We start from the raw sequence: 107,081 nt of genomic DNA, 5'->3' as shown, positions 1-107,081 counted from the left end.
CAACCATCTTCCATTCTACTGTTGCATTTGTCTCTCGCACCGCTTTAACAAACTTACATATGGTTCACGCTCTTATCGATTTGGTCAATGTTATGAGAGCATTTGTCATTTAAGTCATCACCAGCGGACTGCACCCACAGATTTTCGTAATTGCTGGAACAGGGCTTCTGGTTGAGTAATAGTTTCATATTTAATTGCCGTTTGACAAAGTGAGGCTGAGTGGGGGAAAAGGTGCTGAGTCGGTGTCTACAGCTGTGTAAAAATTATTAGCAATTTATTTACAGACTCATATAAGCCACTCGTATAAATGTCCACTGTAATATAAAAAAGTGAGTATATTCACAGTAACCTGGATATTGTCTTTTCGATAATAATGCTGTGAGGTAGCTCTGCGAGAGCCTTTATAATATAGTTTAATAATACCAATTGTACTTCTTAAAGATGCAATTATCAATCTTTTCATATTAACAAAGGATCAAATGACTACACAATGTGAAAGGAGTTGCTCGTGACAAACCAGCGGGACGTTATCACCAGACTGCAGTATCCCCTGAGTCTGAGCAGCATTTTTTAGTCCTATTGTTTTGGTTTAATTGCACATAACTTTACTACTTTGGTTCACTCTCACCGCTCAAATCAACCTTCATTCAAGGAAACATAAGTGACTGAGCTACCTGCCCAACATTAACCAGCAGACAGACAAAGTTAGCACATAGCTGATGAACAAACCAGAGTATTTAGTCGCTAAAAGAGACGCATATCTTTTAACAAGAGGTGGTGGAGACCAAAACAAAGCTAAAAGAAGAGGGCGATTTGGACTTGCATTTTGCCAAGAAGCTAGAAACATGACTCCAAATAAATGCTGATGTTGCTTCTTGTCTTCTGAGTGGGTAAATTTGGAAGATGTTGGCGAAGAAGTTTGACATAAACATTTAAGAAGGGGATAATGTCAATGTAATGTTTATAGCTTTTTTGTGATTAAATATTCAGGTTAAAATATAAAAGTCTGTTTTTAATTCCAGCCTGTATCTTTTCTAACATAGTTGCCCCCTCCGAGTATCCCAGCAGTTGTTAAGCTGGTAGGTAAAATGTTAGAATAACATAATATAGATTATGGCTAAGCCTATAAAAAATGAGGCCCAGATTGCAAAAACACATTTCTTATATATACCATTAGCCTAGAGCATAACCATTAAAACTCCAGTATGGTACAGTCCCACTGATTTGAAAATAAATGCCCACAGTAACGCTCCTTTTACATCAGTGCACATTGAAGGTGTCCTCCTCACATCTCTCCTCCTCTGCTTATGGTATTTCCGTGTGTTTCCTTCTCCCTAGCTGGTTGTGTCTCCTAACATTGAAGCCTCGCTGCAGGGCTCTTCATAATCATGTAATCTCTCCATTCACTAGATGGAACCTCCTTAAATCCCCCTCATATTTACCCACATGTTCTCCTCAGGGTGTCAAGGCCAACTAATAAGCAATAAGACAGTGGAGCTAATGCTAGAAATCCTGCAATCCTTCATCACTGATAGGGGAAAGTCCAGAGGAAAGCCGTGGGGAAGGGATAGACATGGCTATTAACACCGGACCGCCTTAACTGTGTGTACATTCAAACATCCATATGTGTATACACACACACACACAAACACACACACATATACCAAAGGCCCCCATAGAGAACGTATATCTCTCGGGCCCTGCTTCTCTCTCCCTATGTCTGAATCACAGGGCCATATGTCTAAATTGTGTGTCAACACACAATCTAAATGCAAATGGTTAATCGTCTCTTCTGTAGCCCACAGCCTCCCAGGAATCAATGTGTACCCCCAGCAGACATTCATACCATTATTAGGTTAGTAGGGAAGCGATCACAGGTATAATCAAATAATTAAACCTGCATTTCTAAAACCCTCTATTGCTTTGCCTCCGAATCGCCAGGGGACTCTTTTGCTGCATGTTGGCTCACACAAGGGATACTGTTGTGCATGTAACATTATTTTCAAAAGCATGCTGGACTCTAAGGATATTTTATGTTATATATTACAGTGATTTCGTCTTTTTTTTTTGTCTCTATAAACTGCTGCATTATTAAGGAGAAGTGGGGTGTGGACTATTATGTATGTAACATGCATGTTTAAAAGGGTATGAATTTTGTTCTATACAATATGCAAAACGTGTTTATGTTTCTACTTTCTTTCCATACTGGGAGAAAAAGCTTAATTACATTTAAATTGCGCTGTAGGCATTTAACCTTTTCCAACAGCAATACATTAGCTACTCTTGTTTAAGCAACAGGGAATAGATCCTCAGAGCCAGACCACCAATTATTGGTGAGTAGTTTAATGTCTGCACTCCTGTGCTGTGGGAAGAGGAGGCACACGCACTGGAACCTATGGTAATTAGGAGGGCAAGTACTACAGCAGGAGCTGCTTCTCGTGGGTCTGATATCAAGTTACATATGATTATTGGAATAGAAGTTTCTTTATTTGTAACCGCAAACAGATTTTACTTAAAAGTATCTCCCATTCCACTGGACAGCAGCGTGATGAACCCAACACTTATTTCATGGCCTCAGGATTTGAGATGTGTCCTGACAACAATGGACCATGAATAATTTAAACCCCTTTTGAGAGGATCTGCGGATATCACAGCCATCTATACTTCCGCAGCGTCTGACTTAGCCTATGAAGTTTCTTGTTAACACATAGCACATCATGCTTATGGTAACCTACATTTCTTTTTTTTGGTGAGTAGAGGAGGCGGGAAATGTTCCGGAGGACGGAAAATATGATTTAGTGTGTAATTATGCAAAAAGAAAGAAATCTCCGGAGGAATTCCCGAACTCAAACTAAGGGCTACAGAATCAGATTCATGGCTTGCAGCTTTTTTTCTTTTTTGAATAATTCCTGAATTCATTATTGCATTCGTGGTCTTACTGAAAACAGTCCCACACATACCAACGGTGGGCTATCATGATGCTGTTGTGTCAACAAAAAAAAATGTTAGTGCTTCGGGCAATGATGATGGGAAAAACTGCTTTGGAAGCTGTATCAGGCTGTATCAAAAAGGCATGGAGGCCACCCCCTCCTGTGATAGTGTTTTCTTGCATTTAGGCACGAATCCCTGAAGACTGTGAAAAGTGCTGCCTTAGTTAAGGAGCTACCAGAGGGTAAGAGCGAAGTAAGAGAGTACGAGTTGTATGTGCTTTAAAGCGCAAGAAAAACAAACCAGATTGTTGCTGCACATTTGCTGCAATGCCCCGCCATTAAGCTCCCCGCCGCTTTTCTTTAAACAAGTCAACGCATCACAAAGACGACTAATTCACCTGCAGGCGCCGAGAGCGCCTTTCAGTCACGGCCCCGCCCTTTTTTTCCGTGTACGGTACACGTTCACGTGCTGAGCATCTGTCAAAACACATATTCTCCCCCGAGGCATTTCCAGACACCTCCATCCAAGGACAAATCAATTAGCAGTGAAAGACAGGCAGATGGTTTTGAAGGACGCCGGCGCCGGTGCCTCAGGTGAGAGGCATCGGATGGCAGCGAGCAACTGTCAAGTAGGATACTCGTCTGAGTGATTCCCCCGATGTCATCCGTGCACATCTCCCTGAGAGCCTCGACCACTATCAGACACATGCCGGCACAAAGAGGCAGCTCGCAGCTTACTGTGGGATGCAAAAATCTACGCTACATGAGAGAAGAGTGAATATTTCATGGGCATATTATCAAACTGAATTCTAGATTAGCATTCCTTCCAAACTACCCCAGGTGATGCTAAAGAGGCTCTGTGGAAACTGGGTTTGGGAATGTGTGTGCGCCTAGACAGCAAAAATGGGAGATCAGAATGTGATTAATAAAATAATATATATAGTAAAAAAAAAAAAAATCAAAAGCATGTTGATAATCTTGGATTCAGCAGCGGGGTACGCAAGCTAATCTTTTCTGCTGATTGTAGAGACAATGCTTCAAAGTGGCTAATTAGGCGATTTCCCCAGCATCTTTCATTTTACCTTCTGACTGATGAGATAACAAGCTAACTGAATTAGCCTTTTGCTTATCTGCAGGTTACCAGGACGACCGTCTGGTTTGTTGATAATTGTGTGGAGGGAGCAAGTCTAAAGGCAGCCATTTTGAGAACCTGTGGCGAGGAATGACAGAGGACCCTGGAAGCTGAGCAAAAGGCCTATCAGTTTAAAGACTCATTGTCTCCTATTCAGCCGTAATTCAGGCAGACAATGGCGAGAGGACGCAGTACACAGTGGCTAGCACGGAGAGGGACAAAGCCCTGTAGACAAAGCAACAGAGATGGGGAAATCATTATTAATTATAAGACAAAAAGGAAACAAAACTGCAGCAGCTAAGAGCACTTCAACACTGAAGGTGAACTCTGGATTATTTTTGTAAGAATTCAGCCACATTTGCATAAAGCTGGTAGGATACCAACATGTTAGCAACCACTGCCAAACATTTTGTTCAAGTAAAATAGAAATGACACATTAAATTTCACATCCTAAATTAACATCTCACGGCTCATATATTTTCTCTGGCTGTTTTTGGAATATTTTCATCGATGTAGTATATTAACTGTAGCTGACAAGCAGGCCCAGTCCAATCATGGAAATGGACACCGCAGAACTGCCAAAAAAGATTCTAATGCCTGCTAATTGAGATGCATGGCTTCAAATACCAATCAGATAAAGTGATTAAGTTTTAGCTTGTCCAGATCTTTAAATCATAGCTTCCCCTCCCAGCGCATCATCCTGTGATAGTCCGTGTCTCATCATTTCCTTATTAATCTCTCTTTGTTTTGGAGCAGTGATGCTCCCTTGAGAGCTCAGACTTACTGCAATTAGAATATGTGATTATTCCTCTGTCGGGCTGTAAACCTAAACAATTGATATCCGTCCTCGATCTTCTACAAGCTTGAATCATGCTCTCCAGTGTTCTGAGCATCATGAAAAACACGGCGGCATTCATACTTACAGCCCATTGCTCAATTTGGAGTGTGGTGCTTGACTATTGTCACGCATTTCAGAGGGAAATGGCAATAAAGGCACCAATCACAGCTGGTAAAAGTGGATAAACACTTCAGAAGATGGAACAACAAAGACTGATGTAGTCATTTGTTAAGACAACACTGTATTCCTTCTATAAGTCTTTCTTAATCCAACCCCTCCTAATACATTGAATACCCTGCCGGTAGTCCTTTGTCAACATTTGTGCAACAGTAGGCTTCAGGCTACAATATAATGAAATGTATATGCAACTGGTCCAAACAACAACAATAAATATTTCAAGCTCAACCTTTAGTTCTTAAAGTAATCAAAATAAAAAAATTGAACATCTGCAAATCCGCTAATGCTCACGTGATATGATTGAAAGCTCCAGAAGAGCTACTAAATGTTAAAAGATAAATAAAAGCAAAGTCTTTTAACGTAGAACAGATTGCAGTGGGGTGACATTCAGCAAATGTTTCAGGGTCCACATTTGGGATTTAATCACACCATACGACACACCCGCTGTAGACCACTGATCCACCAGGAAACCACATTCCTTTTCTCAAATCTTTCCCAGTAACAACAGAAATGCGGCTACAGATGTCGCTCATATTTTGTACATTCTGTGTATTTTATAGATGTTAACTAATGCAGTGGCTTTCTTTCATTTGCGAGTGTAATCACCATTAGATATTGAAAAGACGGCGACAGAAGAAACGCAGTCTGCATCATTACCAGGAAGCAGAAATGACCTTCCTCTGCAGTGACAGCTTAATCGCTGTTGACCAATATTGAGAGCTTGAATTGCCAGTGATCCAAATTTAAAGCTTTAATCAGTATTGGCCAATATAACTGACAATAAGCCTGTCGCCGGCTAGACAACTGAAATAGTGTTCACTTCCACAAAGACTGTGTCTTTTTATGATGGCACTGACTCAAAAAATGAATTAAGCACTTTGCAAACACAACATTACTGTGATGAGCTTGGGGTAAATTATGATCAGAAATGGTCCTCATACTGCATCCGCTGATACTTCTACTTACCATCTGTTTTTATTGCTCCCCAGTGAACAACGGAATGGAGTTTTTTTTTTTTGTTCTTTGGTGGGAGGACTTACTTACTGCCAGTGTAGGCCTACAGTTAACTAAAAAGGAATTTCCACCAGCTGTTGAGTTCATATATGTGGCTCAGTCATATGATATAATAATCTGTAAGGCAGAATCTCTGTCCTTTTTCAATTTCAATTCACTATATCCATAAACGCATCTCGGGCCAGCTGCTCTATTGAAGATGAGAGTGTCTTTTTGGCTCCAAAAATTGTAATTAAACCATAAATTGAATCCGGCCATGAAAAAAAGCAACCGCCCATATCTATGATCGGTATAGAAGAAATGGAGTTCACTGAAGAAGGGAGGGGTCCATTCATCTTGACTTTGAAGAGCATTAGGCCAATGGCTGAGCACGGTCCATCCCTCACGCGCACACACTTGCGGGGAATGTTCCATTGGACGTTAAATTAATTTCCCATTTCGAGTCATTAACCTCTTAATGAATGAGTCCTTAGAAAGTGGAATCATTCCACCGGACGGTATTCAGGGTGTCGATTTCCCTTCTATTTCACCATCAGAGTAGCAGCGCATAAAGATTGGGGAAGTCATCCCGCTGTGCCACGACCTTGACTGCAGTCTGACTGTTGTGTTTGAAATGCCTGAGACCTCGCCGCCATTCCTCTTCAATCGAGACGCTCTCCATGTTCTAGACCCACGAGTGTCAGTGTCTTTTTATTTTGCTTTGTTACACGCCTGTCATTCTCCCAGTGTGTCCCGCCTTCTCGAAAGCGCAAGCACTTTCTTTGCCCCCCCCCCTGAAGTAGCGGTGATCTGAGCGACAGGCTGGGGATCCGCTGCTTACATAAACTGTCAGCACTAAGAACTTTATGTATTCCCAGATCAAAGTGAGGCCTATCTGAGCAGCTCAAGTGCCCTTCATATGTTCGCCCCAGCCGAAGGATGCACAGGCCGGTTCTGGCTGCCTCACTGCCGCTGGTTCGTGACTTGGGGAGAGAGATCGGATGAAAGACCTTAACAATGCATGATGTGACTGCAGAAATCTGGAAGCAACAGGAGGAGACTTTGATATCGGAAGCATTCTGGTTTCCGCTTGTAGTACGAGTTGTCTTGAGGAATAAGCAAAAAATAAACTGTGAACTGAGTATTAACTGGCTACTTCCAACTCAGTTCTCGGTTCTTAGGCTGCTAATCAGACTGGAGACACTGACCGGCCCACGGAAAAGGAAGTCTTGATCTTGATATCCACTGGCTACACCGGAACATGCAACATATTGTCTGTTGCACCAGAGGTTGTATGTGTATATATAGCATGGGACATTTAGTTTAACATTGTATGTTTCTGTTGTCTCTCAGTGATGTAATTGAAAGGACACGTGACTGTTAGCTGTCTTTGTTATTCTGAACACTTTCTCGTCTCCTTCTTTCTCCTGCCTTCCTTACCGCGTCTCCCCAGACAGTATAAATCCATCTTCGAGGTAGATAATCACGACTTTTCCCAATTACATCCTTTTTCTCTGTGTCCCTTCGTTAGGGGACCTCGTTAGTCCCGTGTGATGCTATCAGTGATTGATCACAACCATCAGCCTCATATCCTGTCTCACATCCTCCGCCCGGAACATCAAGTGCGCTGAGCCCGATAAACATCACTGATAAACTCTGAATGCATTTGATTACGGCGACTTGGAGCCCTGCCAAGATGCATAACCATTAGTTACTCTGCATTTTACTGGTAGATTTGACGGCAAATCATCCTCATGCGTCAGTGCTTTTACCTGGGGAAATAATAGAGCTGTAAACAGATTGAGAAACAATGAAGCATTTAGAGTCCTCCACTTAGTCACATCCCTAAATTATGGTATTTGTGTTTACGTGTGTGTCTTTGTACAATTGTAAGCCCTAATGGCACACTTTAACCTGTCCATCACATAACACAACGGGGAAGTAGAGGGCTTTAATTAACGGAGTGGATCTCTATCGTCATGGGAACAGATGTGATAGGGTGTTACTGATGTATTTTTGCCACCTTGAGAGGTTTGAGAATTATACGGTGTGAAACACTGCATGCACAGACACACACACACACACTCACACACACACACACACACACACACAATAAGTAGCAGACATGTTTCCTTGTCTTAACAGAGCTTTAGAGCCTTACATGTGTGCTCAAGCAGATCAATAGGTGCCCTCTATAAAATGGACCCAGGCGTAAATTAACACGCCAGGGAGCTGCCGGAACAAGACACCAGCACAAGACTCACTGAGGTGTCATTTGGACAAAAACACCTCAGCTGCCTGGGTGAACAACAGTTAGTTGGGAGGTGCAATTTGCTGTACTATTTTCATATTTATGACTGAAATATAAATACTGCATCATCATTATTTACTAGATAATACCTCACATGTGAGTACAGATACTGCAGCCACTAAAAACTCTAAAAACGTGTCCTGGTTTTTTTTACAAATAGCACTGCCAAGCAATCTCTTTATGGGTGAATGGGTCCACTCAAGTGTCACAGGGTTTGATGTTGTTCTTATGACCTGTTGGCTGAATTAATTTCCAATCTTTCTGTGACTTTCAGCGTTTTTTGTCCATCACAGCCGTTGTGGCAAGATACATGGTATTAAGGCCCCTCGAAGCATTCTGAAATTTCCTGAATATTTCTCTTTGCCACTTTGTACTTCCTCTGTTCTCACGCTGAGAGAACCCCCTCTCCCCCTCTTTAATTCGCCCCATAGCGGAGCTTAAACCGTGTAACAACGCGCCGAACGTGCTGCTTGTAGGTATCTGAGCCGCTCCCACTGCACGCCACCCACACACCCTGAACGCAACACTTATCATGTACAATCCACATGCTTGCAATTCAAGTTAGGTTGATCTTTTTTTTAGGGTGGAAATGAACTAAATAAAAGTAGACTTTTCTAAATTTTCCTCCATCACTGTCACTGACCAATAACGAACAATCTCCCCTTGCGCGCCGCCAGCTCTGACAAACACACAAAAGACCCTGTAGAGCCTAAATGACAGCGCACACAAACACACCAGCGCGGGATACATACACAGGCTGAGCAGACACACAAATATATGCACACAGACAATAGCCTGCAACTCCCCTCCAGCCTGGCAGGTAATTGCTGTCTGTGGGGGGACAGGTGCTTATACAATAGAGCACCAGTGTCCAGGCAGGCCCTATTCACTGCTACTGTAATTACCTAATTGAAAAGCTCACAGGGGAAACAGAGAGTGTGTGAGAGCGACTTGGATGAGTGGGGTAAAAAAGAGAGGAGAAAGGAAAATATAGGCTGTGGGCTTTTGGAATACAATTAAGGTATACATTTCACTGCGCACACACATGACTCACACATTAGTAAAACTCAGTTTTGCAGACATGAACAAATATTCACACGACCACACACACGCGACCACACACACGCGCGTGCGCGCACGGACACATGCACAGACACACACACACACGTGCGCGCTGAGGTATGTTCTGAAACCGACCACTCCGGGGGTAAATATTGTCGAGCTGTGATTGAGGGATGGAGTGAAGGAGGGAGCAGTAATGGGAAATCTATTGTTGTGCGATGAGGATGCGGCGGGGAGAAGAGGAGGGTCAGGGTATGCTGGGATATAAAAGCACCATGGTCACTCTCATTTCTGATGCCAGCCCCTCCATCTCAGCGCCCCCTCTGCTTCTGCTTTAAGTTTTATATGGGATCTATAGACAGGGGAGAGCAGATGGCGTGTGTGTGTGTGTGTGGGTGCGTGCGTGCGTGTGTGTGTGTGTGTGCATGCGTGTGTGTGTGCATTTTCCTGTGTGAAGGTGTATAAATATGCATCTTTGTGTCCTCATGCTACTGACATTCTCTGCAAAAGGAATATTTCTGAATTAGAAATAAACCTCTGCCATTCTGCATTTTATGTCAAGAGTCTAACACAGATTTTAAAGGAACAGTTCACCATGTTGGGAAATTGTCTTCTTTCAGGGAGTTAGATGAGAATATGTGTTCAAATTGACTCTGGCTCTGTCCAAAGGTAACAACAGAGCCTCTAAAGCTCAGTAATAAGTGTAAAGATTACTATTAAGTTGCCTGGCTGCTGGTGGTAGCTTCAGAATGAGAATGCAAACACAAGCGAGGGATTGAGCTTCAATAAAGCTAATAAGCATACTTTTAAACTTTTCCTTTAAAAGAAACGACGTGACTCACTCCGGAGAGAATCCCAGAGCTGTGTGCCTTTTGACACTGTTGCTCGCTTTTATGTTTAAATAGCAAATCCAGGTGTTCAAACCACTTCAAACCCCTTTCCCGAGCATCCCATTTTGTAGCGAGCAGTAACTCAACAACCTCAAAATGCACGAAGAGACAATTACGGCTCGTTATTGTCCTTGGATGCGTTTGTCTCACGGTAGCAGCCTGGTTTTCGGCTGTTCCTCCGGTCTAGTACAAAAGCCAAGGAGCTCGTATCCCCAAGGCTAGCATTTCTAAGACACACACTCACGCTGGCGTTCTTGAAATGTTTGGAGGAGAGAACGCCTTTAACACAATCCATCTTTGAAAAATATTCTGTTGCCATTCCAAAAGCAAAGAAAAGAAATGAGCATCTTTGATGAGCACATTGGGTATTTTTGTATTCGCAGTGTGGTTTGTCTTTGGAAGTTTGCGTGTCCTCTGATGGGTGCAGGAAAAAAAAGAAGAAGAAGAAATCAGGCATGAGAAACTAGGTCAGACACTGAGGAGGATTTCAAAGGTGGATTCTTGTAGGAATAATGTGTAAAGATAGGAACTTAGGAATGCAAGGAGGTAGGCCGGACATGGCCACGGAAGGATGAAGATGAGCGGATGAAAAGGACGGAAAGTGCTTTCAAAGCGATGAGGACAAAGAACGAGGATCACATTTGGCAGAGAGACAGATGATAGTTGGACATTCCCGAGTGCTGCCACCCTTGAAAGCCGCACAGATTTCGCACAGAGAGCTGGACGGAGACATCCTTTGGCGTTGCTGCGTGGCATTGGCGGCGTCGAGTCTGACAAATAAACACAGTAAATAAGCTGTGAAGTAAATAAACCAATCTGCCGAAATACCCATCACTCTCTCTCTCTCTTTCTCTCTGGCTCTCTTTCATCATGTGACGCGTACCCAGCAGATTCAGCGTCAGGACGAGCCAGAGATGTCGTATTCCATCTCACCGGGCATCAAATGTACCCCGGAGTCGCACACATGTAAATAAGACATGGCGTTCTGTTTTGCGGGGAACGTTCAGGCCTGTAATGCCTCTCTCTCTCTCCCTCTCTCTCTCTCTCTGTCTCTCATCTCCTACAGCAGTGATATGTAGACCCTATTACAACATGTAAATGACCCCCGACTGTGCAATCTAGCAGTACGGTATGACATACAATGCTCAAATCTGCAGAGCAGAAGCCATATACCGAGTGTGTGTGACGCCTCGCCTCGCTGTGTTTGAACACGCGTGCATTATGCATCCGTACACCGTGCGATTCCAGCTGTCACAATTAGACAGATGCCGTCTTGTCTTTCTGTGTGGCGAGTCACGTAAATAAAAGGAACCTCTAAGTTAGATCAAAGCGTACACTCACTATAAATGACACGTACGTTCAAGCTTAGCGAAGGTTCACAGAGCCCATATTGAAATAGATATTGCTTTCTAATGAGACCTACTTCTAAAGGTTTGTTTTGCGCCTTGTGCTTTATTGATGCTTTATAGATCAGCAATAAGAACCACATTCAGGCTTGTTTGAGTATAGGCGGGTGTAACATTTATTCACGCTGGACGCATCTGCATTTAGAGTTACCGTGGTAACGCAGCACGTGTTGATGGATTAGCAGTAACGGTTCCCCCCTCGACCAGTTAAAAATAATGATAAAGTACATTTCTCATGCTGCACTAATCTACCTCTTCAGGTTCTTGTGGCGTTTATCGATTTCAGATTTGACCTCAGTGGTTGTTCATCCCATTTGATCAATGAATACAGTACATAATGAACCCTGCTGGTTATTCACTGTACGCCCTCCAAATGGTGGATATACCTGGAATATGTCTGTTTCTCGGTCCCCTGTCGCCTTTTTCTTGTGATGACACCATTTATAGATCCAGGCTCTGTTTTCAAAAGCAATAACCAAAAGATGGACCTCTGAAGCAGTAAAGTGCCCTAATTGCTATATTGGCTATGACAGCCTTGTTCTTTTCATGGCTGACACACTCCGTGGGCCTTTACTGTCCCCACACTATGAACTCAGCTCTCCTCTTCAATATGTCGGCCTGAGAAAAATAGCCAACCGTACCTTGATTAAAACAAAACTATATATATAAATATATGTATTTCTCTTTCTCTCAAGCACACACACATGTAATTACTCTGTGATGTGCCCATTTCTTCCTCATCTTCCACTTTAACCACTTTGACCCCACTCTAAACGCTGGAGGTCACGTATTCATCTTAAATAGTTTCTCCTCCTGCCGCGATGGCACAAAAGGAATAAAATCAGAGTTATTTATTACGATATAAAACATGTAGTTCCAGGAAAAATGAAACCTTCTGAGGACGGACGATATTGAATTTTTCAACGTGGTGCTCGATCCGAGCCATTGTCTCCCTCCCCTCTGGGGACCTGGGCTGTTACATGTTGCATTTAAGCACACAGGTCAATAAAGGTAATTGATAAGCTCTCATACAGATAGATATAGTGATGAATGGAGGATACGTCTGGTGCAATGAATCAAACTACCTCTGGAGCCATAAATGGACAGTTGTATCCCCCACCTAATGGGAATAAGCATGAACTCATTCTACATAGTCAAAGCAATACAGTGTCACAGACAGCACGTATACGGCTGTGTTATTGCCTCATCACTTACGGTTTATGAGCGCCTCAGAGCTGAAGCAGAATTGGTGGAGCACCTCCACTGGCCTAGTCATAGATTATTGGAAAGTCCATTGATCTGCTCAAGGAGGTGATAGAATTGTAGCATCAATCTTCTTTGTAGAATAAACTAACAAAGATGCCATATGTTGGTAAAAAAAGAGAACATCCTGATGAGATGTTTGTATTAAATTATGTAACAGGACACCTGAGTGTTACAATTATAGGAAGTAGCTTTCCCCTTGTCATAAATATTTTATTATTTCAAAAGTACCTAAACAATACATTTCATTCCAGAGCACTAGTACCAAAATATTTTACAAAAATGCTTCCCTCTGGTGGTTAAACAAGACACACTGCTGTACAGTTCCACAAAAATGATATTTAATGTAAAACACACACACACACACACACACACACACACATAAACAAGTAAACATGTCACAAAGGATATCCTCACAATACAACCATACCATCATAAGCACTGATAATAACTCTTAGTGTTCAAAATACATTCAACAGTGCAAAACCCATAAGTAATAAAAAGAAATGCTTTGGCATAAGGAGTGGAACTTGTAGCTTATTCACATTTTCAATAGTAATTTGTCTGCATTATGTTTTCTGGCTGTACCTAAAAATGTATTTAAACAAATCCACACTTCTAGGATTGACAACATATCGTAAAAAAATTATTTAAAAAACAACAGTATTGAATTATTCATAAATTGCCAGTGCCAGAAACATGCGTGTTCAATGTATTAACTTAGAAGACACGAAAAACAAACGTTTGTGTCGAGTCACATGACCTGGCATCCCAAAACTGTACACTGACATTACACAACATAAACATGACCGTTGACTCATTTTGCTCGCGATACTTTTGGTCACGGTAATCTGTGCAACAGATAAAATAACAGAGTAGGACGAACCCATACTCAGGAGAACTGTATGCTCAAGTACTGTAGAAAAACCACATACGAGGAACTATTCAAAATCACACACTCAGAAATGATATTCTCATTCTGTGCATGTTTTCTGAAACAAGTCTCTTCCACGTTGTTGGTTCTGAAATGGTTTCTGAAGGTCACAAAAGTGGGCCAGTGCATACATCTCTCAAAATGGGCCCTGCAGAAAGCCTTTGTCCAGTTCTGATAGGATTCTTTTGTCTCTTTTAATAAGAGTGCTTCACAAGGTTCAATAAATTCTCCAATATGGAAAGTCAAGAGCTGCTCTACCAAACTTTTACAGCTCTTTATGCACCACGAGTATTATTCACCTTTAGTCAGTAACCAAAGGGCACTGAAAGGAGACAATTATTGGAAGAAGAGACTGGATGCTGGCTGGTTTTTACAAATAAAAAAATCCCCAACTGTCAGTAAAATATAAAATGTCGTGAAAGTATGTAATAGAAACACATGAAAATCCATGTGTCCACCTGTAGAGAATAGTCGTCTCTGCTACGTTCACATAACGTAACATTGAGAGCAGATTTCAGACGTTTACATCACGCTCTTATCCAGAGCAACTTAAAAGAGGGGAGCACCAATTAGTCTCAGTTTGAGACAATCCCAACTGTTTTATGGAGCAGCTGTTCACCTAAATAATCCAAAAGCAAAGTAGTGAATGCGTCTTTTGGACAACTTCAATTCTTTGTTATTGAACAGCCTGCCAAGTAAAAACACGTTTGCAGTGCTGCAGTGGTTGTTTCTTTGTTATCAGTCACACAACGCCGCTGTTCAAATTCAGCTCGCAGGATTAGAAACAAACCGTAAAGTTTCTTTCTCCTTTTTTTTTTTCCTCTTCTTTCTGACCGGCTCAAGCCACGCGCTCCTTTTGGCCTCCGTCCCGTCATTGTGATTCTGTTTTGCCAGCGTCCACGTGAGGCCTTACTATTGATGCCAGGCTGCGTGCCAGTCTCTTGGTGAGAAGCGCGTGGGACTTACCACAATAAGTGTGTGTCGTCTTCAACAGCTCTTTCTCGAGTGGATCCAACAACGACGTCACTGGGTCCGCGCCAAAAGAGTACTGGAAGGACAAAATGATTCATTGCTTAGGTTTGGTGTGGTGTATTGTTCTTAAATGTGCACCGAAGGAACTTAAAGATAAATGCCAAAGCACTCTTGATTCATTCGGAGACTAAGATCCTCAGTTTAAATGTACTGATCTTACATATTGAGACATTCGGTAAACAAAAAGCATCCCAATTAAAAAAAAGGAACATTTAAGACAATTGGTATAAAAGTCAGATTCGTATGGTAGGAAGGAGACTTGCCAAGAGAGAGGACTCCTCTCCTGTTTCTACAGAGCTGAAACACAGGGGTGGTGGTGGTCTAAAGGTTGGGAGCTTGTAAACTTAAAATGAGCTGCTGAAATCCCAAACCACTATCAAAACTCCCCTGAGGACAGCTCTCAGCCTCCTACTGGTCCAGTGGAATTGATCAGATTCCCTCAGTAAGTCAGCAAAGTGGTGCTTTGGGCAGCATTTGTGTTCGGAGGATATCTTTCCCTGGATAAATTAAAAAACAAATCCGCAAGGCATGCTGAACTCGGAGGGGACGACACATCCAATCTGATCGGTCAGCCGGGCGAAACATAAAGCAGCCCACGCTGTTGGAGTCAGTTTTATGCTATAGGCTTACCGTCCGGTCATAACCGAGGATTACAGAAGAAACTTCATGTCTTCCCAATAATGAAGGAGCCTTTACAATGCTCAGAGGAAATCAAAGGGGAATTACCATTTTTTATGCCAGCTCATTTGCTTTCGGTTGGGTCCCTGATATTGGGTCACAAAGAGAATGGCGTTTTTATGAGCACATTCTCTCTCTCTCTCTCTCTCACACACACACACACACACACACACACACGCTCATAAAGTTGCATTTACAGTTGGTGAATTGATTTTGTGTGGCTGATGGGGCGCTGTTGGTGTGCAGACTCCAACCCTGAACGTACCATCGGTTGTAAAATGTAACTGCTGGTTCTTGGGCTCATCTTTTTTGCAGCGGAGGGAGGGAGGAGATGCTTTATGACGGACAGAGCGCTGTGGTCTGTTTGAGATTCACATTTCTTTGTGTGAGGATGCAGGGCATGGCCACTGGTTTATAAACATTTGTATCCAGTCTATTAAGAAAATAAGCTTTTCCCAGTAGAATTAATGACTTGTTGCGATAACAATAGATGATAGGACTTTTTAAAATGTATTTAACAATTTTAATGACCAATTAATTATTACATTTATTCATCAAGCAAAATGCTGCTCCCAGCCTGTCAAATGTGAGGAAATGCTGCTTTGAACTGCAGCTCGGACCAAACAAGCAATTTGAAGATGTCACCTGGGGATCAGAGACGTTTTGATTTCAGGATCTCGTGATTACTTTGTAGACTTAAAAGATTAACAGAAAGGATTACCAACAACAAAAATAATTAGTTGTAGCCCAACATAAATGACATGTTTATCAGTCTTGCTTGATATAAATAAAAGGTCAGTCTGATATCACTCCACGGCGAGAACAATGTTATGTCAAGTGATGAATCGGAAACGAACATGATGATGTTTAACCAACAGAGATTTTTTCTCAGTCGCTTTTGACTGAACCACAAATACTTTTATAGAGGTACTTTTTTAAGTTTTCTGGACCCTCACACATCGATTGTAGCACTGTCCGGTTTGTCATTCACTGCATAACACGACTATGATTGCCTGAGGTTCTGCTGCAGATGAACAAGCAATAAATGGATGAAATTGTCTGTCCAGTGAGATGAAACACACAGAAGATCAATCCCTACTCCTGGCCAACCAGACTTAATTACAGATCTATGAAACTATCAATACCTACATAGGCTATTGGAAAAAAGTGTGTGTTAGTGCAGGCTATGGGCCCTAGGGTTGAGGCTCGCTTATAGCCGCAGAGGTACATATGTGTCTACTGCTGTAATTGATCCTGTCCTATAAAGCTGTAGTTTGAACTGCAGGTCATGGATAAGGTTTATGTCAGCCATTGCTTTGATCTATGTTCAATGCTTTGTTAATAGGAAAGCAATGAGACTCCCAATGTTGATGGCTTCATTAAGTAAATGTCACTGGTGTCGTCAATATCATTACACTGTTGGTAGACAACCCATAAACATCCTCATGGGGGGAATTAGCTTTCACTACAACCTTCTGGAAATGGTGGGCGTTTGTTTTCCCAAAGCAGACAATCTGATGTCACTAACACTTACGGTCTTTAGGGTCAGCGCCAATCCAAAATCTCATCTGAGAGGGTGAAGGAACAGGGCAGTGGTGGAGAGCAGGTGTGTCACTGGGGTCATAAAAGGGCTCCTTTCATCAGATGTTGCACTAAATTACACCTACAACACTTTGAAAAGGCTCAGTCGCCTCTTTTTTTCTCTTTAAACTTTAATATACCCAAGAGACTTATAACAGGGTTTTCATGTCACTTTTCTGTTTGACACTTTATTTCCCAAAATGCCTTTTGCCAAGTGTTCAGCAATCAGTATGTGTGGAAATAAAATTAAACACGTGATGTGCGAATGTATAAAATCGGTGATCATAAGAAGAGAGCAAGTGTTTCCAGTGAGGCGCATCCCCCTCTAACCATGGACTGTATGAGGCTGCATTTGTGCTCCTCTGCTACTATCAATATCTGCCTGTATAATGTCTGTGGTCTGGCACAAAGCCTTTGAGACCCCGGGGGCTTCTGTTCATATTTACGTTTATTGACATGTTTCTGTAATTAAATGTAATCGTAGACAAACTGATATGACATCTTGTTATCTACTTTTGGTCTTCAATAATTCTGAGTGAAATAGTGTTTTGGTGTTGGATGAAGATGTCTGAAGTGAACAATATTAAAGTGAAATGCAGTTCATGTTATGCACCGAGGGGCAATTCTTTCAGTTCTCAACAGTACATAAATCCCATCATGTCGAATCCATGTCCTGGCTGAACATGTGACATAACGTGATGCAAAGTAAGAAAAGGCAGATAACTGAATACACAAAGTGTATTCAAGCATCTCACATACGCCAACACAAACACACACACACGCACACACACCAATGCGTGGCTGCTGCTCACCTTTCGTATGGCCTCGTAAACAGCCCTGAAGGCAGGTTGTTTGTGGTCGTGGTAAACCCCTCTGTTTCCATGCAGTATGTTAATGCCATCGTCTTCCGCTGACGCACAGTTACTGCCATAGATACAATGATCTGGACGATAATTCCACTGGCACGGAAACTCCAGCAAGCACTCTGTGAATGGAAGTGTATGAACACAGAAACAAGTCAACAAATCAGAGTATGATAAGCTAATGTCTAGCAGGCAATAACAACTAATCCCTCCTGTTTGTCTGTAAAGGCTGAAAAGCATCATTTAAAAAAAGTGTACAGTCTTGTACATGGAAATACACATGCTGAATGTGCTGCATAAATGCGTGCAGCCTTACCAGGGTTGTGGTGGAAAATGATATTGAGAAGGTCTTGGTCTCCCCAGGTTATGTTAAGTTTGTATTTCTGAAGAAGAGGCATCAGCAGCTCCTCCCAACGCAGTCCCACAGACGTCATGTCATTCTGTTGACACAGACATGTATACACAAAAAAGATGCCTTTATTGTGTCACAATATTGTAAGGGTGGGGGGGGCTTCACATTGCCAACTCTATGCACAGACCTTGGTGCACAACAACTGCAGCAGAAGGAGGACATCTTGTGGCCAATAAAGGTGTTACACTAATGCAGTAAACGGAGCTAAAGAAATACTGCCTGTCTTCAGAATTCAGCTCTACCTGAAAGTACATGTTCCTCATCCGTGTCATGTTCATAAGCATGACCCCTGAGTTGATGCCCGTCCTGCCGTAGAAGGGGTGGCGGGCAAAGCGGTTGTACCAGGCAATACGGGGCTCCTCGTGCTCCGGGGCCATGGCAGCCAGCTGGGAGGAATTAAACTGGGACAGGAACGCCCACAGGCGGTCTACAGGCTGCAGGAATAAGATGTCTGAGTCAACGTACACAATCGAGTCGACGTCCTTCAGGATCAGCTGCATGGATTGAAAAAGACACAGAGAGATAGATGTCACTCAGAATATCAATAATGTGGATGTTCTGCAGTGGCCTGACAAAGGGGATTTTCCTCAGGGGAACATAATATAATCATCTTCTATCTTACATAAAGGTATACTGCAATGATTTTTGAATATTAGGTTTTGCTGCATTGCTCCTGAATATACAAAGCCAATGACAGCTGACATAAGGCAACGGCTCCAAGTTTCCCAGACCTTGATTTTATAACTTGGGTTTTGTGATGTCTATAAAAATGTCATAATGATGCCAGGTGTGCATTTCCACTGCGAGTCCTCTCTCTATAAGAAACTCACGGGTAAGAAGAGCCTCTGAGAAGCGCAGGGTTTGAAGAGTTTCTTCCACTCGGCTGCGTTCTCACTGGGGAAGCTGATGGAGTAGACTGTGTAGTTGAACCTGGAGCGAATAAAACTAGGCCACGACTCCAACTGCAACACAGATAACACATTATATTACTCGTAGGGATATATTATACAAGATATGATCAACACAAACTCTGTCATTTACAGTTAACAGCAAGCAACTTGCTGTTTTCAGACACAAATGTTCCACGTATTTGCTACTCACAGCTTCCATGAAGCTGGTGTGGAGCTGATCTTCGGCGAAGATGTGCAGTTGGAGATGCTTAATGCTGAAAAGCACAGCTGACTTGATCATGGTGAGAGTCTCTTCCAGCCTCTCCCCACAAGCCACCACGGCCAGATGCATGGGGGGTTCAGGTCTGCTCTGAACGCTGCCACCACCTGCCTCCGCCTGACCCCGCTGACGCATGATGTACCTGAGTGAGAGGAAGGAGAGTCAGAGTGATGATATAAAAAGTGAATATCAAGAGTCCTGGGTTTAACAATAAGTTTGTATCATTACATGGTTTTGACAAAAGGCTTCATCAGGGTGGTGTTACTAATCTTGTCGTCAAAGGGTGCGCAAACACACACACACACACTTTCTTTTTCACATTAATGTCAAGCCACCAGAGAACTGTTCATACAACCTTCCAGAAGCTAAAACTTTTAATTATATTAAGATTTCCTTTCTTCTTTCTGAAATAACTTATATCTCTATATATATCTCTTTGTGCTGATACAAACCATTTGACTTTGTCTTATGTCAAAATAAACTCAATGTTTACGTCAGTTCGGACAAAACATACAATTTAAAGAGATCATCATCTTTCAATCCATCTTCTGACGTTTCACAGACCAAAGAACAGACGGAGAACCTGATAATATGTTTGTTAAGTAGTAGAACTCAAGTATTGTCTCTTGACTCACTGGAACCAGTCAGGCCTACAGCCGAGAAAACTGTGTTTTAACTTCATTAGCTACTTCACCCATTTATCCTAGTCCTCAAACTCGAACATCTGGCAGACACATAGACACTCAGGTGTGAGAACAACTTTCAGTAATCACTTCATTTGTTGGCATATGCATTCTCTATATGCCTTCAATATATTTTATTTGTCATGTGTATTATTATCATTAGACCAACTAGCTAATTGGCCAGTTTGGTCTGTGGGCGTCATGACTGTGCAGGCTATGTGTAGGTTATGTGTATTGACAACTGTATCCATAAATTAAGTGATGTATCACGTGAGGTCCAACACCTGTCCAAGTCTCGCGTTACCACCAAAGAAAGATGACGCTAACTGCAGTGGACATTGTCTGCATTCAGCGTTACATTCCTATACATCACGTGTGGTACAGAGTAACTTTATATATATATATATATATATATATATATATATATATATATTCGTGCTTATCGTATGAAATGTTTGTTTTACTCCCGTTAAAGCAGGAGAAACATAAATGTGTGGTCCTACCTATTGTACCAGTGTGGGCTTTTGGGCCCAGTTTTGTCCGCGGTACCTCGCCTGCCTCCGGGGACTCTCGATGGGATGAAAACCCTCTTCGGTCCGTTTCCACCGACCGACACGTCCGAGTAAAACAGTTTACTGTAAACATACAAGCCCGAAAACACGGCGAACACCGTGCACAACATTAGTGCACGAATGTAACGCCGCATTTTTTTGTTTGAAAACACAACTCGTAGCTACAGTCATGACATAGAAACTAAGCTTATAGTATGAACTGCGAAGCTAGACGCAGTGGTAACGCACTTCCGGTCAACGGATACAAAAATAAAACTATTATCGGGCGTGTCATTTGCACCCTCTAGCGGTTATTTTAAAGACCTGCAACACTTCACTCCCTTTTTCATTTTCAATTGTCATGCTTTGGAAAAAAATATATACTGCTTTAGCTTTAATTATAATTATTTATTTTTTGGTCTGATAGAATGAGTTATTATCTTGTCTAATGAGACAGATTGTGAAGACTGTAAATGTGCTGTGTATGCCATTGGATGATAATAATATGTCCCAATGTACTGTATATACTGTGTGACAATGTAGTTGTGGAAAACAATGTAGCAAAACAAAATGCTCCTCGGCTGTCATAATCACATCACATTGACTACATATTTTATTATGCCTATGTCGTTGTGCTCATTGTATTTTTGTTTCTTTATTTACATTTTTTTCTCTATTCTATACATCTCACCAACAAATGTAGTCTGTAACATGGTAATGGTCATGGTAATGCTTGAAAGCAAAGCTCAGATAGTGTTAGTGTGCTATTTTTGAAGACCCTTTTGTAAGGGAAGGAAGACATATTTGCTATATCTTTAGCCCATATCTTACAAATTCAAAAGGCTGGGATATATTCCCTCATACAATTTGTATGAGGGAATATATGCCAGTGACCTTCATCGTATATATTTGTAATACTCCCATTATCTTAATTACTTCCGAGGTTCTGTACCTCTGTGCAGCAAATTGACCTTCATAACCATTTTAAGGACTACATTTAGGCTTTTAATTTGAAGGACACAACCCTTTTCCGGGTTTGTCTCTTCCCCTAATTTCACGTGACGCTCTCTTCGTCGCAACAGAAGCAGGAGGTCGGGACCTTAAATGGGGGAAGGGTGGGAGCGATACGCCTAGTTGAATCCTCCCTCCCCCCCCCCAGGCTGCAACAACTTTCAATGGATTTCACCTCTGAAAAGACCCATTCATGGCTTTAAGTGACTAGTCGTCTTTATTGATGTGGCTCCACTAGACAACAGACCCGCACGTCAACTGCATTTTCATTCAGTCTGGGGAAATTAGGTTACCGACTGATAAGTAGTGGTTGATTAATTAAGAGTGTAAACCACACCTGATGCGCATGACCTTATGCGTACTACTGTAAGCCAGTATAATTAAGTCATGGAGGTTTGTGACTTAACCACTGCATGGATAAACACCGTATGCACAGTCGCACCGTGAACCCAAATCTATCCTGTGTTGAGGAGAAGGAGCAGTTATCAAGTCGTTCACCAGATGGAGCTGAAACAACAAGTGCTCTGCTTTAGAGAAAAGGGCAAGATTAACAAACCTGTGACAACAAACGTAAGCATGCACCTGTATGAACGTGACTAATGACAATACGTGAAATGATTCTTATGTTTGCATTTTCTTATTCAGACATGTAATAAACAAGTTTACACAATTTAAATCAACTGAGCAAAAAAAAAAACAAGTGACAACCAACATATTTTTAAGTCTTTCCATTTTTTTGCCACAACCAAATAATAAACGTCTGTCGGAACAGTTCTCACGAGCCCACGCGGCTAGTCCCAGCTAGTGTGGTGACCCAGTGAGATCTCTTGATACATTGAACGATGCTAACAAACTAAGAGACATAGCCTGTCCCACAATATACCGAGACCATAATATTATCATGCCATGACAGTTCTCAGGATCTGTGCTAAAATGTAAAAGTTAAATTCTCGACAATAACACTGCTATGATGGATAATACAACCACATCAAAACTTTGTAGTACAATATTTTAGAAATATCCATTTTTATCTTGTGTAGTATTCTACAGGTTTCACAAGTTAGTGTGTAGTTAGGTGGATCCATAGTTGTTCTGCTGAGGGTTTAGTATATTCTAAAGCTCCTCCACTTGCTACGTCAAAGTGGAGGAATTTAAACAGTTTCTGAAGTCCATCACGCGGCAGACAATCAGCATGTCCAGAAGTCACAGCTCCTTTTATGTTTTAAAAGCACCGTGCTGTGTCCAACTGGGTCCACAGAGGGAGGGGGGTGGGGGGAGTGGAGGGGGCAGAACAGCATAGGCACCCTCTGGTTCTCCGCTGTGATGCTGAGCAGGTGCAGCCCTGTTTGTGCAGCAGAGATTAAAAGGAGAATACCGGTGTCACTTCCCTCAACCTAATCCGTCCATATTTAGTTGACAATTCCTCATATTGAACTATTCCTTTTTTCTTTTCTTTTCTTTTTCGTCACTGACAAAAACTTTGCTGTGATAAACCTGGCTTTGAGTTAGCTGTTGAAGGAGAAAATAAAAGTGCCAATAGAGTAAAAGCAGAAATATGACGATGCATGAAGAACTGCTGCCGTATGTATCTGCGTAGATGTATCTAATTCTGTGGGAGTCGTGTGATTGACAGTCAGCGCGCTAGAACATGGAGGACGTCAGCGATCAGCGACACATTTTGTCAGCATCATGGACTTACGATGTGACAGATCAAGTAGTAATTAAATACAAAGCTGCATTAAGTGTATGTTTGATAGCAACACTGCTAAATCAACTCAAAGAAACAAAGCCCTGAGAGACAGATTTGAGCTGTCGTGGCTCATATGTCAGCATTGCATTGCCTTCTCGCATATCTAGCAGACATATACCGGCATACATATTCATTTGGATTAGTGTTTCTGGTCTTCTGACCAACATTAGCTCAGTATTTACCCAACTTTGAGCTCTTTAAAGACTTTCTGGACCACACACTTCCGTCTTCTGCGATTTCATGCTGGACAGGAAGTGTAACAACAGCGTGTCAGAGCTGGTTAGCTGGCCATGGATAGTCTCTGGTCCATGTGCGGTCACAACACCTAAACAAGGAACTTGAAGCTGCATATAGCTGGAGAGTTACTCATCATCTACATGCTCAGCTTTTCACATTATTCAGATATGTACGTGATTTGATATTCATATCAGAAATATCACTTAATGCAGGTTTGTTGTTTTTATAGGTACAAAATGAATGGCAGCTAGGATAGAAAAACAAAACCCTGATTGTACCTAAAACGTGGCTGACTGTATGCAAACTAAAAGGAGGAGGGTAGATTATTGGCACAAACTGAAAACAGACAAAAGCACCGGTATTATCCTTTAATATCATATACTATACCTTCCTGCACCATTTAAAAGAGGGCTTTTTATCAAAACCTGCCAGATGCCCTTATACGTACATAACAAGCATTACCTGAACGAATCAACCCGCTCCGAACATTACCCAAAAACACCACACGGTGCCAGTAGGAGTACAGCCGCTATGCTGTCTCAAAAAGAAAGAAAAGTCACTCCACAGCAGAGGCAGTCCACGAGTGAAAGCTTGGAGTAATTGAGAGCAGGAGCAAAGGTCGCCTGTGAGGTTGGCGGTTCAGTGTCGGGACACCGAGAGTGCGTAATGGATGGTTGGGGTTTATAACGGGGAGGTAAAGGCTGAAGAATCCACGTGGGGGAAGAATAGGTCACTCTGCCGGCCAATGGAGGTGATGTCATGGTTGGAGGCTGCACATTTGGTTGAACGAACATATACAAAAAGGGAAAAAAAAAAGAGAAAAGCAGGTGCACCTGAAGGAAACCGCACAGCACCATAAAGCTTGTCCAAACATTTATTCAGACATGTCTCAGGTCAGTTCTGAGGAAGTTCTTCGTCAGAATAAAACGGCAGTCTTAGTAAATGTCCTAGGAGCGAGGTTTGGAAAGCTTGTGGGATCCTTTTCAATGACACCAACATGAACATTCTCTGAACATGGAGCAAAAAGGTCTTTCATGCTGCTTTCTAAACGCAGAATTCCAGCGCTGCGGAGAATGTTTAAACCTATTAAACTCCCTAAATGTGATGTTTGTTCACAACCCCTTTTGAAATTGTAATATCCAGAAAAAAGAAAAAAAAACTAATGTGCAGCTCTGAAGTGGAGGCAGGATGCTCCACCAGTGACCTGTGGGCCTGCAGATGGGATGTGGGTGGAGGCCGTGGGAGGACTGGAGGGGGGTGAGTCAGTGGGACTCTCCGTTGACAGAGCTCCCCTCCCCCCTGGGCGAGGAGGAGCGGGAGAGCCCCTTCTCTGTGTTCTCTGAGCTGGAGCCGTTCTGGCTGTGGAGGTCGGCCGTGGACGCGGTGCTGGACGACGTCGCCGGGGCGGACGAGGGCTTGGCCTTCTCCTTAAAGTCCGTTATGATGACTGTCAGGTCCCCAACCGTCACCTCCAGGTGCTGGGCGCTGCTACGGTCGATGTTTTTTAACCTCGGCCTGGTGAGAGAGCGGAGATTGTCGGGGGGAGAGGGAGAGAGAGAGAGAGAAAGAGAGAGAGAGAAACAGCATATATTTTCAGGATATGTATTTAAAATCCTGCTCGAGGTTCTGTTCCAATCGGCCCGTGCAAAATACTATCACCGATTTAGCCAGTGAGTGGAAGCGCCTTCGTCTTTTCGATTCAATGTCACTGAAAACTCCAAAGAGCACCTTCCAGACACCGCTTTGAAATTCATTCGGGGTGTTTCCCGCCCTCCTCACCTCGGTCTTTTGAAGTTCCTCATGAAATATGACAACGCATCAAGCTCACTTCATGAGGCAACACAAACACCATCTACAGTTTCTCGTGTGTATTCATGCATCCCTGTTATATCGGATTCCTGTTGATCCCACCCGCAACCCCCCAACCCCGTGTCAGCTTGTTTACCTCATCTTCTTGTGACTGTTCTTCTTGAGCGCCGGCTCTCTGTCGCCCTTCTCCCTCTCGACTCTCTCCTTCTTTTCCTTCTTGGGCTGAGGGGGCAACACAAACTGCTGCGTTACCTGCTGCTGCGAGACGAGCTGGGAGACGGGACGAGGCTTCCTGATCCGGGGAGAGGAAGTGGGGGGCGGGCGGGGGGGCATAAAGGGGGAGAGACAGAGTGTGGCAGATTAATGAGAGGGAACATCACAGTGAGCACATGGCTTCATGCTAGCGTACCACCATAATCAAGAGCCAATAATCGCTGCCAGTGCTGGTTAGGGTGGCGCATGCTGGAGTGTTCTTAGCGCTGGCAGCGAGCGTCACCATCACACACACCGAGCGCAGTCAGAATGAAACCCAGGATTCAGCCATCTGTGAGATATGTGGTATACCTGCACCGGCTTGTTTCAGGGCTCAGAGGGTAAACATTGACAAGCTGAGATCTGCTTTGGCGAACACCAAGATGTGATACACCCAGGATGCACGAGAGGCCTGCGTGTCTGCGCACCTTCCCCCGCTTGCGTTTATTAAAACCCAAAACAGAATTCTGTAATGCTGTATGTGTGTAAGGTGAGATGAGCTCTGACTTTCGAGGCACGGCATTTTAGGTCACACCCTAAAATGTCTTTCTCTATCATCCCAAATGTGAAATGTCCAATTGTCACCGGAGTCTTTGTCTCTCATTACAGGCGAGGGTGTGAACTGCCGGAAAGCGCGTCACCGGCCGCTTCTCTTTCCAACCAGCGGCTGCCACGTGCTTCATCCTTCGCCGGCTCCCCAGCCGCGATCGTTGTCAGTTGTGTTCCGTCAGATTGTACGGATTTCCAGATTTTGATTCATAGATCACACACACACAAAACCCGGCTTAATGGTTTTACTGCCTTGCATTGAAAGTCGTGGTCCCAGCTCTGTCATTGATGACTGAGAACTAGCGTTTGCTGATGGCAACGCTTGCCTGATGAGTGAGGATGATGCACCTATTCATACACGAGCTGCACAGAATGTTCAAAGGTGACTCCAATATCAAATCCAATGTGGAACACGGTTTTAACTCAATGTCCCTTACTTGCAGTCACATTTCCATCCTCCACGAGTGCCTGCTGTCTAAAAAATTATACATTATGCAATTGCTTTGGCAACAGTTTGTATGCGATCGTATTTCTGTGCAGGAGTGTGTGTGTGTGTGTGTGAGTGTGGTTTTTGAGCCCTCGCCGAGAGTGTGTTGAAAAGGCCATCTGTTGAGAGCCTCCACATCTAGTGGGTGATTTTGCATGCGCAGACACACAAACACAGTTATACGTATGAATGCACCTATGCACACACACACACACACACACACACACACACACACACCCACGCACACACACACAGAGCCCACCCAAAGTGGTGGATACAAACAAATATAATGGGTGCACATGAGAACGCATTGCTTTGTGAATGCGATCATACACAAACACGGAGGCATATTGAGGCCCATGCACAAGGCTACACACACAGACACACAAACACACACACGCGCACACACACACACACACACACACACACATAGAGCAGATGAAGCACAACGGCACGATGAGAACAGCAGAAGAGCACAGTGTGTTTTCTGAGTCCTGTTTGTAAATCGAGTGAAAAATTAACACCGGAAACAAATTCATCCGCCAGTTTCTGTGAAAAATAAGCTTCAAACTAGCGCTCATGAAATATTTCTCAGAGAAAGAAAGCTCGGTAGCGTATCGATTCTCTCGGAAGCGTAAGTCTCTGCGGGTAACACGAGTGTACTAACCTGTGTGTGAACCCTCCCAAAAGTACTGCAATTGCAAAACATTGAGCCCCCAAGTGCTTCAGTGAAAAAAAAAAAAAAGTCCTTTTGCACATGCCTAATGCAAATACAGTAGAAGGGTGAAACACGGTGCAGCGTGTACACATGCACTGGACTTGACAAATTCCATCTACAAAATGAGTTTGAGCACCTGGCCAAGTGGTTGTGCAATGCGCCACATTTTTGCCAAAAGAGCCTCGGTGGCCTACTTAACTTAATTTAGAGGCTTCAACAGCATTTTCCACGGGGAAATACATAACCAGGGCTGCTGGTCTGCTGTCTTGTTCTAAGGGCAAAGCTGTTGTTTAACCATTCTGGGATGACCTAAATTGGGGCCCAGCTTCAAAGAGCCTCTCCCAGAGTCAGTTTTTTTTCTTCTTCCTTCTTTTCCGGAGTTATCGCTGCCTTCACAGAACACGGCGTGATGCTAGCAAGGCTAGAGCGAAATGCAAATGGGTCTCTTGGCCTACATAACCGTCTGATCGGGAGGAGATGTCGAGATCCTCTAACATGTCTGTCTTGTCAGCGCGACGCTGCAGAACTGCTGACACGTTTTAAATAAAAGCAGAGACCTCTCAAAAGTCCTCTGTTCCCAGCACAAGACATTCGCGGCACTCCCTTTTTGGCATCCTGGTAACCGATACGATGAAGTAATGTCGGCTTTTTCACTGATGCTCGCACACAACACAGCAACTGTCACAACAGGCTGCACCAGCTTGCCCTGAGGGCCAAATGTTACCAAATAAAAACATAGAAAAACACACAAGACCTCCTTTGATTTATGATTTATGTTCAGGTTGTCATCGTGCGCCGATATGGTTCCCCGTGACTTACTGTATGTGCTGAACAGATGAACTACTACTGTCTTAATGCAGCAAATGAGCTGCTGTATGTTGTTGCTTCATGTGCCATAAAGAACCAAAGAAGAAAAGCCACCTGAGGCTAATTGTGCTCTTTTCTATTTAAAACTGAAAGACTGGCTGTGCCTGAGAGCGATGGGGGCCAAGTATAAACATATTTTGTACACCCTATCTTCTTCATGTATAACAAATGAAGTAGATTCTCACTAATCGAGACAGCTCAATAACCTGGAGGTGAAAGAGGAGACAAGCTAATATCGCTCTGCGAGGCAAAGCAGCAGGCCTAAACCGAACTGCCTCTGTTAACCCAATCAAATGGTTATTATCTTAGCACTTAGGCCTTCGCTACTGGCCTCCATCTGGAAGCGGAGTGTGTGTGTGTGTGTGTGTGTGTGTGTTTTTGTGTCTATTGATTCCAACAGGAATTTCTGTGCCTAATGTAACGGCCTATTCTTTCTGACATTAATACTGCGTGTTGGAACTGTTGTTCCGATCGATATTTGCTCCACTCGAGCCATCTATTCCACGGCAGCTAATGGAGTCCCACACTGGGAAATTAGGACGTTACGAGGCGGGCTTAAACACAGCGAATTCCATTTCCTCTTCGCTGGTGTTTCAATGTCTTCTCTTTTAATGTAGTCAAGAAAACATGCAGCGCATCTATACAGGCATGTTTGTTGGTCCATAGCTTCTGCTCAAGTTTCATTGCTTTGACGAAGATCATTCTTACATTTCCAAAGAAGACAAACTCATCCTGTGCTGCAGACTGGTAGAGCTGGAAAGTACAAAGGCTGCCACTGATCCCACACACATTTCACTGACAGGGAAACTCTGGCTGACCCCTTTGCAAATATGTCATCGAAACACACACAGTCTATCGCTATCTCTCCCTCTCTCCCTCCTTCTGATGCACCCACTGAACTCACACTCCTCCACCAACAACAAGAACCAAAAGCAGGGGAAGAACCGACGCAGCAAGAAAATGTCTCCCCTGGTCCTGATTTGGTCACATAACAAAGTGTGTGTGTGTGGGTGCGTGTGAGGGGGGGGGCAGCGGACAAACAGGTCATCAACACCACAGCTCACAGAGAATGAGCGGTTAACACTGATGCTGTGGCTGCGTGTGTGTGAGCCAGGGTCTGTTTATAGAGACGAGGCAAAACAATAACTTTTCTGAAAAGACGACTGATAAATACAGCGGATAGTAGTGGACTCATACTAACATACCGACTTTAAATTGATAAAGCACATCCTGTTTTTGGCTTTGTTAATAAGTTGAAGACAATTAACCCATGAAGCAAAATATCCGCCTTCAGTTTATCTATTAAGAATATCCAGATTTTGAGATTATTTTTCACTGGACAGCAACAATTGGTTTTGCGGCCTTTACTGGGTGTTAAAAAAGAATTCCACTTTCAAATCTGACCTGCGTTATCTTTTTCCAAATATACCTACAAGTACTCACAATTCTCTGGTTGAGAAATACTTCCTACCAAAGCAAGCAGAACATTTTTTTACAGGACGGACCCAAATAGAAGGGAATACAAACCTGGCCATTAATCCAGTATATTGCTCCTAATTAAAATGTTGGACTGGTAACGCGTTGCATCCAAAAGGCAGCAGTGCAGAATTCTGCTGATATTTGGACTGCTCGCTAACATTTGTCGAGTACATTGTGTGACGAGCAAACAGCCCGCAGGACAGCTGATGGACTGCAAAAAAGCGTCTGGAGTGCGCTGCTATAAACAAATCTCATCTCACTGTTCTGTGATGATCATAAGATCGTTGTGAAATAGCGTATTTTATGCCCTGTTGAACACTCTCAATCTAGGTGGAGGAGTGTGTGTGTGTGTGTGTGTCTAAGGTTTTCTATCAGCAGGTCGTAGGCTGCTCCTGGCAGCCCCTCCAACCCGATGATTAATGTCTCTCCCTGCCTGTACATGCTACCGCCATGCGTGTGTGTGTGTGTGTGTGTGTGTGTGTGTGTGTGTGTGTGAGTGTGGAAGAGAGAGACAGATGGCTCGCCCCATCCTGTGGTTTATGACACCTTCTACAGCCCGCTAGCCACACTATACCACGTTCTCCTCTCTCACACCGGCCCGTCCGCCCACGCACACACACACACACACACACACACGTACACACACACACACACACACACACACGTACACACACACAGCAGCATGTCATGCATCAGTGTCGCCGCAGTAATTACAGGCTTATCACGTAGCCATAATCTTGAGCCCCAGTGACGTGATAACAGCCAGCTTCATTGTCCCCGGTGTGCACTCACAGTGGTTGTGTGCCGTGCGAGTGCTAAAACCAGGAGCCCACATGACTCACACCGGCTTGGTGACTTATAAGAAGTTGTAATCGTTTCAATGGGGCGATCAAAACACTGATTGGCAACGTGTGCAGTTGTTTGATCACAGGTGTGTCTTAAAAAGGTTATGTTTTATGAATCCCTCTGCTCTTCTGGGGGATGTACTAGACTCAACATTTAGCACCAACGGTGTTGCAGGACAAACCAATGCAACCCCAGCAACCCTTAGCACTCTGCTGTAGTTGCACGCAATAAGATTGGAGAAATGAGCACTGACGACACCACAGCAGCCGAATGGGGGTGGGTTTTGTGTCTGGTAAATGAGCTTTCTCTCACACACATTGCCAGCTAAACAACTAGATTACTTTCCGGTTTTTAAATCATTTAGACCCTGTGAACCGAGCGGAGGTGGGACGCTAAGAAGCTAATACGCATGACGGAGATGTAAGACATTCATTTTACTGCCTAAATTAGACTGTATTATTGTAAGTAAATGTGAGTGTGTGTGTGTGTGTGTGTGTGTGTGTGTGCGTAGGCAGGGAGTGGAACTATGTGGAAGTACAGCTGATTCACGCTTTATTCTATGCATTTCAAAACAGATTGTTTCTTCGGGCTGCATGTAGATGCATATTTATAATATATATTAGTACTGCATGGCAGCTGCACACGTTTTTTTTTTTTTACCAAGTCAGCTACTTTTAGAGAATAGACAGATAGAAATGAGAGATAATTAATCTTTTCTCCTTTGCAATAGCAGTGTGATAAACTTAAGTCTCTGCAACTCGGGTCACGGTTTCACATAATCAGATGACTCCGGCGGCTGATCAGTATCTCAGATGTATATTGGATATCTGCAACAACTGATCACTGGCTTGATTACAAAAGCAAAAGCTTTCGATTACAAATCAGAATTGTCTTTTTCCACTCTAGTACTTTATAATTTTGGTGATAGCATTTTATTCCTTTTATCTTGTTTACATGCTTCTTTTTGGTATAATGCCTACAATTTCGCTGGCTGCAAGTTCCAGAAATTGAAGATTTTCGACTTCTGTCAGTTGTATGTGCTTGTAAACTGAATCTCTTTGGGCTTTGTAGGTATTTGTCGGTCATTGTTTTTAAATAAAATGGTGGGGAAAGAAAATAATTGTCGTCAGGTTAATCAATAACAAAAATAACTGTTGGTTACTTTTAGGTATTGGTTTAATACCTTTAACACATATCTGTCCTGCCTCTGCTCTTTGTCTGTTTTAATTTTTTTTTCCATTTGAATGATAAATACAATCAATAAAATTGCTGGAATCCTGCACCAGATGCTCTGAACTGCGGTATATTGAAAGCTACGTCTATTTAAAGGGTAGATCAACAACATTTAAGCCACTATATCAATTACAGCCTCATTGTGTGTGTGTGTGTGTGCGCGCGCACTGAACCTGAACTGTGAGGGCGAGCTTGTGCGGAGGATGATAAAACAACATCTAAAAACAGCCAGATGCTGACAGGTTGCAAGCCAGCCAGAATGGCTTGTGCTTGTTTAGGTGGAGATGACAAAACGCGCACATCAGTCAATCTGTCATCGAGAGAGACGCCTTAGGTTAAGTTCAACTCATGGAGAGAGAGAGAGAGAGAGAGAGTGAACAAACAGGAATAGTTGAGAGAGAAATGTGAACACAAACAAGAGAGCCCAAGGCAGAGAGAGAGAGAGAGCACTAATCAGAACATGATCACGCTCACTGTCCTGACCTGCAGAAATATAATGCCGCTGTACAGGTTCCTGAAACGTGGAGCATGCACACACAGTGTTTCCCTGGCGGGCCTGACTTGTCGGAGCTCAGCTCGGTGAACAGCAGATGCAGGTGGTGGAGGCGAGACACAGGAGAAGGTCACACGCACGCCGCTCTATTACACTCAGCTGTTAAACCCCAACCTAAACACCGTCCTCGGCCAAACGCTACCGTCTGTTAGCGCCACTTCACAGGACAAGCCTCACCACACACCTCGCCTTCCATCTTTAAACATTGTTTTATTTTATTTTTAAAGATGACACTCCAATAAGTCATAATGGGTGCACTGAGAGGCCTTCCTTCTCTTCCTCCAGGGAGCTCCGCCTGAGGGTATTTCAGCTGACGTAGGACTCAAACCTGTGACCTTGCACTGAGCAAACAGCTTTCTTTTAAGCAGCACACCACCGCTCTGTGACTTTCATCTGTCACGCTGCAGCTTTTCAAAGGCTGGGACTGAGCCCAAAGAGTCGCAGGAAGATGAAACGTCCATCCACTTTCTCTCGGGGAAGTTTTAAAGGTAATGAGGCTGCGTGATATGTCGGGATCAAAAAGCTCCTCTAAAGACAGCTTTAATTAGATGCCGTGTGTTAGCAGCATGCCGCAGAAAAAACAACACATTATTCCGTCATTATCTGCACAAATGCATCACGTTTGCAGCCAGCGCGCATTTGCAAACGGTAGGTGCAGAGAGAATATTTAAACAAGTCCCGCTTGTGTTACCGCAAATTTGACTCCCCTAGCTGCACAAGTTTCCGAGCCGCTGACAAGATTTAGCGGAACGTCAGCGGCTTCCCTCTTTTGTCTCTCTATCGCTCTCTTCCATTTCGCTGCACCTCCTACGATAAGCCAGTCCAATTCTGCTGATGTGTCCCTGTCTTCAGTCAAACTCGCAGCCTGAACGACGTGCTTTCAATCAGCCGCCAGCTTCGGGTCCCTGCAGTAGATCATCTCTCCACATCAGGGAGATCTGGGCGGCGAGATCTGCTAAACCCCACCTTCATAAAACATTCATCTCTCGGCGGCTATCTACATGCAAACTCAAATATTTCTCTATCTTTCCCCCTGAAAATGTTACTTCTTTTTTTGTGGCATCCATCATCTCTAGTACTGGCAGATCCTTTTCAGGGAAAAGTGTGTGTTCCCCTTGTGACTGAATGGATTTAGGCCACATCCAGAGCCCAGACTGTGACCTTCAGGCTACGGGACACCTCTCCTAACCAGTGGACACTCATCGCCTGTGTTGAGCGTTAATTCATTTTCCGCAGTAATAGCTCAGTCATGCTTGTTTGGTAAGCAGTGAGGGGATTTGTCGTGTCCTATATATTCTGCATGTCGTACGCCCTTTACCACCTTTGGCTTGCTCACTGAGAACTCCACTCGTCCGTTGTGTTTCGGTCGTTAACAGCTGCAACCACCTGTGTGGCCATTTTGCTGCAGTATTAGCCTGCGTGTGGCGGTTTGTGTAAACGGCCTTCTGGAGAAAAAGAAAAGAGCATAACACACTACTACAACATATCTGCAGCACTGCAAATGAGAAGACAGTGAGGTTTTCAACATTAAATGAGACCTTCTCGTGGACGTTTCCTAAATGTGTCAGTGGTGTAGCGAGGGACTCTGGGTCCTGGCCAACTTCCCCAAAGAATGCCCAGATGGGGAAGACAACGAATGTCACTGCTTTTGGTGACGTGAGGATTCAGACAGGTTCTTGGCAAAGCTGCGGGCCGCTTGCTTTTACGGAGGCGCATGTGCACGCGCACACACACACACACACACACACACACACACATATACATACGTACACACACACAGTCCCTGGGGTGTCATCTCAACAATCAACGCTCAACTGCAATAAGCTGAACCCTATGACAACAGCATGTCGGTTGCTCAATCGCTTTGTTTGTGTGAGCAGAAACGGTGCACTTGAGTGCGCGATTATACTGGCGCGCCTCAAGAACGTGTGTGTTTGTGTACGAATATGCATGCAGTCATGCGTAAAATGTGCATCTGTACACGAGTGTGTGTGTGTGTGTGTGTGTATGTGTGTGCATCTCTGATGACAGCGGCCTGATTAAGCAGTTGCATAGTAATGAGCGATGGCTGTCTGTCTGGCAGCTGCTCTGACAACCTCTTTTCACAACTAGCCCTCCTCCCACACTCATACACTCAAATGCACACACAGGCAAATAAGTGCGTGCACAGACACAAGAAACACCACGATTATGAAAAGACATCAAAGCCGACGACTGCGCTGATGTGTTATTGTTGTAGTTAAATCATTGCGCAAGTTGTGCTAATGCAGGAAAGGATACATTAAAGAGGAAGATCATGTTACAACACAGACATGTACACGCACGCACACACACACGCACACACATACACCGTTTCCCATAGCCAGAGCTAACAGCTACACTTCCTCTCCTTCCCCCTTTGTTGTGTTTTCATCCTGATAATGACTGCCACTCAGGAATAACAGTCATTTCCTGCCTCAAATCACTGACGTCAGGACAAAATACCCACCAGTGTGTGTAGCTACATGCTGTGTATTTGTATTTTAGAGCACCTATGTGTGTGTGAGTTCATGTGCATGCGTATTGGAAGCATCCTACACACACACACACACACACCCCCACCCCACCCCCCGTCGTCTGTTACAAATATCTCCGGGGCAACAAGATGGATGTGTGTGTGTGTGCTTTAAGAGCGAGCCATCCCTCTCCCTCATTTTACGGAGGTCAGTGTGAACATGAACAAGAACATGGAGACTAATGCATTGCTCTGATGTAAAAATTTTGAACAGAGAATTAACATGTTGAGCTTGATGAAAGCTCGGATAAAGTAACCTATTTTCCTTTGCACAAAATCATACGACATAAATGCAGGAAACACTACGAGACCAGAACTAGGGCACACCGTGTTTGTTTATGGCAACTGTCTGTATTCTGGGTAGAATAGTAACAGAGGGAAGGTTTAAACAGCTGAAAAAATAGACAGTTATTTTAATCCATTGTCTCATGGTACAAATGCACAAATTGCTTAGAGGGAGGGAGGGGAGGCGGGGGGAGATTAAACTGTTCCTCATTTTGTTCTGGGGGGGGGGGGGCTGCTGAGTCCCCCAAGGAACCCCCTTGGGGAGCCACTATTGCAGAAAAGACCAAAGGTGGTGTATATCCATCGCCTTACCTTGTTGACGTCCCCTTCCTGACATCACACATCATGCACTTAAAAGCCTCTGCCGTGTTCTTGTACGTGCACACGCTGCAGTCCCAAAACCCCTCGTCGGAGGAGGGCTTCGGTTGACGCTTCGGCCTTTAAAACAATAAATGTACAAACAAAAAGGTAAAAACAGAAAATTTAAAAAAAAAAACGTAAAGAGGTGGTGGGAGAGAAGAGGAAGGGGGACGAGAGGAGACAACAGTGAGTTCAGCTCGCATCCACGAAAGCTATCGATAGCAAACATCTGGGTAAGCCTATCGGATTTAGGAAATCATCTGCAAGCGCGCTGTGATCCGACACTGTAATTGGCGATGAGGTTTTAACACCCGCGCGCACACACACACACACACACCCGCACGCGAACACAGAGACAAGCAGTGAGCGAGAGAGAGCGAGAGAGAACGAAGGGAGAGAGAGAGCGCGAGAGCGAGAGAGAGAGAGACCGTGGAGAAAACCCATTTTTTTTCCGTGCGCTTGTCGATGTCCGCTCCCCTCTCCTAGCTTGAATATCTAGGACGCAATGACTCTGTCGTTACCTTGTGGGACTCCTCTTGTCGCCCATGCCAGACCAGCGTTTATCTGGAGGTGCTGAGACGAGCAGAAGTCTGGTTATTTCCAATAATTTTAGCAAAGAAGCGATGCGCCTGTGCCGCTCGGCTTCCAGCTGTCGTGGAAACTCCGCTTGGGAAAGGGTCGCGTGACTCGCTTTGGCCAATCAGAGGCTGGGTTACTTCCGAGGCTGACATTCCTCTTGATGAATATATGCCGCCTTCTGGTACCCGTCGTAAACTCGTACTTCTGTACACTGAGGGTGTTGAATATTAATTATATTAAACGAATTGGTTATTTTTGACAAACGTGACCCGTTAACACACGTTTCTTACGCTGACTAGCCGGATGTACCCATGTTTGCACACGGCCAATCGGGAATAAATGCTGAAAAACACCTTATTATACTGTTTGCTTTAAAAAAAAAAAATCCTTGCCACAATCTTGATTCACTGCGGATACGAATATGGTTCATGCAACAAAAAAAATGATAAACAAAAAAAAGCACGGAATGTAACATTTACATTAGGATTATTAACGCCCTGTACACATAACAGCCGACGGTAACGTGTTACACGTATGATTCTACGTGCATTTAATGTATACGTCGACTACTCGTGTTCGCATCTAAGATAATTATATGTATTCGCAGCTATTACCTCTGATTCATAGACTGCAAATCCATTTCCGAAAGCACCCAAATGCAACAAAAGCCATAGAAGATAATGTTGCGTCTTCAGTAATGTGTTAACCGCTCTTATCGGCTCACTCTACTGGGAATCGTCTCATAGCCCTGCATCTTTGTATTTGACTCGCAGACGGCAGAAATGCCGCAGCAGTTTAGATCACAAGCGAGCACATTAAACATCGGGGAATCCCTCGCTTTATCCGCGCGCTGACGCAAGAGAGCATCAAAAAAACACATTTTCGAGCGAACCACCGCTACCGCGTCTCTCATCTATCATGCTGCTTTTTAATATTATGTTATAAATGTCAGGCTAAGATTAAGGGCCGCTCAAACCTTTTCATATCAAATGGATCTTCATTTTGTTCCGACGACAAGACTTCAATGATGCATTATGGGAATGCAATATTTAGGATTTACACACACCGTCTGCTAGAAATTCAGAATTGGTCATCCCATTGTTGCCAACCACTTAATCCATATTGATAATGTATCAAGTAGAAACATGGTCATATGAAATACACAACCTTTTAGAATCCTATGGACAAAAAATATTTTATGGAAAAATGTAAATAAATAATCCAACCACAAAAAAAATTATATTTCCTGCATCAGTTTCCAATTTACATGCATTTCATCGAACTAAGAAAAGTAGTAAATAACCTTATTTCTTTCTTTCTTCTTTTTTTATCTGATTCTGCATTTAACCCTCAAACAACCACAAATTGTTGTGGTTCTTCAGTAAGAAATACGGTTTTATTGACTGACAAAGAAAAAGACAATTACAGTATTTCTAGAAACAGAAAAAAAGTCTTAGTATTATGTACAAGAAGAAATACAAAATCATCAGTATAAATGGCTGCATCCCAACTACAACACAATGCAATAAAAATAAAAACACTATTTGATAAACAATTTATGTCCAAACTGTGTATTATTATTATGTTTAGTCACTAAGCTCCTCCTCGTCACTGAAGTATGCACTCTTTTTGATTCTCGGTTTCTTAGAGTCTGAGGACGTTGAAGCGTGAGCACCTTCCTCTTGAGACAAGCGTGTTTTCTTCCTCTGTGTGTCCTCTTCCTCGATGCGGGCTTGCTGGAGGGACACAGATAGAAGAAATATAACATCATAGTATAGTGTTTCATAAAATATCAAAGTATAGTGTTCTAGAAACATGCTATAGTATAGTATACCATAAGAAAATCATAACAAGTTCATAGTATAGCATGTTATTTGGGGGAGTATGTTGCATATCTACACACTTACCTGAAATGCTATGGCTTGGCTCAGACTATCTAAGGTTGGGTCCTCTCCCTCTTCTTCACTTTCTTCTTCTTCTTCTTCACTATAAAAAGGGAAAAGATGTAGGTATTGTGAAAACGGCACAATCTCATATTGAATATCTCACAATATCAGCTATTTAAGACTTACACATGTTCGGGTTGTTCAGCCTTTTTCTTTTTCTTTTTTTCTTTCTTCTTCGGAGGTTCCCTCTCTCCCAGAATGTTTTTGGGGCATGCATAGCTGAGATGACCTGTATCCTGTCATGTTTCATTTAAAAACACACAAAATCAGACAACTGTCTCCGGGATAATAGTTTTCCCCCCATTCACTGTTTCAATTCAATAACAACTCAATAACAACTTAATGATCTCACAGGAGAGAATGTTGAATATGCACTGACCCCACATTCGTAACATTTGGTCTTGTCTGTGTAGTTCCGTCTTTTTATAAACTCAGTTGCTCGGCCATTGTCGACGGCAATGCTCGCTTTCACTGTTCTGCCAAACAACTGGGAGACAAACACATTTCAAACTCTGACAAGTGAATATCAAACATAACCCGAGTGGCTCATGCTCAGTGATGTCCAGTATGTGAACACTAGTGGTTTTAATGTGACAGACTTACCTGTTTACTGTTCACTGCTCTTGCACAGTTATGAGCAGATTCTCTGTCCAGGAAGAGAACAAACGCGACCCCTTTACTCTGGCGAGTATCTTTATCCTTAACAATTGTAACCCTGCAAGAAGCGTTTTAAAACATGTAGAACTATTACAAGTCTTCAGAGCCTTAAACAGAGTGTTGTGGGTTATTCATTTACTACTACTATGAATAATATATCTCTAAAACTATGAGACAGACATAACTTACTTTACAACTTTTCCATATTTGGTGAATAGCTGAAATGAGACAAAGTGATCGGTTTCAGTAAGGACGTTGCCTGGATTCAGAGACCACAGTGGAATTTGACTCTCACTTGTGTTTTTGCCAAATGAAAGCATTATTAACATTTTATAACACTGACCACAACATTGTTGTCAGGAGTGTTGAAGGAACTAACCTTGTGCAGGTCATTGTTGGTAAGAGAGAATGGCAGGTTCGACACGTACACAGTGCTTTTGCTCGGTGCCAAACCCCCGCTCATATTGGACGCATACGACACACTGTAAGACAAAAAAATAAATAAGCGAAATGATCCTAAAAATAGGTTAATGCACAACTGGCTACTTTGCTAGTTTGGCAAGTCCACCATTTATGTCGCGTTACATATTTGTTACGCAGCTGCAAGCAGCAGCACAACATCCACCAAATGACTTACCAACACAGCCTCCACCGTTTGAATGAATCGGAATGTGTTTAAAATAGTAGATGTTTGTGCATTCGTATGAAATTAACGTTTAGCAAAAAGAAACAAACGCCATGTCCGTACGTCGCATCTTTATGACGCTTTCTCATTCTCGTCCAATAAAACAGAAGCTCTCCATGTAGCTACCGGGGAAGGCTAGGCTAGTGGAAGGTGAGATTGTTTTCTCAATTTGCATGGGATAAAGGACCTCCTTATGTGACTTATTCAACACGTATTGATCTCGGAGGTGCAACAGCGTGCCGTATATAGTTGTTTGTGGTTTTGTATGTTGGCATAGATTAGTTAACTTGCTCTTAGATGAGCTAAAACGTGCGGATGTTTGCAGCATACTTGGAGGCTAGCTAATTAGCGACGCTAGCTGCCCGTCCTACGTGGAGCTACAGGAGTTAGTAGTTGATTCACCATCGGAGAACACATTGCAGTGTGTTCTTTAACTCGGGTGTTATCAAGCTAGTGTTGTGTTTATTGTGTTGTTGGGCAAACGTAAATGGACTCATCCGTCGGGCTATTCTGCTGAAGGAAACGTCAGCCAGCTCCTGGTCGAGCAGTCCACCCTGTTGGAGCTTAGTTGTTGTAATAACGGATAACAGAGTATAGGCTTGATTATGAAGAGTATCCCCATAACAGTTCAATTAAGACGTATTCCATGTGTATAGCCTTGACACTGTTTTTAATTTAATTTTTTTTACAGATTTTGTTGAAGATTGTGTTTTCTCTATCACCCCAATTCACAGAGATTCTTACATCCAAAAGTAAGTTGGTAATTAACCTTTGCCTTCACAGTAACACTGTTTTACACCAGGACGACAACGCGATAAATGACAAATACTACCTAAAGAGTTTTTACAAAAATAATTGCACATCTGGACAATATTCAGAGCATTCCTCTAGTTTTCATCTTTGCAGTGTACACCTGAGCTGAGGAACGTCCTGTCCATTCCCTTGTATGTGTGTGTGTATATATATATATATATATATATATATATATATATATATTTTCTAGCAATAATGTATTTTTACTGGAATACTGCTGTTTAAAGAAGTTGACATGAACAAACACAAGGGCAATGAATACAGAAACTAGTTTTCATTATTTATCTTGTAGTAGCACGGTTGCATGTACAAACATACAGTATATCTCATTGTCTGCTTTTTGTAGTGACGTACAGGAGAGATCGGAGTATACGAGAGGTGTATGATGACCGCTTTTTGGGAGATAGACCGGTGAGTGTGTACATAGTGACGACACATAAATATACGAGTAGCTAGACGTATCTGTATGCCAAGCAGCCTGTATATATTATTTGGTGAAGGATGGCTAAAATCGGCTTAACCACTACAATATTTCTTTTAACTGCATATTTCTGTGATAACGGTTATGATTAAATGTCATTATTCCTGATTTGGTCAGACAACACGTAATACAAACTTAGTTCTCATCAAGTATACCACGGCTTTCCACAGCTGATTTATTTCAGAAAAATCTTTAAAAAAATTACAAAATATGATTTCCCCAAAAACAATTTTGGAAAAGGTTTATATGCAAATGTAAAATCATTAAATGTACCCATTCTGGTAGGGTCCTTACCCACGGGCAGCTGGGGCAGCGGAGAGAAGGGGCCCCTTTGGCAGGCCGGAGGAGGACTATGGCCGTGGCGGGTACGAATACGAAGGAGGTCCACGCTTTTTTCCAAATGGAGGAGGCCAACGAAATTATCATGAAGATCAGAGGGGCTACCATGGTGACAACGTTCATTTCTCTGCTGAACGCAGAGCTGTTCCACCTGCAAGAAGGGTGAGAACATGAATATCATAAAATTAACATTGTTGTTAGGAACTTCCAAAGACTCCCTTTTCCTCTGATAAATTAATAATAATAATAAAAGGTATTGCAAACAAAAGTGACATAAATACAACCAGAACATGGCAGGAGGACAAAAGAAGCTTAGTTCACAGGAAAAACAAGGAGATAAAATAAATGGTTACAAACAAGATCGTGGCAAAATTCTCTCAGAATTCAACATGGGCCCTGAATGTCAGGAATATTAGCAGCTGCCACTTTACAAAGTCATTGTTGAGTTACATTGATAAACAAACTCGCCACACAGATTTTGTTTTTTGTTGGGTCATTGTGCTCTCCGTTTTCTTTAATTATTAATACTACTACATGCATCAGACTTACTAACTGTACATGCATTTACACCAAAGGGTCTTAAACATGCTGCAGATATATTACAACTGCATATCATGTCAATATTATTGGTTTGATATCTACACTCAGAATTGGCCAGCTGAGGGCGCTATAGTTTAAGGTTCAAGATAAAATATTTTCATGCCATCTCTTTTTGCTGTAGTTTTTTGTTAATCTTTATAGCTGATTAACTAACATTGTGACATTTCCCTGTTCTAAAGTTCACTAAAAATGATGTATTGGCATACATATTTATCATATTTATAAGTTTGATGGTCATGAATCTATTACATGAGCTTTACAGGGGCACGTTTACATTTTTAAATCAAAACTTGCGTCATTGTTCTAAGTTTCAATCAAGTTCCGTAACTTCTATTTCAGGACATAATCAAATCTTTTGATTTCCATTTTCTTTATTGTGTAGGAGGAATACCCTTACAGAGGGCCCAGGGAGGACCCGCACGCAGGACGGCCTTTGGAGTTTGGGTAAACTGCAGCTAATATTTCTTCCAAAAAATGCCACACCGATCTACCAAAGCATTTTTCAAATGTAAAACCACTCATTAGAATTGGGAAATGTTTCTACACACTTGTGTTGTGTAAAAAGTCCTCTGTTTTATTGCTTTTAATTGGGCTATGGGGGGGGGGGGGTGCTGGCCGCTAGCTGGCCTCTATTTTCAGTATGTTTTTCAAGTCTTTGTTTAAGTAGCAGCAATTATAAATCAAGGTCTGCCCTGACCCATATTGGCCTGTCTCACCCTAGTTTCAATCCTGCCGGTCTAGGTGCTCACTTTCCGCCACACTTTCATTGGTTAAACCCACCTCTGCTTACCTGTTGTAGCTGAACAGTGTTTCTAGTTGGCTGTTTTAATGTTTTTTCTGATTGTTCACATTATTCACTTAAAACCCTTTGGCCAGGCTTCTTGTCACAGTTTGTTAATAGTCAAAAACACAGCCAACTGACCACAGATGATATCATCAAATGCATTCAGCAATTTACCTGCTTGTAATGTTGGTCATCTAATAATTGCAGTTTAATACTATACTGTATACAATGGTGTTGGCTAGACATATCAATACATACATTTCAATAATATTAAGGGACATTTGTGAATGAAAGGTGTTACCAAATTGAGCCCCCCCACCCCCCACAAAATAAACATTCAACCATTGATTTGCTTTAGAAGAATAGCATCCGTTAATATATAATCATCCTTCTTGGTTATTGGGAACGTTGATTAGGTTTTCACATCGCACCTGTGCTGTTTGTCGGTGCCAAAACTAAATGTATATTTGAGTTAATATGTGACAACAAAGAGGTGAAATAAGATAACGCAGCCTACCGCGATACTGGATGCTCTGCAGCCTTTTTATGTCGTCCAGTGTCGAGTGACACGTTCGATTCTTCCATCTGAAATCCCCTCTGTAGTATCAACACTGAAAGTTGGTCGGGGGGCCAATCTTAATCATGCACTGTTGTATACAGTTGCAGAGCAGGACAGAAAGTCACACACAATTTGCCACTTAGCAGGCAGACAGGGTTCATTCCAAACAAACATTTAGAGTTGTGAAAGGGCACCGAGGTCAGTTCCGGCCTGTTGATTGGTCGGTTTAGTGTGGGTCAAGGTCAGAGGTCGCTTGAGAGTGAGACGTTACAGAGTGCCTGAGTTACAAGGAATACAGGGAGTGGTAAAATGTCTGTTTTGCTCAATGCTTGGACATGTTTATTTTTCCATTCAAGAATGTTTTGTTATTGTGAAGCATTTACTAAATGCTCCACTCAGTTGATTATTATATTCCCTTGTGACCACCAACACACACTAAACATTGATATTGCAAATAATTTAAAACCTGGACCTTCTCCTTAATATTTAAACTCTCTAGAAGAGCTGTTGCTCCGTCATTTTTCTTTTTTGTTCACACGCATTAGCATTCATTATATTTTAGAAGAAGATGCTCTATATCTAAGCCAGACTGGCGTTTAGCCCGGATAAATGTTTGAAGTCGGGTGAGGATCCTGACGGAGAACTGAAGCGATTGAAGTGGTTCAGTTTACATTTTTAGATATTATCTGGCTATTGGATGAGTTCCACTGCTGATGTGGTAATGTGATGAAGTTTTAACCATACTTGGCTAGTGTGAGGTGCTTGCCTCTCAATATTATTTTCAAAGACTTTTTTTGCTAAAGGAAGAAAAACAACAGGCTAATCAATTTTAACCAGGGATAAGGGTCCACATCCCTGGGAGGCAACCCATTGCCTGAATACATAATCCTGACCGCAGTATTGGTTGCCATGTTGTACAGTATGTACCCGCAACTGACCACAACATTTATGTGTATTTATTCCCTTAGCGCCCGTGCGCCGCCACCTCCTCCTCACAACGTGCGAAACCAGGGTGTCTACCCAGCGGCCCGATCACTCCCGGAGAGTGGGGAAGACACACTCGTGCAAGCCATCCTCAACCTGGACAGAGGGTACTAATGAATGCATGCTTAATATGGGCGTAGGGCATTCACATGGGGTCCGAGTAAAAACCTGCATGTGTTTAGTCCCCAGTCCTAGATGGTGGTGTTGTGCCGTGTTGGCACAAAAGAGGAAAGGGACCAGTACTTGTGTTTACTGAAACATTTGGTCCACATTTGGCTTGTTTTGTCAGATGGGGAAGACGGGCTAATTTGTCATTCACCAAAACACTTGAAGATGTTTTAGTTCACTCATGACAGCCCCACACGTTCCCTCTGCTTTTCCAGGGAGGACAGAGACCCCTTCAGGAGAAAGGCGGCCTCGGCCCCGTTCCCTCCACCCAGAGAGCGCTCGCCTGTGCGCCGCGAGGTGGCCCGTTCCCCCCACAGTCGCTCCGGCTCCAGCGTCAGCAGCAGAAGCTACTCGCCAGACAGAGCCAAGAGCCTGCCATTTCCCTCGCAGCAGGACAAGAGTACGTAGAATCCTTTGAGTTTCCCCTGACCTGATGCAGCGCAGAGCTGTTTCCTTGTGTCCACAAATACAACTGGCAATACTAGGAAGATTGAGCCAAACATTCATACATTCAGTCTGCTGTTGCAACTTCAGCCATGATTTTATTTATTGATCGAGGCCATTTGAAAAAGATGATTTAGGTCCTTAGAGGTCAGGTGTCAAGTTCAAGACAGTCGCCCCCAAAAATGTACATTCATTGTCAAGACCTCTTTTATTTCACTGTCTTACCCATGACTGATAATCTGGCTGGCTGGCTTTTCAGATGTGGACGGTCCAGAGGGGGTTTCTGAGCACCATTGGGGGGCGCTCTTTTCTCAACAGAGTGGACATGAAACTTTGGGTCTGTACATTGAGCCATGTGAACAAGCTTGGACCTGGGTGACCGTAAGCAGATCCTTGCATCCTTGTCATGTCAGATAAATGTTAGAAGGAAATGTTGTGGCTTCATATACTCGAAAGATGTCCTGAGAAGGATGCAAGGACGGAGGACATAATGAATTGATTCTCAATCAATGTTTAAACATACAGTCATACAATGAAGTATAATATAACTCCTCAGAATAATTGACCATAAGAATTCTGACCACAATAAACGTAGATGTCCTATTTGGCACAAATGGTTTCACTCAGGTCTGAAGTGAGTTGCATCATGAATTCTTAAGTTTCTTTATTAATACCTTGTAGTGACTTTGCTGTAATGGATTCCTTCCTTCCTAAACCATGTATTCTATCTATTGTGGAGGTAGGTTAGCACTTTCCATGCTTCCTACACTGATCTGTAAATGTACACCATTTAAATTTAGAGGCTTCGAGATGAAGTTTTAAAAGTAAATATCTAGACCAACTGAGCAAGTTACATTATATTATTATTCTTCCTTCAGTTATGAGTCATAAGGCACCCCACTGTCTGCTCTGGAAATAACACATTCAATAAAGATAGTATGAAGGAACAGTAGACTGTACAGTCTGTCAAAGCTGTATTTATATGTAGGTATAAAGTACTTGTATGCAGGCATTGGGACACCCAGCGGCAATGCTAATTAAGACAGCCTCTTTCAGTGCCCGTCTGCATCACAGGTTTATTTTTAATTTAAATTATTTATGTGACTGACATTGTGCCAAATTTACATAACTAATTTCCCAGCATGTCAGCAATACAGCTTTTGATTAACTGGACTAAAATGCATGACTGCTGGTGGAACCTTTTGTTTTCTGCATATTTTTTTTGTATACATCTCAACCTCCTTAGTGGCACAGTGTTGTTTAGGTCTGCGACCATCTTCAGGGCCAGCCTTCCTTCTTAAAATGTTCATTTTAATTGCTCCTTTTTACTTCTGAAATTATCTCAGTGGGCCTTAGAAGTACAAGTGGTCATCGTGTGACAAAATAGTGTTGCTACTTGTGTTAAAAATGTTTGATCCCAACCTCTGGAAAGAACATAACATTATTGATCATGTTTTATAGCGGTGTATTAGGGTAGTGAGTGTTCTTGCTATATTGTTATAAGATAAGAAGGCCTAGTTATAATGTACACAGCCAGTGACCTTACAGTTTGGTCTTCCTATGAAGAAACCTATTCTCGGAGCAAGATGGCTTGTAAGTTCAGTAGTTGTGGAAGGTTTGGCAGTGGTTTTACTATTAGATTTAAGCACTACATGGTACAGTCTCTGTGCCATTTCTTTTACTTTTTTTTTCTTTCTTCTTCTTTCAATGCAATTCAAGGAGGGCGAGATGAAATTACATGCAGTGGGTTTGTTTCAGAAATATACAAAGGTTACACTCGTTAAACTTAACCTATTCCCAGTCTGGGTAACCTGAGAGACGCAGAGTGGTTTGTAATGTGTCCAGCAGCCAGCCTTCCTCCCCGCTCGGTCTGCCACTTTGTCAGGCCTCATAAAGATGCCACCAGGTCGTGTGTGTGTGTGTGTGTCGAAACGAAGAGGGAACGGGTATAGGATGTCTGATGGATATTCCTGAAGCCAAGGCTTCCACGGCGGGGTGTTTTTGTTTCATAGCCGGGTGCTCCGAGTTGGTGGCGGTTAATCGACTTGATTGGTCCGCTACAGAGCCGTGGGTGGACTGCAAGCGACAAGTTGGTTGAAGAACAAATGAGAAGTCTGAGAGCAGGTTGTGTCCGGTCGATCTGGAGTTGGGAGCGCAATTGCGAACCAGCTGCGTCCTGCTGTTCTATCCTCGGTACCCCTCCGGATCTGAGATCCAAACATCAACACCTTTTTAGAGAGCCTTGATTACCATAAGCATACTCACTTAATTTTCGAGACACTCGAGAATTTCTGCTTTTTTCCCTCTCCTTCCTCTCTCTTCCAAATCTCTTCTCATGTTGTTTTGCATCTCACTTTGTCAAACTTCTTTTGTCTTTTTTTCTTATCTCTCCAGACAAAATTCCAGGCCTGTCAAGAGAAGGCTCCCCACACAGCGCAACCTCGAACAAGGTACCAAACTGCAAATATATATATATATATATATATATATATATATATATATATATATTTTATATCGGGCATATATCTATATTGTGGGCTCCTCCTTTGTCACTGTACAGCAGGATGCATCTGGAACTTCTTAAATTCCATCCTTCTAATAAGTGTTTAGTCCCATTTGAAGTATGTTAATAGCTTTTAAAGTGGGCCTCACGCAGAGCATAAAAGCCATCAGGCCTGCTTTGTTTACCTGTGCTGTAAGCAGACTTCAATCCCAAGAACTTGTAGCGATGGAGGGAAAAGGGCTCAAGTGTCGACGAAAGTATGAGCCGTGCTTCCTTAAAGTGCTCTTTCTAAAAAAAAATATATATATATATATATGTACCTTTTTACTGTTTTGAATAAGTATTGGATGTAGATCCCTGTGGCCTGTTTTACAAATAATAACTTGTTTTGCTGATATCATCCATCTCCGACTACGCAGAGGGAGTGTAAATAGAATCAGATGTGATTAGGCGCAATGCGTCTGGCTACGGCCACCCAGAAGGGAAGAGGCTAACTCGGTAGCCAGTCACAGTTTTATCATGGGATCTTAGTCCCTGACTAGCCTCCCTGTGGAACTCGTCGGGGTGTGTTTACACCGTTTACAATGAACAATCATTTCCTTTTTTCTGTTGAAGAGTATGGCGGACTGTGTTTGGTAGCTGTGACTGTGGTAGATGAAGCAGGTCAGTGGAAATTGATGTCTAATGTGGGCGTCGCAGGAAAAGCTTTGCTGACCTTTCTTATGCTGTGTTCAAGCCATATGGGATGGATGATTGTGATTGGTTAGATCAAATTAATGCACGCAGTCTGCCAGTCTGAAAACATTAAACTATGACTATTTAATGTTATGCAAAAAGCTTTACAGTTTCCTGATGTGCACAAATGTACTTTGATCAAAAGAATCTATAAAACTGTAACTTGTAATTGCTGCTAATGTGCAATAAGGCTTATTATTTATCTCATTAGCAGCCCTCATCTTTTTCAGAACACACTGGAGGTCATTTTAGTGTTGCCATATTGCTTATATTTTCACTGACTTGTCCTTTTGAGTGGCACATTGGGCACTTTGATGTATTTGTGAATCCACACACTTGCTTTATACTCTGTAAATTACAAGATACAGAAAATAAACTTCTTTTTTTTTCTTTTTTTTTTTTCTGCATTTTTGTAAGAACCACCCACCGCCATCCAATCAACTGCTGTGATGAAAGTTTTACCCAGAGCCCCACCCCTCCACACACATACACACACACTGATGCACACTGCTGCTTGGTGCATTGTTTCTTTCGGTTCGGGGGGCACAAACCGGTAACCTTGGCCAAGATGAAAGGCCTGTGCCCCCAGTAAAGCTTGCACTTAAGGCCCCGGCCACTGCCTGTTGGGGGCCGGGGGGGATTCAACAAACACGCACGCAGGCTCCATGGTGCCATCCCAGACGGAGGAGGGGGTCTAAAGAGCACCTCCGGCTGTGGCTCCGAGGCACGGTGGAGTAGTGGGTGGAGAGCATAAACTATAACTGAAAAGGTCGCCAGAAGGTTTCATCCCGACACAGGGCATCGAGCCCCTGTCATTACGGTACTTTACCAATCGGGATAATTGCTGAGATTTGCTGACGAACGGGGACCACAACCCTTTTTTCTTCTAGCGCCATCATAAAACAACATTCATTGTTCAAAGTGAAGTGTCTCGACGACTGTTCAATAATTGCTATTGAATTTGGTCCAGACATTATTTTTTTCCGTGAAGATGCAGGCATATGATTATGGCAAGATGGTCAGAAAGCTCCAAAATATGTATTTGTCATCGTTGTTGGCTACTATTATGTTGTCTCTGTATGTATGTTGGCCTTGAGAGGCATTGTGTTTTGGAGTTGTCCATCCAAACGTGATATCTAAGGAACGCCTTCAACAAATTTCCTCAAATTTGGCACAAATGTCCACTCTGGACTGATTTTAGGATTTTGTGGTCAAAGGTCACTGTGACCTCACAAAACATGTTTTTGGATCCAGAATGTATATGCTAATTATTCACACGGATGTTTTTAATCGGATAACATAATGAGGTAATAACTGCAGCGTGATTGGTTTAGCGGAGGCATACAACCGCGAGGCAGGGATTCTAGTTTGAACATCATTGCAAGAGGATGAGAGAGAAAAAGAGAAAAAAAACTCTTGCGATTTTGATCCTGAGGCTGCAAAACATTTATCTTCCCATGAATGTGCATGGCAGGTTATCAGTGGGAATATGAACAATACCCCACCCAACAACAATGATCATTTGTTCAAACAAATTAATTTAGAATCTACAGCAGCCATAATTTGAACAGTCAAATCACGGTTCAGCTTAAGTTCTTTAGTTCTAATTACCTTTTTATTTATTTTATATTTTTAGTATCACATTGAAAAGAGATTACCTGTACCTCCTGGCTGATGACACTTTGTCCAGTTTGCATATACCTCTCTCGCTCTCTCGTGTGTGTCAAGCTTTCTAGCATCCCTTCCAGGTGGGGCTGTGCCCAGTGAGTTGAAGTGAAACACTCAGACGAGGATATTCTTTTCACTGGATTCCTCCCGAGCATAGCTTCAGGGAGAGAATTGGACGGAGGAATAATTGGATGATGCTTTATGCGTTGTGCCTTTTTAAAAAAAAAAAAAAAAAAAATGTTGACATCTTTCCTCATTCATCAAGAGATTTAATATCATGACTTAGTCCGTGGCCCTTTTTCCGTAATGTGTGAGTGGACTTTATTCATGGCTGGGCGGTTCTGCTCCCTGGCCTTCAAACTCTAATAGTATCAGGAAATGAGCAAAAGAAATTGAGCGGTGATCCAAGTTGGCCTCATTTCTCCCCTTTGCTCTTTCTCTTGGCTTCCACATTTATACTTATGGGCACTAGAGTTTCCAATCTAGCCATTAGATGGCTCATCATGGCTTGCCAGGGCCAGATTTCCTTTTAAGATATAAAACAGCCGAAGTATCAAATTCTACATTTTACATTGAAAAAGAAGTGCAATGCTAAGCCGGGAGGTTTTAGTCATAATATGCTAAGTAATGATAACAGTGTATGATATGGAGGTCCACATCTGTTGGGATGAATATGGCATGAGCTGCAGCTTCTCAGTACTGTAATTCATATGAGTCCCTTATTCTTTGACTAGTTGTAGACGTAACACAGAGTACACTCTTTTCAGCTTTAAAAGCTGAGCTCCATCCTTTGGTACGCCTCATCATCCACATCGTTCCTGTAAAGTTAAACGGTCAGTAGGTCAGGCTTTGAGTTGCTGACCTACATCCTTTCCCATGCCTTCCCTTTCTCTCGATAGTTTTATTGCTGGCCCTCGTTAACTTGGCAGTAGAAGTACGCTTTTTTAAATGTTTATCAATGTGTTTGTAATCATCACTTATCTGTAGTGATCTGCCATACAGTTCATGATTTAAAAACACCTTTCTGCATCCTCCTTTGAGCAGTGACTCAGACTGCTCTCTCTGTCTCTCTCTCCGCTACCTTTTTTAGGAGGAGAACCATCCTCCAGAAGTAGAAAAAGAGGAGCCTCCGGTGGCTCCAGTCGTCGAGGAGAGCCAAAAGTCGTCTACAGACAACTTTCAAGAGCGACGAGCCCTCGCCATCGCAGCCAAAGCTCAGGAGATCGAGAAGGTACCTGTCCAACTCCAATTTCCATTCAGCTGATCTTTTGACGGGAAGGTGTCGAGCGATGAAATGATTCGGCAAGTAGTTCAGTGTTAAAAAAAACATTGCCTGTTCAAATGAGCCTTTTTTTTGACATTGTAACGGAGCTTCATCCAAAGCGCTGCAAATATTGTTCACATTTCTCAGCATTATAAGGGATGATAACCTCACTGTTTGGGATTTAATATTGAATTCTTAATTGGTATTCATGTTGTAATAGTCAAGGGAAATATATATACGTGAACATTTTGTGCCCCTTTTTTGAAAAATTACTGCATTTACAATCCTCATTACACGTTTTGGATTTGTAGCACTTTTCTATAAACGTCAACCTGGTGCTCACAAATCGAACGTACTGTGGCAAACGACCCCATACATATGGTGGCCTGGACTTCTCTGACTCACAGCTGGATTATTTTACTGGAGAGGCATTACTGGAACAGCCAGCTATTATGTTCCTAACAAGGCAGGAAATTAATGTTTCTGTCCTGTAGTCACAGTGGTGGGCACATCGGACAATCCACCAGCCATTTGACAGCCAGACGTCAGTTTTAGAGCAGAATGACGGTTAATTATCTGCCAAAGTAGCTGGTTGCCAAATGTATCACCCTTTTCCTGGTGGCTCTTGCCAATCTCCCTTCCTGACTGTCATAACTGCAACAATTGCTCATTAGACCCCTCCACTAGCTTAATATACCACATGGCTCAAACATCCCCACTCTCCCCCTCTGTGTTTGACTCATCTTTACATATGAACACACACACACGTGCATACATATATGTATGTATGTATGTGATAATGTGCATTTCACAGGAACACATAAACGAAAGCAGAATCACGAGTAAAGCATAGGAATGCCATAGATTTGTGCATACAATAAATCGAGAACAGAGCTAAAACCACCTTAGGCTCGAGGTCCCAGCTCTGCTCAGTTATCTAATGAAGGCCATTCCTGCACCAGTGAGCGCTACCGCTGCTTTACTGGGACCATTAAACCCGAGCCAGCTCTGCCCCGGAGCGCACACTGCGCTCTCACGTTGAGCTGCACCACAGAGCCTATAGGCGGTTATAATGCTGTTGCTGACACTGCAGTTTCTGGCCTCTTTTATAGCCTCTTTCGCCCCCCTCTGTGTCGCCTCACGTTCCTCGAGCTCTATTGCGTGAGCTTTATTTCATGTTTTCAGGTCATTTCATACAGTACGCATTTGGAAAAAGGACTGCCAAGACCCATGTCAAGAATAATCTTCATCATGTTCCCATTGTCTATATAACTCATGCCCCCTTGCTTTAATCTTCAGATGTAGTCATGGTATTAAGGTCTGGAAAGAGTAGATTTAGAATGAAAACCCAGAAGGAACAGTGTATCCCATTTTCACAGGGATATGAAGTTTCAGTTTGTCTTTCCAGGATTTCTGATTCTTTGGAATTGTTAGTAGAAACTGATTATCGGCCTTTTTCCTCCTCCTGTCCCCTTTCTTTGGGTTTTGTGATATTCAGACCACTTGCATGAATGTTGTCTGTGTGTCATGAAAGGCTGGCTTGTTTAGTCATGATTGGGAGTTAATTCAGCCATGTTTCTGTCACACACAACCAGGTCAGAAATCAAAGTTTATTCACATTTTTGCCCGATTTTTATTTTTGTTTTTTGGTAAACACAAAAAAAACTTTTTGTAAACGCTAATCAAAACCTGACAGGGTTGCCTTCACATGGCGGCCGGATTACCTGCCAAACCGGCAGACAAAACCAACCAGCCGCTGGAAAACGTATACAGTAAGTACTTGTCTGTGGGCTGGTATTAATTTCCTAGAACACGCAGCTAAACGCTCTTATTTTAGACTGAAACAACAAAGTCGCGGTGGGCACTCGTGTTCAGCCACTTGACAAGTGTCGGCCAGATGTTTGGCTTTCTGCTCTCAATCTGGTCTAGCCATCTCTTCGGTACGCATGGACACAAACGCACTCCAGTCCAGTAGCTCCTCACTAACTGTCTCTACACTTTTCGCAGATCCGAGGCTGAACTTTCCGTCATCGGCCAGACTTCGTGCTGAGCCGCATTATACCAGTGCCTCACCGTGTGTTTGTGTAGCTAAGTGAAATTGGTCCGCTGAAATTCAACCTGAAACCGCTCTCATTGTCAGAGTTGACTTTGGCTGCAGTACAGACTAACTGCTTATAGTGAGTGACAAGGCATGAGAGGCAATAAAGGGTATTATGTTTTACTCCTCACAGGCCATACTGTGATACAAAGGGAGTTTTATTTCATTTGGTGAGGAATCTAAATATATTTGGCTACAAGACAGAAAAGAAAGCCAGACTGTTCCAGTCTTCTTCTTTTTTGTTCTTCTTTCTTCGGGACAAAGATGGCAGAACTGGACTGAGGACCTCTCGTCCTTTTCTGAAGCCACCCTTAATCCTTGCTTTAACTGGCTATTGAAAATTAAGTTGAAAGAAGTTTTTAGAAGCGGAGGCGGTTCTGGACCGACTCCACCCAAAGTCAGGTGCTGGCCTTTTTCCTTCCTGATTGGATAACAAGGGAGGGATCTCAGGACGTGCGTTTGAATACAGGAAGTACATTTTCAGCACATTGTTATCTGGGAACCACTTTCCCCTGTATTCAGAGAAGTTGTTGTCGGCGCACTTGATTGGATACTTCCTCGGTAAAGCTGCTGAATAAATTCCCTGTCATCAAGTTATCAGCTGTTGAAAGAGACCATAGGTCGTTGATAAGAAATTGAATGGAAAGGGTGATAGCGCTGGGCTATCAGGGGTTTGCCTTTTGAAGAGATGTGTTGGTCTGACTGTTGTGTAACTTCTTCCACTTGATCATTTATCATACATAGATATGATGATGATGATGATGATTTAGATCATAAATGTTCATGCAGCCAGAATGTGTTAATTTTACAGAAGCACTCTTTCCCGAAACTGTTTGTATCCTCATGTTCACCACATATATTTCTTGTAAATGCATGTATCGAATTGTTAGATTCAGGTCACCCAATGATGGAGAACGGACTGCTGTAGGTAGCATAAAGAGACGCTGGTCTAATTCCCTCAGCAGAAATCATCGTAGTTGATAATATTAGGAAAGCATGGTTTTCGGAGATGTTTTAAGCGTCACACTATTTTTGTTCACCATAGTGTTTATACAGTGGACACATTTTGTTTTTTTATGCAGGTTCTGGAAAGTTGCCAACTGTTATTGCAAATAGTTTTGACAGCAGCTCTTCATTTGCGATCTGTCCTCTACTCCAACATGCTTCGTTCCAGCAACATTGTGAAAAGCTATAAATAAGCCAGTGAGGTCGGACGCCCCGCAGCGCAGAAGCCAGCGTTGGTATCCGGTGAATGACTGAAACTCACCCCCGTCTGGCCTAATTTTACACACACAGGCATACGCGTAAACGCACAGATCCGCTCACAACCCATGCCATTGGAAGGGCCCTTGTGTCCGCCTGTGGCACTAATTAATACGTTGCCGTATCGGTGGGTTAATTCACTTCTATTTAGTCAGGGGAAAGAATTGACCAGGATGAAACGAGGCACAGAGAAACTGACTAGAGAAAAAAAACTGAGTCATGAAATAGTGTTAAGTATGGAAGAAAACAGAGAGCAACATTCCACAAAGAAATTGAGATGCGTTTCGGAAGTCTTTGCCATCTTTGAATAGAAATGGAGCATCACACTGTCCATTTAGAAAAGGTCCTCATGTGTGATGTGTGTATTATGAATTTATTTTTGGGAAATTGTAATCCTTTTTAGATCGCAATAATGAAGGGGCAACAGAATACGAGGGAGAGAGATTAAACAAAGGACTTGTACTTCTCCTAAAAATGGTAACTAACCCATACAAAATATTACCATCAGTTTAGTTGACTGATATTTCCCCCTCCTGGAAATTCATTGTTGACTCACGAGTCTCTGATTTGGCATTTTGCGAATCAAACCACTTTATGTGGAAGCCGAGGGCTCCCTCTATTTGTTTTATGAGACATTTGAGTCTGTGAAATAGCAGCTCCCAAATACGATTCCAGCACGTCTTCCTCGTGGTCCCTCTAACACCTGTTATAAGCCTGTGAGACGCCACTAAAGCGGGATTTTATTGCTTCTTGTGCCACCGTGTCCTATATAAAGGGCCCGTATTAAACTTGAGAAGTGTTTATCTTTTGACACTACGTAACGTGCGTTGACACCAGAATGATCAGCTCAGGCTCATTGACACTGGGATATTTACACCGAGGCGCCAGGTTAGGCAGGAAGGGAACAACTTTTCATCTCCTCATTTAGGAGCTTTTCTCTTTTAGGTTTTGACCTCTGCCTGTTGACACAAGTCCTAAAATCTGCATTAAATGGATGTAAATGTGTTTACTGTGTGTCAAACCCGATATACTAGTTGTTTTTTTTAAACTCTTATTCCTGTCCACTCCCAGGTGTACCAGCAAGACTGCGAGACATTTGGCATGGTGGTAAAGATGCTGGTGGCTAAAGACCCCAACCTGGAGAAGCAGCTGCAGGTTCCCCTCAGGGAGAACCTCGGGGAGATCCGCGATCGTTGCCTGGAGGACCTCAAACACTTCATCAACGAGCTGGACGAGGTGGTCCGGCAGTCGGAGCCTTCTGTTTGTGACTCGACCACCCCATCAACAGCACTGACGGGTCATAAACTTTCAAAGACGGCAGTCAATCACAGCTCGTCTTACTGACACATTGGCCATCGGCTCTTCGTGCGACTGAGCGTGGAAGGATTGACTTCTGAACATTATGGATATTTCAAATACATGTTTGCTGGACTTGGAAAGGATCCTACAGCACAGCAACGTGAAGAAAAACTCTGAATGGAATTTATGCAGTTTGCATTGTTGGGATAAACAGTGTTAGTTTTGAACAGACTATTTTCTACCATACTTTTCTCTGTTGAAAGATGGAGATTATAAAATGTTAAAAGTTGTTCCACTGTCAAATAACTGTCCTGCATCCCATGGAAATGATTAAGATAGGTTTTTTGTTATTTAAACAATTTTGATGAAAGTAGGTTGTTGAGAATAGACAGACCTGCAGCACGAACACACTTTTCTAAAGGAAAAGCCTGATAAGACTGTTTTTGTTTTGTAATATTTTCAGTTATGTACATTTTGTAGCAGTCGGATGTATGACTCAGTGCTGCTAAATTTACAGTTCTACATTCTTGTATACATTTGTACTGTCTGGAAATGCCAGTTTGGTTACTTTTCATTGTTGTCTCTTTAACTTTAATTTCCTTCCCAGAAAAACCTGCACAAGGCTTGATTTATTTTTGATGACATCGAGACAAAGTTGAAGTAAAGATTGTTTCTGTTAACTTTAAGGTTTGGTTTATTGTGATCTAATAACAAAAGTTACATAAATATCAGTTTTACTGGTATTCTAAAAATCCCATAAACTCTTCAATGCATTTCAGGGTTTAAAACATCACTACAATCTGAGGAGTACAACATGTAATTTAAAAATGAACAGTGAAATATGAGAAAAGGACACCCATTCCTGAAGCTTTGAGGAGAACATTATTTATTACAAGCGTCTTTACATCATAAAGCATTTAGCTGGTTATGTCGGCGCAAGGGTAGTGAACAGTCAGCTGAATTTGGCTAATGCAGGTGTGACTGCTATTCGTTATTATAGTTTGTATACCAATAACATTGCCAAATATGTTATAGACATTGTTACAGAGCAACATGGCACTTTACTGTGGATAGCAGTTTATGAAGTGGCACCTTCTTGGTTTCTCATGAACTATTAACGAGGTCTGTTTGTTTACCATTACAACTGCTATTTTTATACAACACACTTCAACAGAAACAATTCTTAAAACCACAGATATAAAAATACCAGTATTACAATCTTAACTTAGTATATACATTATCATTTGTACTATTATGCATTAAATAATTTTTGGGTTTGCTTCTATTTTCTACGTTATACAACCTGTGTTCAAAATGTATCCACTTTAATGCACACAAAGATATTGCTGCAAAACCTTTAACTGAACTTTAAACATAATTTTAAAAAAACATGGCAAATACTGCAATGAAAGAAAAAGTTGCCACTCTGCATCATTCTGGTCTGTCTTAACAAAGGCTTCCACATTTACCAGTACATCATGTTAGTGCTATTCAATAAGACCCTGTATTTGGGGTAAATTTGCACATTACAAAGATTTTCTGACTTTATGTTGCACGGATCTATCTTAGCAGTTTGATTTCTTCTTTCAGTAGATTCAGGCCTGAAATATGATATGCAACTTGACTTTCTGTTTGGGCATAATATGCAGTCTGTGCACATTGTTTGCTTTAAACTGCCTTTCTAAACCCAGATTAATCAGAACAGATGACTTTATTGCTTAGTGTAGGTCAGGTTATAATCTGAATGAACTCGGAGCTGTTAAGAGATGATACAGTTTTTGGAGCGGTGACCTTTTCTGCGACCAGTCTGTGAGCCGTGGCCCTGGGGGGAGAGGGCTGTAACCCTTGTGGGGTAGTCCTCAGCATAGTAGCACCCAGCTCCTCGAGGCTGAGGGATCGGCTGGCCCAGGAAATAGCCCTCCTCCTCAGAGTCTGATGATGAGGAAGAGCAAGTGGAACAACAGTCGTCCTCATCTCTGTAGAGACCCATTAAATGCTCAACACGTGGGTCTCCTTGAGCCGAGCCCTGAAGCATATAGTCAGATCGGGTTTGGGAGTAGGCCATGGGTAATCTGTTTGCAGGATGCTGTAGGAGCATGGGACCACATGGAGGGTTTACCAGACCCTGCTGCTGGGGCTCGTACGGCCTCTGTGCTTTCTCCAAAGGCATCATGTGAAGGTTGTTATCCGAGCGGGTTTTGCGGCTCCTGTGGTGCTGGCCTTGCCGGTGGTGGTGCTGCCTGCTGCGCCCATGGTGGCTCGTTGGACGGCTTCTCTCTCTGCCCATCTCATCTGGGCAGTACGCCCTCCGCTGTGGCTTCTCACTCATGGGATGCTTTCTAATGTTGACATCAAATCCATCATTATATCCATTGTCCACAGTGTCCTCTGAGAACTTGACCATCTGAGGGGGCCGGGAGTGGGACTTGCTTCTCCTCAGAGCTGGAGCATGGACAAAGGAGGGTGGGAGGCCTTCCACATTGGGGGACAATGAGAGGTGTCCTCCTGGTGTGCCTCCCCTCTTGGACAATGCTACCTCCTCATCTTCCTTCTCCATGTTTAGGTTGAGAGAGTTGGCACTGTGGTGAAGATGAGATGAATTAAAGGTCCCCATGTTGCTCATCTTATCGCAGTCATCTGCCACTGAGGGATCCTGTATGGCGAGTGTGTAGACTATCGGTCTTTCCCTGCCATCTCCATCCACAGATGCACCTAAAAACAGCAAGCAGGAGAGTCAAGTTTTGAACCTTTTTAATAGAAAAATAAAGCACATTTCTCTACTGAACTCATGCAACCAGCAGTATCCTTACCAGTGATGTTTGAGAGCGCCAGGGAGTCCATGGAGTCTCCAGCGCCGTGCTCGGCTTTCCTAAGCTCATCAGCGATGCACTCGAGGGAATCTTCATACCACTGCCTGTTGTCTGGCCAGAAGGCCCTTCTCCCTGTCCCAGATTGGTCCTGATCGTGGTCCAACTCCAGCTCTTGGATCTTTCTGGCACTGGCAGGACCTGGATGACTTCCATAGGCTGAGTCTCCCAACCCATCCTGGGACTGGGCCCAGTACATTTCAGGCAGGTGCTTCTTGCTCATCAATCCAGGGCTAAGGCTGTTGGCTCTGGATTGAATGGAAGTCTGGCTCTGGGTGGGACTAGCAGGGGTGGGAGAGGAGGCGCTAACCCTCATAGACGTAGAATCAGGCTTGAGCCAAGGGTCAGAGACACTCATTAGCCTGTTTCTGTCCCTGCTTGGGCTGGAAGACTTTAGTGATGGTTGCTGTAGTTGGTTTAACATCCCGCGGTCACCAAACTTGAGAAGGAGCTGAGTCATATAGTCCTCATGCTGGGCCCACTCCTCTGGATCCTCCTCTCCACCAGCATCCTGCTCCTCCCGCTCCCTCCAGAACCTCTCCTCCTCTAGGCCTAGACGGGCCATCTTGCGCCCTACGATACCAATGTCGCTATCGGCATCATCGGCATCTCCATCTCCATCTCTATCGCCATCACCCTGTCCATTTCCAAACGTATGATCAAACGAAGGTACAGCGGCGGGGGGGTTAAACAGCTGTGACTGTCTCCACTGTTCGGCAGGCCTGCTGCTCTTCCCCATGCGCACACTGCGCCGTGATTCACGTGACCGGGCGGACTGGAAGGCAGAATCCGACGAGTCAGAGGCCTGAATATCTTCCCCCTGGCTGCAGGCCTTTGAGCAATAGATGCGACCCTGCTTTGGCAGGAAGGGACAGCCCAGCAAGGATGTCTTGCACTGGGCACAACAGAAGCAGTGATCCGCAGCATGCCAGTGTACACCTTCATAGGTCATCTGGGCATGGTCAACACCTAAATGATTGTAGGGTGAATAGAAAAAGAGCATAGTTTTAGGTATCATACTTGTACGCAAGTAGTCAAAGAAGTCTTTATCCTAATCCCAGGAGAAACAAATGAAACCCACACCCTTCATGAATAACTCACCAATGTTTTCACCACAGGCCTCACAGTACTCTGCATACAGAGACTCAAAGCAGCCAGTACAGTAGGGACGGCCATCTTTCATGATGTAGCGCTGCCCTCCGAGCATTGTCTCGCACTCGAAACAGGCAAAGTGCTTCATGTGCCAGTGACGACCCTCTGCTTCAGTGCACTCATCCGCAAAAATGATCTAAAGGGAAACGCACATACCGCTGTTAGTTAGTGTGGAGTTGGTGCTGGTATTGCCATGGTTCATTGTAAGACATTAAGTGGGCAGTGCTGCTACTACTACTAGGCCGTACCTCGTCACAAGAAGAGCATCGTGGTTTGAGAAGCTCAGCATGGTGTCGCCCGCAGATGATCTTGCCATTTTGGTAGAAATATATCAGATCCACCAGCAGCTCTTGACATGTGGTGCACACAAAGCACGCCGGGTGCCAGCAGGGGCCCAGCCCTGCTCTGGAGGCAAAGATTGCCATTTCCCCTCCTTTGATTCCTCCGCCACACTGACGATCAAACACAAACAACAGCTGATTCATGAGATTTATATTTCAAGCATCTGGATTCTTTTTTTCCAATGGGGCTTAAAACACTTAGGGGTTCATCATTGAGTCTATGACCGTGCTTAATATGCATTCATAATAAATGTGTCGATAACTTTTTTACGTTGGGAGTGAAACCGTGGAGATATACAGAGACAATCACACACGGGAAAGACATTTAAAAATAGATGTGTAGTACAGTTGATCCTTATGACACATTTGGAATGCAACATAAACAAAAAAAGATTATGCAGAAAACTATTTAAAATATATCACATATCCGCTGAGGTTTGCAGTGATGCAAAGACAAAGAAGGCCAAACAACAGGTGATCATACTGCAGGAGCCACAAGAATATGATCCATTCAAAACATCGGTGAATCCTACAGTGGATTATCATTCTACAAATACAGCAACGGTTGTTAATCATTGACAACCCAACCTCATGTCTTTCTGAATAGAATGATGTGTGTTAACATGGGGGCAGATGCACAATGACAATTCAAAAGTCAATGGGTTGACTTAGGAGCAATGCACTCCCATCATAACTACTTTCTCAACAGAGGTTGTGGGACAAATGGAAACTCAAATTAACTGATGAATTCCTTTATTTTTCCCTTTGGCATAAAGTAATCAAATATTCATGATGTGTTGGACAGCATTTTAGTCCCTTAAGCTTAAACGAAATACACTGGCCTTGGTCCAGTGAAAAGATCGTATGACTCCACAGAGATCGTAGGAGCATGTCTGAACGAGCAATCACAAGTCTTTATATAACCCATAGCCAGCTACGGGGATAGCATGCCCAGCTGTTAACCATTATTACCAGGGTGGACACACAGGGGCCTCGGATTCGGCGGTGTTGTGTGTCCCCACCAGGAAACCGGAGCCTGACAAAGTGTGAATGTACACATCTTCGTGGTATATCCTTTTAAATGCATGGGCATGTGCAGTTGGTGCATGTCCACATGTGTGTATGACAAGTCAAAGGGTTGTGTGTTTGCAGAGCATATATGGACACAGGCATGCATGTCCAGTATGTCTGAGAATGTGTGCATCCGTTGGGGTTCCTATGTATCATGACAGTGTATGTGTGTGACCTTGCATCACTGCGGTAGCATCTGTGTTTGATTGATGACAGACTTCATCTGCCTGTCCAGGGGGAATTAACATGGCTGGCCTGCTCTTCCTGGATGCCTGGCAGAGGATGTGGTTTACTCACTGGCCATGACTCAATTTCCCTAATATTTACGTTTGTTGCATCGAAAGGAAATTTTCTTCCAGAAAACGATAAAGGGCAGCTTCAATGACACTAAGTGTTTTGGTTAAGTCATAAAATCAAAAGTAGGAAACAGCGGTCCAGTTTTAGGATTGTTTGTTCATAGCTCCTAGCTTCTAGCTCATAGCAGCATGTCTAGAACAAGTGTTTAACAAGCTTACTGAAAAATAGCTTAATATAGGATAAATGGGACGTTTTTGCTTTTACAGTACATGCTTACATAATACTGTGTCCGTATGTATTTATTAGACGATTTAATAAACAATTTCAGTTTGAGATTTCAGTTTGATCTCAAACTTTAGTAAATCCACTTTGTTTAAGAGTCTTCAGTCATGCTGACTCTTTTCCAGAACAAGTCTTAAAACCAGCTGCATGTACTGAGCTGAGCTACATGTTATTATACCAGTTGGTGTGGAATAATGTGCTACACACTGTGACTGGTTTGGGGGGAAAAAGTTGTTTTTTAAGACTCTATGTGAGAATTACTCGTTAACCTGTAAATTCTTTTGCAGCATGTCATGCTGAGATATAGATGGGCGGCAGGAAATATGTCAAATTCCTCACGAGGAACTGGCTTCTCCGCTCGGCTTGAGCGTGAGCCTTCCAATTTCCCTGCTTCCCCTCGCGCCCTAATGAGGAGGTTTATGTCCATGATTAAAACCCTCGCATTAGCCAATCAGGGCTGTGCCTCGGGCTGCTCCGCGTTGGGATGGCGGGTGTTAGCTGCTCGTGATATAAATAACTTAAGACCCACAAGTTGTTTTACTCCTAGCTTACCGTATGGCTACATGAGCTCTAAATGAGTTAAACGTCCATGTGTGCGTGTGTGTGCGTGTCTTCTCATGGGTATCCACGTGTGGCACCTACATTTTCACAGCGGGTGTGGTGCAGTGCTCGGGGCAGGATCTTGGGTGTTCCTCTCCCCAGTGCCTCCCTCTTCCTCTGGGCACTGAACATGTGGATCTCCCTCTTTTCCTCCTCCGTCAGAGAGTGGCAGTAACGCACCTGCAAGAAAGAAAGAGAGAGAGATGAGTGGAGTTGACAAAGTAACAGCACAGAGAGGTTGATTTAGCACGTTGACCTATTACTGATGGTGGTTCAGCTTTCATCTTTGCTGGAAAGCTTTGGGGAACTATATGACATGCGACGAAAGAGGGTTTAATTAAAGCTAATTGCCCTGAAGGCCGCGTTTTAAAAGATGGCGTGAGCAATACTCAAATCCATCCTCTGTGTTTAGAGACGGTGATGATGGCCCAGATAAAAGACCAAGACTAACAACTAGCTTGGTTGTTCTTCAAACAACAGTAAACGATGCCGGTGTGTGAGCGCCACACACACTCACTGTCTCTCCCTTTTGCACACACAACACACACACACACACACACACACACTGAGTGCTCATCTCTTTGAACCGCAGTTACGCAAGGAATCTTCCGCCAGTTTGCTCCCTCAACCATCAGCTCTGCGGACAAACACCATAAAACCACACAGTCAAACCCTGTGTGTGTTGAGTGTTACTGTTGTGTACCTTCCACGTGTGTGTACAGAGATCACCTCTGTCAGACAGTAGCCCCCCAAGCCTCCCCTCTGGTGATAACCCCTCCACCATATCTCCTAATGTAAACTCTATTAAGGCAGATGTGAAAGGAGTGCTGGTTTACACACCATAAAGCTATTATACAGAAGAGGCTGGCATGTGAGGGGGTTTTCAAACAGTTGAGGGAATGCAGCCATTGTTTGAGTTTTATAAGAAAAGACTAGCAAGATTGTGGAGACTTTAGTTCGGGCTGGGTATAGTTTGACATTTCTTATTGTCAGTTTTATACCAAATCTATACCATTTGTATACATTATGCAATTTCTTGATGTTAAGCAAAAAAAAAAAAAATTCTAAAAACAGTTTTCAGGATTTCTACTATTTCCTTGATCAACACTTCTTAAAACTTTTCAGCAACAAGCCCAGACAAATTCTACTAAATCTTTAGAAAGTGTTGCCTTTTGAAGTGTCAAAGTTAAGCTTTGTAAGCAGTTGAATTGGCCGTTTGTATTCTAGCCCAAAAAGTAGTCGAAGTAGTAAGCTGAAGAATAAAAAAGGAAAGCAGTTGAACTGTCATTTGAAGGTGATCGAGTCAGAGATCTACGAAAGATTTAACTGATGACAAATATGGCATTTCAGTTTAAATTAGTGCCAGAAACATTTCAGACTGCGCCAAAAGTTGAGCTTAGTTCTAGTTCAGGAAATGAACTTGACTCTTTCCTTGAATTCATCCATTCCTTAGCTGCAATATTTCTGACGCGTTGATCAGATTTTGACAAAAGTTATAAGAACAACTACAAGCTCTAAGACTCTCCGAGGGGCCCTATAGGAGCTTTTATAAGTCATAACAAGGTGGCATGTCTGTTTGATTACACACCACGTCTCTCTCTCTCTCTCTCTACCTCTCTCTTACCTCGTTGTCGTGCGGTGGCAGCTGGTAGAGGAGCTGTCGGATCCGGAGCTTCTCTCCGGGGCTATTGACGTACGGCACCTTTTCCTCCGGCAGACAGGAGAAATACATCTGGACCTGCGGATGAAGACAGATGAATGAACTTTAGATCACATACATAATATGATTAACTAAAGTATTACCAATCATGCACCCAGTATTACAGGCTTTAAACTGCTTGGACAGATCAATATATAGATTAAAAAGAACTGGGGACAAGATCCCCCCTTGTCTGACCCCATTGCTGACCCCAAAGGGTGCTGAGACACTTTGGCCATATTTGACTTGCATAGTCTGGTGAGCATACCAGTAAGACAGAATTCTCACAATGTGTTTGGAGACATCCCTGTGACTCAATTTTACAAACAACTTTCCATGATCAACACGGTCAAAAGCTTTGGAGGCATCAATAAAACACATTAGAACGGATGAGTTTTGACCTCTATATTTGTTGACAATGTATACATACACAAGTCAGTGCCATGTTTGGCTTTGAAGTGAATGGCATATCTTGCATTAGTACGCTTCTTAATCAGTTAAATTGTAAACATAAATGAGAGAGAACTGTTGCAGCAGGAGGCCATGCAGTGTTATCAGTATCAGAATGAGTGCTGCTATATGTGTCCTTTTAATCAGTGATACTGGTGGGCAAACATGTCAATCTCCATTTAGTTACTGGCATCTGACTGTGACATCTTTCCGCACACAAGAAACCGCAAAAGACTGGAAATGTTATAGTCTAATTCCTGTTGACAGAGGTAAAGGAAACATTGACTAAATTATGCAAACGTTTTCTGATGTGCCGAACATGTGTATCCTGAATACAATGAATTTCGTGCTTCAGCGTGTGACACTAATCTGCTAATACGGCATAGAGAATTTCTGCCCACATTACTTGAACTGAAACCCAATGCTGTTAACACACATGTTTATACTCTCATCCGCTGAAGGAAAATTCAACCACTGAAAAGACAAAGGCCGGATATTATTTTGGTGAATTGGGTAATTTTGGTGATGTAAAGGGGTCCTATACCTGCTCAGGCCTGAGTCCCGGTGGCACCCACGCATACTCCTCCAACGCACATCCGGAGTCATCATCTGAGGTGGAGCTCCTCTGGAAGCCCATGGATATGTTCCCCATCTTTCCCCCAGTACGAGGCTCCATGTCCAGGACCCGAGGAGAAGGGCGCTCCCCTCTTTCGCTGCGCTCCAGGTTCATCACACACGGGCTCTGTGTATAAAAAAAGGGAGGATTTAGGAATCACATTTAGAGAACATGCTTTTAATTTGTTTTTAATCCCTTTGTTTATACCTCCTCTGTTTAATTATACCCAACGCTCTGGCTTTTACCTTGCCTCTTCTTGTAACTGGCTGGGATACTGCTGATTTAGGTGTTTCTCAACGAGATTATAGTTTTTTTTCCCAGCAGTATTTTAGGGGTTGAGAAAGGACAACGTTTCTCTGTAATGTATCAGGCCATCCTTTCACAATTAAACCTCTTGAGTTACCCTCAAGAACAACTGATCTGTTATTTTCCATCCCATTAGTGCAGTATGTCATACTTCCTTTGTTTATACGTTACAGAATCATGCTTGATAAAGTACCCAAAGTAAGATGTGTCCTCCTTCAAAGGGAACTTAAGACAAACTTGATGATGAAAAGGAAAATCACGGGAGGCTTTTTCCAGTGTGGTGCACTTATTCAACAACCAACCATACAGCCTCACAGGACTCACAACGGTACATAGGCACATTCTTTTTCAACTACAATTATAATGCTTTGACATGATGCAACAGAAATGTCCAGCTGTTATCCACTTAACATCTGTTGCTCTTATCCACTGTGCAACAACTTACTGAAGTGACGCATGTGTAAGCAGCATCTACTGTATGTTCGGGGAAAATTAGAAGGAAAAAAAAGTAATGTGGCAATAATAATCTTCAAAAAGACGTGATCAACCGTGAAAATAATCGGCATGCGTCCACTAAGACTGCTGCGGAACGGATTCACTGTCAGCAGCTTTTTTTTTCTTCCTCTTTACGAGCTGATAACAGTTGGACTGTTACATGAATAGGGATTAATCAGTCTCGTCTCTGTGTCTCCTGCCTTCAGCAGTAGCCCTTTTATCTAAGCAGCCGTGTTCTCCAGAGCCCCCCCTCAGCCTGACAACAGCACTTTGGTCTCAAGGTGTTGAAAAAGCCACTTGTGATTTGCCCGCTCTGCCTCTTTGACATGCAAATGTGAACCAGAATAGAACCTGTTTGGGTCAAAACTGTTGGAAACTTCACACAGACCCTCAACATGCATGTAGGTTGGGTCTTTTAAACAGCAGCAGCACCTTGAAGGACATTAGGGTCTTAATGGCTTCTATTGACAAAACAGTATGCTTTTTAACTGTGACTTTAGAGCAGTCATTAAAATGCATTTGGTCAGGTGATACTTAGGGACTGTGTGAAAATTATTGGGGTCGGGAAAGAGGGCTGAACCTTATGTTTTTTTTAAAAATAAGACCCTACCCACTGTTCAATTCTCAATTCAACCCTTATTTCAAACTAAATATGTGAATGGAGCAAAACTTTTACATTGCCCAAATCGGTTGCTACCGCTGTCACTGAAGTTGTATATGTAATAATGTTCATGTAAGGGTTTATTTTAGAGTAAATCTTTCAAGAAAAGAGTGAAATAAAATATAAATCTGGGAAAAAGTTATACATCGTCCCCTGCCCTCCCCCTAAAAATGTGCACAAATAAAAAGTGCATAACCATTCCCACCTCTGTCCTAATCATTTATAGGGAATCCATTATCAGATACAAAATAAAAAATGTTTAAGATTATGGAAATACTTTGAGACCTCTTTACATCCTAAATAGGTGTCATAGTTAAATTCCTTATTTTCTTGTTAAAAATGTATGATAAAGTATTGACCCTGTAGAGAATGATTATCTTGGTTATACCCCCTCCAAAGGTCACAGGTCAGCTGCAACTAAACTCAAGCCAAACGCATGGTGTGCAGCCCCATCCTCATAGAAATGTCACTTGTGTCCTCTCAGCTCACCCTCAAGGTCTCCAACACCAAGACGTTTATTCAAAGCAACAAGACTGGGGAAATATTAGCATTGCCCTAATTAGCATACAGTTGAATGAAGCCCAGGGACTCAAAAACACTGAATTTACAGATTAGAAATGCTGCGAAGTCTCTTATCACAGAACAAAAGGGTATTTGATTGTTGCTTTGTTCTTCAGTGACTAATCTATCAGGTTTTATGGTAGGATAGATAATGTTATCACCCAGAAGCTTTTCGTGACCTCTTCTGCTTTATCTCAACTAACCTAAACTTCTGCAATTAGATGGAGGACATGTTTTAGCCAATATCCCAGTGGCACAATGGTAGTTTGTGGGACCTTTTTGTGAAAGAATAGAGGGCCATTAATGCTTCTGTTGTTTTTCTTGGTGACAACATGATTGCAAGTTTGATTTACAGCAAAAATGTAGACATGCCATTTGTTAATAAATACATGCAGGTTGTTCCAACATGTGACGCCCAAAGCCACAGGGCCACCCAGCATCCCCACAGACTTCAACAACATGAGAGCCATCCCATTTTACAAACTGTCTTTGACTAGAGTGATTGTATTGTGTTCACATTAGCATGACATTGCATGATCCCATTTGACATGTTTGAAAGGAATGTGCCAAAGAACATAAACACATATACTTATGCATGAAGAAAAAAGGGAACTTTTTCTTTGGTACTCGATCATTTTCATTATTGATTTGTCCCCCCAATTTTTTTTTCAGGAATCTCCATTATCATCTAAAAGGTCACACATTCCTTGTCAAGCAGACCAAAATCATTAGGATATTCAGTTTACTATCACATATGACAAAATAAATAAAGCAACACTTCCTCCCTTTAGAGAAGCTACAACCAGAGAATGTGATCTTTTCTGCTCTAGTTCGGTGCCCTGGTATCTGCTCTCTGCCGCCCTTCAGCTCTCCTGCATCTCATCCCACATGGGGAAAAAGGTGACTGCGGATTCCTGAGCCGATTCACATTGCAACTCACGTTACACCATGTCACCCGTTGGCAATAACACAATGGCTGTCTTTGTCGAAAAACAAAAAGTCCAACCATTCCTCCTCTAACCCGGGCCACGGTGGAGATGTGACAGGAGAAGGTTAAAGGGGTTAAAAAGGGAAACTCTTTGAAAAAGGCATTTAAAGAGTCACAACACTGGGTCTGTGTAAACACGGGCCAGATGTAGCCGGCTAACGGTTAATCGTGTGCGCCTCCCCCGCTTAACTGACACTTTTAGAAGGGGCCCTCCTTCACCGAGGAAATAGTTAGTCAAACACGAGGAATTTTCAAATGAACACAACCCCGGGCAAACAAAAGGAATACATCCTTTACTGACTTTTACAGATGTGTATCAAATTCTCTCCGTGAGGAGATATTTATTAAAATATCAAATCGGTAGAGCAGTCACAGCTTTAGTTATGTGCAGTTAATTCAACTGACAGATATGGAGATGTTGAGCACTTGCCGAGACCAGAACAGTGAAAACAAAGTGAGGTCTATTTTTTCTAAACGTCATAGGATTTACTTTAGGAAAACCATTAAATTGTGGAGTTCAAAGGCCGAGGTCATCGCTCTTTGACTGGCAAAGAGTGTTATTTTAAGGCCAAATGGGTGTCAGGGGGTACCCAGGAGACTTAACACAGTTTGAGTGAGACCACCTGCACAGACACATAATGAGTGTCTATGTCTATGCACACCACACTATACATCCACACACTATATCCCACATAGAGCATTACACACATGCAAGATCACCTCTCTCATGCACAGATCATTTTAAATTTGGATGAAAGCTTAAGCTTTTAACAATTCAGGCAATGCTGTCAACCAAGGATATCTCCCACAACCCATTGCATGCCTCCTCATCAACAGATCCTAAAGAAGTTGGATGCAAGCATTTTTTTTTCCACAGCAGAGCTGCAAAAGCGCTCTTCATTCATCAAAATCCTTCTGCATTTCCTCTCACCTCCAGGAAAAGCATCTCTCTTTCCATCTTCGCATAAAGGCCTCATTCACTTACACAATCCCCCTGGTCATACAGTTGCTCCAACTATGGCTACATGTCTGCAGCATCAAGCTCAACGGATCCAAGCTCTAATCAGATACAGATCCCAGTCAGCCCCAACGGCTCAGGCTTTTTGAAAGTCAACGTTCGCTGTGAGGAGAAGTCTAAAAAGTCTGAAAAGACGCAAGTTTCACTCACTCCGCAGGTTGGGAGAACCTCCTTAAGATATCCAAAATGTTGAGGTCCAAAGAGCAAAGGAGGAGGGTAGAGAGGTGACGTCTCTATCTGCAGTGTCTCTGATCCCTGTGAGTGTGTGGGAGTGAGTGGACGTGTGTGTGTGTGTGTGTGTGTGTGTGTGTGTGTGTGTGTGCCTTTGTGTGTGTGTGTGTGTGTGTGTGTGTACTGTGTGTGTGTGTGTGCTCTTGGGGCAGCCAAGCCTTGGTGGCCCCTCCCTCATTCCCCCCCTCCAGAGCAAATCGCCTGCCACTGCATTTACACACACACACACACACACACACACACACACACACACACACACACACACACTCTCACACACGCACACACAGAGTCAACACCCCACCTATCTCTACACCCCCTTCTTCCACCAGAGTGACATCAAGCCCTCCACCCAGCCCCCCAACTCGGCTGCAGGATTCCTGAGAGCCAGATGACATGTCCACCCTACTCTCTCACTCTTTGACTTTTTTTGCAGTCTGTCTTATTCTTTCTAAATGTTTTTTTTTCTACAAGCCAGACTCACTGCCATATAAGAAACTATGGAAGGGTGATTAATACCAGAGTTATTTTCAAACTCGTCTTTTTACTTTGTGTTTTCCTTCCTTAGGAAGGCATACACGTGTAAAAGAGCATGAATCAAGTCATTGCTTTCTTTTCTCCATATATTTGTGGTTATTTGCATCACAGTCATCAGTTTCACTGGTCTTTCACTTTCCTCCAGACAAATGAATGCAAGTGGCTGCATAGTTGCATTCTCACTGTCATTAAATGCTCTCAAGGGTCATCACGTTTCACGCATCTCGTGGCATTTGCTCCAATAATGTCACATTCATTTCTACTCTGCTGTTGATTAGATCACATTGGCAATGCATGTGTTCTGGGCCCAGCTGCTCCATTATCTCAACAACAAAACAGAATATATTGGCAATAGTCTGGGCTAAATCAGAGATTGCATATGGTTGTACCACATGCTATTTGATGAAAATCAAGCCTTGTTTTATAAAATGACTAACAGCACAAAGCTGAGGCAAATTATAGTACTTTTAAATGCACATTAGTTAACTTAAATTTATGATAAGGGATTATTTTTAGAGTTAATATTGTTAACTTTTAACACTTGCCTATAACGTTGTCTATGTGCTGTTTAGTGGTGGACTGGTAGCATACAGTGTTTGTGTGAATATGTTTGCCAACATCAATGACAGGCGGCTCTCCCTGATTTAGACTCACTGGATTCAAAAGGAGCACATAATTTTTCTTTCCAAAATTAAACTCCTCATGTTTTCTTGAGGTTTTGCGAGTTAAATATTGACTGTGCTTCCTCCAAAGTCAGCCTCATCCATCTCAGGAAATTCTCACGCTGGGGATCCGTCTGCTCAGCCCGTCACTGGTACCAACGCCCCCTTCCTATTTTGGAGATTTGAGTGAGAGGAGAGAGGGGTCCCCTGTCCCGATCTCTCACTTCAGCCAATCACAATGGCGTTATTGTCAAAGAGCACTTCTTGTCGGGATACTCCAGACAATCCGGCAGAACGAGAAGGGAAGAGTTTTTGTTCTCAAATAAGATATCGGCATTATCAATTATAAGATGCAAAATGTGGCTCAAAACCAGTGCGGTGGACAAAATACAAACAACTCACTCTATACGCCTGGGGAAGTTTGCTGTAATTTATTTGAACGAGCTCTGCTCCATCCATCATGGTGGAAGGCTGAAAAGCAGCAACGGCTTCATTTAAAGAGCCTAAAATGACAAATGAGTTTACTCAATTGTCCAGCAGACAAAGACGCCCTGTCCCTTGACAACCCCACAAAGTGACTTGCAGAGAGGGCAAAAGAGCTGTTTGTTTCAAGGCAAAAATACCTGCTACAAATGAGAAATATCTCCGCTAGATAGCTAGCTTAGCAGAGAGATTCTCTGTGTGCATAGAGATGGGTTTGTCCATGTGCTTCACCAACACATATTTTAAATTATGTGTGAGTGGATAGAGAGAAGCTTGGCAGTCTAGTCCGCGAGTAAACCTTTCAGAAAAGCTCTCCAGTTTTCCAGGAGTCTTGGCGTCTCTTTGCGAAAGCCATTTCTCGTTTAACCCTCTAAAAGATGTGCATTGAGTCTCCTGATATTTATCTGGATATGCATTGCGAAAAGCTCTCAAAATCATATTTCAAGTAGACGGGTGGAGAGGAAAAGTATTTAATTTGGGTAAAAAAAAAAAAAGACAATAAGTGGGTGAGGAATTATCTGGCGTGAATAGAGGACAGGTCAGTGGATGAGTGGCTTTATCCCACACAATAGGCAGATATCAGCCCTTCAGACTGGGCCTCGGCTTGTGGTCCTTTAGAAAACCAGAGGACAGTTGACCTTACCGTCTCCTCTACTTCCTCTCTTAAGAGAGGGTGCAGAAAGTCTCAAGTTATTTAACACAGAATCTTAATGTTAGTTTTGAAGATGTCAGTTTGTCTGTCTTTTACAGCCAATGAACATAAAGGAAAGAGGACTTTAGCATTATTCTTTAAATTTGGATTCATTGGATTCATTGACAAATTTGCCAGATTTGCTAAAAAGTAGCCCTTTGTCTTATGTCCCTCCCTTTGCAAAATAAACTGAGGTTTTTAATGGGTATTGGTCATTATAAGGCAAAGGCATCATGTATCAGCACTCTGCAAAGCTAGTGGACATGTGCTGAATGGATGACACTCTGGTCTCATTGACATGCCGGAGGCTGATGAGCAGGAACTAACAAATGGAGGGTTTATGCAGTGACCTTTGATCCAATGCTTACAAATACACAAACGTACGATGCAGGCATAGTGAATGTGCACAAATGCACAATTTCACCACAGCTATAACTGCTTTAAATGTGCCCTGAGTTATTCAACATTATATCACTTGACTGACAGCTTCACATTTCACCAGCGGCTATTGAAGCAAGACAGATCCAACCACAACGATTCTAGTACAGGGAGAAACACTGACATTGAATGAAAATGTATCTGATTTAATGGAGAAACCTTTGGCTGATGTTCAGTAGTCTTCAGTCTAACACTGAGCCTAAAGCCAGACAGAGTTTGGGCAGAAAGCTTTTGATCAAGTCTTTCTTTTCTTTCTTTGGCAAAAGTGTTTGGACTGAGGTTCAGACAAGATCTAGTGTGAAATACTACTTGAAATCCAAGACCACGTCTAGAATAAAGATACCCAACACGCTTACTCACTCCTCCTGGCTACACATCTGATCTATCTATTGCAACATAACTCAACTGGTAACTTTCTTAACCTTTATTGTGCTAAGCAGACGTGCTCTCTTCTGCATTTTCATTTATAACGGTCATTCACACCTGGACTCTACCACCACTGCACCGTTTCATCCCCAGGAGGCAGGAGGGGGTTTAACTGATCCCTTAGAATGCAAATATCAGTGGTGACGTGTGTTCAAAAAAGACATCAACAAGGACGGTGACATGTCTCAGCTTGTTGCAGGACAGGTCGTCATAAAACACGGAGACCATTCCTTATGTTAAAGTAGCGTGAAGTGCAAATACCAGATGAAATATAAGATTGCGCAAAAGGCTCTCCTACGCAGGATTAAAACCAACATAGGCTTTGAGTGTTGCAAAGGTTTTCAGCAGGGTGAGGGTGTGGAGGTTATGGTGGCGTTATAAATGATGAGCAAGTAAATATAATTGGTTGAAAACCACATGTATGTTCCCTGTCCCACCGCCTTGAAAAGGCTAGTGTATGCTTGAAATGAACTAGTCTGTAACAATAGTTGTCCCAGCAAGTCGAAAGGCCCACATGTGTGTAGCTCTTCTCAGCGATCAGCCATCGCAAAGAGGGAAGAGACCCAATGAACTGTTCAAACAGTTTACACTCGTGTCTCCTCATACTTATGTTAGCTGCAACAGAAATCTTGAAAAATGTGCAAACACGACAAGTAACACTGCTGAACCCAAGCTGACAAGTCCAGACAACAACAAAAAAAACCAATTACATTTCTAACTTTGAAAGTGAAACTTCTTTTCAAATGAAGTGTCTGTGCTTGCATTTTTAGTTCTGTGTATATGTCCCTGTGTCATAATGGTCTTTTTTGTTGTACAATATATATCTACACCAACTCCCACCCGACAAATCCTTCTACAAGTATAGTTTATCAGATAAAGAAGCCAGTATCTATTTCGGTTTTTAAACAGCAGTGTCCCGCTTACAAAGGTCATATGGACAACAACTGGAAAACCAGCTCACACACATCTCAGCTTCAAATAAAGACCTCCGATCCGCGTCTCAATTCACATCCATTATGATGCCTCATTCAGCCCCATTGTCGGCGACAGACGCCTCTCAGCAGCCTTTCACACCAGGAAATGGATCTTTAGACCTTGCTAACAAGGCCCACCAGCTTAACTCGCTACTGCATATCAGGTCCGCCAAAGTGCCGCTAAGTGGTCTCACCAGTTTGGTGTTAATATTTCCTGACACTCCCGGCCCGAGTGAGATGTAAGTTTCTGTCATAAAACCCTCTGCAGAGATTTGTTAACCACTGCAGGGTGTTACCTGCACACCTTTGGGACAATAGGAGCAGCAATAAAAAGGGCTGTAAAATGGAGGAAATTGTCATGTAACGGGAGCTTATAGAGATTGGTTTGGGAAGCTTCCGTTAAGTTTCTTCTTGTTCAGCACTTTGACTTAAACCATTTATGAGAATGCAAAGTGGACAGTCCCTGATTGATGTTGATCTACTTTTTGGGGATGGCAGTGTTGGTTTGGCCCACACTAAAACATGTCAACAACTATTGCATGGAAGCCCAGAGAAGGAATAATAATGACGTTGGCGATCCTCTTCCTCTATTGCCACCATGGGGATATTGTGTGACATGACTCTATATTGCCAGAAAAAAATAGGTGCCGACCATTCATGAATAGCGATGCCCACAGTGAGTTTTCAACTTTCAATCTAGAAACATTATCAGGTTTTGAAGTTTGGACCAAATAAATGCAAAACCAATAACATTAGCTGGTGTGTTAATTCCTGCTAATTGTCACGGTGCGCATGTTAGCATGCTAACATAAGCCTTAAGAGTGAACTCCTTGACTAGACAGGAAACCTTTGTGCAAGTGTTTGTGATCTCTCACAAGATCATTAAATATGTGCTCTGGGGCGTCTGAAACCAGAGCTGACTTCAGTCACCAGCGTGCATCCAACAGATGCGATTAAATGTTCTATTCATTCGCTTCCAAAATAGTAGACATCAGATTTGAGATAAATCGTTGCACAATGAAGAATAATCGCTGCTTCAATGCAGCTTCTGTTCAGGCTGACATGTATATCTGATCTTTATTGTGCTTTTGGTTCTGCCCATATCCCTGCATATGTAGCTCATTATTCTGAACTTTAAGGGGATTTTCTATAAATCCCTTCATTACTCACAGGCTGATTAGACTATGTTGAAGAATTACGCTATGTCAGGGCTAAATAGGGTTGTCAAAGAAAGTACGGAAGCTTCTCCCGTTCATGTCTAGAGGTTAATAATTATTGTCATTTGTTTCCCTGATTTGGCAGGGTCTGCCTAACTTAAACACCTTAATACGAGTCATTACCTTAATCTGTAGTCCTGCAGGCGAGAATATCTTGCCAAGCACACGTATCCGCTTGGATACAAATTGTTTCATCAGGCAACTGGGTTATACAATTTATCCATTGTGGAAAAAGAATTGAGAATTTCTCTGCATTTCAATATAATGGTAACTATGATCTTAGAGTCCAGTTTTTCAAAGATATGCACATATCTTTTACCTGTGAAATCTAATGTCTCGTTTTTTTAAATCACAATTTTGCATTCAGGTGAGGCTCCTGTATTGCTCTCAACAATGACTATAGATCAAATAGGCAGCCATGTTAAACAGCATCACACTGTATTTGCATGAAATAAGAAATGACTTTCACACACTCTCATCACATCCAGCGAGGAACTGGAATATAAGTGTGAAACACCATCACAAAACTGTAATAACTATTAGGTAACAAAAGGAACCTCCTGTCATTATAGGTGTGTGTGTGTGTGTGTGTGTGTGTGTGTGTGTGTGTGTGTGTGTGTGCGTGCGTGCGTGTGTGCATGTGTGTGTGTGTGTGTGCATCTGAAAGAAAGAGAAGACTTGTTTCAGGCTGCTGCGATCACATTTCCTCACATGCAGAGTACAGAAGAGAAAGAACAAGCAGATATCGATAACTGGAACACTGGTGAGCGATGGACTGATGATATAATTGAACAATTTCAAGAACTAGATTGTCTTGTTCTTGTTGACAGGAAATATATGCGTATCACTGCAGCTTTGCTTTACTTCGTGGGTAAAAAAGGTACTTGAACAAAGAATGATGCAGCATTGTTATTGCAATCCTTCTATTAATCTAAGGCTCCATCTGTCAGACTACAGTGTCACATTCAGCCAAAAGAAACAGATAAGGCAGGGCTTTTAATGAGCGGTGTCACTCAAAGGATGGAAGCACTGCTTATAAAAGAACAAATCCATTAAAAAAAGAGAGGGAAGCAAATGTAAAAACAGTGACACGTGATGACATATCATGCAAGACAAGCAGCAGCATTGCATCACACTTAGTAAGGCAACGCTGTTTGTTTTCATGCCTGTTTCTGTGAGTGTGTGTGTGTGTGTGTGTGTGTGTGTGTGTGAGAGTCCTATGAGTTTTGCATAAGAGATAGATGTAGGCTAGGGATTGGGGTTGTGTACACAGAGGCTTAATGACAGAACCCTGAAGGGATGGCGCATCAGTCAAGCGGAACAGACAAACACACACACACACACACACACACACACACACACACACACACACACACACACACACACACAGTGCCCTCACTTTCCCATAATTAAGCATTGGAAACACAACAAGAGCTGGGAACGGCAGGTTTGACCAAGTTCCCCGCCCCAGTCACGTTGTCACACTCGGGCTGCAGTTTGGCATACGTGGGTTGACACCGTTCTCGAGGCAGCACAGTGTCGGAGAAGGGTGTGTGTGTGTGTGTGTGTGTGTGAAACCATATAGCCTTTAGCTCCGATAGCCGATTCCCAAGGCTCTTTTTGTCTCGCTGTATATGGGTTACTGAGCCATAGAAAATGAGAGGGCTAACGAAACAGCTGAGTGATATCAGCTCAGCACGGTAACATTTTGGTGGCGGGTTTGGAACGCCACGAGTGCGGTAGATATGGAGGCTACGTGTCATAGGAAGGCTCCTTTGAGCTCCGTGCTTAAATAAACTCAGTATCACAGGGGAAATGGTTTGACTGGTCATTGTGTAGGGCTGTTTGTACCCCCCCCCCCTCCTTCGACCATCCTCTCCCTGTGAGTGTGGTTGAATTTGGCCAGGCAGCCGCTGTTGACCCCTCGAGTAGCGGGCCTGAGGTTCATGGGTAAACAGACAGACCGTTTGGTGGACTCGCTGTGTAATTTTGGAGCCCGTCTTACCCTTTCGCTGTCTCTCTCTCCTTGGACCTCCCCCCTTGTTTTTCCTCTCAGGCAGCCATATCCTCAGTTGGCCTCTCTGTTAATTCAGACCTACCTGACAGTTCTGACTAAGACCTTCTGGGTTTACTATCTGTCCCGCTCGGCAACGGGCTCAGCTCTCTAAACACACTCTGAAGACTAATCTGCAACAGATGGGAGACGGACCGGAGGAAGTAGTATAAAAGGATCTACAGCATATTTGTACCCCTTTAAACCAAACGATAGGGTTTCAGCGAAGTTCCAAGCGAAGCCGGAGGAGGGCTTTAATGATGTGCACAGAGGCGGCTCCCAGGGGCTTAACTGGACATATTACTTGGAGATATAAGCTGTCCATCCGCAACCAGATGTCTGAAAGGCCCTGAGGGGGATTCATGAGAGCTTCTTCTGACGCGAACATGCAGACACACTAATTCACACACTAACAGATATGTGTAAAGAACTGAAGGAATACAAAATGTATTGAAACAAGCAAATGATACATACATAAACAAGCCCACGCATGTGGGATTTCACGGGTGGCTGGTTAGAGATAATAAACGCCATAGCCCCCAATTTACTGTCTGGTTTTTGAGGTCATTAGTGTAAACACAAAAGCCATTTATTTACTCCCTCATTAATGCAAGTGGCAATTTAAGCTCCCGTTCTCAGGCATAAAAAAAGAAAAGGATGCATCCGACAGCGCCGAAACCCAGAAAGCTGTCAAATAACTGTTTCTATTGGCTTTGCGACAGGCACTTGGAAAGCCCCGAGCTTTCATTAGCAAACCACTACTGGTGAATATCTGTTACATTCTCCCTTTCCTGGAGATGAAATTGTCTTAGCTGAAGGATACATTGCTGTTTGATTACTTCCCATGGAACACAAAGGCAGTTGGGGACATGTTAATTGGAGGAGAGGCTATATTAGAAGACAGAGTTCCTCATAAAAGGAAGTGCAGGCTTTCCCTTTGAGGAGTAAGTACCATCTAGAAATGCCTGGCATGATTTCTGCATTAACAAATGCGAATTAAACTTGAAATCACGTAATCTTCTTGCCACATGGGGGGCAGCTGAAAGAAGCTGTGAACACTGACATATCACCTTTTAAGTTGACATGTTAAACATGAGGGCATTCCGTTGTCTATTTACACATCCAGTATTTACTGAGCAACTTGAGCATTCATTTGGAGTTGTGTTTTTAGCCACAGTTTTCCATTTAACAAATGTAAGTTCAATATTCACTCTTCTTTTATCTCTGTTTCTGTATCCACTTCTGAGGAAAACATTAGCTTGTTAGCCGCTTAATGTTCCACTATGGTGCTTACAGTGAGTTTTTATAGCCTTTTGTTGCTGAAAACAGCTGCCTGATGAAGATGAAATCGCTTAAAGTGAGCCAATAAAACAATCCTCTCTGGGTTTGTCACTGAGATTGACCCCTTTCACATATTGCATTACTTGTTATTAGAAATAATATTATTCATAGCAGCTTTAATGACCATTTCATTCTGAAAGCAGGACTCATGTGCAGCGCTGAAGAAAATGTGCAGCTTTTGGCGAATTTGGTGGAATCCTGTAATTTTCCCCACCCTCATTTACGCGGCATTTATCACAAAAAAAGGCCATTTCCTGACTCTGAGTGGCATCCGATTGGATGGAGACATTTCCCCTTCGGGTGAGTAAACTGGCTGGTTTCCCTTTGTAATGTTGTGAGGCCAGATGGAGATAAAATGGCAGATAGGACATGTCCTCAGAGACCTCTGCAGAGAGGCCCACCCAACAGCGGAAAGTTTACATAAACTTGGACGTCTTCCTAAAATTGTGCAACTTAACATTTGTCACAAAAAACTTCAAAAGTGTTCTCTACCTCATCTGCCTCTGTTTATTGAAGCAGACTGACAATGATTAGGCAGCGGAAAAAACAGAGTTAGATTAATGTGAAAATCCTGTGCCATCTGATGCTTGATGCATATTGGAGGAGAGGTGAAGTGGGAAGAGGAAGAAGAAGAAGAGAGGAGCAGACTGTCCCTGATTACAACCGAGTTGAGGCATTCTGCTCAGGAGCTCGTCTTGGCTTCAGGAACAAACTGTCCAACACATGAGACCAATTTAAAGAGGGACGGCGGGAGCGTAGCCATGCTTTTCAGATACACGCACGCAACTTTGATCTCGGAATCACATAAAATGACTTTCCTTATATATCCAGTTTGGAATATTTATGAACAATTATAATGACCTTTTTTTGTCCGTTCAGTGCAGCTATCCAATACTTGCTCCATAATGGCTTTCTGCATCTATTACCAACAATAGACTTTATTTCATGCTACATTTAATGGGTGTCCCTTACATTTTATGACATTTTTCAAAAAATATTCTTTGAAAACAGTTTGGATGGAACAAGTCCATGTTTTAACAACATCATTACACAAAATGTATCTCCAAAAATGGAAGCTTTTTACTAACAACACTGGAATTGCTTTGGGCTCTGTGGCGACGCATTTTTGACATGAGCCCCTGGATTTAGAAAGGGTCGCCCTTCCGCTGAGCTGAAAACATGAAACCACCAAGCATCAGACTGTGAAGGATGGAATTAGTAGTTTTTCACATCACAACAGCAATAGTGTACGAGTGATGTATCACCCAACAAACCAGGATCTGTTATGGAGACCTTTAATGTTTTTTCCCAATCAAAAACAAAACTGGAAGCTATCATTTGTGTTCTGCCTCAGGGTGGTCATTTGACGAGCAATAATTACGTGGTTGTTGCACGGCAATCGTGTCTTTCTATACGAGACTGTGCTTCTATCTATAATGTTTCCCTTTACTTGGGCTTTAAAGCCTTTTAATTATTACCATCTAATAATCATCACCTTTAATGTCTCCCTAACCACTGTGACTGGCGACTGGCATGGTATGTCTGGGCAGGTGTGTGTATCTGTATATGCTAGTAGCTTTAATCATCATCAAATAGAGCTGTGTGTACAGGTAATTAAGTTGGTGCCAAATCGACTCTCACTCGCAGGCACGAGTCAGGAACTCTCAACAACGCCTCAAAGTTGCATCGCTTAGCAAGTGCTGCGGGCAACTTTATTTCATGCAAGTTTTAACACAGTGCCGAGTCCATTACTCAGTGTCTGATATGCTTCTAAACCCTCGGTTTACTTTTCCTCCCCACAAGCTGACCATAATACCAGGGTTGTGGAGCCAATGCGGCCGACAGGGTTTGGTCTGTAACCACTCAATGAGCACAGGGATCAGGATTGGTGTTCTCACATCAAGGACTGCCCTCCTAACCCCCCCACACACACACCGCTTCACATCCCTGGGCATGGCCTTGGTTTATGGCTACTGTCGGCCAATATACATACATATTAGCCCTTCTTTCAACATCTATAGTGTAATATTTCCTTTAATATGAACAATCTGACAGACACTGAACCTGAACAGACATTTTCATCACATGTGAAAAAAGCTGCGTTGGGCTGCAACTAAACTTTTTTGGTTGTTTTTTCAACGGATATCTTGATTAATTGTTTAGTCTCAAATGTGAATACAAAACCCTCAGCTGTGACCAGCGAATGTTTTGCTTGGTCAAGGTTAGTTCCAGAACTGTATGCAATCTCCCATTGCACCAGTGATAATGCTGCTGATAACTGGTATAACAGTGTGGTTCCCATGTCAAATTCACAATATCACTTTGAGACTTCTTTAATCTCAGTTCTAGAAAGTTGTTGGTCTTTTTTCCATTGTTCACTGTTCTGCTTCTGCCGTTGGGTGATTGGTCCTTCACTCCTTGGCCCTTCACGCACATCTACAGGGGATAACTACTTGGCAGGCATGTGTGTGTGTGTGTGTGTGACTGAGTGTGTGTTTTCTGAGGTTTTGGAATGATTTACACAACCCCACACTTGATTCATTCCAGTATGACAGCACAAACTTGCCTGTGTGTACACACGTTGGTCTGAGGTATTAGGCTGACAGATAGAGCACAGACAGACTTACTCACAGATGGAGATTTCCCAAAAGAATATGTACAGACAAACACACTTGTGTTTCTTATTGCTTCCATTCATACAGTCTAATGCCAATCAATGCTGAAATCCATGGGACACAATATATCTATGCCCCACCCCTGTATATTGTGCATGTTTGTAATATTATTTACTGTAAATGTGAAAAACTGCTGTCAGACACCGTATTCATCATTGAGGGGGGGAAATGCATGATGATAAGGTAGACAGGGATTTAGGTTGCCTGCTATCCATTAAGAAGAATTTATCTCCATGTTGTTTTTAAATGGCGAAAATCTCCTTTTGGATTGAGCCTCTTCTTCAAAAACACACCCAAAAAGGGTGAAAAATCGAGCTCTTCAAACAGCTTCAATGCCGTGATAAAATGAGGTGTTTCAGCCGAGCAGCCAATGGATCTAAATCGAGAACACCGTTGGTCGCTGAGCAAAGAGGTTTTCCAGGAGAGTGTCCAACAATATCAAAACAATCTCCAGGCTGGATTTCCTCTCTGGCACTAAAAAAAAAAACATTGGAGAATGAGAATATGGGTTGCATGTGAGAAAATGAAGAACTGTAGGATGAAGACACTGCTCTGAAAAACGAGTCTTAGATAAGTGTCCATAAACAAAAAGTCAGCAAAAAAGCTGTGCAGCAAAGTCTTTTTCCACACACTCATTTGTTAAGCTATATATAGCAAACGTTTTATACCAAACTTCACCATGAACTCAAGAAAACAAACGCCTGTGATTGTGTGGGAAGTATAGCCTTATTAACTTTATTGACGAGAGTTCAATGAGCAGAGTGGTATCGCTCCTGTTTCTTTTGGTAAATATGAAGCCACAGCCCCAATGTACTCTTAGTCTCCCTCCCAGAACCTCGAAAGCTCACATGCTAATAACTTATATCTTGTTTGTTGAGTTTGTACAACCAAAGTATGAAATAGAGAGAGAGACAAAAGACCCCTTTCAGCATCCTTTGAAAGCATAGAATCAATGTTATGCCCCAAAACTGGCAGTTGTCGAGCCAAGCGTACCGATCATCTCAGCTACTGCCTGACTGGACTCCCATGTGCTTCAAATGGCTGACCAATTAACAGCAGCTTAACTCCTGGGTCCAAACCTCTCTCTCTCTCTCTCTCTCTCTCTCTCTCTCTCTCTCTCTCTCTCTCTCTCTCTCTCTCTCTCTCTCTCTCTCTCTCTCTCTCTCACACACACACATATGCATGCACATAAGCAGGGACATGCAGACACAGAAAAACACACATGTATGCGTGCACACAAGCAAACAAAGTAATAGACAAACATATCCTGTGCACCCAGTAGGCCTACCACACACAGACATGGACACACACACACACACACACGCACACACAGATACATACTCATTAACAAAGGCTTAGCATTGCAGTGTGTATACCCCCAGCAACGAGTGGCATAGTCTGGCGGACTGGCCTCCCACAGAGGGGGAATACACCTCAGTCACCTGATCCGCGGTTGCTCTCTCATCCAGGATGAGCTAAACACACAGCAGCTTGTCATTCAATTACAGGACCAAGACTGCACGGCAGTGAGCACGACCGGGGACGACTTCCAAATGTAGAGATTTTAAATTCAAGGTAGATTTGAGTGATTGTTGACAAGCTTCCTTGAAGTTTCTGAACATCTGTGCAGATTTGTAAAGATGCTATAACTGCAGCATCTTTACAAATCTTTCCAGCCACTAGGTGCCACCACTGGCTTCAAAACAGATCGCAGCGCACTGAGAAGAAAGTCCATCAAAGAACTCATATTTGCCATTTAAACATTTTTTTTTCTTTGTGATCTTTAAATACACCTCTGTGTATTCTGAGACACCAGTCAGTATCTCAGAACAGGGATGGCAACTGAAACGAAATGGAGAGAATTACTCGCTCACAATCTTACAACCTCGATTACAAACACTTAAAACAGTTTTGACACCTGCACTAAAAGAACATTTCTCTGAAGTCTCTGACATAGGATTGTATCATGAGAAAATGCCCTCCTTGGATTAATTGTTCTGATTGGCTGAAGCGACGTGGCTTCACTTTTGTATTGTTTGTGAGGATTTGGGCTGTGGTCTGTCCACACTGATGTGGTCCCTAAGTGTAGCACGAAAAAGACCGAGTGAGCGCGTGAAGACAGGAAAAGTGTGGACAGACCGAGAGAGACCACCTGAGTGACAAGCAACAGCTGAGTCCACACATCTGCAAACCAAAATGCAACCCTCCATTACGGTGCGTCTTGACGCACACACACTTTTTCCAAGATACCCCCCCCCCCCTCCCTCAAAGAGTTAGTCACAGTTTCACTTTTTACTCTCTTCCGTCTGTGAAAACATGTCACAGAGCCTCAACTAACTCTTTTCTTAACGCGTTGATGTTCCGGCCATGTAATGGAGGAACACATCATTTCCATCCCTTAATCTCGTGGGAACATGGTGATTTCCAAGTTTCTCTAGCCTTGAAGTGCACTTTTTTTTTTAATGATTGAAAAAAATCTATCCACACACGACTATATGCACTCAAACAGCGAAGTTACAACATTTATAACATTCATAAAAGATTGTTAAAATAGTTCTGAGTAAAAAAAAAAAAAACTTACCCCAAAAGCAACCAGTTGGTCCGGGATCGGGTTTGAATATTCCCGTTTATCAGAATAAAATCACGACTCTGGAGGCATCCGGGCTGACTGCACCCAGCAAACACAACTCAGTGCCGTTTCCAGTCCTGAACCAGCTCGACGGAGGCAGTCTATCAGTGCATGATGGTGGACAGAGAAGGAGAGGGAAGGACGCTCACCAAGCTTTGAGCGCTGCGCAGCTCTGGCACCAAGTTTAAGCGTCGAGAAATTACACGAGTGCTGCTCTGCGTCCATTGGCTTAACCCCCCCCCCCCCCCCCCTCTCTCCCTCTTCAACACACACACAGACACATACACACGCCTCCCTCTCACTTACAGGCACACACAGCATACTGTGTACACATTCACGCCATGGTTTTATTGATATGTTTTGAAGGCATGCTCAAAGTCCACGTGATCTATTTTTCAGAAACATATTAGGTTCTGACATGTGTCCTATGTGTCTAAAAATACTATTAAAAGTATGATAAGGTCATTGTAAACTCATTAGTTGCTCCCATAGAGACACTGAAAGTGCCCGCAGGAATACAGCAGCAATTATGTAACAAAATGTCCTCTGTTCACTTCTTCTCCTTAAATTATTCCATTTGACAAGGAACACTTGATTGGATGGACTGTATGCATGAGTAAATAAACAGTCCTATATTGATCAGCATATGTCATCCGCTCACATGCTCCATGCATGCACCACACCATAGCCTCCTGAAAATCTTGGGCATGACTTGTGGAGGTGTTATCTATCGTATTTGATATGTGTCCAGTATTTCAATAATCCATAAGTGGCTTCCTGCTTCCTGCTTTCTTGGAACAATAGTGCCAAACGGTTTTATCCCCATTAGTGCTGTTGAGTGCTAAATCTCCCACTGCTCCAGTGGTCAGTATACAATACGGTATGGTTGCACTGGGCACCTCAGAGGGAGTGTGTAGCTGTATGAAGTGCTCTGACTCAGCGGATACAGGCAAAAAAAAAGACACAATGATATAGTACATTAAGAACAATAGTGGTGATTGATGTATTATTCAACTGTGACGCCCCTCCCTGTGTCTTAAGTAATGAAGAGTTTCCAAAAGCAGCCGATCCTGATTTGTGAAGCATTGCGTTTGGATTGAATCTTTCACTCTCAGCCGTGGAGTCAGGGGAGTGCGGAGAGCCGTTTGAATATCCGTGAGCCTGGCAGTGGCACCAGACTGGGCAGGTCAAACAGTATGGCTTATTGTCCCTGCCAGCCAGCCAGTCAGCCCACACAGCGAGGGACCCACAGACGCCCTCGCTCACCCTGCTGGCTGCCGCTCTGACAGCTTGATTTACAACTTAAATTTACCCCTCACATTTTATTCTTTTAGCTCTTATCCAGAGGGACTTGCAATGAGCGCAGCAGTAGAATACACGTCAATTCGTAGATGATGACATCCTGAAAACAAGCAGTGGTATGTTCTAGCTCAGATGTTTAACACATATTTCACTAATGCCTAGAAAAATAGGACAAAAAACTTAGACAAGGACAACAAAAATCCACACTAGCTCTTAAAACAGTTCATGTATTGGACTGAGCGGCTATTCTCACTACTCAATTCCCCTGTTGTGCGTCAAATCACTCACACACATACATACAGATGCTCACTTACAGTAAAACACACACGTAGCTGCTGAACTTTTTATTGGGAAATCCGATCATCTTCTGTGTCCCGATTGCTCTCTTTCCACCTGTTCTTGTGGCCTTGACGCAGAATAGAGCCGCTCGCTGTGCTTGGCCTCGGCTCTTTGTGCTCGCACACAGACATCTGTAACATTAAGCCCATTTACAGCAGACACACCGAGAGGGAGGGTATAAAAAAGGTAAGCCTATTGGCCTACACATGCAGCCAGAGAGGAAGCGAGGATCAGTGCAGCGTGGAGAGCACAAAAGGGGCCTCTGGGTCAGTAAATCCTGCCCCTGTCACCTTCTGGTGCGTAGAAACGCAGCACAGTTGATGAAAGTGTCAGAAGCAGGCGCAGCACGTTGTTCATCTCTGACCCTGTCTTTTATATCTGCCCCCCCCCCCCCCCCCCCCCCCACCTTCTCTTTTGTTTACACTGCTTTAATCCAGATTGATGTGAGACTGCATGCTTTGTGACGGCAGTTTGGATGTCAAGAGCAATGAGTGGCAAACTGCAACATGAAGATATCAGCCTATCTGGTTGTTGGATACAGTAAAAAAAAGCCTCACATCTGAACTACACCAGGCTCATCTTTCACGCAGTGGCCTGGCTAGTTATCCCACATATGTGGCATATTTGTTGGAATGGGAAGTACGGCCATGCTTTTGCTTCCCTGCTCATATGTGGTAATTCATTTAAAAGTGGATGTGGTCCAGTGTACCAGACAGTACAAGTTATTTCAGGGTGGGTCATTAAAACACTGGAGAACCACACACTGTGTCGTTAACGTGACTAATGCATTTCTATATTAAAGTAATATTTAACAATGTAAAACATGAGAGATAACGACCAGCTGGGAAGACTACAAATAGCCACAATCCCAGCTTTGGCTACAAGGTAAACATGTAGCTAGCTGGTGAAAATAGTTCATAGGATCATCAAGCAAAAGAAAACGTTCCCTTTCCTGGTCCCCTTCTTTTTGTGACCCTGTATAACCCAGCTCCAAAACCTCCTACCTGTTTGAGAGAAGATGGTAAGTGGTTCCAGATATGGCCCTGAAGGAAAACTGTCAATCAAGCGGTGGGAATATGGGCAAGGTTTCGGAATCGTCCGGTCGTTCCCAAAGCATCAACTGGAGGAGACAGTGAACAGGAATGTGGTCTGAATCATCCTACTCTGTTTCACTTGAACTAAAGTCAGGGTGAGGCTTATTTCTACTTCAGATGAAAGCAGAATACATTTTTTAAAATAAAAGTCTACAAAAAGCACAAACTTTCACTCTGTATTTCTCCGGATGTCACTGCCACTCATCACATGTATACCTGTAATATGTTGCCTCTCTCCCCTGCCATTACTCTATCTGCCTGTGTCATCTCTGTCATTACCCCAGGCAGAATGGTAGGGGGGGGGGGCACTGTTGTCACTGAGCTGTCATCATATGCGTCAGTTAACTCAAGTCAGAAGGGGTTTGGTTACACTTGCTGGGAAGATCTATAGGATGCATGACCCTGTCGTACACCTTTCAGTTGTAGCCATTTATACACATATACACGGGCTGTTCAGGAATGAAGAACGGAATTTAGTATTTTTTCACATTGTCACATTGAATTATAGATTCAACCGTCACTTTAAACCAGAGAGAATGCGGCTAATCTATCTTTTCAATATGTATTCCCATTTGGTGTGAATGCTCTGCGTTCACCATGCATTACACTTTGTTTATTCCTGCTGTTTATGAATGTGTTGATTTGTGAGCTTTAGAGGTGAGGGAGACTTGGACAGCTGTTTCCCCCCTAGCATACATTTCTGATTAATGCTAAGCTAACTGGCTCCTGGCAGTCACTTCATATTTATTGTACAAAGATAAATGTCCTCATCTAAAAAGAGAGAATATTTTACAAAATGTCAAACCTGTACATTTTAACAAACACATCCATCGCTGTGTAAAGCTGCACGTCCGGCCCAACTGAGCTCTGCGCCTCACCCTTATACCTGCATGCACAACATAACACATTTTACTGAGGAATACGTAAATCAGAATGACAAGTGGACCGTCAAGGGTGAGATGTCGTATGACACAGGAGAGGCTTAGGCAACTATTGCAACTAATTCAGGCATTTTTACGAGAGGAAAGGCTCGAAGTGGATGGAGTGGAACACAATCTTTCCTCATTTCTGGAATTCCAGCCACCTCTGAGTGGTAATCGTTGAATGAAGTAAATCAACAGTCTGGGCCCTCCTACAGGGACACACACACACCGTTTCCTGACTCACTGGTGTGGTGTTGTTTTAGACAGGTGTGTGACAGAGAGTGAGCGCACTGGTTAAATTTTAATCCCATTACTGTTCGTTACTCAAGGCACATTTAGTCCCTACACACACACACACACACACACACACACACACACTCATAGACGCACTCACACACGCACACACGCACAAAACAACTCCTGGCGATACCTCTCAAACTGCCCTAATTAGGCTAAGGACACACATCACATCCTGCGTGCTACCTCCAACCTGTGCAGGACCTCCAGCAGTTAAGCCACCATAGCTGGCATACCTGAGCACTTTGTCAGGCACTTGAACCCCTGAGAGCCTAGCTGTTTAACTCTTGAGTTTTTGACCATATTAGGTTGGGTGGTCGTTAAGCTCGACTGGAGGGGATGGAAGTCGCCACATCGCTGCCTGTGGCTTCCTGCCGCATCCCCACTACTGAACACAATTACTGGAGATGTCAGTCACTGCCTGGCAAAGAGACCCACACTTCACTTTACATAAAGGATTTGATGGCAGCCCTTTGTAAACTTTGTGTCAAATGTGTTTTTATTGCAAAGTCTACAATATATTGAGGCTTTTGAGTTTGCTATTAAACATATATAGCATTAAAGATCTGAAAATCAACTTGTGCAGAAGATAAATAGTGAATTAATAATGAGCTTAAGTGTTCTGTTGTGCCCGCCAATATATTTAATACTTTCTATGCTTTTACTTATAGAGAGTTACTTCCTTTTTTCCCTCTTTTTCTCCCAGTTTAAGTTTCTTTTCGGTGACTTTACTCGTTGTCCAAAACGTAAGGTCTAAAGATGTTGGGTGCTTTACAGCTTGTAAAGTTCTTTGAAGCAAAACTGTGATTTTGGGCTTATGACTTGACATCAAAGTTCAATTGTATGGATCAAACCTTTCCCTCAGACCTGTCGGTTATGCCACTATATTCTACATTTCTGGCCCTTGTGTGCCATTTGATCTAGAATCCAGACCCTTTAACACTTAAACTAATGTTTGGCCTACAGAGCAAACTCATCCACATCTGCAATGTAACACCTGAGACTGTGTCTCTGTGTGCGTTTCCATACGTGTATTCAGTGTCATCAGTTAAAGAAATGACATTTATTATCAAAGAGGCAAATAATCACACATGAAATCCACATTGGGCTCTGCAAAAACAAAAGCATCAACTATTATCTATACATTTCATCATATATTATTAATTATCTTTATGTCTAATGCAATTCATAATTTGTCAATTCAGTCTTGACACTAACGGTGCTATTTGTGTGACCATATATAGGACGTCTTGTCTGCTTCTCTGTCTATAAATCTTAACGGGATTACCTCACTGAGTTAATGCTAAACCTCTCCTATAGGACATTGTCTAATCGTTAAGCCTCCACAGAACCGAACACCACCGTATATGATCAACTCTCCAAAGCAGTAAAACAAAGGAAGGCATTTAAAATGGATGTAACTTAGGGTGTATTTTAAAAGGTGGACTCTTTAATGATGACATATTCATCTTGTATTGCATGTTGTGTGATGTACTATTTGAGGAAGTAATAGACTACAGTAGCATTGTCATCTGGGCCCGTTAAATAAAATACAATATGTTCATTAAAATATTGTGGATTCAAGCACAATTGTATGTAAGTGTATGAGCTATGAGGAGTGAGATGATACTCATTAAAAATGCAGAGTGACTTCTGGCACAGTTTGCATGACATCACGTCACCAATCGTTCAGTATTCATGAGGTATTAATGTACCTGTGTGCATTTTTCAAACGTATTATCAAGTAGTCAGCCAACACCCCCCCCCCCCCCCCTTTCAGGGCTCTGGCCTCAGGGAGGAAGTGTGTGACAGCACGTAGTTCCTGGACCATACTGAGGAATGTCTCACGCAGAAACACACACGCATGTGCGAACGCACACGCATAATCCAGGGGATATGGCAGCCAAGGGCAAGACAGCGGGGATGGAGGGACCACAGAGAGGAAAAAAAAAAAAGAAGAGACCTTGGACCGCACTCTCCTTGGGAGGCCAGGGAGAACAAATGTCTTTGACAGTCCAGAAATGAATTTTCCTGCCGTTGTTACAACTGCAGCCAAATACGTCAAACCCTCCCTTACAGTCCCCAGACAAGCATGTCAAAGACGAATCAAATATTAGGAAAATACTTGAAAAAAAAAACACTTTGAAGGTTCCATAACTGAGGTGTCCCCGGGGACTCTTTCTCCTGCAGATGAAGTGTTCAATTCCAAACAGCTGTTTAAAACAATTCGGTATCCACTTAGAATTTAATCCATTAAAAGACTTATCAAGGACCTTTTTTATTTATTTATTTTACAATTTGTGTTATCAGTTGATCATTTTGAAATGGCACACGGTATGCCGTCAGGTGTGTAGCTTGAACTCCATATTCAGGAGTTTAACTTCTATACGACATTTTGGAAACTATACTTATTGCCTGCGTTAGATACATGAGAGGATCAATACAACTCTCACATCTGACACTGCAAAAAAAAAGCTTGTTAGTTTAGCTTGGAAAGACTGGAAACAGGTGGGTGGAGGGGAGGGGGTTTGTTTGCTAGTTAGGCTCCAACCCCTATGAAACAGTACAAAGTAGAACGCATTAAACAAATAAGATATAACATGTAAATAGGTTAGCTATAGCGGCGCTGCTAGCGTTAGCTTTCAGATTTAAGACTGTAGTTTCACTCTTCTCATCTAACTCTGGGCATGAAAGCGACATTTCACAAAATGTTGAACTCCTCCTTTACTTCGAGAAAACTAGAGTGGGTGGTCAAAAACTAACGGGCACTCCTCCAACACCTCTGTTCCCTGCCATTCATTCAGTCGCATATGTGGTCAGGAGCACTACAGTTCTCCTCTGCATCTGTAACATTAGAACACTCTATTTTTCAAACCTGTCTCATATCTATCTCTCTTTTTGCACCCAGAGGCTTTAGAGGTGAGAACCTGGCTCAGATAGGCAAATTAAACTAAATGAGAAACACATGGACAGCCTCTCTGATCTACGAAGGAGAAAACATTCACAGAAACACAGAGCCGTGTTATGTTTCAGATGATGTATGCGCAGAATGTATATACACAGGGCTCATAACATATAGGTTATGATATATACAGTGATGATGCAATGCTGTGTTGTATGCCTTCCTATCAAACTACACCCTGAATAATGCGCTGTATAAGCCTCAACTAATGCGCACAACCTTGTCCAGCATCGAGCCAGGCTCCCACAGGCCGAGGAGAGAAAACGAGCGCACATTTTGACCAGATAATGCAGTCATTATTTTCTTTGAGAAGAAACAAAACACTTTCTGGCAACAAGAAATGAGTCTGGCATTTTCACAGAGCTCTGCAACAAATCATATTGATTTCATGGGCTTGAAATTCAATACGTTAATTTGAGGCATCTTTTGCTCCATAACATCTGTTCAAATTACTCCAGAAGTTGTCATCTGTTGCAGATCTTTAGAAAATATATTTACATATTCGGTCTTGGTTGCTTGATGACAGCAAACGTATTAAAAGTCCAGGGCTTTCCAGTGGCTGAATGAGCTCAATGTTTTCAACCTCTAATGCTCAGAGTTGGTCTGGGTCTACTTCTCTCATCTGCACAATCCTACTAACACAAGAGGACACACACTCTCCATGTTCCATTAATCATTAAAGACATCAAAGAAGGGAGAAAAGAGCAAAGAAACAGATGTATAAGTGTTAGCTTGCTTCTTTAAGGCTGCTACGAACTTGGAGTTTAAAGGTTATTTTAATCTGTACACAGTTAGCAGAAAATCCCCAAATCTTGGAAACTTTGAATACCAAGACGTAGTAACACATTGTGATCTAATTACGGATATCTTAGATATGCCTATTGTCAAGGCTGGAGGAAAAAGGAAAAAGGAAAAACTCTGAGACAGGAATTGATAAATAATAATAGTCTTTACTTGTCAAAAAAGGTTCGCTACACAGATAATCAGTCAGCGGCGAAGGCAGACAAATCCAGCAGGGAGAAGGCTAATACGAGGTCAGGAAAACTATCAGAGCTTAAAATAAACAGGAAATGTTGGAAGAACGTTGCGATGAAGAATCTAACATAATCGAAGGAGCAGGGTGGGACGGGACACCTTTGTACACATGTGAAGTGTTTGCTAACAGTTAGATGAGAGGATGGATACCACTCTGATGACTGTTTGCTAAATATCCAGAAGCCAATTACCTTAGCGTAGCATAAATACTGAAAGCAGGGGGAAACAGCGAACCTGGCTCTCACAGTAAAAACATCCACCTCCGGCACCTTTAAAGCTCACTATTTAACACCTTGTTTCTGGCACGGACGCACATTCAGTTACATGACTTCACATCAGCAGCCAAATCGTCCGATGGGGAAATGATACACCACAGCCAGGCAGTAAAGCATCCTGCATGGCTGCAGACTTCCCTGTGTGTTCCATCTCCCTCTCATCAACCCAGATGGGTATGGCACGGTGGAGAAATCCATTCAGCATGTGTTCTGTACATGGTGTGCATGTGTGTGTCGGTGTGTGTCCAGAGACTCTGGAGGTTCATCTGCGCAACACGTGCCAGGGAAGTTCTGTCATCACGCCTGTGAAGAGAGGGAGAAGAGTGGAGGGAAGGAAGGGAAGAGCGGAGACAGATGGAGGAGAGCTATAAAAAGAGAAGGAAAGAGGGGGAATATGAGGGATAGGGGGAATATGGGTAGGGCGGACATAGCTGAGGGGAGGGGCTGAAACTCTCCAGGGGAGGATGTGAGAAAGCTCACCCTGTTGGGTTCAGCCCCTCCGAAAGAAATATTGGCTTGTGTCCACTGGACATGCCTCCCCTGTGCCTGGTCCATCTATCATTCTGTCCCTCACACTTCCTCCTCCCCTCTGTTGCTTCGTCTCTCATCCATCTCTCGGAAGTATAGAAAGCAGCGCCGAGCCAAGCTCTGACACTCTCATAATGCAAATCCAAATCACTTTATTTGCCAAGGGCAATACATGGACAAGGAGTTGTTTTGGTTTAGAGACCGTTGGCGTGAAAACATCAACAAATACTGAACTAAAACAAGTAGAACATTGGAACACTTGGCAGAGGGGCACCGGGATGGTGCAAAAATATATAACAGACAGTGTGCTATATATATAAACATTATAAATAAACATTACAAATCCAAACACTGTTTCCATTTAGTCAGTAGTTCTGCAGCAGCAGACAGGGAGAGAAGTTTTTAACTAACTTGGAGCAGGGCAAACTGCAGATACATGTCCTAGAAATATGTAGTTTACATTGAATTATTTCGTCAGTAGGTTTGAACCCAAGGGGCAATTTTAATACTGATACTCTTGTACTGAAACTGCCATAACGTAGCATAAAATGGGAAAAACTTGAATCAAAATACTCAAAATTGTACTTAAAAGTTGTCTATATGGGACTCAGAGCTTTGCTATTGCATCCAACAACTACTATGTAAGATATAGTGGAGTAACGTCGAGCTGAGCAGTGAAGGAAGTCACTCTCCCTCTTTTTGTGTTGTTATCCGAGTTTCTCTGTGCTTTGTTTACACAGCCCAGACAGCCACGCGTGCCTTATAGTGCATTTCCATGCAGGTGAGCGTGGCCCACTGGCTAGCTCATGGCCAAAGCTCTCATACGATTGTTACAGCAGCGCCCAGCCTCCGGTTGCCGCTCAGGTTAACACTGTTTGCACTGTGGCTGCAAGCCACCAGCTCAGCTGTCGACCATGTTGATAGCGGCGTGGAAGCAATAGATGTACTCTGAATTTCTAATTCTGCACCTTTAAGTACAGTACTTGAGTAAATGTACTTAGTTGCATGGCACTACTGTATATTGACATTGTTGGATGGCACATTTAATAAATGTGTCTGAATATAGGTACTCCAGTCCAGTCCAGCTAAAAATGAGATGAATGGCATCTATTACCAGGCTGCCCGCATAGAACACATTACATATCATCGTACCACAGTTTCACAAATCCATAACATATCAAGAAATAGAACTTCCCAAACAATGATTAGCAGGTAGAGAAGCACCCTAATGAGCTGTAGCTAAAGGTTAATTGTGTCAGTGATGTAACGCTACACCTGCCTGAGCTCTCCTGGGGCTTCGACCGAGTGTAGAATAACACGCACATGTTGGGCTCAGGTGTGTGTGCATAGAAGAGAAAGACAGAGAACTATTTTTTTTCCCACCTCAGTGCATCTTCTGACAAACTATCTGTAAGTAAGGATGCCCCCCTCGGGAACACATATGGGAACCCATATGCTGTTTACAAGATACACAACATACTTGTTATAATGACTTCCCATGTTGATAGATCATTTCATCCAACTCTGTAAACACCCTCATTACAGCGGATGAGCTGAACAGTCCGAACAGCTCAAACTGAGAGTTAATACTTGGCTCGTGATGTCAGCAAATGGGAAGCTGTTTGGAGTGAACTTGTGACCTGTGTGTTACACAGGAAAACCTGTGTGAACCATTTGTCTGCCCTGTCCGTCCATAAATTATGATTCACCATTTGTTATTGGAGGTCAGCACACAATTTATTCACGATTACAGCATCGGAAAGGGTATTAATTCATGTTTAAGGGGTCTTTTTTACTCCCACCCATTAGACCCGGGCCATCATTTTCAAATGACGACTATCTGATTTTGTTCCGAAGTTCTTCATTTGCGATAAGTCAGCTCTCTACCTGATGTGTGTTGCTGCTTACCACGCCACATTAGAGTCAAATGAGGCATACAGCCACCAGAGTGGTGCCATGCAGTGTTGCGCTAACCAGCTGTGCTCGGCTCAGCTGACATTTACAGGTTAGCGAATCGCGAGGAGGAAAACTCTGATTCCTGCATGTAATCAAGTCTCCAGATCATTAATGAGGGCTTTTAATGCAGACGCAGGCCATGAATGCTGATGTGTATATGCAGGCACACACACAGTCATGCATGCGGCAAACCACCATCGATTTATGAAACCAAGCACGGCATTGCCATCTCCTCAAGTATGTAAACAGGGGAGGATTGATGCCGTGTATTTGGCCGAGGTTATTTGTTTAGCTGATTGTTTGACAGGACTAAGGCCCAGTGTTTGAGTGGGTTGGAAATAATGTTACTTTGATGCGAGAACAGATAAAGAAGAAATAAATACACAGAGAAGAATTAGAGAAATATACAATTAGACGGAGACTGAGTGATGGCGAAGGAAAACTCATCGGTTTAACATACTTAATCAAAGAAACTGCTGCATCTGCATCTGCACTGCACCTGGTTTTTACCTTGTCTTGTGTGTGTGTCTGTGCGCGCATGTGTGTGCAATGACTGGGTGCCATGGCTTCTTGCTGTGTTCTTGCTAGCTATGACTCACCGTCACTGCCGCACCATGCTGCTGCCTTGGCATCACACACACTCAGCCACCATGGCAGCCAACTCCCACAGACTGTGTGCGTTTGTGAGTGTGTGTTGAGAGAAAAAGAGAGGAAGAAAAAAATGTATGTACACCAAGAGAGAGGAGAAGAACTGATAAAGAAGACATTCTGCAAAAGCACAGATATTTCACTCTCCTAAAGGTGCTTTTTAAGAAACCTTTTAAGCTGTTTGAAGGAGCTAACCATCTGCGTAAAGCAGCAGGGAAGACAGGAATTGAGATAAAAACCTGCTGCTGAGATCAATGAGTCTCTGAGGACCAAAGCCATCAGAAGATGCCCCTGTGGATAAGCTCTTAATTGTATTACAAATGCATCTCTGTCTCTTGGAGTCTTTGGTTTATAACTTTAGTTTAAATGCTGTTTCACTCACAGTGAGTGCAGATATGCTAAAGTCAGCTTGTATTTTACAGGAATAATCAAAGTCATACAAGATAATATAGTACATTTGTACACTAGATTTAGTATTATATAAAAGAACAGCTTGATGCCCAGCTTGAAAAAAAACAGAGGCCAGAGATAGTTCAGTTCAGCAGCAGCAAGATTTAATGATTAATTTACCAAACAGATGACAAGCCTACAGGATATATACAGATTACATAAGGTTAGAGATGCCTCTGTCTACACACAAACACATGCAGACACTAAGAGACTCAGAATGTTAATGATGAACTGGTGTGGTCTGCGGTTAATTGGCTGCTTTTTACTGTCAGTGTGTGTGTTTGTGTGTGTGTGTTTGCTGTAGTTTTAAACACGTTCAGCTTTGCAGCACACATGTGGGCAGAAGGCATTGCCCATATTAACACTTCCGTGTGATTGTGTTGCATAAATTCACATCTAATAGTAGATTTTGGTAAAGAGATAATTGGATTTTCATTCCTGAGGCATACCAATTTGAAATGTCCTGTTTGAAGAAAGTAACGCCTCCTATTCTCAGTTATTAAGTAAAAGGTGCTAATAAGATTTTTATCCTATGGAAACTGTCACAAGTCTCCATCAAGAGGCCACATATTTGACACCTGGGCAAGGGAGATCTGGACAAACACGCCTACCTGGACAGGACACGCCCCCTCCAGGTGCAATCACTTCCCCCTAACGAGAAGATACATATAATGCCTTGCTCCCTTTGTTATTTCTTTGACCTCAGCCCTGTTGTGTGCATCCAAGTTTGAACTACAAACACATGGAAAGATTTACAGAGAAATCTTCAAAGAACATAAAACTGCTCTGTGTGTTGAACATCTGTGGGCCTCTAAAACACACTCAGCTCATTAGATATAAAATCGAGACAAATATTTGTTTTAATAACCCTGTTGGCAAGTCTCATTAGTTATTTTTCAAATCAAATTGAAATGTAACATTTTTGATAGTTGGTTTGTCAATCTACTATTGTGCTAGATTATGTTAATCTCACTGTTCAACATACCTTCAAATTGCATCACTAGACAGAGAGTCTGTGGCCGTGCAAGCGGCTCCATGAGGCTGTAATTGGACACAACTGTGCTTTGAGTTAAGTGCGTACGTCAGCATACTAACATGGCAGCAACCTCCGTTTCCTAAAAGTGAAGCCAATGCTGAAGTGACTGAGACTAACCATTACGTATAATGGCTAGCAGAAGGCTACTCCTCTGGTTAAAAAAAACGAGTGCGACTTTTATAGAAGTTTATGATAAAACGATCATCTTCTCATTTGATTTATTACCTAAGTAAACATTGCAACTATGACTTTATGGGTTCAATCACTAGTTTATTGTCTTCTTTGAAACCACATGATGTTCATTTAGTATATTATGGTCTCATTTCAAGTAAAATAGACACAAAACCTGGGTACGTTTTCGGGTATGGTTACTTTGTGATCCATAGGTCGCGAACACAGCGTTGTTGTCTCGCCGTGTTTTTTTACTTGAACTTTGACCCTTTCAAATTGTGCTTTTTGTGAAAGTTCATTGTATAATTTTGGTCGACTAAAAGTGTCTTATTCAGCGTTCGGTTGTACTCTCCACCCTCTCGCGTCACTTCTGGTTAAAAAAAACATGGTGGTGACAGCCAAAATGCCAGTACTGTAAGTATGTGTGCACAGTCAGGAACCTGTTACCATGTATCAGTGGGATGAAACCTGAGTACATGAAAAATACTAGTATGCAAGATCAATAAATGGTAAATTAATTAAATGGAAACAAATACTTGTGGTAGGGAGACAGGTCATGTGGGGTGAGGAAGAACTGGCAGAATGGACAATGAGGTCAGCTCTTACGCGGAGGTTTGGTGAGGTGAAGGTTGGAAAGGTAAGAAAGAATGAGAGGTAAAGACGAGGGAAAGTCAAAGGTGAAAAGTAAGAGAAATATCTGTGTGCGTGCTACGCTTGTTGCTTGTTGTCAAATACAACCCTGATGAGAAAGGGAGCCAAACCAAGTCAAAAGGTAGACGTACACAAATATGCGTGCATACTCTCATGTATATCATGCTGCCACCACACACACACACACACACACACAGGCTTACTCACCTTGCACAACCAATCTTCCCAGATTCCTAATGAAAGCTTTCATTATGTGTATATGGCCAATACTTAGAGCGTCTCACAGACTAATGATACCTATTTCCACCACTCTAAACTCTGACACCAAAGACTCCCACCGTAAATCACTCGCTACTCATTGCACTAATTAATAAAGCCTTGCCAGACTCTGTGACTCTGGGGAAACTTCAATAAATGCCCACAGAAAAACCTTCAAAGTTAAACTTGATTATCAAAACCAAGCAGTTTGTTTTTGCTGACTCGGCACAAGAGCCGGGAGCTCAGTTGGTATTTTGAAGGTGTTTATGCTTGTGTGTGTGTGTGTGTGTGTGTGTGTGCGTGTGTGTGCATCTATTTGTTTGAATGTCTGTGTTTGCGACCTTGGGGTTTCAGGTCTTCAAACCTCTCAGTGGGAATGCACCCTTGTTACTGCCGAGGTCAAAGCTTGGTGACCCCTTGGCTACCAGGGGGGTCAGAGGTCACCTGTCCCCAGGGGAACCAGTGGCGACAACCCAGACCTACAGGCTTGACTCACAGTCTGAACACTACATCGAACTTGACAGCCCAAATTCTACCCGGGCAATGTCCAAGGAAGAAAAAAGAAGATTAATTAATTGCATGAATTGCATTGTGTTGGACTATGTCTGCTGAATAATCAGCTCTGATACCCTTGAGTCAGACTCTTGCCCTCTTTGCAACTTGCCAGGCTCATTTAACCCGCCATTAGCCTGAGGACAAAACACAGAGTGACCTCAGTTCACCACAACCAAAACAAAGACATTCACAAGGTCGCGTGTGTTACCTTAAACGGTTCTGAAATGTTTTGGAGTCAACGAACCATTCCAGAAAAAACTGAGGGTTACGGTTTTCTTGCCAATGGTTTTGACAAAAACAAGAGATTTAGAGGTTTCTTCCCAAAACTACATACTTTTATTATCCACTTATTTATGTATATCTAAGTGTTTTGATAAAGCTTATAACACGTTTGGCCTCAATGAAATGTCTTTATGGATGTCCATGTTGGCCTGTTAGTCCACCACTGTGATACAGACTGAAATATATCAACAACTATTGGATGGATTGCCATGAAATTGTGTTAAAAATTATTTACGGTCACCAGGTGATCCCTTTCATCTTTGGATCTCTCTTCTGTTTTGTGAAATATCTCTGGAAAAATAGGATAGATTGCCACATCATTTTACAAAGACATTCATTGTCTCCAGAGGAAGAAGAGTAATCGTGTTGGTAAGCCCTTAATTATATATTTTGTGATCCCCTGATTTTTCTTCTCGCACCACCAACACTTTCTACTTTGTCTCATACTTTGATTTATGACTCTATATCTGAAAAACTAATTACATTCCCTTCAGCCATATTCAATTCAATTCAGTTTAGTTTGTAAAGCCCCAAATCACAAATTTCAAATTTGCCTCAGAGGGCTTTACAATCTGTACACATCCCTCTCCCAGGACCTCACATCGGATCAGGAGCAACTCCCCAAAAAAACTGAAAAAACCCTTTCACAGGGAAAAAAGGGAAGACACCTTCAGGAGAGCAACAGAGGAGGATCCCTTTCCCCGGATGGACAGAAGCAATAGATGTCATGTGTACAGGATGAACAGCATTACAAAGTTACATAAACACATTACATGAATATGACAGAAATGTATGAATATGTAGCTCTACCTCCATTAATTTGGTAAACAACCTGCTAAAAACAGCATGCTAGCATTGTCATTGTGAGCATGTTATGTTGATGTAAGCATTGAGCCCAAAGCCCTACAAAGCAGCATAACGGAGCTGCTAACATGGACATAGATTCTTCGCTCTGTCAAGGATTTACATTTACACCACTTTTCATTCTAAATGCACCACTTTAACAAATAGTGAGTTCATTTTGGAAAAAAAACCTACCCACTGACGTTTATTTTGAATGACCTTCAACTGCCAAAATGCAGAAACACAAAAAAAACCTACTTAATATGATTCGTGTGTAAATTTGGTTAGGAAACACCCTTTTACAAAAGTCAATCAAATTAAACACAATGTAAAGTGTTCAGTCAGAGACTAAATAGGTTGCCTGTTGGTTTGATGGATGTGCATATCCGACCAACCAACTCCCAGTCTACAAGAAACCATACATCATGTTTGATTATGTCCCTCTTAGTGCGCCCTGCAACTCTGACACCTCCACCAGTTAAACTGATTGCTACCAAGAAGCGTCACAATCATAAGTCGGCTGCTTTTAAAAAGTCACATTTCTGTGCCAACCAAGAGTTTGGTAATCACATCAGCTTTTTAATGTTGTTACTGGGCTCCCTCCAAATCCAGTTTTCAAGGCAACCTGAAACAAGTCTCCTGTTTTATGCATTACTAATCTTTGCATTTTGAATAAAAAGACGAGGTTTTGGTCAGTAATTCCCTCTCTGCTCCCTCCTGCACTTGAATCAAGACCACCTAGGGGATATTTCAAGTAGATCCTTACTGCAGCCATCCATGTGGAATAAAGACACTATTCATTGACTTACTGGCCCGATTACTATTTACTTAGGCAGAGGGGGAAGAAAACACGAAAGCATATTCTGATTTAGACTTCTGAACCTGCCTGGATGAATTCAAACATGAGTTCAGAGTAAGCTGTCTTGCTTCTAAACATCATTATTTGCAAACAATATCCATTTCAAATAATTTGTATAAAGCACCAATGCATATAACAGCATTCCCTAATCCTCAAACACGTACAAAAGATGATTTTGGGCTGACTCAAGATAATCCATTCTGCTTTGACCCCTTTACTGTATTGTGTGACATTTATGTGTGTGTAAACTTCTCCAGTCCGGCACAGTTTGTCCCTCACACCCTATGATCCTTTGTTTTCTGCAGATCATCTCTTAATGCCCAACTGTGTCCTGCAGAAAGCCCATGCTTGTTATTCACACTCCATTGACTCACAATGAAACCCAACGGTGAGCCAAGCAAGCAGTCCATATTGCAGCACCGCCACTCTCTTCGACACCAGAGGGGGGTTAGTTATGGAAAGTAGGGAGGAAAATTACAATTGTGGGTAATATAAGGTTTACAGCCTGTATCCTTTTGCCCCCTGTATCTCCACAATACCATGCCCAGTTCTGTCTGCTGGCTTTTCTTTGAAGCAAAAATGGAATCTTAGTAAGATTATTGCCATAATTCTTACCCTCTCTGAAACCAAAAATCAAATAGCATGAGTGAAAAGAAAGGATGTGCGGCTGACTCGCTTGCTTCCTACAGTAAGACTAACCCAGCATTAACATCAAGGCCAGCGGCATTTCATCCAGCATCATTCTGTGGGGTTACAGACTGGCAAACATCTATCTTGTTACTGGGACATTGTTATGTGAAAACTTGAAACAAATAGCCTAATGGCCTGAAATAACATCCTCCTTAAAGTGAAGCACGGAAAAAGGTTCACCATGATTAGTAGTGGTTTTGCTCCCCCTGGGCCTGAACAACCATTACTCATTGAGAACACAATGCATGCACTTGTAAAAATCCCTTTTATATGTTTGAAAGTTTCATGGTCGCTGTGAGTCATCTGATGCTTAATAAAAGTTGGGAGACGTTGGACGGAAATGCACCTGAACAGAGTTAATAATCTGCTTCAGAATGTCTTTGACATAAGTAAAGTAAAGTTTAAAAATCTTTATGTTGAGTCCTGGCCTTGACATTCTGACATAATCTGAAGAGAGCCATTCATGAAAGCCGTTCCCGAAATATCAATATAATGAAACTGTTTGGTGCAGGCAAATGTTCTACAATTCCTCCTAGCCAATGTGGAGACGATGAAAACATGCAGGAAACTTTGGTCGACGCCACTGCTGTAATAAAAGGTTCAATTAGTTATTAAAACCAAGGCATCGCTCCCTTTACATTCAAGCAAATAGTTCAATAAATACACAATGACATGCACTTGGCGTCTGGTGTGTGTGTGTGTGTGTGTGTGTGTGTGCACACGTAAGGTGGCATTATGTGAGTGATGGATAATTTTAAGCGAAAAATACAATTGGTGTCGCATTTTGGATGCATTGTGTTGTTATTAATTGTGGCTGCACGGGCGCTGTCCAGAGTCCTTCACTTTTAGACGTGAACAACGTTTGTGTCATTGTCTTGTGGTTACTTGTATTAGCCTTTTAGTTATTTTGTTGAGTAGTCTTTAGACAAATTTAATTAACAAAAACAAACTACATTTATATAGAATGGTCTCTGTGCTGCTTTTATTGAAAACACGAGCACTTCCTTATTAAGTAACTCTGAAGTCATCTTGACTTGCTCTTCCTTGGCAAGACTCCTTTAAAGGGTTCTTGTTTTAAAAGGAAACAACATAATCCATTTAAAACAGGACACCGCTATTTAAACCGACATTGACTCAATTAGCTAGATGGCTACAGCAGGAAAAAAAATCTGCCGGCCACCAGTCATCGCTCAAATAAATAATACAAACTGGAGGATCAGCTAAATGTGTAAACAAAGAGATGGAATCAAGCAACCCAGCAGCACCGGAGACGGTGAAAAAGGGGGACACCCACAACAACTACAGCAGCTAAAGGAGACGCTTGATTAACCTCATTTGCTCGAGTGACCACGAGTGTGTGCATGTGTTTTCTCTTTGTGCGTAGCCTACATATGCTGCCTCTTGTGTACATACGTGTGTGTGTGTGTGTGGCGGCAGGGGGGTGGGGGTGTAACTGCCTGCCTGCTTTCTGCAGTGGCGTTCATTAAAGCCGTACCAGTGGTGTGGTCCCCTGGAGCTGAAAGCTAAAAGTAATATAAGAGCCAGGCACTAACAGGGCAGTTTTTACACTCTGAGACCAAAGCTGTCTGCGGCAATGCATGAAGCTAACCGCACATCCATCACATCAAGCAATGTCACATTTATTCATAAAGCTTTTTTAAATGTTTAAAAAAAAAAAAATAAACAGGTTAATTACAAGGTGGCGTGCAGAGCAACGGACGACATCTCTCGGCAGCCTGAGGGACTCTGGGGGTCTAACATCAACCACATTGAGAGAGGCTTTGTAAGTGATGTGGCTAACGCTTGGCACCGTGGGGACAAAGTAATTAGAGTGGTGTACAGTAGGCTCATTAACAGAAAGAGCTGCGAACATTCATTAACAAGTGATGCTCCAGATTATGCACCGCCACAGGATTAGCAAGCCTTTTGTTTGATAATCTGTGCATTCAGGACCAAGTGTTCATTATGTGGATGTTCTGTACATCGAGCAATTATTTGGAGGGCAAGAAGACACAAATACTTCAATTGTTATGAAGCTGTTATTCCTATTACAAATAGAAGTGTTTACAGAGTTCCCCCCACTAGGTCAACACCATGCGGATTGCAGTCTCTGTTATTAAAATGTCTTTATTTTAGGATAGACATCCTGTGTTTCCTCACTTACAGTACATGCAAGTGACTATTAATGTTGTATTTCTACAGAAACCACGAGACACTTAGTAAAGTGGAGGTGTAAAGGGATGAAGAGAAAGTTGACACTCGTCGGCATGTCTATGGTTATCGGGTTTCTGAAGGGGGTTTAACGTGAGCATAATAATACACATTGTCAATATAGAAAACTCTTCATTGAAAGGCAATAATGCACATCTATTCTGCTGTATAGTTTTGGAGGACTTACAAATGGTTTCTTGCTCAATTGTGTTCACATGTGCTGTGCATCTGTGTGTTTCAGCATCAGATGAATCCATCCGTCACATGAGTATCACCGCTACAGGGCCAATCAATCTCTCTCTCGGTACATGATGGGAGTTTGCGTGTGTGAGCGAGTTGCTGAGTGAGAGGATCTTTTTTCGAATTGTTTATTTCCCTTAGTTATGTATATTAATTTAATTTGGTTTATTGGTTGGGTTTCACCGTAGTTTGGGTTGTGAGTTGTGTGTTTTTGGGGTAGTTTGTGGATTTTCTTTGTGTGTCTCGCCGGTCGGCGTCAGACGCCATGGTGAATGGAGACACGTTGTCCCACCTCACGAGGAAGCACGGCATCAAAATCTCGGCCGCTTTCTCGTGCAGCGTGGAGGACATCGGGATGGCTGTGGGGGCGAGGGTCGGGCACAGCAGCATTAAGTCGGCCGCGCACATGAAGGGCGCCGTGGTCATCTTCCTGGACCAGGTGGAGAAGGTGAACCGTGTGGTGGAGGCGGGCCTTACGGTGAAAGATTTGTTTGTCCAGGTGTTTCCGTTAGTGCAACCGGCTACTAGAGTCCTTGTGTCTAATGTCCCTCCGTTCATCACCGACGAGTTCCTCAGCAGAGAGCTCTCCAGACACAGGAAGATGGTTTCCCCGATCAGGAAGATCTTGTCTGGGTGTAAAGATCAGTTGCTGAAGCACGTAGTGTCCCATCGCAGATACTTGTACATGATACTTGTCAACCAGAACGATGACCTCAACCTCCGCTTCAAGGTGAAAGTAGATGATTTTGACTACGAGATTTATGCGACATCGTCGGTGATGAAGTGCTATAGTTGCGGTGAGGAGGGGCACACCGCGAGAGCCTGTCCGAAGCGCGGTGACGCGCTGGGGTGCGGCGTCTCCGGTCGGGGGCGCGGCTGCGTGGTAATAATGGTAATAATGGTGGCAGAGGCAGTCAGACAGCAGTGACGAGGAGGTGTCTGACAGCAGCAATGCTCCTGCGGTTTTAACTAGAAGTCAGCAACAAAGGATGTACACGGCAGACAAAATTAAGATTTTTTTACAACGAACAAAAGGCAGGAAAGGAGTCAACTTCTTTAATGGATACTTTCAGAGTTGGAACTTTAAATGTTAATGGAGCCAGGGATGTCAGGAAGAGAACATCTATTTATGAATTTAAAAAAATGAAAGGTATTGATGTTCTCTTCCTACAAGAGACCGACAGCACCAACGAGGCCGACTGGAGGAGGGAGTGGGAAAGGGAAGTCCTTCTGAGTCACAACACAAACCTCAGTGGAGGAGTGGGCTTCCTCTTCTCCAGGTCTTTTATCCCGGTTTCACTGGAGGTCAAACACATCATCGAGGGGAGGTTGTTTTTAGATAAAGCACGGTTCAACCTTTTTACTGTTGTTTTTAGCAATGTGTATGCTCCAGCAACCGGTGCAGAGAGGAAGCTGTTTTTACAAAAAAATAATGATGTTTTAAATGGCTGTGCCTCGGAGGATTTTTTATTCTTGGGGGGGATTTTAACTGTACGGAAGATGAGTTAAAGGACCGTAACCACACAGAGCCACATCCAGCTTCACAGCAGGTTCTGAGGAGGCTGGTCCATTCTCATGGCCTGGTGGATGTGTGGAGAAGGATGCATGCCGACTGCCGACAGTAGCACATGGTCCCACTTTAGGGAGGGGAAGGATCTCCTCAGCCAGCTTAGACCGTATTTATGTTTTTAAGCACCGTTTTAATATTTTTAAAATGTGCAGTATTGTTCCTGCTGATTTTACTGATCATTCTTTGCTTTTATGTCATGATTTTATTAGAAAACATTTTACCCAAGAGCGCGTATTGGCATTTAATTCAGTTTTAACTTTTGATAAGAATTTTAGAGAGGTTCTTATTTATTTCTGGGATGATTTTAGGCTGAGGAAGAGCGATTTTAAGCAGTCTTAGGCAGTGGTGGGACCATGGTAAGATTGAGATTAGGCTTCTTTGTCAGCAACATACTTTCAACGTCACCCGAGACATCACCAGATCTATGAAGGACCTGGAGACTGATCTAGTGGGCCTAGAGAGTTTAAGTGAGTCCACAGGAGATCGAGGACATATTGAAGTCCTCAAAGGAAAAAGATGGCTCTGGCCAACTTGTTAGACGTTAAAGTTCAGGGTGCACTGGTCAGGTCCCGATTCCAGGACCATCACGAGATGGACACTCCCTCTAGCTTCTTCTTCGGCCTGGAGAGGAGGAGTGGGCAGGGGAGGGTAATCACTCACTGTTAGGAGACGCAGGGCAGCCAGTTGTGGAACCAAGCCAGATCAGAAGGCGAGCGGTGGACTTTTACTCCTCCCTGTATACCAGTGAGTACAGGGAGGAGGAGTCATTAATGGACGGGTTCTGGTGGGGAACTGCCTCAGATCTCTGAGGAGACCAATGAGGAGCTCTGCAGGCCCATAAGCCTACAGGAGCTGAAGGCCGCTTGCAGGGCATGCAGGGACGGCGTGCTCCCGGCCTTGATGGCCTCCCTGCCAAGTTCGATAAAGCCTTCTGGGAGATATTTGCGAGGGACATCCTAGATGTTTTTAATGAGAGTCTGGCCTCTGGTTCCATGCCGATGTCCTGCCGGAGAGTAGTGATAACACTCCTACCAAAAAAAGGAAACCTGCAGGACATCGGAAACTGGCGTCCTGTGTCTCTGCTGTGTGTGGATTACAAGCTTCTGTCCAAGGTCTTCGCCTCCAGGCTGAGGGAAGCTATGGAGCAGTTCATCTATCGGGACCAGACCTACTGTGTACCTGGCAGGTCCATGGTAGACAATGTCTACCTCATTCAGGATGTTTTGGAGGTCTCCAGCTCGTTGGGTATTAACACTGGTCTGATTTCTCTAGATCAGGAAAAGGGCTTTTGACCGCGTTGAACACAACTTCCTCTGGAAAGTCCTGGGGAAGTTTGGGTTCGAGCGCTGGCTTCATAGCTAAGATCAAGATGTTTTACATGAGGTTGAGAGTGTGGTGAAGATAAACCGGCAGTCTGTGTGCTCCTTTTAGAGTGGGTAGAGGGGTCCGGCAGGGTTGTGCTCTGTCCGGGATGCTCTATGAGCCCCTCCTTATCAAGATATGCTCTAGCCTGCAAGGACTGTTTTTACCTGGTTTTAGTGAGAAAATGATTTTATCGGCTTATGCCGACGATATTGTTGTTTTTATTAAGGACCAGAGGGATGCAGACCTTTTAACCAACATCGTAGAGGTTTTTAGCAGGACATCGGCAGCAGGGTGAACTGGAAGAAAAGGGAGGGCCACAGGGCCAAGCTGGACATCAGCAGCAGCGTCACCCCTGGACTGACGGGGGCGCTGCTGAGGTCACGGACCCTGTGCCTGCAGCAGCTGGTAGATGCAGTGGAGCCGACGCTGAGCGACCCCCCCCCCGGCCCTGGGCGCTCTGCTGGGTCTGCATTCCGTCCGGGTGGCGAGGAGGCTCCTGGAGCTGTGGAGGCAGAGGGCTGACCGGGAAGGAGAGGAGCCTCCTCATGGAACTACAGCCAAGGACAAGTCGGTGCCGGACCCTGCAGACCTTTCCCCGAGATCTCCCTGAGCCCGGTGCTGGGGGAACTCACCGGCCCCTTGATTGCTACGACGTGCCCGGAAGCATTGACGTTACACAGAGCGGACACAAAAGGACAGTGTATTTTAATTGTGTCAAGAGCACAAAACGGGTCCGGACTGTGCAACAGGCCTCCCACTGTGTGGTCAGAGAGACTGGGACAAGGCGGACCTGGGCCCACAGTGGAGGATTTTATATAAACCTCCCCTCAAGAAACGAACGGCCGACCTCCAGTGGAGGATTTTACACGGTGCTGTCGCCTGCAATGCTTTTATCTCTGTTATTAATCCCGCTGTCCTGAGCCGGTGCCCCTTCTGTGACCTTCGTGAGACTATACCATGTTTTACTGAGTGCAAAAGACTTTCAGGTCTCTCACTCTTTTAACATTGGTTTTTAGTC

The 107,081-nt window shown here is 43.0% G+C and overlaps 5 protein-coding genes across 10 annotated transcripts; 1 reads left to right on the top strand and 4 right to left on the bottom strand.

The window, feature by feature from the left end:
• Nucleotides 1-13,370: 13,370 nt before the first annotated feature.
• gxylt1b (glucoside xylosyltransferase 1b) lies at nt 13,371-21,130 on the bottom strand. Its single transcript, XM_034526231.1, has 7 exons — nt 20,859-21,130; nt 19,604-19,814; nt 19,333-19,464; nt 18,745-18,996; nt 18,407-18,530; nt 18,040-18,212; nt 13,371-14,984 (listed from the first exon to the last, which is right to left on the bottom strand). The coding sequence occupies exons 1-7, from the start codon at nt 21,059-21,061 to the stop codon at nt 14,808-14,810; spliced, it is 1,272 nt and encodes a 423-aa protein (XP_034382122.1). The 5' UTR covers nt 21,062-21,130; the 3' UTR covers nt 13,371-14,807.
• Nucleotides 21,131-22,115: 985 nt separating this feature from the next.
• yaf2 (YY1 associated factor 2) lies at nt 22,116-36,645 on the bottom strand. Of its 2 annotated transcripts, XM_034525985.1 has the most exons (4): nt 36,418-36,631; nt 35,849-35,974; nt 25,850-26,005; nt 22,116-25,419 (listed from the first exon to the last, which is right to left on the bottom strand). In XM_034525985.1, exons 1-4 carry the CDS (start codon nt 36,441-36,443, stop codon nt 25,167-25,169), a joined length of 561 nt encoding a protein of 186 aa, XP_034381876.1. In that variant the 5' UTR covers nt 36,444-36,631; the 3' UTR covers nt 22,116-25,166. The 2 variants fall into 2 exon arrangements, with proteins under 2 accessions (XP_034381876.1, XP_034381877.1); XM_034525986.1 differs by lacking the exon at nt 35,849-35,974 and having other exon boundaries at nt 36,418-36,645.
• A 1,198-nt stretch (nt 36,646-37,843) lies between these two features.
• zcrb1 (zinc finger CCHC-type and RNA binding motif 1) lies at nt 37,844-39,852 on the bottom strand. The gene is made up of 8 exons (XM_034525933.1): nt 39,716-39,852; nt 39,458-39,560; nt 39,268-39,296; nt 39,025-39,136; nt 38,801-38,908; nt 38,548-38,657; nt 38,383-38,461; nt 37,844-38,211 (listed from the first exon to the last, which is right to left on the bottom strand). The coding sequence occupies exons 2-8, from the start codon at nt 39,539-39,541 to the stop codon at nt 38,062-38,064; spliced, it is 672 nt and encodes a 223-aa protein (XP_034381824.1). The 5' UTR covers nt 39,542-39,560; nt 39,716-39,852; the 3' UTR covers nt 37,844-38,061.
• Nucleotides 39,847-56,445, top strand: pphln1 (periphilin 1). Of its 3 annotated transcripts, none has more exons than XM_034525930.1 (11): nt 39,847-39,913; nt 40,455-40,515; nt 40,923-40,987; nt 41,343-41,558; nt 42,379-42,440; nt 44,308-44,430; nt 44,707-44,891; nt 45,195-45,272; nt 47,330-47,385; nt 50,932-51,072; nt 55,538-56,445. In XM_034525930.1, coding segments are annotated over exons 2-11 (1,200 nt in total). In that variant the 5' UTR covers nt 39,847-39,913; nt 40,455-40,514; the 3' UTR covers nt 55,811-56,445. The 3 variants fall into 3 exon arrangements, with proteins under 3 accessions (XP_034381821.1, XP_034381823.1, XP_034381822.1); XM_034525931.1 differs by lacking the exon at nt 39,847-39,913 and adding an exon at nt 39,923-39,989; XM_034525932.1 differs by lacking the exon at nt 45,195-45,272.
• Nucleotides 56,442-83,696, bottom strand: prickle1b (prickle homolog 1b). 3 transcript variants are annotated; one of them, XM_034525929.1, is made up of 8 exons: nt 83,476-83,696; nt 65,069-65,266; nt 64,000-64,113; nt 62,418-62,555; nt 60,033-60,236; nt 59,734-59,920; nt 58,576-59,601; nt 56,442-58,477 (listed from the first exon to the last, which is right to left on the bottom strand). In XM_034525929.1, exons 2-8 carry the CDS (start codon nt 65,252-65,254, stop codon nt 57,525-57,527), a joined length of 2,808 nt encoding a protein of 935 aa, XP_034381820.1. In that variant the 5' UTR covers nt 65,255-65,266; nt 83,476-83,696; the 3' UTR covers nt 56,442-57,524. The 3 variants fall into 3 exon arrangements, with proteins under 3 accessions (XP_034381820.1, XP_034381818.1, XP_034381817.1); XM_034525927.1 differs by lacking the exon at nt 83,476-83,696 and adding an exon at nt 69,320-69,485; XM_034525926.1 differs by lacking the exon at nt 83,476-83,696 and adding an exon at nt 69,083-69,310.
• Nucleotides 83,697-107,081: the final 23,385 nt, after the last annotated feature.

This window comes from Cyclopterus lumpus, chromosome 23 (genome assembly GCF_009769545.1).
Source record: "Cyclopterus lumpus isolate fCycLum1 chromosome 23, fCycLum1.pri, whole genome shotgun sequence".
Classification (NCBI taxonomy): Eukaryota; Metazoa; Chordata; class Actinopteri; order Perciformes; family Cyclopteridae; genus Cyclopterus; species Cyclopterus lumpus.
This window is presented reverse-complemented; position numbering and strand designations above follow the sequence as displayed.

Excerpts from the sequence above, each read along its gene's own strand:
- gxylt1b (XM_034526231.1), bottom strand. The coding sequence starts at position 21,061 with ATGCGGCGTTACATTCGTGCACTAATGTTGTGCACGGTGTTCGCCGTG. Across the intron at positions 18,997-19,332 it reads CTCAGAGGCTCTTCTTACCC|CTGATCCTGAAGGACGTCGA; the intron begins GTGAGTTTCTTA and ends CAATCCATGCAG. Across the intron at positions 14,985-18,039 it reads TTTACGAGGCCATACGAAAG|TACTCTTTTGGCGCGGACCC; the intron begins GTGAGCAGCAGC and ends TTGTCCTTCCAG.
- yaf2 (XM_034525985.1), bottom strand. The coding sequence starts at position 36,443 with ATGGGCGACAAGAGGAGTCCCACAAG. Across the intron at positions 35,975-36,417 it reads GACAAGAGGAGTCCCACAAG|GCCGAAGCGTCAACCGAAGC; the intron begins GTAACGACAGAG and ends ATTGTTTTAAAG. Across the intron at positions 26,006-35,848 it reads AGGAAGGGGACGTCAACAAG|GAAGCCTCGTCCCGTCTCCC; the intron begins GTAAGGCGATGG and ends TCCCCGGATCAG.
- zcrb1 (XM_034525933.1), bottom strand. The coding sequence starts at position 39,541 with ATGAGCGGGGGTTTGGCACCGAGCAAAAGCACTGTGTACGTGTCGAAC. Across the intron at positions 38,658-38,800 it reads CCAAATGTTACGAATGTGGG|GATACAGGTCATCTCAGCTA; the intron begins GTCAGTGCATAT and ends GAAACATGACAG. Across the intron at positions 38,212-38,382 it reads GCCAAGCCATAGCATTTCAG|CAAGCCCGCATCGAGGAAGA; the intron begins GTAAGTGTGTAG and ends GTGTCCCTCCAG.
- pphln1 (XM_034525930.1), top strand. Across the intron at positions 44,431-44,706 it reads ATCCTCAACCTGGACAGAGG|GGAGGACAGAGACCCCTTCA; the intron begins GTACTAATGAAT and ends CTGCTTTTCCAG. Across the intron at positions 47,386-50,931 it reads ACAGCGCAACCTCGAACAAG|GAGGAGAACCATCCTCCAGA; the intron begins GTACCAAACTGC and ends TACCTTTTTTAG.
- prickle1b (XM_034525926.1), bottom strand. The coding sequence starts at position 69,109 with ATGGAAAGAGAGATGCTTTTCCTGGAG. Across the intron at positions 59,921-60,032 it reads GATGCTCTTCTTGTGACGAG|ATCATTTTTGCGGATGAGTG; the intron begins GTACGGCCTAGT and ends GTTTCCCTTTAG. Across the intron at positions 58,478-58,575 it reads GGCGCTCTCAAACATCACTG|GTGCATCTGTGGATGGAGAT; the intron begins GTAAGGATACTG and ends TGCTGTTTTTAG.